Source organism: Hemiscyllium ocellatum, chromosome 37, assembly GCF_020745735.1.
Source record: "Hemiscyllium ocellatum isolate sHemOce1 chromosome 37, sHemOce1.pat.X.cur, whole genome shotgun sequence".
Classification (NCBI taxonomy): Eukaryota; Metazoa; Chordata; class Chondrichthyes; order Orectolobiformes; family Hemiscylliidae; genus Hemiscyllium; species Hemiscyllium ocellatum.
The window spans coordinates 23,838,416-23,982,594 of NC_083437.1; the positions used below are offsets into that span (position 1 = coordinate 23,838,416).

Genomic DNA, 144,179 nt, shown 5'->3' on the forward strand with positions numbered 1-144,179 from the left:
CACTGTGACCTGAATGGAATTCTCATGCCAAGGATGAAGGGGGCCTATTCTGGAAGGCAGCCTATGACTCTGGAACAACAAGGATGGTCTTGTTGAGAGAATGACCAAGCGGTCCTTCTGTCAGTCAGTAAGACCTGAGCCAAGGTCCAGTGTCCCCATGCTGACATTCCTGTGCCTGGAAGTTCCCAGGGTTCCACATGGCTCAAACCTTAGTCTGCCACACCAGTCACTGTTGGCCAGGGCAATAATCAAGATGGAATTTCCACAACACTGCATGGCTGCCACTCTCTGCATGGCATCGTGGAACCAGGGCTGCAGCAATCCACTGCTGCATGGAACACAGGAACCGAGTGCAAAAGTGTCATTTGAAATACTGGAACCAGGGTGACAGTGCTGGAACCCAGGGAAAGAGAACACTGACATGTGGAACCCAGGGGCAGGACCCTACTGCTTTTTACATCAAGTTTATCCAGTGGTTGAAGGTGGATTTTGGGAATTTGGATGTGCAGAATTGGCAGCCTACTCAAAAGAATCATTCAGCACGAGGGTGGGGGTGATTTGGCCCTTTCTTGTCTGTGCAGGCATATATTCTTATGAATGGGACAATTTCCCCATTGGGAGTACGTATCCAATTTACTAAACCTGCTTTCAGCCTTTGTTCATGCAGTTCCTTCCAGCTGGTGACCATTCAGTAAAAGGATCACTCCTCTTCAGTCGAACGGATTTCAACCATCGTGCTCTGACGAAAGGTCACTTGACCCAAACATTAATTCCAAATTCTCTCGACAGATAGTGCCAGACCTGCTGATCTTTTCCAGCAATTGCCGTTTTTATTTCAGTCATCGCCACCACCCCCCCCCCCCCCCCCCCCCACACACACACACACCGTCTTTGGAGCATTTCAAGAGTTGATTAAAATATATCCAGTAGTTTATTAATACTGTTCTCGGTATAATATTAACACATTAAGAGTGTACACGGCACATTCTGTACAGGCGAAAGTGAGTACTGCAGCTACTGGAGATCAGAGTCTAGATTAGTGTGGTGCTGGAAAAGCACAGCAGGTCGGGCAGCATCCCAGGAACAGGAAAATGGACGTTTTGGACAAAAATACTTCATCAGGAAAATTTTCTGGTGAAGGGCTTTTGCCCGAAACGTCGATTTTCCTGTTCCTGGGATGCTGCCTGACCTGCTGTGCTTTTCCAGCACCATACTAATCTAGACTCTGATCTCCAGCATCTGCAGTCCTCACTTTCGTCTGTACAGAAGGTGCCGTGTACACTCTTAATGTGTTAATATTTTAGCCTGTAGATGGCAGTGCTTGCTAAACTTTTTGTCTTCCCACCGCGTGGTTCCACCCATTTGTTTCCGACAGGATGTCTTTTCAACAAATAAGCATCAGTCATCTTCCTTCGCAACGATAAAACTAAGCTTTAAATCGGTAAACAGACCAGACCAACCTTCAATGCGCAAGTATTGAAAGACTCAACATCCGCGTTACGTTTCTAATCTTTTAGCCATTCGTTAGAGAATATCTAAATAAATTGGCGACTGCCAATAAGGTGGCGCCTATAGATAGGGCGGTTGCAATAAATATAGTGTTCGTCGTTACAGAGTGCTTTTTTTTATCACCTGTCTTTATGCCGCAGTGAGCCAGTCCCTGGAGAACTGCCGTCCATACAAAACACACATACACACAATTCACTGCCTGTAAAACGGAGCCCTGGATTCTGATGTGCTTCATAAAATGTCTTGTAAAAATTCTTCGAGGGGTTAGGAGAAATAAATATCCATTCCCAGGTTGTCTCTCTTGGAATGTGGCTGCTGACTTCGAAAGGCACAATGTCTGCTTTTAAATGTTCGGGGGGAATATGCCTCATGTCCCATTCTGCAATTCATAATTTGCATGTTGTTGTCGAGATTTTGTAAAACATGCTTATCGCTAAGATTCTCATTGATTCCGCCAATTTAATATTCCCACTCACCAGAGTCCAATACAGTATTATGTTGGAGGAGGGGGCCGGCGGTGTGTCTACTCCTTTGGAAATTGACAACGTAGCACAGTGCATTTACATAGCGCCTTTTGGTATAGTAAAACCACATAGGCGATAAAATTGGCAGTTGTCTGGTTTTCAGAGGTTGCAGTCAATCTGTCGAACATCCTTAAAGACCAAAGCTACAGAAACATTTTTTTCGTATTTTAATGCATTCCAAGATTGATTGGCCAATGTTAATTCCTGATGAAGGGCTTATATCCGATTCTCCTGCTCCTCGGATGCTGCCTCACTTGCTGTGCTTTTCCAGCGCCACACTCTCGACTCTTATCTCGGGCACCTGCAGTCCTCACTTTCTCCCAATGTCAATACAGAAAGTTTGTTAACACAACAACGTCCTGCAAATGTTAGAAATCTGAATCAAAACTGAAAATACCATAACACTCAGCTGGTCATGCAGCTCCTGAAAGAGAGAGGTACAATTCACAGTTCAACTTATTGATTATTATTGGGGAGGACGCGGGAGGGAGGTGGTGGTGTTGGAATAGAGAATACATCAAATATTTGCAAGAAATGGGGCAAGAGGAGGATTGAAGGTTAGTGGGCAAACACGATTAATTGATCAAAAGGACAGTAATGTGGAGATTGTGGTGTCGTAGCATTGTTGCTGGTCCAGTATTCCATGATCAGGTTGATTTTTTAAAAAATAAATCAATTTAAAAATGCAGCTAAACAGCCGGAAGGAGCAGGTGTGGGTTGTGAATGCTGAGAAAGCTGGCAAGACATGGAAAGGAGACCAACATTTTGTTAATTACCTTATCCAAACACTACTAACATGTATCCTGCACTCAGTTGCTTATTCTGCAGTGAACTAGATGGCTAGAGACTTGGGTTATAAGTATCATAGACAGTGAGCTGTCTATATCCTGCATAATTGGTTTTACACACAGACTGGATTGTAGGGTTACACTTTGTGGTGCATGCACATTGTGCACGTGGTTTCATTTTCACTGCACACTCCACTTTCAACAAAACTCTTGGCTGTGTTCCCCCCAGTCGCTGGACACTGAATCCTGGTGCCTGTAGAATTACCTCGCAAGATGTCATTATGGTAATACAGCCACATTGCGAGTACAGACAGTTCCAGCGCACTCCATGTCTTTGTTAAAATGTAATTGGCACAACAGGCAACAATTAACACTCCTGAATTATGCATTTTTGATTTTGGACGTAATAATGCATTTGAAGAATTGTGTTTAATTGAACTACAAATGTAATTGGCATAATAGCCAGCAAATAACACACATCAGTTCTGCATTTTTGTTTATTAATGCATTTGAAAAAATATTTTAATTAGTTTCGCTGCATGTTTACACACTGCCAACGGAGTCTTGGATTAAACTTGGAATCCGCCTCAACCAATTCATATCTATTAACATAATTAAAAAGTCCATCAGATTTTTAAAATCTATGTTCCACTAGTATTAAGAATTGAAACATTGTCCCATTTTAAAGCATTTTAAACATCTGGATATATTAAAGAGTGCATGTTTGATGCAACCGAATTCTTGCAAATAAATAATGTCACGGGGAATCTCTTATTTGATGTTACAAAAAAAATCGGTGTCATGAAATTGGAAAACTTTGCAAGATGTTCGGAGAGAACACCTCGCCAGCCGCCTTAGTATGCAAATCAAAATGAGGGAAACATCATATTTATCTGGCGCAATACCAGCGTGGGGCGATCATTTGCTAATTCTCTGATATTCAAAAGAGATGGAAAGACCACACGCCATTCCGTACAGCCTCCTTCCACGGAAGGCGGTGGGAGAAGCTGAGAAACCGCTGGGTCCCTGGAGGGAAATGTTCGCCCTCTTTCCCTCCCCAAGAGTGAGCCTGGACAGCTGACAATGGTTTAATGGATGGAACAGGATTGCAGAGACTGGGGGGTGGCGAGAGCGTTCATTTGGCCTCTGCTCTTCCGCTGCCTCCTTAAAGAGAAGGAAAGGCATTTGAGGGAAGAGCCTGTCGGAGGTGTTGACGTCTTGAGAGCGCTGTCATTCCCCAGACGTGACACTCAATGGTCAGCTTTCATTTTTCGCCAGGCGGATTATCATTTTAAACATCAGCCCGTCCTTGCAGCATCACTTTTCCTTTTGGGTGGTGGGTCAGAGTTGGAAGGTGTATAAAGTGAGGAGAAGGAGAGGAGGGGAGAGTTATTGTCGAGTCTCCCAGGCTGTGCTGTGCAGCAGGGAGGGAGAGGCACCAGCGGCTGTGTGAGTGGACGGCAGAGTGCTCCCAATGGGTTAACTGTGTGCCGGGGCAGTCAGCAGAGAGTGAGGACACACTGTGAGCGACAGTGTTTACTGGCGGGAGACTGACTGACCACAGCAGCAGCGGCCGCTCATCATGTGAAAGCAACTGGACACTCAAACACTTGCTGTGATCCAGAGATTTCACCTCCACTCTGAAACTCCCACTCCCCCACCCCCTCATCTTGTTGAGGGGGGGAGGAATTCTTTTCCTTTTGGAACTGGAAAGGATTCATCTGATGTCGCCTCTTCACCCACGTGTCAGGAGGGCTCGCTGCTGAACCGTGTCTCTTTATCCAGCTCCTTGCCCCCCCCCCCCAAAAAAAAACGCTCACTGTGTGTTTGCGAGGCCGATCTGCTTGGACGATGAAAGGCAGCAGACTGGCCATCGTGACTGTCCTCCTGTGGCATCAGCTCGTCCTCTGCAGGCAGGCGGTGGCTAAGAGAGCGCTGAGGATAAACCAACGCACCGAACCCTACAACAGCACCCTGCAGACCAACAGCGACGAGGTGAGTGAGTCAGTCCCAGGCGCCGCTCCCTCCTCCGGCTGCTTGGCACTTCGTTTCCTTTTCCTCTCCCTGTCGTTTCCCCCCGGGTGGGGGGCCCTGGGGGACACTGCTGAGCCCATCAGTGTCCCTGTGCTCAGTGCTGGCTCCCCCCAGCTCTGCATTCCGGCTTCTCGGTCGAGGGCAGGCGTCATTTCCAGCTTCAGAAAAGGAAGAAATAAAGAAAATGTAAATACCAGCGGGTTTAGGTGTCAAGCATAGACAGCCTCCCTCACCCTTCTCTCAGCAAGTGCTCAACTTGGGAGAGAGTGCAATGTGAGTGCCCCAGGGCTGAGAGGGTCAGTGTCATAAGGGACAACTGAGGGCCTGTTTGATTTGATGGAGAAAGGTGAATGCAGATTATTGCTCTCAGACACAGCAAGGAACAGAGGAAAATGCTCGGCCGCACTCATCAGGGAAGTGCTGAAATCTCTCTTTGGGAAAGTCTTATTCATGCACTTAGACAAGCACAGTACAGTTAGCCCAAGTTTTACAAAAGGGAAATCTGGTTTGATAAATACATTCGAGGTTTTTATTTCCCAAGAATGCAACAAGAGAGATAGATAAAGTGGAACTGGCAGGTGTTTTATGCTTACATTTTTAAATAATAAGATGCCTCATAATAGCCAAGACAACCTCCTGAATTTGGGGCTGATGCATTCTTAGGAATAGTGTTTTGGTTAACAGACAGGAAGCAGAGAGGAGAGGTAAGTGAAGCATTTTCAACTATACAGACTTTGACTAATTGGGTGCTGCAAGGATTAGTTTTGAGCTATTTACAATCTACATTAATGAAGAAATAGAGAGTAATATATCCAGGTTTGCTGATGGTATGATGCTAGGTGATGATGCAAGCTGTGATGAGGACTCAGAAAAGCTGCAAAGCGATTTAGATGGGTTGAGTGAGTAGGCTCCAAGGTGGCAGATAGAATATAACACGAAGTGTGCAATGATTCACTTTGGTCATAGTCATAGAGATGTACAGCACAATTGTACTAGCTTCCACCACTTCCTCTGGCAGCTCATTCCATACCTGCAAATAGAAAAGCAGAATTTTATTTTAAAAGACATGAAGATGGTAAATGTTACTGTTTGGAGAGACTTGGGTGTACTCGTACAAGGAATACAGAAAGTTAGAGTGTAAATGAAGCAAGCAGTTAGCAAAATAAGTGACATCTTAGTCTTTATTGCAAAAGGACTGGAGTACGGGAATAAAGGAGCCTTTATATAGGGGTTTAGTGAGACCACTCCTGGAGTATGTATGCAGTTTTGGTCTTCATTTTTAAGGAAAGATATACTTCACTGGAGCAAAGATCACTTAGATTGGTCCATGGGATAAGAGCATTATCCTTTGATGAGAAGCTGAGCAAAATTGAGAAAAAAAGCTGGGTCCATATTCTCTGGAATTTATAAGAATAGGAGGTGTTTTCAGCAAAATCTTCAAAAATATGAACAAACTTGAAAGGTTGGTTTCCAAGACTTTGTTTCTTCTGGCTAGAGAATCTAAAACTCAGGATACAGCCTCATGGTAAGAGGTCGATCATTTCAGGTTGAAATGAGGAGTAAATCCACTAAAAGGGCCATGACTCTGCAGCATTCCCAATCCCAGAGTGTTCTGGATGCTCTATAGTTGAATGTATTTATGGCTGAGATAGACAGATTCTTGCTGTTTCAGAGAATGAGGAGCTAGTGGCAAGATGGAGTTGAAGCTTAAGATCAGCTTTGATTGTACTGAATGGTGTATGTTCTTCCCTAGCTCTTATTTCTTTAATTATTGTAAGAGCTGGAAACGTAAGGGGTAGATATTGACCGCAGCAGATCCAAACAGGCAGGCAGGTGACCCACTGTTGATTGAGTCAAAATCCTTTTTGCAGTGTTCTTGTGCCACTTTCAGGATATGGGTGCTTTGTAGTTTTCCATAGGATATTGGATTGTAACTTTGTTACAGGGTATGGAGAGAAAGCAGGAACATAGGATTCCTTTCTAAAATACAATCTTCAACATCCAGAATTACACATCTTTTAGATATATCAATACAATATAGATTCTTTTAACAAAATAGCATAATTTTGAAGATGTTAAATTGCTTGAGGCATATGAGCTGGATGCACATACATTCTCTTAAGTAATAGACCTTTACATGAGGGAAGGCCATGGCATCTTTATTTGTTGGGAATAAAGGGGTTGAACTCTCCGTATTTCCACTAGTGATGAACTATAACCTCTCTAGTTTAAATTGCCTGGGACCATATCATTTCTGGATTTGAGGTTTTTCTGGATTCTAGAATGATGTTAGAATGTTTGAACTGGAAAACATCATAAATCTAAATATTTATATAAAACATAAATTGGTGACAAAACATTATAAAGAGCCAGTAAAAGCTGTTTTATTTGTTTAGATACAGTTTCTGCTGTACATTTCCATTCCTAACTTGTGCTAACCTGATACAAGTGAGTTGTATGGTTCTGCTCAAAAAGTTTCCAGTCAGCATGTACTTCCGACTAATACATTTCTGCACAGGAGAGGTTACAATATGTCAGCGTAATCCAGGCAGAAGCATCCTTTCTAACACAAAAAAAATCAGAAATTTCAAACCTAAGTTAGTTTTATCCCAAACCACCTACAAATATTTACAGTGGTTAAGAATTCAGTTCTATCTAAAACCAAGCCCCATCCACAAAACTGACTCACTCCTCAGATCATAATTGCAAGATTTCACTGAGTGTATTCGTTGAGGCAGGTATGTTTGAAATAGATTTTTCATCCAGAAATTACTTAATTTACAGAGGAACTGACTAGTTCATACCAGTGAAAGTATTAAATGGTTAATTATAGCTCTTTTTAAGTCACTCTCAGTGATTTAAAGTCAGGTTACTCACAGGTGGGTGGATTGACTTAAAGTGTTAGTCTTGTGTGATAAAACCTTTTTCATGTGGATTAATCAAACATTAACGTGCATTTATATTTAAGGCAGTCAAACTTCCCAAGCCTTTCTACAGGATTGTTATCAAACAAAATTTGACACTTGGTTGCATAAGGAGATAATTTTCAGATGGTCAAAGTGATAATTTTTAAGGAGTGTCTTCACAGAAAAAAAAAGTTTTGGAGAGGTATTGGGAGGAAATTCCAGAGCTAAGGGCCTAAGCAACTGGGAGCTCAGCCATTAAAGAATTTGACAAGAACAAAAGTTCTAAAGTTGAGGCTGTGATTAATAGCAAATGAATATTACTCGTTGGGAATGACAGTGATTGATGAATGGAACTTAGAATCCCTGCAGTGTGGAAGCCCATTGAGTCCACCCTGGCCCTCTGAAAAGCATCCCACACAGACACACCTCCGTATCCTAACCCTGTAACCCCGCATTTCCCGTGGCTAACCCACCTAGACTGCACATTCCTTTATACTATGGGCAATTTAGCATGGCCAGTCCACCTGACCTGAACGTCTTCAGACAGTGGGACGAAACCAGAGCACCCGGAGGAAACCCACGCAGACACGGGGGGAATGTGCAAACTCCACACACATATAGTCATCCAAGGGTGGAATCGAATCTGGGTCCCTGGCACTGTGAGGTAACAGTGCTAACCACAGGACCATCCCATGCTGTCCCCATTTGATGTGGCTTAGGAAGTAGGAAACATCATTTATGGAAAGTGAAAGATGGGAAGCCAGTCAGGAGAGCATTGAGATCATTAAATTCAGAGGGAGCAAAGGCATGGATGAGAGTTCCGTCAGCAGATGAGCTGAGACAGACGTGTGGTTGGGTGATGTTACACAGTTGGGAATGGGCAGTGTCAGTAATGGTGGAGATGTGCAGTCAGAAAAGCATCTCTGAATCAAATGACGGTTGCGAACCATCAGGGAGAGGGCTGGTGTCAGGAACTGTGATGAGAGTTTATGGCAGGTTATCATTCCTAAATGCATCAAGGAATATTTTTAATAGAAAGGGAAAGAAACATGTACAACCACAAGCATCACTGCAATTACACTGACTCAAGGCAGTTGGGAAGCCTGATGGCTCAGTGGTTAATGCTGCCGCCTCAAAGTACCAGGGACCTGGGTTCTATTCCAACCTCAGGCAACGGTCTGTATGGAGTTGCACATTCTCCACGCATCTGCATGGGTTTCCTCCGGGTGCCCTGATTTCCTCCCGCTGTCCAAAGGTGTGCAGGTTAGGCATATTGGCCATGCTAAATTGCCCATTAATGCTAAATTAGTGTGCAGGGATGTGCAGGCCGTGTGGGTTAGCCATGGGAAATGCAGCGTTACAGGGGTAGTGAGGTGATATGCTGTTCAGAGGGTTGGTGTGGACTTGATGGGCTGAATGGCCTGTTTCCACATTGTAGGGATTCGATCTATGAAAACATTTGTAACAATAAAAAACAATAATACCTTGGCATACACCCCAGCCAGCATGTTGTGAAGATACTGTGGGGTGGGGAGTTGAGTTGGTAGCGAGGACTGAGTGTTAGCTCTAAGGAGACTACCCTTCCCAATTCTTGGTTTTTGATCAGACACCGATGGAAATACCCTCTCCAACTCCAGAAGCTCACAAGCAGCCCCCTGTTGGGTTCTCTTTTCAACCTCCCCACATGGTGAGCCCTCTGCCTGCCAATGGGTGAATACCAGTGGTGATGAGATGGTCAGTTGATGATAATGCTGGAAGGTTGACCCCAGGCCTTCCTGTCCTGGACTTAATTTGAACAGAGACGGGAAGGGGTCAGAGTTTACTGTGCCAAACTGACCACAGGAAAGGGCATTGGTTTCATCCACTGAGTGCAATTACCCATTATACACAAAGTAGAAACTTTCTATCCCAAAGCTTGCAAGTGGTAATAATTTTCTAAAGCTTTGGGGGAATACCAAGTAAGGTTTTGCTTCGTGTTGATTGAAGGATGACACTTGAAGAGCCTCAAGATTTGACACCTTTATGACCAACTCAGAGATGACAGTGGGAAGACAAAACTCCAAATCCAGTGAAAAGCACTGTGATCAGTCTATTGAGGAGCAGGGTAAACAGACAGAGCAAACAAATGCATGACTCTCAGAAGAAAATAGCCTTCCAAAGAAAAGAACTCCAGGACAAAGCATTGGTCAGTTACTGGATCAGTCTAATTTCTGGGCCTATTTGTAATTTCACAAAGCAACAGAGATACAGAGCTTGCAATAATCTAATGTAATTTTAGATCGATAGATTTTAGCATCTGCAGTTTACCTTGTATCTATTTTGGAATCGCAGAATTGTTATGGTGAAGAAGTAGGCAGTTCAGTCCACCGTTTCCGGACTGGCTCTCTGAACATTTTGACATCATGCAGGTCACTGTAGTCATTTCCATCTAAATAACCATCCAGTGTCCTTTTAAATATCTCATTGAACCTGCCTTCAACACTCTCAAGGTTGAATATTCCAGACCAAGGTTGAATATTCGCTGTGTGAGGCAAAAAGAATTCCTTTACAAAATCAGATCAAGTTACAGGGCCAATATTTCCAATCGCAACAAGAAACCAAGGCACAGATCAGTTTGTTGCCCTGGAACCTGAGAGGAATTGGGATGTAGAGCATCCTGTAGGAAACAAGGTGAGAAAGGGTTTCCTGTTTGTGCGACAGTGTCATACAACTTGAATGGGAGTTTGTGTTGCCTATTCTCTTCAGATCATATACTCTGATGTGCCTTGGTAGCAAACCACAGAAATATTAATTTAGCCTTTTATAAGAAATGTATAAGTCAGCTCTTGAGCCTAGAAATCTTCTCCATTCTCCAATAGCTACCAGTAGGCATTCAGGCGTCTGGTCAGGCCTAATCTCTGGCTTCATTTCTCGATGCAAGGCTTTTTCTGACATTGAGCTTACATAGAAGATGTTCTGCACCAAACTTTGGTTGGAGTTTTAGAGGTAGAGGGTGATTTGAATGCACTATTTCTGTCAGGACAAAGAATTGCGAAGGAAATCAGAAAATAAAGTGAATTAAGCTAATAGTGGCGCAGACGAAAACTCAGCATTACAACATACAGTTCACTTGACCACTCTCCACCCTTCTCACAGTTCCACTGGTCTCTTGGAATGAAAAGAATTTCTTGGCAGGGGGTAATGGGTTGGAATGACAAAGTACTGTCAAATGGTACTGCAAATGTTAATAGTCCAGTCATCACATGTCCTTCAGCAACAGCATGTTGTTTCAAACCATATCATTAAGTGAGGAGTTTGCACGTAATGTGAGTCACATGTTCACGGAGTTGCTTTGTCTAAATGACCTTGTAAGAGAAGAAGAATCTGGAAATAAATCTTGTTTTTATCTAGTTTTTTGACAAAGCGAAGCTGACATTTACAGCTCTATTGCCAAGCAAAATTAGATAAAGCTTGTAACTTTAGAACCATCCAAAGCAGCATTCATGCACGCTAACCAATCTCAACATGCTGCCACAGCTAAACCATGTGGTTGCAGGATGATAATTCATATAAACAACTGCAGATTATGTATTCACGATAACCACAGCACCTGAACGTTTAAGAACCTGGTGTTTATATCTAGGACTTTAGACTAACTGGTTCCCCAGAAATGAGTACATTATCACTCCATCTCTTTTTTTTTGGTTTCAAGTCTAAGATAACTAACTATTACTCATCACATCTTTCTAGAATCCCCTACAGCCAGTGGACCTCTCCTCCTCTTCTGCTTTGGTGAACAATCCCGTTCTGCTGGCTCAATAACTTGCTCGTGTGGTTCTGTGCCTGGGCTGGTGCCAATCTTTTGGTTGACCATCTTTTGGTTTGGCATGTTAAGACAATTTGTGGCTTGACCTGGGTCACTGATTGGGTGGATGAGGCATTTTGGCAAGCGTGTCTTCCGGGGAGAGACTCTCATGTTTCCAGCTGTTTACAGATGTGCTCAATGAGATTATTTGCCTGGCCTGCTGTTTTTCCATTGTCTGGTTTATTACTTGCGCCCAGATGCTTCCTTCTGCATCCACTCCATGCTTGTGCCACTTTGCAAGGCACATCTGTGAAGCACACTCTGCCGATCTTGGAGACCTTGGTGTGAGAATGTCTTGGAGTATGGTCTCCATTCAAGCAATGGTTTTGCAATGTTGCTTCAATGTGCCAATTATGTATCCAGTGAGTATCCTTCTGGCTATGTGCACCTCCTTGTAGATGCTCATTGCTGTTGTAGGCTGTTCTGCAGAGATGTCATGAGTCAAGACTCAGAAGTGCAACTATTGGTTTTCTCTGTGTTAACCTTCTCCTCTTTTTCTGACTGGAATAATCATGGCACATTGAATTATTTTGTCATAAATATGTACTGTTTGGAAATTGGGAATTCACATGACATTAAATTAGGAAATTTTGTCTGCACCAATTGATGAGTCATTAGCGGATCTTTTAAAGTTTATGTTCATCCCTAAAATGTTGGTAGTTTGTTAATCATTGGATACTTTCTTCCTTAGTAATAGCCTCTAGATTCCCTATGACACAAGATTTTTTTCATGTGACAACAACACTTTAAAGGAGATCAGTTGAGGTGGATCACCTAATTTGTGTTCACAAGGAAGATAGGTTTGAGAACTAGATACAGATTCCTATTTTTGATTACCTATCCACTGAGTACAAATTTGTTTCGAACATTGTTCTGTCTCGGAGGTGTGATGTTGATCCAGAAATTTTTGACACTCGTTATTTTAATTGACGGCCATTCGTCTTGCATGACTGAACATCAAAATGGGATAAAGATTGAATCAAACCTTGAGCAGGGGGATGAAGAATGGAGGGTGCTTTATCTAGATTGCTTCAGTAACTGGTGTCTTTGCCAGGCCATGTTTGAACTGTTACTTGTTTTTTCTGATCGATAGATATTCTAAATTAAGGGTGTCAGAGTTTTGTGATATTTATTGCTTTTAAACTTTTTTGAAGAACTATTGGGAAATCATATTTATTATAATCTGGTGAAATCCCTATTTCTGTTGCTTCAATCATCTTGTTACATGAGTTATGTTATTATATGAGTATGTCAGTGTGAGATAGTTTTGTCAGTGGGGGGAGTGATTGTGTCAATGTGGAGTAATTTTGTCAGTGGGGGGAGTGATTGTGTCAATGTGGAGTAATTTTGTCAGTGGGGGGAGTGATTGTGTCAATGTAGAGTAGTTTTGTCAGTGGGGGGAGTGATTGTGTCAATGTGGAGTAGTTTTGTCAGTGGGGGGAGTAATTGTGTCAGTGTGGAGTAGTTTTGTCAGTGGGGGGGATGATTGTGTCAATGTGGGGTAGCTGTGTCAGCGGGAGTGATTGTGTTAGTGTGAGATCGTTGTGTCAGTGGGGGATAGTTGTGTCAATAGGGGATAATTGTGTCAGTGTGGGGTAGTTGTGTCAGTGTGCAATACTTGTATTAATTGGGGGTGATAATGTCAGCAGGGGTGATTGTGTCAGTGGGGATGATTGTGTCAGTGTGGGATAGTTGTGTTAGTGAGGGTCGATTGTGTTAGTGAGGGGTGATGTGTCAGTATGGGGTAGTTGTGTTAGTGAGGGTCGATTGTGTTAGTGAGGGGTGATTGTGTCAGTATGGGGTAGTTGTGTTAGTGTGGGTCGATTGTGTTAGTGAGGGGTGATTGTGTCAGTGTGGGATTGTGTCAGTGTGGGATTGTTGTGTTGGGGGGGTGATTGTGTCAGTGTGGTGTAGTTGTGTCGGGGGGGTGATTGTGTCAGTGTGGTGTAGTTGTGTTAGTGAGGGTCGATTGTGTTAGTGAGGGGTGATTGTGTCAGTGTGGTGTAGTTATGTCAGTGGGGATGATTGTGTCAGTGTGAGGTATTGTGTCAGTGAGGGGTGATTGTGTCAGTGTGGGATAGTTGTGTCGGGGGGTGATTGTGTCAGTGTGGTGTAGTTATGCCAGTGGGGATGATTGTGTCAGTGTGAGGTATTGTGTCAGTGAGGGATAGTTGTGTCAGGGGGGTGATTGTGTCATTGTGGTGTAGTTGTGTTAGTGAGGGTCGATTGTGTTAGTGAGGGGTGATTGTGTCAGTGTGGTGTAGTTATGTCAGTGGGGATGATTGTGTCAGTGTGAGGTATTGTGTCAGTGAGGGGTGATTGTGTCAGTGTGGTGTAGTTATGTCAGTGGGGATGATTGTGTCAGTGTGAGGTATTGTGTCAGTGAGGGGTGATTGTGTCAGTGTGGTGTAGTTATGTCACTGGGGGGTGATTGTGTCAGTGTGAGGTATTGTGTCAGTGAGGGATGATTGTGTCAGTATGGGATAGTTGTGTCAGAGGGGTGATTGTGTCAGTCTGAGGTAGTTGTTTCAGTGCGGGATGATTGTGTCAGCTTAGGATCATTGTGTCAGTTGGGGGTGATTGTGTCAGTGTGAGGTATTGTATCAATGGGGATGATTGTGTCAGTGTGAGGTAGTTATTTCAGTGGGAGATGATTGTGTCAGTGTGGGATCGTTGTGTCATTTGGGGGTGATTGTGTCAGTGTAAGGTAGTTGTGTCAAGGGGGGGGTGATTGTATCAGGGTTGGGTAGTTGTGTCAGTGTGAGGTAGTTGTGTCAGTGTTGAGTAGTTTTGTTAGTATGGGGTGGTTTGTTAGTGTTGAATAGTTGTGTCAGTATTGGGTAGTTGTATCGGTGTTGGTCAGTTGTGTCAATGTGAGGGAGTTTTGTCAGTCATGGATTTGCATGTTAGTGTAATTGTGTCAAAGGGAAAATAGTGTGTCAGAATAGGAGGAGTGTATCAGTGTGAAATTAGTGTCAGAGTATTGAATGGATGTGTCCAGATGAGATGTGTGTGATAGTGTAAGGTAGTAATGTCAGTATCGGCTTGGTGTGCCAGTGTGAGATAGTTGTGTCTGTATAGGATTGGTGTGCCAGTGTGAAGTAGCTGTGTAATGTAGAGGAGTTGTGCCAGTACAAGATGGTGTGTTCATATAAAGTGAGTTCGTGAGTACAGGAGCAGTGTTTCAGACTGTGTTAATTATGACAGTGTGATTCGTGTGTGCCAGTACAAGGTGTCCCTTAATATTTGTTCTACTTCCCAAAATAGTTCAGAAATTAAAGTAAACATTTTTCTTGGTGCAAAATAAGTAGTTGATTCAGGAGAGAAAAAAAAACTGAGAGTTGCAATAACTCCTAACCTCAACATTTTGCTCAAAGTAAATGTCTTTTGCATTAGCTTTCAGTTTTCTTAATTAAAAAGATGTAGGTTTGTTGTGAGCCCTGATGAGACCGCAAATGTGTGTAGTTTGGCAAGAGACCAGTAACATTTTTGTTTAAAGTTGACGAAGTTTGAGAACTCAGGTACTTACAAAGCGAATAAAGCCATTTACTTCTTCTGTCCTTTTCTATAAATTTCACAGATTTATATAAAGAAAACAAACTTTACGACACAAGAGCATCAAAACCTTCATTTCCCTTTCACACCATACATGATCCTGACTTTAATTCGGGGACAGTGAAAGAGCAGTGATATAATTCTATAAGATTGCTGGAACTACCTCCTAACAGCACTGTGTCAACACAACAAGGACTGCAGCAATTTGAAAAGTTAGCTCACCACCACCTTCTCCAGATTAATTTGGGACGGGCAATAAATGCTGACCTAGCCAATGATGCCCATGACCTGTGAATGTATAATAAGCAATATCGATAAATACAATTTACATACAACTTATATCCTAAAATCCAGACTTAACATGAGGTAAATGCAGGTAACAGAAAACTACGGTGAAACATGCTAGAGAGAACATCAAAGAGCAAATGGTGTCAAGATAGATGATGTGAATTTCACAGCAAAGCCTTCTTCCCAGAATGTAAGTGGCATTGCAAATCACAAAAAGTCATTTAAGAATTGTCTCCCTTCTAAGGGATACCATTCTTCATGTTCAAAGACTCCATTTCAACTCAAAAGCCCTGCATCAATGACTCCTTGTATGCTGGTGAGTTGTATGTTCATATGTATATAATTTCCTCCCATGGAACTCAACCTAACCCGATGATCAAATATTCATTCATCTCATCACAAAAATTGTGTCGATGAGACTAAAGTTCCATGTAACCTCCCATTAATATTTTAGACTCTTCTCATAAAAAAGTTGATAAAACATTCAGAAACATGTATTAATGTAACTCTTCCTTTGTTACGGAATAATAAATCCGATGATCAAATCCATGTTTTTAATTCACTCTGCATCTGGGTGCATTTGGGACTTGGTAGCTGTGGAGAGGAAGTTACCTGGTAAATTAGAATATTCTGGGAACATCATGATACATTCAATCCTGCCTAGGAACAAGGCATGACATTTAGTTTTTAAATGGGTCACTCAAAAAAAGTTCAAAAGTCACTGAACAAACAGTTTTGTCATCTGCTTGTTGGACGCAGTTGACATCGGATGACTACCGTTGCCTGCTGGGGAAGAGGCTCTGAGCAGCAGAGGTGCTGTTGTCGGTGTGATATAAGATGTGTAATGTTCAGTGATATAAATATCTTCAGAGTTTAGATTTCAAAGTTGTGGCTGATATGTATTGCCTACTTGCGTGAAAGTTCTTTTTTTCAAAATTAGGTCTGACAGGCTTTCCAGAATACTGTCTTAATCCACTGTCAGAGAACAAGGATTGTAAATGAAAACTTGTTTATACTGGGTGGTATACAATGGATGGAGCAATCATTGAAAGCCAGTAACTTGTTTTTAGTTCTGAATAATCAAGGATTGACATTAATGGAGGAAAACCAGAGATTGCAAAGTTTTAAGACATATTGGAGAATGTCAAATAGTTTTTGTTTAAATAGTTACGTGATAAATGTTAGTCTTCCCATTAATATATTGCAGCTAATGTTCAAAAATGACTAGGAAACAAATGCTGTAGAAAAGTGACTACAAATGTAGAAGGCATTAGTAATATTTGAGAATATTAATCACTACCATTTCCCAATACTCTTTTTCCTCTTTGGAAAAAGCTGGAAGAAATTTGTTGATATTTTCATCCGTTAATTTTCAAATGGTTAACCGATATAATTTTAATCATTTAAAAGGGTACTTTTTAAAACAATATTTATATCCCTATTTATTAGAAGCTAAGAAAGTCTAAGCTCTGAATTTTATAAGTATTCATGTATGAAGACTCCTTGCTCAAATAACAGAAAATATGGAGTATCAGTTAAGTCAAACTGATATTTGATGTAGAAGGACACTTCCTCTGGATTTGAAACACTGTAAAGTGATGGCGTTGGTAAATAGGTTAACAAATTGTTTTTAATAGGTGTTTTAAAATTTTCCTAACTGTCTGCAATATCAAAGTAACTTTTTTGACTTTTGTATAATAAATTTCTGTTCTGTTGTTAAAGCATCACTATAACTGTGTGTGGCTTTGTTTCAGTGAATGACCACCACATTAACTAAAATGGAAGAAAAATGTAATCTATCAAATCAGGTTCCTGGGATCTTTCTGTCCATTAGTACATTCAGCCGAGGTCATACAAAGGATTTCCATTTATGGGCACAGTTTCACTTCATTCACACACAACTGAGATTACCCCTAGACTTCTCTGAGATACAATAGTTTTCAACTGCACTAAGCCAATACAACAGGTGGGCTCTTCCATCTCCTCACTTAGCTACAAAAATGGCTTCTGGGATTTCAGTAGGACCCCAACACCTCAGAGCCGACTGTAGCACATTAACTAGAGGCATGTTCTTCATCTCCTGTCCAATGCAGTGCCTTCTGCTGCCAATTAGGATCCTCAGGCCTTCACCCCAGACCTGACTGCCTTTGACTACAAACAATGGCACCTCTGACTCTTCCTTAGCTGCCTGAGTACCTGACTGATCAGCAGGCTGCTTCCCTGACTACTTCCCACCAACAGACTAAAATGGACTCTTCAGTGATTCTTCACTGTGTTGAGTGATCTATTGATGATGTCGCAGCAAGGCCCACCCTTGTTCCTAAGCACTGTCAGATATAGCAACCATTGGAACAATATTATCCCTGAATATTGCAACTCTGCAGCTAACCTCCTCTCCACAGCTGCCAATGTCTGAATCCACAAGGATCCGGCGTGCACAGTGTCTGAAATGTTCATCAGTTAACAAGAGGATGCATGAAAATTTACATTAATTGGTACAGGTTTTGATGGTAGGATGAATCAATGCTTGATAATCAGTTTAGATTAAGTGAGTTCCCTGAGGATCATGTGGGCTAGACTGTGTTAGCTTTGTCAACAGCCATTGGTGACCAAGTTGGCTTAGATGCCATCCTGTGTTTGACTTTAGTTAGAGTGTTTTGGGCAACAAATCCTATGGCTCTGTGGCTAAGGTTTTGTTTAGAGGTCATGAGAGTTGTACGTGCCCAGGGAAGAGGGCACAGGCTGCATGGTTTGGCACCAGACATACTAGCTGTCTTGTATTACACATAGGGCACTGACCTGCTGAAGAAGAGCTGGACCAGATCAGGAGAATTACATTTCCTGTTCTGACACTAATCAATTAGGAAGCACAAATGTCAACAGATTAGATTAGATTAGATTCCCTACAGTGTGGAAACAGGCCCTTCAGCCCAACAAGTCCACACTGACCATCCGAAAAGTAACCCACCCAAAATCATTTCCCTACATTTATCCCTGACTAATACACCTAACACTATGGACAATTTAACATGGCCAATTCACCTAACCTGTGCAAATTATTTTCGAACAAAGCTGGCATCTTACCATCTAGCTAAGTGTGTTGAGTGGTAGAAAGTGTCCTTTGGAGCAATTATGGGGTCCTTTCTTCTGGGCTAGAAGACCTGGATTCAAGTCCTGCCTGTTTCCAAGTTGCATCATTACCTGCCTGACCAGGTCAGCTAAAATATCAGCGTGTTGTCCTTTGTTTTTACATGAAAGAATCTTGTGGTTCTGGGCCTCCAGGTTCAAGTCACACCTACTCCAGATGTGTGTCAGAACATCTCTGAGTCAGTTGATTAGAAATGTCTATGGTGAAGCAAACCTTGGATAAAAGTAAGACATATAAGCAATGGAAAGTAATTCAATCAGAAGGGAAATTCTCAAGAGTGATTCTGGTATCCAGTACTCCAAGTGGAGGATGGTCAGATAAGACAGTACAGCTCTGGAAATTCTGGGCCAATAGTTTATAATTCTTTTCATCTCTTGCAGCCAGTGGCTAGATGCAATGAGATCTCGAGCCATGTGGTGCTGGCAGATCTCAAATTAAGGATCAGTGAGCCAGCTATTGACTAAGTGCTCCTTGGTAACAGCCTGGATGACCCTTTTTTTGATTTTCTTGATTGCCTCTATTGTCCTGCCCTGTTGTCCACATTTTCGGTTGGATGCCCATTTTGAGGGTATACTTGGACAACTTGGCTAGACACATGACTAGTTATGGAGCACAACAGTTGGGATGCACAGCCTCTGCAATGCTCCAGTGCACTCGACTTCAGAGGACAGTGGACCAATATTGTTGAGATTTTAAAATAAAGAGAGGCGATCTCATATTAAAATCCTTAAAAGGCTTGAGAGTCTAGAACTAGGGGTCAGCCTCAGAATAAGGGATTGGCAGTTTAGGACATTTCTTCACCCAGAAAGTTATGAATCTTTGGAATACTCTACCCCGGAATACTGCAGGTGCTCAGCCACTGTTTGTATTCAAGACTGAGACCAGGAGGTTCTTTTGGCCGAAGAGAATCGAGAGACATGGGGATAAGGCAGTATCTTACTGAATGGCAGACAGGCTCAAAGGCTATTTGGTGCACTCCTGCTCCTACTGCTTTAGCCTTTGCCTGTTTGATTTTATGGGGTGCAAATTGAATTGGCTGAAGACTGGTGTCTGTATGGTGGAAACCTCAGGAGGAGGAGGCAGAGAGTGCTTTTACAATCATCACAATTTGCTGTGTGTGTGTGTGTGTGTGTGTGTGTGTGTGTGTGTGTGTGTGTGTGTGTGTGTGTGTGTGTGTGTGTGTGTGTGTGTGTGTGTGTTGAATGCAGTGGCCATCAGGAGAGCACAGAAGCCAATCTGGCTAGCTTCCAAAATCAAACTGAGAAAAGTTTGTTAAACTTTATCAGGGGTCTTTTGGGAGAGAGGTCCATTGAATGTGGCAGTATGAATGGGTGCAATAGTGCTGATATTTGCACTTTCTCCAGTGCCTCAATGTGGTTTTTAACAGTGTGGAGACTCAAACTGTGCAGTTTTCTAGGTGTGGCCTACAAGTTTAACATAACTTCACTACACAGTTCGATGCTTCTAAAAATAAATCCAACTTTTTTATTTGTCTTAATAATTGCTTTGCTGACCTTAGATGCTGCTTACAATGATGTGTCACCTAGAATCATTTGCCTTCTGCAATTTTAGGCGTCTAATTATTTGAAGGTGTGGATAATGTTTTACTGTTTCCTACCAAAGTGCACCACATGGTTAGAGTGTTTCCCACTTGACCACTCAGTCTACAAATTTTCTAATGCAGCTTTGGATTGCGTTGCATCTTCCTCAATGTTGGTTATGTCATGTCTCTCCAACTAGGTTTGATATCATCCACAAGGTTTGTCCTTGTGCTCCCTGTCACTAAGCCTAAATTTTGAATAGACAATAGGTGCAGGAGTAGGCCATTCTGCCCTTTCTAGCCTGCACCACCATTCAATGTGATCATGGCTAATCATCCTTAATCAGTATCCTGTTCCTGCCTTATCTCCATAACCCTTGATTCCACTATCCTTGAGAGCTCTATCCAACTCTTTCTTAAATCAATCCAGAGACTGGGCCTTCACTGCCCTCTGGGGAAGTGCATTCCGCACAGCCACCACTCTCTGGGTGAAGAAGTTTCTCCTCATCTCTGTCCTAAATGGTCTACCCCGTATTTTTAAGCTGTGTCCTCTGGTTCGGCACTCACCCATCAATGGAAACATATTTCCTGACGCCAAAGTGTCCAAACCTTTAATAATCTTATATGTCTCAATCAGATCCCCTCTCAATCTTCTGAACTCAAGGGTATACAAGCCCAGTCGCTCCAGTCTTTCAGTGTAAGGTAATCCCGCCATTCCAGGAATTGACCTCGTGAACCTACGCTGCACTCCCTCAATAGCCAGAATGTCTTTCCTCAAATTTGGAGACCAGAACTGCACACAATACTCCAGGTGTGGTCTCACCAGGGCCCTGTACAGCTGCAGAAGACCCTCTTTGCTTCTGTACTCAATCCCTCTTGTTATGAAGGCCAGCATGTTATTAGCCTTCTTCACTACCTGCTGTACCTGCATGCTTACCTTCATTGACTAATGTACAGGAACACCCAGATCTCTCTGTACTGCCCCTTTACCTAAATTGATTCCATTTAGGTAGTAATCTGCCTTCCTGTTCTTGCCACCAAAGTGGATAACCATACACTTATCCACATTTAACTGCATCTGCCACGCATCTGCCCACTCACCTAACTTGTCCAGGTCACCCTAATCTCCTAACACCCTCATCACATTTCACCCTGCCACCCAACTTAGTATCATCAGCAAATTTGCTAATGTTATTGCTAATACCATCTTCTATATCATTAATATATATTTTAAAAAGCTGTGGTCCTAGTACTGATCCCTGTGGTACCCCACTGGTCACTGCCTGCCATTCCGAAATGGAGCCGGTTATCATTACTCTTTGTTTCCTATCAGCCAACCAACTTTCAATCCAAGTTAGTACTTTGCCCCCAAAACCATGCGCCCTAAATTTGCTCACTAACCTCCTATGTGGAACTTTATCAAAAGCTTTCTGAAAGTCCAGGTACACTACATCTACTGGATCTCCCTCGTCCATCTTCAGAGTTACATCCTCAAAATATTCCAGAAGATTAGTCAAGCATGATTTCACCTTCATAAATCCATGCTGACTCTGACCTATCCTGTTACTACTATCCAGATGTGTCGTAATTTCATCCTTTAAAATAGACTCCAGCATCTTTCCCACCACTGAGGTCAGACTAACTGGTCTACAATTTCCTGCTTTCTCTCTCCCATCTTTCTTAAAAAGTGGTATAACATTAGCCATCCTCCAATCCGCAGGAACTGATCCCGAATCTATCTAACTCTGGAAAATAATCACCAATGCATCCACGATTTCTCGAGCCGCCTCCTTCAGTACCCTGGGATGTAGACCATCAGGCCCCGGGGACTTATCAACCTTCAGACCTAACAGTCTCTCCAATACCAATTCCTGGCAAATATAAATTCCCTTAAGTTCAGGTCCTTCAGCCACTGTTACCTCAGGGAGATTGATTGTGTCTTCCCCAGTGAACACAGATCTGAAGTACCAATTCAATTCTTCTGCCATTTCTTTGTTCCCCGTAATATATTCCCCTGTTTCTGTTTTCAAGGGCCTAATTTTAGTCTTCCCCATTTTTTTGCTTTTCACATACCTAAAACAGCTTTCACTATCCTCCTCTATGTTATTGGCCAGTTTACCTTCGTACCTCATTTTTTCTCTGCATATTTCCTTCTTAGTAATACTCTGTTGTTCTTTAAAAGCTTCCCAGTCCTCCGTTTTCCCACTTATCTTTGCTATGTTATACTTTTTCTCTTTTAACTTTATATTTCTTAACTTCCCTCGTCAGCCACAGCCACCCATGCCTCCTCCTAGGATTTTTCTTCCTTTTTGGAATGAACTGATCCTGCATCCTCTGCATTATACACAGAAATATCCACCATTGTTCCTCCACTCTCATCCCTGCTAAGGCATTGCACCATTAAACTGTGGCCAGCTCCACCCTCATAGCTCCATAGTTCCCTTTATTCAACAGAAATATTGTCACTTCCGATTGTACCCTCTCCCTCTCAAATTGCAGATTGAAGCTTATTGTATGATGGTCACTACTTCCCAATGGCTCCTTCACTTCAAGGTCCCTGATCAATTCTGGTTCGTTGCACAATATCAGATCCAGAATTTCCTTCTCTCTGGTCGGCTCCAGCACCAGCTGTTCTAAGAATCCATCTCTGAGGCACTCCACAAAGTCTCTTTCTTGAGGTCCAATACCATCCTGATTCTCCCAGTCTACCTGCATGTTGAAATCCCCCATAACAGCTGTAGTAACATCTTTGCGACAGGCCAATTTCCTCTCCTGATTCAACTTACATCCGACATCCAGACTACTGTTTGGAGGCCTATAGATGATTCCAAAGAAGGTCTTTTTACCCTTAGTATTTCTCAGCTCTATCCACACTGACTCTACATCCCCTGATTCTAGGTCCCCCTGTGCAAGGGACTGAATATCATCCCTTATGAACATGGCCACCCCACCCCCTCTGCCTGTCAGTCTGTCCTTACTATAGCATGTGTAACCTTGAATATTCATTTCCCAGGCCCTTCCACTTGAAGCCACGTCTCAGTTATCCCCACAATATCGTATCTGCCAATTTCCAAAAGAGCCTCAAGCTCATCTATCTTATTTCTAATGCTTCGTGCATTCATATATAGTATTTTTAATTTGTTACTACCCTCACCTTCCCATCAACTCCTATTTCACTCAACCTTACAGCATGATCCCTTTCTGAGTTTTCTGCCTCATTGATACAGTTGTCTTTCTTGACTTCCCTTGTTCTAACTTTCCCTTCAATTTCCTTCTTAAACATCCAGTTTATCCCCTCCCCCTGCTACTTAGTTTAAACGTAGCTGTGTTGCAGTAGCAAACCTGCCTGCCAGAATGCTGGTCCCTAACCTATTAAGGTGCAAACTGTCTCTCTTGTAGAATTTATGCTTACCACAAAACATACCCCAGTGATCCAAGAATTTAAATCCTTGCTTCCTGCACCAGTTCCCCAGCCACACGTTCAAGTCCATTATCTCCCTGTTTCTGGCCTCACCAGCCTAAGGAACTGGAAGCAAACCGGAGATAACCACCTTGGACGTCCTGTTTTTCAGCCTTCTTCCTAGTTCTCCGAAGTCCCGCTGTAGTATGTCCCTCCTCTTCTTCCCGATATCATTTGTGCCGATATGTACCACCACCTCTGGCTCTTTACCCGCAAATGAATCGTTATAAACAGCACTGGTCCTAACATTGTGTTTATGTCATATTTAATGTATGTAGGATGGTACTGATTTAGATAAGTCAAAAAGCTTGATTCAAGTTTTTGATGTAATTACAGAGTCATAGAGATGTACAGCACGGAAACAGACCCTTCGGTCCAACTTGTCCATGCTGACTAGATATCCCAACCCAATCTAGACCCACCTGCCAGCACCTGGCCGATATCCCTCCAAACCCTTCCTAGTCATATACTCATCCAAATGCCTCTTAAATGTTGCAATTGTACCAGCCTCCACCACATCCTCTGGCAGCTCATTCCATACGCGTACCACCCTCTGCGTGAAAAAGTTGCCCCTTAGGTCTCTTTTATATCTTTCCCCTCTCACCCTAAACCTATGCCCTCTAGTTCTGGACTCCCCGATCCCAGGGAAAAGACTTTGTCTATTTATCCTATCCATGCCCCTCATAATTTTGTAAACCTCTAAAAGGTCACCCCTCAGCCTCCGACGCTCCAGGGAAAACAGCCCCAGCCTGTTCAGTCTCTCCCTATAGCTCAAATCCTCCAACCCTGGCAACATCCTTGTAAATTTTTTCTGAACCCTTTCAAGTTTCACAATATCTTTCCAATAGGAAGGAGACCAGAATTGCATGCAATCTTCCAACAGTGGCCTAACCAATGTCCTGTACAGTCGCAACATGACCTCCCAACTCCTGTACTCAATACTCTGACCAATGAAGGAAAGCATACCAAACGCCTTCTTCACTATCCTATCTACCTGTGACTCCACTTTCAAGGAGCTATGAACCTGCACTCCAAGGTCTCTTTGTTCAGCAACACTCCCTAGGACCTTACCATTAAGTGTATAAGCCCTGCTAAGATTTGCTTTCCCAAAATGCAGCACCTCACATTTATCTGAATTAAACTTCATCTTCCACTTCTCAGTCCATTGGCTCATCTGGTCCAGATCCTGTTGTAACCTGAGGTAACCTTCTTCGCTGTCCACTACACCTCCAATTTTGGTGTCATCTGCAAACTTACTAACTGTACCTCTTATGCTCGCATCGAAATCATTTATGTAAATGACAAAAAGTAGAGGACCCAGCACCGATCCTTGTGGCACTCCACTTGTCACAGGCCTCCAGTCTGAAAAACAACCCTGTACCACCACCCTCTGTCTTCTACCTTTGAGCCAGTTCTGTATCCAAATGGTTAGTTCTCCCTTTATTCCATGAGATCTAACCTTGCTAATCAGGCTCCCATGGGGAACCTTGTCGAACGCCTTACTGAAGTCCATATAGGTCACATCTACTGCTCTGTCCTCATCAATCTTCTTTGTTACTTCTTCAAAAAACTCAATCAAGTTTGTGAGACATGATTTCCCATGCACAAAGCCATGTTGACTATCCCTAATCAGTCCTTGCCTTTCCAAATACATGTACATTCTGTCCCTCAGGATTCCCTCCAACAACTTGCCCACCACTGAGGTCAGCTCACTGGTCTATAGTTCCCTGGCTTGTCTTTACCGCCCTTCTTAAACAGTGGCACCATGTTTGCCAACCTCCAGTCTTCCGGCACCTCACCTGTGTCTATCGATGATACAAATATCTCAGCAAGAGGCCCAACAATCACTTCTCTAGCTTCCCTCAGAATTCTTGGGTACTCCTGATCAAACATTTGTCCTAACATTTATCTCTCCACCCCTGAGGTTCCCAGCCTCATTCCTGATGAAGAGCTTTTGCCCAAAATGTTGATTTTCCTGCTGCTCAGATGCTTTCCCAGCACTACTCTAATCTAGACTCTAATCTCCAGCACCTGCAGTACCCACTTCCGCCTACCATTCACCTGTTGTGCATTACCATGGCTGCTAGTTTAGCTCACTTGGCTGGACAGTTGGTAAGACTATGATAACTTGTTACATTATCATGCAAAATCTTTCACCTTGTAAGCTCTCCCTGTTCAAAATATGTTGTGGAGGAACTGGGGTGGACAAAGTCAGAAATCACATGACACTAGGTTACAGTCCAACAGATTTAATTGAAATCACAAGCTTTTGGAATGCTGTCCCTTCGTCAGGTGAAGCCATCTGATAAAAGAGCAGTGCTCCAAAAGCTTGCGATTTCAAACAAACCTGTTGGACTGTAACTTGGTGTCATGTGACTTCTGACTTTGTTCAAAATATGGGTGACATTGGAGATTGGATCAATCCATCAGGAAAGTAAAATCTGGGTGAAGGTCCTTCAATCTCAGTTTAAAGGAAAATAGGGCAATGGAATATTTTATTCCTTTCTGAGAATATGTCTGATGGCATCTAGGTCAAAACATACAGCAAATTAGTGCCTTGTAAAAAGATGGTTGGTGCCGTTTGCTTTGCATGTCCAAACAGGTGACACCAATTTCAATGTCTTCTCCATGATTGAGGGTTGCACAGGGTAGTGCTGTTTGTGTGTGATCTGACAGAACTGTGACAGATCATTGACTTTGGGTAAAGCCATTGTATCAATGTTTTACAAGTTCAAGTAAAATGAGCTAGACTCCCTGTAATTGTCTTCCCTGGATCCCAGCTCTTAACTGCTTACTCAAAGCATTGGAGGCTGAGGGGTGACCTTATAGAGGTTCATAAAATCATGAGGAGCATGGATAGGGGGACTAGCCAAGGCCTTTTCCCCAGAGTAGGGAAATCCAAAACTCTAGGGTATCAGTTTAAGGTGAGTGGGAATAGATTTAAAAGGAACCTAAGGGGCAGCTTTTTCACGCAGAGGGTGGTATGTGTATGAAATGAGCTGCCAGAGGTGGTGGCAGCTGGTACAATGACAGCATTTATGAATCAGAAGGGTTTCGAGGGAAATGGGCCAAATGCTGGCAATGAGGGCTAGATTAATTTAGGATATCTGGTCGGCATGACGGGTTGGACCAAAGGGCTTATATCCATGCTGTACATCTCTATGACTCGAGACATGTGAAAAGGCAATGTAACTTTCCACCCTTTTTATAAGATGAGCACAATCAAATTAGTATTTATTACTTGCAAAAGAAACAGAGTTTAGATCACAGATGTCATATTTTGTCAATTTCTCATATTCTGATGCTAGGTCTTAATTCATTTCCTCTTTGATTGATGCCTCTTTGGCAGATCTTGTGCTGAGTTTGCTGACAGCCTTTTGCAATCTAGCCCTGTGTTAGTGATGTGATTTATGAGCAGCTCATTCTGGCCTCATGAAGTAAAACCGTCAGATGGTTTACACCAAATAATATTGTAGTAAGTCTTTCAGCAGCGTGCAGACTGCCTCAAGCACGACAACCCTGTTTCTGTGGTGACGGAGTCAAAACCACAACGCCAGCACGATTGGAATGTATGTTGTACCTTCTCCATACAGGAGGGAACATGTGCTGTGAGGATCAAGCCACGTTGTTCCCCTGCTCACTATGTGACATGGATTGCTTACATTAAGACACTGTAATCAAGAGGATTATGTACAATTGTTCACATGACATGTGTTTTCCATAGAGCTGGGAGACGAATCATTTGAGAGAGAATGGCCACATAATGTCTGAGCTCACAAATAAGAGTGTTTGTGCTTGTGGAAGTTAATCTTAGCTTGTGGACGATGATCATTTAGTTTCATCCTTAAGAGAGTATCATTGGAGAGGGCCATCATATAGGGAGAATACTGGGGACAAAGAGGCAGCAATGGATTTGGATTTGCCAGAATGCTGTTTTGAAAGGTGATTCAGTGGTTAGCACTGCTGCCTCACAGTGCCAGGAACCCAGGTTCAATTCCACTCTAAGGTGACTGTCTGTGTGGAATTTGTATGTTCTCCCTGTGTCTGTGTGGGTTTGCTCTGGTTTCCTCCCATAGTTCAAAGATGTGCAGATTAGATGGATTGGCCATGCAAAATTACCCATTGTGTCCTGGGATGTGCAGGCTAGGTGGATTAGCCATGGGAAATGCAGGGTGACAGCGTAGGGGTGTAGATCTGGGTGGGGTGCTCAATGGAGGATTGGTAAGAACCAAATGGTTTGTTTCCACATTTTACGTTTCTATGATTCCAGTTTATTTATTGCTATCGTCATGTGTTCAGTTTGTACCAATTCATAAAGGGCACTGATGAAATGTTTAATATTATATAAACTGTAAATTAATGCAAGCTTTTAAAAAAAAATCACATTAGATTAGATTAGTTACAGTGTGGAAACAGGCCCTTTGGCCCAACAAGTCCACACCGACCCTCCAAAGAGCAACCCACCAAGACCCATTCCCCTACATTTACCCCTTCACCTAACACTACGGGCAATTTAGCATGGCCAATTCACCTGACCCGCACATCTTTGGACTGTGGGAGGAAACCGGAGCACCCAGAGGGAACCCACGCAGACACGGGGAGAATGTGCAAGCTCCACACAGACAGTTGCCTGAGGCAGGAATTAAACCCGGGTCTCTGGCGCTGTGAAGCAGCAGTGCTACTCACTGTGCCACAGTGCCACCGACATTTTTAAAAGAGAACAGATACTTCAGCAGATTTTGGCCAGCCTTGAGCTTCCAAGATGTTAAAACTCAGAACGTCAAGAATTAAACTGAGTTACTGTTAAAGTCATATACCAGGCCAGCATCAGATACATCAATGTTAGTCCAAAATAATGCTATTTAGGATTCAACTTTCCAATGAAATCAAGACAGTTTTTTTTCCCCACGATGATATTCAGTTTTAAATGCACATTTCAGAACCTGCAAATGAAGCAGGCAGTGCACGGATAAATATGGCTGACATCCACATCTTGGTGGAGTTGGTGTGAAAGAAAGTGAAGCTACATTTTGCCTAAAATGCATTGTGTTCTTTAAACTTCATGCTGTGATGTGGGTGGCACTGATGAGGCCAGCATTTATTGGCTATTTAAGAATTAACCACAATGGTGTGGATCTGGATTCCACTTGTAGACCGGATTGGTTCAGGGCAGCAGATTTATAAACTACAAATGGTCACCTTCAGCTGAGATATTATTGTTCGAAATGCACAGTTTCTTAACCTGAGAGAAACAAACCTGTAAAGGAGACCCAGACCTAGTGAGAGGACATACTCTCAGCACAGAGTCCCAAATCATCAGAATGGCACTGTACTGCAATGCCAGAGCAAGTGTGGTCTCCTGTCCAGCTCAGCTGAGTTACTTTGGGTGCAGAAGTAGTGTCCTGGCCTTGGGCCCAGAAGGCCTGGATTCACATCCCACCTGCTTCAGAGCAGGTTGAGTTAAAAAACGCTACACGCAAAGCTTTGTACTTCGTGACTATGCATTGCGGTAAATTTTTTTTCCCCATTTTGAGCCACTTTTCACCCACAGCGTTGTGGATATTCTGCAGTTCATCCATAGTTTCCAGAGGGTAGTGGGCCACAATACACTTTCTCCTCAGCACTGTTCCTTCAGTTGTGGATCTGTGTTAAAGGAAAACTTGTATACATGTAACGTCTTGTTCCCTTCACGCCCGTGATCAGCCCTATCCTCACAACTCCCACACAGGATGGAAGACTCTAATACCCATTGGAAATGTCACAAAGGTCGCAAAGGTTTAGCAATGTTACCAGGTCATTATGAGGGGCAACATGCAGTTGTAATGTCTCTAGACTAGTGTTCAGTTTTGGTTTCCTTTTTGAGGAAGAATGTAACGTCTTGTAATGCTGAGGGGTGTGTATAAAGAAGAGTTAGCTGACTGATTCCTGGGATGGCAGGATGACGTGTGAGGAGAGACTAGATCGGTTCAGACCATATTCACTGCACTTTAGAAGAATGAGGGGCAGGATCTCACAGAAACACGTAAAATTCTAACAGGACTACACAAATGTTCCTGATGACCAAAAAGTCCAGAATCAGTGATCACAGTTTAAGAATGTGGAGTTAGCCATTTAGACAGAGATCGGGAGAAATTTCTTCACTCAGAAAGTGGTGAGCCTGTGGAATACTCTGCCACAGAAAGTAGTTGAGGCCAAACATTGATGTAGTTCTTAGGGCTAAAGGGGTCAAAGAGTATGGGGAGAAAGCAGGAACAGGGGACTTAGTTGGATGATCAGCCAGAATCATATTGGAGCAGGCTCGAAGGACTGAATGGCCTACTCCTGCTAGTTTATATGTTTCTATATAACTGAAAAGCAAAGCTGGTTAGACTGTGGAAGTTTGCACTGATATCTCATACTGGTATGAGGGGATTTTAAATTCAGTTGGTTAAACAATCTAGAATAAAATGCAAGTCTCGTTAATAATCTTCATGAAACTACCAGATTGTTGACTTTTTAAAAAATCTGATTCACTAATCACACTCAGGAGGGAACATTACTGTCCTTGTCTAGTCTGACCTCCATGGACAGAGATATTCTTATTGTTCCTCAATTGCAGTTTGACCTTGAGGAGGCGCTGTAACATTCCCTGGGTGATCCTTCCACTGCCCTCCTTTCTACCCCGACCTTCCCACAATTCACCGTGGGGCAGGTCAGGCTGAGGGAAGCCTGCCACCCTTTAATCACTTGAAGCCCTCAAGGGTAATTTCTTGCCAACTCTAAACTTTGAGGTTGATGAAAGTGTTCAGGGTTTGGGGGATTGAGAGCAGGGCCATATTGGCGGCATGTTGTTCAAATGCCACAGTCCTTCCAAATGATATGTCCATCACTGTTCTCCTCACTCGAGAGTCCCTCCCTCCCTGACCTCACTGTCAAACATTTCCCCTTTCCCCCTCCAAGTCATGGACAGGGCCTCACTTCCCCCAGCTCATCATGAGAGTGTCTAACTCAGGCTGGACTCTGGGGATTGGTTGTAATCTCAGCTCTGAGCACTGGCAGTGTTAGGACAACAGAGCGAGTGGAGGCTAAGCTGATTGTCCTTTAGTCCTTCAAGTCAGAACTTCCTCTCAAGGGTGAAGATGGATGAAATCTCATCACCAGCCAAGTAACATTCCTCAAAGGGCAGGAGTGTTCTTGGGTGAGAGGGTTGGGAAATTCTGCCATCTGAAAAATCCTGTCCCACATGTTTCTCGAGTCACAGTTGAGTCCGGAATTGTCTTCTGAAATGGCCTGGTGAGTCACTGAGTCATAACCCTCTGGGTCGACTCCACTGAGCAGATAGGAGCAGTTCAAGGAGGGCAGCTCACCCCACTTTCCCAACTGTCATCACAGAGAGGCAATAAATACTCAAATCCCAGCAATAAAGGAAAACAAGCAGTCCTTAAAACAAATAAATGAGCTGATTTATTTGCCAAAGGGGTGAAAGTTGGCAAAGCAGATATTTCCAAAGAACACAAAACTAATTTTAGGTGAGAAAAGGAAGTCTAGCAGCTTTGTGAGGGATTTCAGGAAGGGGTCTTTACTGTTACAAGCATCCTGTGAGTCTGCAGCTCTGTTTAGGTTTAAGCTGTCTTAATATTACCTTTGTTTTTGTCAAATATTGCAAAATATTTCTGAGTCTGTCACATTCAACGTATCTGCAACTGTCAGCAAGAGGTCACTAGGCCTGCAGCAGTCTGAGGACAGTTAAGGGACAGTTAGCCATTTGAAAGCTGGTAATTCAGGACAGAGCAGTTTTACAGCTGCACAGTGCTCCATTATACATTCAGTCTTTCAGGTCCTGAACCACAAAGCGAAGCAAACTTGAAATGCCATGAAACCTCATGTTCCCTTCCCACCCATGATCAGCCCCATTCCCACAGCTCAGGCACAAGATGGTCGATTTTGTTTTCCCCAGGACATCTGTCCATAGGCAATGGAAAGGGGTGCTCCCTTTGACTGGGAATGTTCTTCTGGCCACCCCTTGGGTCTGAGGAGAGGCAGGGGATTGGGTTCGAGGGGCCCTCCCAGTTTGTAGGCACTAAGGGTTGGTGCAGCAGTTTGAAACAAGAAATGGAGCATGAAGGCATTTACCATTCATACTCTTCAAGTGACTTTGACACTGATGGGAATTTGTGGATAGATGGTGCAATATTTCCAAGTCCCATCCTTGGTTTGTTGTGTGGAGCACTGGCGATGTTACTATATTTGGTATTGAGAGGCATGGCCCATTATAGTGTGGAGATGCACAGGATCCCAGGTTCTTCTGTACATTTTTATTGAACCTTCACACCATTTTAAACAAAGTGCCATTACAGTGACCAGTGAGCAGCCTGTCAGAGCCCTCCCTGTTCTGCCTTAAAACAAGGTATTTTATTGGAATGCAGTTGGGATTCTCTTGAGGGGTTTTAATTGTCTGTGAAATGTTAGTCCTGAAAATAAATCGTCCCTTTACCTTGGCAACTGACTTTTTTTTCTCGTTTTACAACTTTTGTTTTATTTTAAATTTATGTTCCTTTTTATTTTCATTTATTTTCTCCATTTTTCCATCTCAAGGGCTCTTCCCTCCAGATCCCCTCCTCCAGCCGGGAGGGTGGAGAAACAGGACGTGGACTTCTTCATGACGTCCGAAGCCAGTGCCAGTCCATGGTCAGCCAACAGGTGGCACCCTCGTTGCAGGGTGAGACGACCCATGTGAGTTGTTCCTCTTCACCAGGTGCTTGAGGTGCCAACTTCCACCCCCCAGCCCATGGGTGGTCTGGCAACAACATTAGCTGGGGCACTTGAGCTTCACGCTTCTGGAGTGCACAGGCTTGGGTTTTGTCCGTACATTGGAACTGGACTGTCTCTTGCCCTTTCTCCCACCTACACTGCTCTGGCCTTTATCTTTTCCCTAATTGGGTGATGTTCTACGTCGCATCCTGTGCATTTATAAATTCAATTTTCATTCCAATTTTCTTACATTTTTTGCAAAATTAATTATCCCTGCAATTGAAAACAAGATTGTGCATCTCGAGAAGATACTAATTTCCTGACAAGCTTTAGATTTTAGATTTTATTTATTGTGAGGAGTGCCTGAGTACTGGAGTACGGTGACAGGCATACAGGGTCACCACTCTCCAGTACTGTCTTAGAATGCAGTAGTTAGAATTAAGGACAAGAGCAGAAATTAAAGAAACAGAAACAAAAGAAGAAAGGAAATGTCCAGATCACCCTCGCTGCAAGTCTTTGAGCCAGCCTCACCAATGCCACCTGCGATGGACCCACCAATGCCACAACCTGTTTGCCATTGTCTCCCTTAAAACTTTTCAGCTGTTTGACCCTCTATTTAAGAAAATATATCATTTTGTTGGAGGCAGTAGAGACAAGGTTCACTAGGATGATCCCTGGCATGGAGGGAATGTCTTATGAGCAAAGATTAAACAGGTTGAGATTCTGCTCACTGAAGCTTAGAAGAATGAGAGGTGATATCATTGAAACATACACAACTCTTAAGGGTCTTGACAGGGTGAATGCTGAAGGATGTTTCCCCTCATGGGAGAGTTCAGGAGCAGAAAGTGTAGTCTCAGAATAAAGGGGTGCCAAGTTAAGACTGAGATGAGGAGGAATGTCTTAGAGTCATAGAGCTCTACAGCATGGAAACAGACCCTTCGGTTCAACTCATCCATGATATCCCAAGCTAAACTAGTCCCACTTGCCAGCACTTGGCCCATATCCCTCTGTACCCTTCCTATTCTTTTACCCATCCAGATGCTTTTTAAATGCTGTAATTGTACCAGCCTCCACCACTTCCTCTGGCAGTTCATTCTGTACACGCACCAGTCTTCTTTGAGGGCTGAGTCTTTGGAACTCCTTGCCATAGAGAGTTGTGGGGGCAGAGTCCTTGTGTGCATTTAAGGCTACGATAGGTAGATTCTTGGTAAGTCGGGGAATCGAGGGTTGTGGTGAAAGGGCAGGAAAGTGGATGTGAGGAATATCAGATCAGCCATGATCCTATTGAAGGGCGGAGCAGCTCAAGGGGCCTAATGACCTGTTCCTGTGCCGATTCTTGTGACCTTATTTCTTGATGTCACTTTTCTCCCACATAGTTATGTCAGCATTATTTAATCATTAATTCCTGGCTCCGTGTTTATGAGGGTTCACTGCTGTTCAGTTACTCTCAGGTCTGCTGATGTTACACATCATGTTCAACCTTCAGCCAGCATAATCAGATGGAATCTAATCCACAGCCCTGGGTACACAAGATTTGCATAAAATACTAATGTACCGTCAGCTTAAAGAGTCTGACTTGCTGTTCGCTCCTGATGTAGCGGAAATTGTCATTCAAAAACAAGTCTTTGACTTTAAAAAGAGTTTCCACTCTTTGCGATTTGTACAGCAGAATCATTCTAAGGACTGAAGGAACCTGGTTGTTGACAACTTTTGGGCATAGGTGAAGCAGGATGTAGCAAATTGATGTGGACTGGCATGAATGGGTAAAGATTTGCTCTGAGGGGTCAGCTAAGGTTCAGTACATTTAGCTACAGCCCCTGTAAGTGGCTCTCTGATTTTAATTGCCATCTTGAAACCCTCGGTGTGAAATATACCTAAGTCGAGAGTGTGGTGCTGGAAAAGCACAGCAGGTCAGGCAGCATCCAAGGGGCAGGAGAATCGACATTTCAGGCAAAAGCCCTGCATTAAGAATTCCAGCATCTGCAGTCCCCACTTTCTCCTACTGAAATGTACTCGTGTGAACATAATGGTTATGTTATTAGATTAGCAACCCTGATGCCTAGGTTAATCCTTGAGGGTCATGAGTGCAAATCACACCATGGCAGCTTGTGGAACATGATTACAATGAACAAATTGCAAGGATGATTCAGGAGAAGAGTGAAAGTAATAGGGTGATTGTTATGGGGTCTTTAACTTTCCAGATATTGACTGGGAAAGCTATAGCTCGAGTATGTTAGATGGGTCGGTGTTTGTCCAATGTGTGCCAGAGGGTTTCCCGACACAATATGTAGACAGGCCAACAAGAGGTGAGGCCATACTGGATTTGGTTCTGGGTAACGAACCAGGCCAGATGTTAGAATTGGAGGTAGGTGAGCACTTTGGGTACAGTGACCACAATTCAGTGACTTTTACTCTAGTGATGAAGAGGGATAAGTGTGTACTGCAGGGCAAGAGTTACAGCTGGGGGCAGGGAAATTATGATGCAGTGAGGCATGACTTAGGATGCGTGGCTTGGAAAAATAGGCTTCACGGGAAGGGTGCAATCGATATGTGGGGCTTGTTTAAGGAGCAACTGTTGAGTGTCCTTGATAAGTATGTCCCTGTCACGAAGGGAGGAAAGGGTCATGTGAGGGAGCCGTGGTTTAATAAGGAATTGGAATCCCTTGTTAAAGGGAAGAGGGCGGCCTATGTAAAGATGAGGCGTGAAGGTTCAATTGGGACGATTGAGAGTTATAAGGTAGCCAGGAAGGATCTAAAGAGAGAGCTAAGAGCAGCAAGGAGGGGACATGAAAAGTCCTTGGTTGGTAGGATTAGGGAAAACCCAAAGGCTTTCTATAGGTATGTCAGGAATAAAAGAATGACTAGGGTAGGAATAGGTCCCGTCAAGGATAGTAGTGGGAAGTTGTGTGTGGAGGCTGAAGAGATTGGCGAGACACTGAATGAATACTTTTTGTCAGTATTCACTCAGGAACAGGACATTGTTGCTGATGCGAATATTGAGTCACAATTAATTAGAATAGATGGCTTTGAGGTATGTAGGGAGAGGTGTTGGAAATTCTGGAAAGGGTGAAAATAGACAAGTCCACGGGCCTGATGGCATTTATCCTAGGATTCTCTGGGAAGCAAGGGAGGAGATTGCAGAGCCATTGGCCTTGATTTTTATGTCCTCGTCGTCTACAGGAATAGTGCCAGAAGACTGGAGGATAGCAAATGTGGTTCCCTTGTTCAAGAAGGGGAGTAGGGATAACCCTAGTAACTACAGGCCGGTGAGTCTCACTTCTGTTGTGGGCAACGTCTTAGAGAGAATTGTAAGGGATAGGATTTATGAACATCTGAATAGGAATAATGTGATCAAGGATAGCCAGCATGGTTTTGTGAAGGGCAGGTCATGCCTCACAAACCTTATTGAATTCTTTGAGAAGGTGACTAAGGAGGTGGACGAGGGTAAAGCGGTTGATGTGGTGTATATGGATTTTAGTAAGGCGTTTGATAAGGTTCCCCATGGTAGGCTACTGCAAAAAATACGGAGGTATGGCTTTGAGGGTGCGTTGGAGGTTTGGATTAGGAATTGGCTGTCTGGAAGACAGAGGATAGTAGTTGATGGTAAAGGTTCATCTTGGAGTGCAGTTACGAGTGGTGTTCCGCAAGGATCTGTTTTGGGACTATTGCTGTTTGTCATTTTTATAAATGACCTGGAGGAGGAGCTAGAAGGTTGGGTGAGCAAGTTTGCGGATGATACGAAAGTCGGTGGAGTTGTTGACAGTGAGGAAGAATGTGGCAGTTTACAGCAGGATATAGATAAGCTGCAGAGCTGGGCAGAAAGGTGGCAAATGGAGTTCAATGTAGGTAAGTGTGAAGTGATTCACTTTGGTAAGAGTAACAAGAAGATGGGGTACTGGACTAATGGTCGGATACTTGGTAGTGTGGATGAGCAGAGGGATCTTGGTGTCCATGTACACAGATCTCTGAAAGTTGCCACCCAGGTAAATAGTGCTGTGAAGAAGGCATATGGCGTACTGGCTTTTATTGGTAGAGGAATTGAGTTCCGGAGTCCTGAGGTCATGTTGCAGTTGTATAAGAGTCTGGTACGGCCGCATCTGGAGTATTGTGTGCAATTTTGGTCGCCATACTATAGAAAGGATGTGGAGTCACTGGAACGGATGCAGAGGAGGTTTACCAGGATGTTGCCTGGTATGGTAGGAAGATCGTATGATGAAAGGCTGAGGCACTTGGGGCTGTTTTCATTGGAGAAAAGAAGGTTTAGGGGTGACTTGATAGAGGTGTACAAGATGATTAGGCGTTTAGGTAGTGTTGACCATGAGAACCTTTTTCCACGTATGGAGTCAGCAATTACGAGGGGGCATAGCTTTTAATTAAGGGGTGGTAGGTATAGGACAGATGTTAGGGGTAGATTCTTTGGTCAGCAAGTCGTGAGTTCATGGAATGCCCTGCCAGTAACAGTGGTGGACTCTCCCTCTTTATGGGCATTTAAACTGGCATTGGATAGGCATATGGAGGATATGGGCTAGTGTAGGTTAGGTGGGCTTGGATCGGTGCAACATCGAGGGCCAAAGGGCCTGTACTGCGCTGTATTTTTCTATGTTCTATGTTCTAAATCTGGAATTTAGAAAGCCCGATGATCATGAAGGTACTGAATTCTCTTAAAGTCCATCCGGTTCACTAATGGTACTTGAAGGAAGGAAATCTGCCCTCTTTCCCAGGTTGTTTGGTTATTAACTGCCCTTTGCAAAAGCCCAATATAGACCCCCAGTAATCAAATCCAGCTCCAGTGTTCCAAGTAATTTCTGCAGCTGCTGGGTGGACCTCTGAGCTCTGTGTGTGACAGCAGCTGGAGACACTGGAAGTGAACATATGGACTTGGCAATAGGTACAGGTGGATCCTTAGAGAGGCTGTGCAATTTTTTTGGAAACATTGTAAGCCAATGCAGAGCAAGGTACTGTGCCTAACAGCACACATATACCACGCAGCGACTGGAGTGGTTCAAGAAGGTAGCTCATCACCACCTACTCGACCATAATCAGCAATGGGCAATAAATTCTGGTGACACTAGTGATGAATAAAGAAGGCTTGTTGCCTCTTGCTGTTCTGGTTCATTTATTACAAATAACCAGTTGGTAAAGGAAGCAAACATCTGTGAGACATTCCCTCGGGAGTAACTGTGATCTGCATTGCGAGAAGAAGGGGAAATAATATATGACATGACCACGTAAGCAAAAAAAAGTAACAAACTGTATAGATGCGCAGCATTTATGAACCGTATCTTTTCAGCTGAAGTGATATTGTTAATACCTATGAAGCAATGGGCCCCAGTTTTTTGTTTTGATTACTTGACACTATTTTTAGCAAACAGCAGTACAACACCAGCTGAGAAAATGGCTAACAGGCTTCTGTCATACCCAGGCTACCCTACTGCCTGGAGAGATAATTTGTTTGTTTATTTCTAGCTCCCAGAAAATCGAGAACATCGTCCAGTGGACCCACACTCATCCTGGATCAAATTTGTGCAACGAGATGGAGTCAGGAAAAACAAGAAGTGCAAAGCTAACCGGAAGAAAGTATTGGTATTTTTCATGATTTGTTTTTGTCTTTACATCTGCTTTTTTGCATTCTTCCCTCCTCCCAAAGCTATAACTCTACTGGATTATGGTTCTGTGAACATCAGGTACCTCGCCTAATGTGTTTGGGCTGTAACAGTGAGTGTGGCATGATGTCACGGCTTAAGCCAATCCTCATATCTACGTGCCCCAACATTTAGCAGGCGTAGTTTGACGGCACTTGTGTATGGGAACCCTGGCCGAGTTAATTTTTTTCTTCCACATGCAGTGGATGTCGTCCACTTAAACATTAGCTAGGCTTTTGACTTGAGCAAGGCCTCAACTGGCAGCTTAGTCAAACATTGCGATCCAAGGGGTTCAGTAAATTGGATTGGGCTCAATATTTGCCCCCTTGCTTTTTCCAGTTTATTATTGTGATTTAGACACACATAGGATGCATGGTAAAGAACAAATGAACAAGAACCAAGAGTAGGCCACTTGACCTTTTGAGCCTACTCTACCATCCAATAAAATCATGGCTGATCAGATTTTAACCTCGACTATATATTCCTGCATATCCCCAATAGTCTTTCATCACCTCAGTAATCAAGCTTCCATCTACCTCTGCCTTAAAAATATTTAAAGATCTTGCATCCACTGCCTTTCCAAAGTCTCACAAACCTCAAGGAAAAATCAAAAGTTTGCAGATGATGCAGAAATTGGCCATTTGAAGTGAGAAGGAACTTACAAATGGTCGGGTAAGTTGGACAGAAAAGCGGGAAATGGAATTCAGTCCAGAGAAGTCTGAGGTAATGCAGTTTGGGATCCAGCAAGACATTGGAATATCTACAATGTTTGAGCATATTGAGTAGTGCAGAGGCACAGAGAGACCTTGGAGTGTACGTCCAAAGATCCTAAAAGGTATCAGAATATGTTGAAAAGGTTGGTTCAGAAGACATATGGCATGATTTCCTTAATTAATCAAAGCATAGAAAAGCAAAAGTAGCAAGGTTCTATTGGAAACAAACTGAAACTCAGCAGATCTGGTCACAACTATGGAGAGAGAAACAGGGTTAATGCTACAAGTCTGTTATGACTGTTCTGCACAGTACTTTGCTTCTAATTGAGGTTCTGCTCGACTGTGCCCAGCAATAGTTAGACCACAGCTTGAGTACTGCTTGGGCTCTGGTCACCACATGTCCGGGAACGGTGCACTGGAGACTGTGCAAAGGAGAGCTGTAAGAATGTAACCAGGAGGGTTGCCTGAGAGGAACATGGAGGCAGAGACTGTAGCCACATTTAAAATGGTTGTCTATTTGCTGAGCTGTGACCTAAAAGCCAGAGGTGGGATGAGACTGGGTATCACTTCTTAATCAGCACAGGCACAATTTGCTGAATGGCCTCCTGCGCCATAGATATTCTCTGATTCAATTGTTAGACCTGTAGCTTTGAGTGAAATGAGATAATTCAATTCATAATAAATGTGCGATTTTTTTAAAGCCCTTACATGTAGCAAACCACCTTTGACATTTCCTTCCAAACCCTGTGAGCTCCACCATTAAAAAAGGACAAGAGCAGATATCTGGGAATAAGACCACCTGAAAGCTCTCCTCCAAGCCTCACACCATCCTGACTTGGAAATATGTCACAGTTCCTTTTCTGTCATTGGGCCATCTGCTGGAACCTCTTTCCTAACAGTACTGGTGGTGTCCCTACATCCCCAGGACTGCACCAGCTAACCCCATTCTCCAGATCAGTTCTCACGGGTAATAAATGCTGGTCCTGCCACATTTCATGAAAGATTACATTTTGTAAAATGTTCCTTGTGTAAAATGAGCAAATAAGAGAGCTCATACTTACATTGTTAAGATCATAGAAGGTACAGCACAGAAGGTGGCCATTTGACCCATCATGTCCATACTAACTGTCCCCAGCTAGTCCCACTCCTCTTCCATTGCTGTGTAGGCCCTGCAGCTTTTTCCTCTTCACATAATGATCTCATTGCCTTTTGAAAGCAATGATTGACTCTGCTAAGCCAAACTCCATTGCAAATTCTAATTATTGACTGCACAAAGAAAAACGCTTTGTTCTCACTGTTGTTGCCTTTGCCAGTCATCTTAAACCAATGTCCTCTGGTATTTGTCACTTGCATTAAGGCTGCTCATGATTCGAACACATCTATTAAAGTCCTTCTTCTCTGAGCAGAAACAACCAGTCTGTTCTTTAGAGATGCCATACACTTTACTAATATTGTTAAGATGTCAAAAATAAACTGTGTTGTTGAAGATGAATTAAAGTGATTTTCATTGTAAATTGGTTCAGGAAATTTTTAACCTAGTTTGTCCAATGGGAGACTGATGAGATTGGTTGTAATACTGAATTTTACACCCTGTTGGATTTAAGTTTCCATTCACCTTGTTGGAGTGCAATATTATAACATCAGTGTCCTGCCTGATCCTGTAGCTTTCCTATCCAAAACGATTTGGATTAAACTCACCCCAAAACTTGCTTACCTCGGTTTGCTAAGGACTGGATGAAGAAGGTGTTTGCACACACACACTGAACCAGGATTACTGTCCAATGACGATTCTCTATATCTTGTTCCAAAGCCGAGCCTCTTTGGACCACCAGGACCCCCAGGACCGCCAGGACCCCCTGGACCGGCTGGAGCTGAGGTCACGCAGGAGTTCCTGCTGCGCGAGTTTAAAGATATGATAAGAGGTAAGCTATGGATGTATCCATTCCACGCACTTGGAACAGGGATTGCCAACAGAAGAACACTAATAAAACTGCAGAGATGGAAATCCATTCTGTAACCTCCTTAGCCTAAGCCCATTCCTGTGAAGCCAGCGAAACTGACGATTGGATATATGACCAAAAGTCTATGTCTTCCTCCCCAGCCATTAAAACGGCACATAAAGATGTAAATTTGCAACATGGGATGGAGTATAGGAATCTGCATTCATTAGTGATCATTCAGTGACAGTTGCAATACTGTATGGGAACAGAGGGCTGAGAACTCCTCGTTTGTTAAAGTCATAGCAATTCAACAATTTCTGTGCCCCCATTGCAAAAAAATGGGACTTAGGTCTCATCTGAGTTGATCACCGTCATTGTTGATGGTGGGCCGGACACTGGGACTGGCAGCTTCTCCTAAACCTTACCCCAACTCTACTTTTAACCTCAGGGCCACGTGTCGCTACAACTTCACTGGCTGAGAAGGTAGTGTAGGGTAGCTGCCAACAAATGACTCTGTGCCCCTCGACTGCCTGCCAGTTTCCTTGGTACCTGGTGAGGAGGGAATTTTAATGTTAAGGGTTCAGCTGGATGAAAAATGCCAGAAACTAGAGTGAGTGAGTGCCAAGACTGCCATTCTGGTCCCACAGGGGAAAGTTTCATCTTCACTGACTGGTCTCTTCATCCTTCCACCAGCTGCCAACTTGCTGCAGCCAATCAGAAATCATGGTGGGTTTCCCTGCCCAGCTCCCTATTCACATGCCATGGAGGTCTCTCTCGCTCTCTCTCTTCCCCGCTCCCCCCCCCCCCCCCAGTCCATATAGTTCAGGTGGTTGCTTCACCAGCTTGTCAAACTCAGCAGAAACTTAAGGTGACAGGAAAAGAATTGAGGTCAGAACAGACAACTAACGCTGTGTTTAACGACCACCTTCCTGACATGTCTCAGGTTTTAAATGGTTACTCTTGATGTGGCATCAATGACAGCATTGGATCCAGCTTTAGTGATGGGCATGTAAATAATTGCCCAATATCTGCTGCATGATGTATGATAACAATATTTGAGACAGTCCATGATATGCTATACTGGTAAAAGCTCTTGTATGACTAGAAAGCTTTTGAAGATGTCCCCCCCCCACCTGAAACGGACAATAATCCAGATTGCGACCTCCAGCTCGTTTCTCTTCCTCTCCAGTCCAGTGGCACATGAAGTGGCTGCATTACAGAGGAGGACATTCAGCCTTCCATGTCTGTGCCAGCCCTCTGCAGGAGCAACATAGCCAGTGTGAATCCCCACTGTTTTCCCATTGCCCTGCAAATTTTTCTGTTTGCAATAATGGCATAATTCTCTTTGAAGACCACGATTGATTCTGCCTTCACTACACACTCAGGCAGTGCATTCCATTCTCAAAGTGCATGCTGCAAACAAAAGTTTTTTTTTACTAGATTTCTATTTCTTTTGCCAATTATCTTAAATCCTTGACCCTTCTAACAGTGGAAATAGTTTCTCCCAATCCATTCTGTTTGAATATTGAATATCTCCATCGAATCTGACTTTGAACCTATGTATCAAATTTATCAGTTCAATTGTAATGATCACCCCTCCAGTCTCACAGCAACTGACCAACTGTCAAACAACATGGGTCAGGAATCAGTCCTGGTCACCTTTGACCTCTGTTGTCCAATGGCATGTAGAACTGAAAACCCTGCTCCATTAACCTGTCAGGGAAACTCCTGCCTTAATAAGTACATTGTTCCCTTAACCCACATGTGACAACCTGGAATAACAAGAGAGAGAGCTGCAAGTACTCAGCAAGAGCTGGCAGCATCTGTGGAGGGCGAAAGAAAGTTGCTGATTCAAATATGACACTTCAGAAAATGAGCTGGTCTCTTGTGATAGTTGTGGTATTATCAGTAGATTAGGTGAATGGTCTTTATTGTGGTTTCTATTCAGATTAAGAAGGAATTCTATGCATAATAACAAGTTACAGCATATTGCCTTGTTTTCTGCTGTGTGCACAATGTTCTCCCAGCTGCTGTGACTCACTTTTCCCATCTGAAAGGAAACCACAAGTTTCATACTTGGCACCTCCACAACTAGAAACAAAACCTGGCCACAAAGAATTATAGGTTTGCGCCCATGTCCCGCTGCTCTGTGGCAAGGTTTTTAAAGTGTCTGGGTGGAACTAATAGTCAAGGATGGCATTCAAATTCAAGTTGTCACCATAACCAGTGTTTAGACACTTGGCTGTTCAGGCCAAAGCACTTGATGCTGAAGAAGGGAAGGAGGTGATAAACTGAAATAGCTCTCAGACAAGTCACAAAGTCATACTGAGCGATGGCTGCTCAGAACGTCTTAAGTCCCTGCCCTTCTGAGCAGGAAAGAAGCTTTGGAGAGGGGTGCCTGGGGTTTTCTTTTACCCCTTGTGTTGGGTGTGAGCCTCGTCGGCAAAGTCAGCAATTGTTGCCTGTCCTTAGTTGCCCTCCTACTGATTGGCTTTCGAGGTCAGTTCAGTGGTCAGTTAAAAGGCAACCATAGGCCCGGAGTCGCATGTAGGCCAGACAGGTAATGATGGCAGATTTCCTTCCCTAAAGGACAGCAGTGAACTCAGTGGGTTGTTAAAATTGACAGTGGTTGCCACTAGATCAGCTTTTGTCTTAATTCCAGAAGCTGTTCTTTTCAGAATAGTTTAAACCTTAGCTGTCAGCTACAGTTCCCCCTGAATATTAGCCTCTGGTTCTGGATTTACTGGCCCAGTGGCATCACCATTACAGTATGACCTCCCTGTAGGTAGAAGTCACTGGACTGGAATGGTGTGCATTCCAAGATTTGGAGTATTTTTGGAAGAAGAGACCTGAGGCTCTGAATGTTTTCATAAAACGTTGGAAGCAGGAATTGTGCCAGTGCTCAGAGGGGTGCAATTTATTGGAAATAAAATTAAACTGACTTCAACAAAGGGGGAGGACAGAAGCCAGGCACTTTTAAGGGAATCTTGTCTCAAGTTGAGCTAAACATAAATACAAGATGAGGAGTGTGAAAGCTTTAACAATGTGGACTGATTGGGGTGAGTCAGGATGGATTTGTAAATTGTGAATGGAAGCTGATGGTAATGCAGTGGATATTTGTGTTTTGGTGCATTTGCCTTGTATATATAAAACGATAATTTAGCCCCAAAATGTGGTTGCGGCCTTAGAGTATCTGGGTGGGTAAATCTCAATGGAATTTCAGAAGATGAGGGCAACCAGTTGCACCTCATTGAACCGTGCATTTGTGATCCAGTCATTTCCTGATGGGGAATCCATCAACAGGCCAGTGTGTTTAATGCAGAATAAAATCCATAAACTCCATGTTGAGATTTTTAAAATTGTTTTCTATAGATAGTTGTTATTCTATATTTTCATAAGTCATGCAAATACCTAGGTTGTGCATTTTTGAAATAAATTTCTAAACATTGGTGCTCAGAGGGACTGAAGTATACTCGCACAAGGAGTATAGAATGTTAACAAGCAGATAATAGGAAGGCAAGTGGTATAGCTGCTTTTATTGCAGGGGGAGGTGAAGACAGGAATAAGGGAGCCTTCTGAGAAGAGTTTTATTTTGATTCAATGATGGTATTTCTCTAGGACATGTGAGATAAAGGAGCTTTTACCATGAACCGAGTGTTTGAAGTGTTTACTGAGCTTGATGTGACTAGTGGTAATGTAACCCTAAAGCAAAATGCCAACCAGCACAAGTCCAGAGATGAGTAAAGAACAAGATCTAATCCTGCCATTTTATAATTGGCCCCCATTTGGGTTATCTGTGCTTTGCTAAATTCCACTTCTGTTCTTTTGTGGCATCAAAATAATAATAAACAGCTTTACAATCCATGGACATTGACCTGGTAAATACCATACTTTTTCTGGTTCAGGCAGGGGATCAAGCAGATCATGCAGTGCTTTAGTCACAACTCCCTCCTGGTCTTTTCAGGTAATTTTGTCTGACATTCATAGTTCAGTATTTTTGCTTACTTACTCAGAAGCAGCAGAGAGACGGGCAGCCATTCTGACAGAGGTCCATCCCAGTTTGAGTCCACCACCTTCTCTCCCATTTGAAGACATCCGTCCATACAAAAGAGTAGAGGAAGCTTTTCACTGCAAACTGAAGGGAATAGTTATTGTGGACAAGAGGACCCTCTTAGAGCTTCAGAACTTCCAGGCGGTAAGAAAGCTTTAAGCCACTTATTTGAATATCTCTTAGAAACATAGAAACCTGGAGCAAGTGCAGGCCATTCAACCCTTTAAGCCTGCTCTACCATTCAGTATAATACTTTATCTCAATGCCATATTCCCAATTCCCCCCATACCCCTTGATACCTTTATAATCTAAAAAAATATCTATTTCTTTATTAAATTTATTCTGTGACTAGGTCTCCTTGGCTTTCTGTGGTAGAGAATTTCACAGGTCCAGTTTCCTTTGAGTGAAGAATTGTTTCCTCATCTCAGTCTTAAATGGCCAATCCTGAATCCTGAGACCGTGTCCTTTGGTCCTAGACTTTCCAACCAAGTAATAGATCCGATCTGTATCTAGTCTGACCCGCTTTTCTGGAAATTTATGTTTCTATGCATTTATCTATTGGAATCAGAAAGCTAAATATTCTTGTGGCAGGAAAGTACAAGTAAAACCCATGGACCAAGGAAATGTGAAGATATATATAAACAATTGGGTAAAGAAAAATCACAATCTTGCCCATAAATAAAACAGCAATGTATGGCATTGGTGAGGTGACAGAAGGATAATGGTGTCATGGAGCAGTCACCAAACTAGTAATCCAATGCTGTGAGGGAGAGGTTTTACATCTCACAATTGCAGATGATGGGACTTGAATTCAGTTTCACAATATGGAATAGCTATTCACAGTGAATAGCTATTGTTGATTGCTCTAAAAGCCCATTTGCTTAACACATATCCTTCAGGGAAGGCAGTCTACCAGTCTGGGACATGTGTGGCTCCAGACCTGTAGCAGATTGGTTAAAATGCAAGTTGGTCATATCAAGAGCAATAAGAATTGGGGTGGCAAGATCAAGATTTTTTCAAGGGATCGAAGGAAATGAACTTGACCAATTACTAAATTTGGTTTATTGAACTTGATTAGTTTCAGATGTAAGACTCTTGATATCGTTACCCAATTTATTCAAGATCTATCCCAATGAACTTTTAAAAACCTGTTAATAGGGACCCTCTTGTAGCACAATAGTAATGCCCATACCCCAGGCCTGGGTTCAAGTACCACCTGCTCCAGAGATGTGTGATAACATCTCTGAACAGGATGATTAGGAAAATAGGTTAAATTAAAAATCTCTTCATGGGTTACAATGAATGTAAAACAAACAACATGAATTTTGTCCTGTTGAATTTTCCAATCATGTTACCATCATGCATTTTGGGAAAAAGTTGAAACAGAATTTGATCTACAGAAATTTACTGCATAGGGAACTGAGAACGTCTTTGCTGGATAGATATGTGTGTTTGTGAAATTAAGGGATTAAAGCAATAGTCTGAGCTATTCCCATGGCAATGAATGAAGTTAATGTCATGACATTCATATTGTTACATGGAAAAGGATTTCGCTGCGTTGGTGTAATCAGGTTTGTTGCTTGGCTAACTTGTTATCACTTAGAGAAGTCTTCACATTAAAGAGGAACTTTTGTAATTAAATCAAAGCACATTCTGAGAATGCAGTGGAGATTAAATGGTTTCACGTTTTGAAGTTGTTAATGAGCAGATTATGAAATAAAATGGTATGATAATAACTGGGTTTCACTTGATCATATTGCACTTCATTGTGAAAGGCAACACAATTACACTCTGTTGGTCAAGGTAATGGGATCTGCTGGAGGTCTGGTATGAACCTGTCTTCTCTTGTCCCCAGGAATTGACATGCTGATCTCCAGCCGTTAGTAAATAGTACAGAAATGTGTCAAAGCAATTGCGATGCCGAGAAAATTATACGAATCTGATGCCAGGCACATGTAATGTAATATGATTTTTGTAAAGGAATGTATAATTTTCTACCCACTCTCCAATTGGATGCTTAGAAAGATACTGCAAGCTTGACCAAACAAGAATAAACACATTTATAAGCAGTGGGCTTTCAGTACCAGGAGAGATTTTGATAAGTAAAAACCAAAAGAACTGCGGATGCTGTAAATCAGAAATGAAAACAGAAATTGTTGGAAAAGCTCAGCAGGTCTGGCATCACTGACCCAAAACATTAACTCTGATTTCCCTCCACAGATGCTGCCAGACCTGCTGAGCTTTTCCAACAATTTCTGTTTTCATTTCTGATTTACAGCATCCGCAGTTCTTTCGGTTTTTGTTATGGGACAATAAGGCAGATTTTGCTTCTTTTACATGTAATTATTCCACTAAGACCATTACCAGTGCAGTCTGGCACACTTGGTTTGATGGCACCAGGGCAGGTGTGGTTGAGGGGTCAAATCTGTTGTCCTGAGCCAGGGCAGCATCTGGCAGTCCCATTGTGTGATACCCACCACCATGGGGTTGCTACTGAGCACTTTCACTCATCTGCAAGACAGCAGACTCCAGAAGATCTCCAATGTACTCAGGTCTCTAGTTAATAATGTTCACGCATCATATCCAAAACAAAGGGGATTATGGAGCCCAGAATGGTGCCATTTCGAGTATCCATTTGAGATACCACAACTGGTTCAGGAGACCACTGCAAGAGAAGCCTAAATGCAGATTTCCACTGAGGGAGACTCCACTTGGGGATGACTTCAAGGCGATATCATGTGTAGAACTGAATGCAAGCTGTTAGTGGACCCCTGCAACAAATTGCGGAAGCTCCCTGGTTGGACATCTTGGCATTTACCAATGGCTAGGCCACAGCAGGACTGCACATGCCAAATGTGCATTTGTGAAAATCTTCAGTAGAAATAGAGTGAGATTGGCATCTAGCGAACATGTCCTGGCCTACCCTCTTGTATAACTGCACCCTGTTCACTTATGGTGAATACATCACCCATTAATGATAGCACGTGGGCTGAGGTATATGTTCTGGAAGTGCCAGAATGGCTGTTTATCCTTTTCTGGGAGATTTGTTTCTCTCACCATTTAGCCCGTGTGTGTTTTGGTCCTGAATGTCTAAAGGGCCTTGACAAAAGGCAGATGTGCAGTTATTTTCACATAATGCTAAAGGGAAGCACTAGCAGGTGAGTAGCAGTTCAGTGTAGCAGCAGGTTGTCACATGGTCTGTTTGGTGGCTTGACAAGGGAGAAACGATAAGAGAAGTAACACCGTCCTACTCATAGCCTGACTGCCAGCACCTCTCTGAGTCTTCCCTGTGCATTTTTTGGCTGAGGCAGTTTGTCCAGTGATGGCAGGATTTGGATCTTACCTCCATTTCTGCAGGAAAAGTTGAACACAATAATGGAAAGAATGAGAGTGAGTTAGTGTGTAGCTCTCTAACAGATAGTGCAGAACTGCAAGGCAGCTTTTCACGATTGCCCACTGGGAGGGGGTTCACAATAAGCTGTGCAAAAGTAAAAACCTTCAGTGTGAAAGCAGTTGGCAAAGCTGTACACTCCAGTCATAACCAAGTCACAGCAGAGTATAGTTTGTGCACAGAAGGGACTGATGAATGTGTGCTTGTGGGCAGAGCGAAGTGATTATATTATGACATTGTGATTGGAAGAGATGCTTGTGGAGGAGCAGAAGAATTGGGAGAGCTTGGGGTTAAATCATGGTGTTTCAGTCAAGAAATAGTCTAGTAAAATAGAAACTAATTTTGAACATTTGTCTGAGTACTGTCAATGGTTTGTTACATGCAACATTTATAGATTACACCCAATGTTTACACCTAGCATTTATAGAGGGCAGCACAGTGGCTCAGTGGTAAGCACTGCTCCTCATGGCACCAGGGACCTGGGATTGATTCCACCTGCAGGTGGCTGTCTGTGTGGAGTTTGTACATTCTCCCTGTGTGTTTTCCTTGGTTTCCTCTCTCAGTTTACAGATGTACAGGTGCTAAATTGTCCATAAAATGCAGGTTGGATGGATCATCCATGGGATAGGGTGGGATGCTTTTTGGAAGGTCAATATGGACTCAATGGGCTGAATGGCCTGCTTCTACACTGTAGGGAATTCTGTGGAGCAGACTTTTCCCTAGATACAGGAGCTTTCTTTGCTTTTATTGGATTAGGTTGATTCCCTACAGTATGGAAACAGGCCCTTCGGCCCAACAAGTCCACACCAACTCTCTGAAGAGTAACCCACCCAGACCTATTCCTTTACCCTGTATTTACCCCTGACTAATGCACCTAACACTATGGGCAATTTAGCATGGCCAATTCTCCTGAGCTGCACATCTTTGGACTGTGGGAGGAAACCGGAGCACCTGGAGGAAACCCACGCAGACATGGGGAGAATGTGTCAACTCCAGACAGTTGGCCAGGCTGTGAGGCAGCAGTGCTAACCACTGAGCGACCGTGCCACACAGGAAGGAAATGTCTTTTATTAATCTGCCACAAGCCCAAGATGGGAAATACACAATTTTATTTCAGAGTGCATCTGCACAACCCTTTCATTCTTCAGCATACAACCGTTAGCACTTTATGAAGCAAGGTGCGATAAGACACGTTGATGTTTTGACTATGCTTAGCAGTGTGGTGGAGTGACACCTCTCTGGGATTGAGTGGCAGAGACTAGGCTCAATCAGAATTTTCAAACTTTGTGAGTTATTACAGAGCAGATACGCTGCCTTTGTTTCGGAACAGCCCCCTGTGTCGTCTCGCTGTGGAGTCTCGGTCATGAGGAAAATGCACAACCAGAAACTTGAGAGAGATGCCAACCAATGAAGAACTGATTTCAACAAGTTTTATTCAGGGCCAACATCTGAAATTTCTAGCTTTATTTCTCAGAAGGAGAAGCAATAAAAATGAACTATTAACACTTGGAATGTAACAAAAACAGAAATTACTGGAAAAGCTCAGCAGGTCTGCCAGCATCTGTGCAGAGAAATCAGAATTAACATGTTGGGTCCAGTGATCCTTCGACCTGAAACGTTAACTCTGATGTCTCTCCACAGATGCTGCCAGACCTGCTGAGTTTTTCCAGTGATGTCTGTGTCTGTCTTACAGCATCTGCAGTTCTTCAAGTTTTTGTTTAATACTTGGAATATTTTGGTCATATTGGACCTCCATCTTGATGTATACATCATGAGTCATTTCAGTTTGTCTCATTCTTGAGAAGGAACCCGTGCGTGGCCAATACGTAGCTGGTCTAAATAAGGATTAGCAACTTGCGTAATCAGGGGATCTGAAGTGCCTATTCCTGTACAGTATTTTATTGTATTCACCAGTTTTACTTTTTTTTAACCTACCTTTGGGGTGGGGTTGATATTGAGCTGTTGGCCAGAGCTGTGAACCTCTCCCTGAAAGAGTAATGATGAAAAATTGAGTCCAACAGATAATACCACAGACACAAACTGTTACCAACAACTTCCCATTTTGCTGGTAACAGAATTTTAAAGGGACGCATTTCAACCTCTAACTCTTATGCCTCGATCCTTGCTTCCTCGTGCTCCTAAACTAAAAGTAAAAGCCTGCACTTAACAAAGGATCTTACACAGCCATTGAAATGCTAGACCAATGAAGTACTCTTGAAGTGGTGTAATGGTGGAACTGCAGCAGCTAGTTTCTGCATAACAAGATCCAATACACGCCATCGTGATGTTGATCATCCATTTTCTGTGATGGAGAGATAAATATCAGACAGGCCACCAGGGAGAATTCCCATATGCTTCCTGTATGTATGCATTTAAGGTGAGAGGGGGAAATTTCAAGGGAGATGTAGGGGGCAAATCTTTTACACAGAGAGTCTGGAAAATGCTGCCAGAGATGGTGGTGGAGGCAGATACAATAAGGGCTTTTAAGGGACTTTTAGATAAGCCCATAAATATCCAAGGAGTGAAAGGATACAGACCAAGGACAGGCAGAAGGAATTAGTTTAAGTTGGTGTCATGGGCCGAAGGGCGTGTTCCTGTGTTGTACGGTTCTATGTTCTATGCAATGCCATGAGAGCTTTTACAACTACTAGACATGGGCCTGAGGTTCAACATCTCATTGAACAGCCCTCCCTCAGTACTGCACTGGGGTAACAGCCTTGATCTTTGTGCTCAAGCCGTGGAACGGGACTTGAATCCAGGACTTTGTGCCTGAGAGGCAAGAGCACTACCAGCTGAGCCGTAGCTGGCACACTGCTGATTGACCTCTTGAAGTTTCCTAGCCTGCCATAATGTTGAGCAGTGAGCAGCTGGAGCTTTACGACAGTGAGATGTCTGCCCAGTCAGTGAATATACTGTCCTTGTTTGGCCTGTTCTCAACCTCTCTCCTGGTGCATTATTTCACTCAGTAAAAATCTTTGAAAATTACAGTGTGCTTGCTGTTTGAACCAGCAGTTTCAGAAGTTGGAAAATATGCAGCATTTGTGCTGTCAGGTGTTGAGGTCCTCTGCTAGGAAATGACCCTTTATGTTTTCTGGGTTAAGGTAGAGTTAATCCTAACATGGCTGCGTTAGCTGCAGATCATCTGGCTGTCAGATGTTTGTGAAACTGGTTCAATTGTTAATTGAAAAAGGAAGACCACAGTTTGGAGTTATAAACAACAGTTCATCTGTGAATCATTCACTTTGGAACCAAGGCTGACAGAGAAAATTAAACTATCCTGTGGAGGGGCTCTAAGATGGCGGCGATCTGAGAAGATGACACGGCAGAGCTTCGCATCGCAGCAGGAGCAGGACATCCTTTAACCCACCCAGGTCATCAGGATTTCTTGGGGTGTTGGAAAGATTGTGGAGCCCCAAGAAACATCGAAAAATTGACTTACCTGTATTTTCAGCTGTCCAGAAATGCCTAAAAATGGAGGAGGAGCATCTGAGGCCGGGCCTGCAGCTCAGCCTGCAGCAGCCTCAGAGCAGATTACTCTCCAGGACCTGGTGAACCAGCTCTCGAAATCTCGCAAAATGTTGGGGAAACAGATTGAAGAGAAGCTGGCTCCAGTCTCTCTCATGCTCCAGAAGCATGAGCAGCAGCTGGGAGACCTGGAGAAGAGCACGGATGAGGTGGAGCACAGGGTCACAGCGGTGGAAGCTGATGCCAGTTCATTCAAGAAAAGATCCAAGCCCTGAAGACGCAGGTTCATAATTTGCGTGACCAAGTGGATGATCTTGAAAACAGGGGCAGGAGAAAAAATATTCGGATCATTGGTCTGCCTGAAGGTAAGGAAGGTGAGTGGCCTGTGGAATTTGTTGAAGATTGGCTTCCGAAATTCCTTGGCTTGGAGACTGGCATGAGAGGATTGAAGATAGAGAGGGCTCACTGGATCGCAGCACGGAGGTCAGGCCTGGGTCAACGCCCTCATCCTTTCCTGGTGCGGTTCCATCATTACCGGGATAAGGAGAGAGTCATGGAGGCTTCCAGACTCTAGGGGAAGGATCCAAAGGCCCTAATTTACGAGGGGTCTAAGATCATGTTTTTTCAGGACTTTTCAGTGGCGATGATCCAGAAACAAAAATCGTATGATGGTGTCAAGAGAAGATTGAAGGAGCTTGGGATTCAGTACTCCCGGAGATATCCAGCAGCGCTTTGGATCACCTTAGATGGATCCATGCATCTCTTTGACACATCGGAGAAGGCAAGAGACTTTGTGGACAAACTAACCTAAGTTAAGCAATTGTAGTATGTATAAATATCGTTGCTTGGGTATGCATTTATCATTCTGTAAAAGAAATGGAGGAAATCCGGTTGGAGCTTTGTTTTTCCCCTTTTTGTTACCTCTATTGATAATAATTTGGTTCAAACTATGTCTGGCGGTGGTTAAGATGTACATTTTAAATTTCTAAGTTAGGACATCCCAAAGGATGGGTGGGGTATTTATTCCCACAGTTTTTTTTATAAAAGAATTTTTTTTTTACTTCATATTGATATTCTATGGGGTGTTTATTCTTTTTAGCTTGTGCTTGCGATGCGGCTCTAGCCGGGAGAAGTGAAGGTGGTTGAGATGGTTAGATGCCTATTTATGGGCAGTTCAGGACGGGTAGTTTTCCCCTCCGGGCAGGGGGTGAGTTCCCTTACTCAGCGCTATTGGCGGTTGATATGTTGGTTTGTTTTCTGGTTTTTTGTTTTTTATTTTTAATAATTTTGTATTTTTGTTAAATGTAGTGGTTTTAGTTTATGTAGTTTTTATATTTGGTGGATCATGTGACACTAAGGCTCAGCAATTTGTGGTTCGGGTTCCTCCTCTCTGGAATTTAAAGATAATTGCAGAAGATTATGGCTAATGATTTGATTAAATGGTGTACCTGGAATATCAAGGGAAGTCACTCACCAATTAAGAGGAAGAAGGTACTCTTGAGTCTTAGAAAGGAGAAGGTGGATATTGCTTTGTTACAGGAGACACATTTGGGTGACAAGGAGCATCTGAAATTACAGCAGAATGGCTTTGACCGAGTTTATTTTTCATCATTTAATACCAGAAGTAGGGGAGTGGCTATATTGTTTAGGAAAAATCTCTCATTTAAATTGTTGGAATGTGTTAAAGACATATATGGGAGGTTTGTAATTCTTAAAGCCTTGATAAATGGGGAAGAATATGGCTTTTTAAATGTTTATTGTCCCCCAGCTCATCCTCTTAAATTCTTGGTAGATGCTTTTTCTAAACTGATAAGTCTCAAGTCTCAGCACATCATTATAGGGGGAGATTTTAACTGCCTCATGGACCCCACAGTAGACAGGTTGCCTAAAGGTCCCTCGATACCCTCAGCACAAACTAAACAGTTATTGGGTTTGTGTGGGGAATTAGGATTGGTGGACGTCTGGAGGTGTCTCCACCCTACAGGTAGGGATTTCACGTTTTTCTCCAATCCGCACAAATGTCACATGAGGATTGATGTGGTAACCCTGGATCTGGTGGCATCCTGTACGATTGGTAATATTGCCATGTCTGATCATGCTCCAGTGTACCTCATAGTTAAAATTAAGGATGTTGCAGTGGATTCAAGGTACTGGCGAATGGACCCCTTTATTCTCATGGACAGCAAGTTTGTGGAGTATTTGTCTAGGGAATTTCGGGCATTCCTAGACATCAACATAGGCTCGGTTGATAACTCATCTCTTCTCTGGGAAGCTGCCAAAGCTTATGCCAGAGGGTTAGTTATTTCATATTCCACCAGTAGGAAGCGGCAGACAGGTGAGCAGCAACGTCTCCTTGAAGCACGGTTGAAGGTAGCCGAGAAGGCCTATTTTGACAGACCCTCATTGGTCAAACTACAGAGGATTACAGCACTGCGGTCGGCACTAAATTCCGTGCTCATGCAGATGGCAAAGAAGGAGCTGGCTTTTGCAAAGCAAAGGTTATACGAGCATGGTGACAAGCCAGGCAAATACTTAGCATACCTTGCCAGAAAGAGAACTGCCCCACAAACCATTACAGCGATTAGGGAAGGGTCTGAGAACCTAACATGTGAATCTAAAAAGATTAATGTGGCATTCCAGAGATTCTACTCGAAGTTATATCAGTCTGAGAATTGTGAGGAGGGGCAGGCCGAAATAGGATCCTTTTTTAGAGATCTGAAGCTCCCGGGTGTGCCTCCCGAACAACAGTCCTTTCTCAATGCCCCATTATCAGAGCAAGAAGTGCAGGAAGCTGTGAGGCAGCTTCAGAGTGGAAAGGTGCCTGGTCCTGACGGACTTCCCAGTGAATTCTATAAGGAATTTATAAGTATACTATCAGACCCGATGCTGAATATGTTTAATGATTCATACAGTCATGTTTGTCTCCCACCATCTCTGAGAGAGGCCAATATTTCACTTATCCTTAAAAAAGGGAAGGATCCGGAAGACTGTGCTTCATACAGGCCCATCTCACTCTTAAATGTGGACTTTAAGATCCTCTCTAAGGCTCTTGCGTTAAGGCTGGAGACTGTGTTACCGTCTATTATTAAAGAGGATCAGATGGGCTTCATAAAGGGTCGCAGATCCTCCAATAACATTAGGAGACTGCTTAACATAATTCAAGCATGCTAACAGCAGTCAATACAGGGATTGGTGATTTCTTTAGATGCAGAGAAGGCATTTGACTGAGTTGAGTGGCCGTACCTTAGCTATGCTCTAGACCAGTTTGGTCTGGGCGAAGTTTTCATAAGATGGGTAAAGGTTCTCTACAGTGTACCTCTCACTGCGGTTATTACCAACGGGGTACGATCAAGTAATTCTAATATTTCTAGGGGCAGCCGGCAGGACTGTCCCTTTTCACCATTACTTTTTACCTTGATGATTGAACCGTTGGCGGAGGCCATTCGTGGGGATCTCAATATATCAGCTCCAGAAGTGGGGTCAAAATTACGTAAGGTCTCGCTGTATGCAGATGATGTTCTAATTTTCTTGACAAATCCAGCAGTTTCAATGCCTTGCCTGATACAATGCAATCACGCGTTTGGCGCTTTTTCAGGGTATAAGATTAATTTTGCTAAATCAGAGGCTATGCCTATGGGTGGTCTTACAAAAGAGTTGGCTCTTGAGAGTGACCATAGATTCCCATTTAGGTGGTCACAGGAGGGTTTTGTGTATTTGGGCATATTCTAGATTGGCTGTTCAAAGCCAATTTTACTCAATTATTTGAAAAAATTAAACAAGATCTCCAAAGATGGGAAGGACTTCCAGTCTCATGGTTGGGTCGGTTAGCGCTTATTAAGATGAATATTCTCCCTCGTTTGTTATACCCTATACGGATGCTCCCCCTGATTTTCAATAAACAAACACTCAGGAGACTAAACAGTTGGTTCAGCTCCTTTATCTGGCACCGTAAACGGTCCCTCATTAAATTAGCCAAACTGCAGTTGCCTCACAGATTGGGGGGAGTAGACCTTCCGGACATTAAAAATTACCAATTAAGCTCGCTTTTGACCTACGTAAGTGATTGGGTTTGTGGGGACCCTCTTTCAATATGGCTAGATATCGAAGTCTCCCAGGCAAGGTGCCCCCTTACCAGTTTGCTGTTTTTGGACAAGGTGAGGACAGTTAGGGAATATTGCCATAACCCAATAGTCATCAATACTGTTAAAGCATGGAGGGCAATTTGGCAGAGGGAAGGTAATATTGGCAAAACATCTTTGTTTACACCTTTAGTGGGTATGCCGGGTTTTCAACCAGCTATGATAGATTCAGGATTTAAACGTTGGGCAGCTAGGGGTATATCTTGCATGGGTGATTTATTTGAGGGAGATGTAATGATGTCCTTCGATCAGTTAGGACGGAAGTACGAGTTACCTAGTAGAGACCTCTTTCGTTTTTTTCAAGTTAGGGATTTTATTCAAAAAGGACCACACTTTTGACTGATCCCTACAAATCTGACATAGAAAGAGGGGTACTAAGGGCTAAGAGTCCACCCTCTATCAGTACTCTATATCTCCAATTGGGGGGGTACCATCTCAGATGAGTCTGATCGACTCTGCAAGATGTGGGAAAGAGAGCTGGGTGTTGAAGTTTCTTCAGAGGAATGAGAGGATATTTGGGAAAATGCAAGGAAGATATCAATTTGCAATAGGACCCATGCTTTACAGTTGAAGATTCTCCACAGGGTCCACTTAGCCCCAGACCGTTTGTCAAAATTTAAACCAGGGGTATCTTCAGCATGTCCCAAGTGCCAGGTCTGTATGGGTACTCTTACCCATTATCTTTGGTCTTGTGACAGGCTTCAAATGTATTGGAGCGCTGTGATGGGTGCAATGGAGAGGGTTTTAGGTGTAGGGGTGGAGAAGGACCCTATTTCGTTCCTTTTGGGCCAACCCATTGTATTTCCTGCAGACTCGCATAAGGCAAAACTTTTCAATATTCTTACATTCTGTGCGGTTGGATATCCGAAAATCCCCAGGTCTGTCGGGTTGGCGGAAGATTGTTATGGAGCATATTCCCATGGATTTTCTCACAAATATGGTACACCACAAAACTGAGAATTTTTACAAGACATGGCAACCCTTTTTGAAATACCTGGACACAGATTTATCTGCCACACCAACAAGGGCTTTTATATAGCCGTAACGATTGTGTTTCATGAGTCCAATATCCAGGGAGGAGAAACTGTGAATGTATGAGTGTTTTGTTTGGCTGGGCTGAGTTATTGCTATTTATTTATTTGTTGTTAGGTATTTATTTAGTTAGTTAAATAGCTAGTTTAGTTTTTAAAAAAATTTTATACTTCTCTGTATATGTTTATACATTCGTATAGGAGGGTGGGTTGGGGAATTTGTTTTTATTATTTCAGTTTAGTTTTGTACTATTTTTGTACTGTTTTGAATTGCATTGTTTTGTATTTGTTGTAGTATTTAAAAATCTATTTTTGCTTAATAAAAATATATTATAAAAAAAATTATCCTGTGAGCTTCCGGGAAAAGCAGCATCAAATTGAATGGTGAACCATAAGCAAATCCAAGACATTAAAGCACTTTGCAAAGGGACTGCAAGAGAGAAGAGGATGATTACACAAAATTGAGGTTTGACTGCAGTCTGCCTCGAATGGGAGTGTGAGCCAACGGTAACTTGAGAATGTGATTGTGGTGCAGGGTGACTTCCTACATTCACAGCTCAATGAGTGGCTTGAAAAGGCCTGTGTTATAGTACCAGCAGATGGTACTACTGGGCAGTGATTGCCACGGCTGCCTCACAGTGCCAGAGACCCAAGTTCAACTCTATCTGTGGGCGACTGTCTGTGTGGACTTTGCACATTCTCCTCATATCTGTGTGGGTTTCCTCTGAGTGCTTCAGTTTCCTCCCGTAGTCCAAAGATGTGTAGCTTAGATGGATTAGCTGTGGGAAATTTCCCCACAATATCTAGGGATGTCAAGGCTGACTGTGTTAACTATGGTAAATGTGAGGTTAGAGGGTTAGGGTAGGAAGAGGGTTGGTGCAAACTCGGTGGGCTGATTGGCCTCTCTCTGCACTGTAGGAATTCTATGAAGTCAGATCCCAGAATGAAAACTGTTAAGTCCCATACTTTTAATTACTTACCATTCACTAAAACATAGTCACTCAAGACTGCAGATTTCCTTTAACAATAAAACAAAACTTAATCACTTAAAAGAAAAAAAAATGCTTTCCAAACATAGAACAAAATTTGAACAATCTTATAACACAGCAAAATAAAGCCTCATCCATTCACTATCGATGTATAGTGATCCAATTCCAGAGACATTATTGTTCTATACCGCATCTTTCAGATTGACATCACTGTTTCTTCCCAATTCTGCCTTGTGAGCTGTAAAGTTATTTTATATGAATGCTGAAGAAACTCAAAGATTACACTTGCTCGGTCTTTTAATGATTGGCCAATTTGTAACCAAACACTTCTGGTCTGGAAGTTTCACAGGCTAAACTTTTGCACTGAAGTGATTGAGCTTTCCGTGAACTGTGCTATTCTCGTTTCTAGAAGAGAAAATTATTTGCTTTTGACCTACCTAAATAACCTCCAAAGCTGTCCTAAAAGCTTTCATTTCTGTGTTTTCTAAACTAAGATCAATCCTTGATTATTCTAAACCAAAAGCAAACTTATGTTTTCTCCCTGTCATAAACACCATAGCATTAGCAAAGCATCTTCCATTAACACTCCAGGAGCCTTGTGGTCACCTGCTCTTTAGCGTGTCACAGTTCCAGAAAGACTATCTGACCATGTTATTTTTATAACCTCCACACAAAAGTAACCAGCACCATACGCCATTAGTTTGACATCCAGATGCTGAAATATGATATGATATATAATTCGTACATTTTTCATCATACCTGATAATGTAGTATAGTGAGTCTGTTAATTATGTTTTCTGCATGCAGTTTACTTGTTAAGAACAATGTAAGAAAAAGTTCAAGTTTATATTAGAGTTTAAAATGACCTGCTGAGAGATGTATTGAGAACACCAATGGTTATCATAAAAATCCAGACTGGTTGCCGTCAGCCTTGCTTTTCATTTCAGATTTATTACTTGAACTCATATTTTGTCATCTGTCACTATGGAATTATCAACCCATGTTCCTGGAGTATTAGTCTATCTCTCTGGATTACTAATCCAGTCACTATACCACTCTATCACTGTCTTCCTACAGTTCAGATTCAACCCCTGACGCTGTGTGTGTATGTGTGTGTGTGTATGTGTGTGTGTGTATGTGTTGTGTGTGTGTCTGCGTGTGTTTATGTGTCTGTGTCTGTGAACGTGTGTGAGAGAAAATCGATATATGCATTCCAGATGTCCGGACCATTGGAAACATCAAGGTAGTGGATTTCCTGCCCTTTAATTTAGAAAAAAAAGTACTTGCTAATTTACACCATTTGTTGGTATTGTTATGAAGTTGTAGGTGTGTACTGTACCTTTAAGAGAAAGTGAAAGCTGGCAAACACCTAGCAGGAACAGAGAGGGCTGGAAAATTTTAAAATGTAACGTTTGGCTGTGAAACAAGTAGCTGAGCTGTGTTACTATGTTCCCTCAACAATTTGAATTCAGCCAATCAGTTTAAATTATGCCCCAAGATACTAAAACCCATTTGAATTTGAATTTTACTGTTTTGACAACATCAAGCCAATGAGACAATCCAAAGTTTTGGGGTATAAAAATCAGGCATTTTGAGCAGTTAGCCAGAAAGACTGAGAACACTTATTGCCATACAAACTGTCTGCAGACCCGCTCTCAAAATGGTACCTTTTCATAAAAAAGATCTGTGCATCAGAAGACCAAAGAAAAGATCCAGGAAGGGACAGAAGAGGATCAACAGCTGGCTGGTTTTGAAACTTGATTTATTGTAAATTTAATCGGGGTTTTATCAGATCAGTATATTTTTGTAGACTGAGAGGTAGATAAATCGTTAAGACAAACAAGGCTTACAGTGTAGATAGTTATTGTTTAATGTTCTCTTTTGAAGTTAGAGAATAAATTGATACATTTTTTATTTAAATAGTGAAATTTGAGTAGATCTCCGTCACTCATACTTTACCAGATTACGAGGCGTGGTAGGCTCTTCTGTGTGTTTGGTTGAAATTAGCAGAAGGGTTTACCTCATGTCATGACAGTATAAACGTGAAGGTATTCATGATCATTTCTGTTGTATGACTGATTTCACAAGCTACCATTATCACAGAGTGGTCTCTGTCACTTCACCATTTGATTCATGGCTCCAAATCATTCTGATATATTTAAAGTAGGACTATGAATTCAAATGTTTTTTTTGAAAAAAATAATAGTTTTAAGTACTTCATTGAAGTATTGGCTTTTATATAAAGTTATGTAGTTGAAGGACATTAATGTTTTTTGTATTAGTGAATGTTTTTTGTATTAAAATAATGAGTACTGTAGTAGACACTTAAGCTTTATTTATTTTGTCTTTTGTGGTCCCTGAGATCTGCCCATGGGGTTTCTACGGACGTTGTAAGGACAAAAGGTGATAGTTGCAGGGATTAGGTTGGCATGAATTAGAACTAAGTTTGCATATCGGCTATCAAGAGCCAATGGGGTCGCTAGAGTGGAATAAGTTGGCATGGAAGCCAGAGAGGCCGTGGAAGATAAATAGAGGGCCATAGATTGGCATGAAGGTATAAGGGACCATGTTGAGTAGATAGAAGCATAAGTCAGGATCATGCCTAATGCTGTGGCATTTTCTGAGAAATTGTTAACGGACCCTTTGAGTTGGAGTCTGTTAATCTTGGAGTTAATGATTACCTCGAGCTGCTCCTAAAGATATTTAAAGTTCTTTTCCGGATCTTTCTGAACATCCACAGAAAGACCAGATATGTTGATTAAGTGAAGACCCTCCATGCTAATGACAAGCAAGAACTTCAGAGCTCTTTTCTTGACCAGCCATTGATGATCTGTAAATTAGAGCTGCATACATTGTTTGAAAAAATTGTAATTCAGTCAAAGTATTGCTGGATACTGTCTAATTTATTTTGAAGTTTGTGTTATCCATGATTTTGCCTTATAATCATTGTGCTGCACTCCTCGAGCTATATGTCACTGACTTTATTATCAGAGTCGAGAGTGTGGTGCTGGAAATGCACAGCAAATCAGGCAGCATCCAAGGAGCAGGAGAATCAACATTTCAGGCAAAAGTGTAAATAAAAAGTTCTACTGGACTTGGTCCCTTTATAGGTTGTGCTTTAGGAAGTACAGGCTTATTGTTGGAGATTGAAATGCTGGTAGTACAGGCTTCTACCTGTAGGTGGCAGTTGCACTAAATAAGGAGTAATGACACATGGGCTTTTACTACTTTTGTGCTAAATTGGAAAGAGAAAATGGCAGAATTGATCAAGGTCTGGACAGAAATAAAAGTTATAGAAAACCACATTTTTAATGTTTTAAAGCCTTATTTTCTTTTCATGGAGCTTTGGAACTGTGCTGCAGGGCCATCTAACTGCTGTTTTTTGTTAAATTAAATCAGCAGTCCCTTGTCTTTTTGTCTGTCATAAAGAGAGAGAGCTCGAGCATCAATATACGCTGTAGTCTTGTAACGTTAGTCTTATTTTCACGTAGCATTCTTAGATATTTATAGTTTCTTGAAAGAACCTATAATCAAAAAATAAATTAGCTCTGTCCTCTAGGTCAGTGGCCTATCTACAGATAGATGCAGCTATCTGTACTCACAGGAACTAATGCTGTTGATTATTTAAGTTATCTGATTTCAGTTGTCCAGTTGGTCTTCAATTAGTTTTCTCAATATCTACCTCAAAGATATTAAAGTCGATTTTATAAATGGCCACTCTTACTGACCATGATGTGATTTTGCCTCCATATGATATTTTACCTGATGTGGTGATACTTGTGTTATCTCCTGTTACACAAGAAACTTAGTGTGCATATTGTGGTATTGAGGAATCAAACAGACATTTATTGGAGCTAATAAACATTACATTCACAGGCACATAAGTATCTGGGCTAGCTATAAATTATGAGATTACAATGGAACATTATTTTTCCAGTAGCATGTTCAAGTCATCCCAGGTGGAATATGAGAGTCATAGAAATGTATAGCATGGAAATAGACCCTTCAGTCCAACTTATCCATGCCAACCAGATATCCTAACCTAATCTTAGTCCCATTTGTCAGCACTTGGCCCATATTCCTCTAAACCCTTCCTAGTCATATACCCATCCAGATGCTTTTTAAATGCTGTAATTGTACCCGCCTCCACCACTTCCTGTAGCAGTTCATCCCATACATGCACAACTCTCTGTGTGAAAAAAGTTGCCCTTTAGGTCCCTTTTAAATTTTTCTCCACTCAATTAAGCCTATGCCCTCTAGTTCCCCCCAGGGAAAAGGCATTATCTATTTACCTTATCCATGCCCCTCATGATTTTATAAACCTCTATAAGGTCACCTCTCAGCCTCAGATGCTCCAGGGAAAACAACACCAGCTTATTCAAATCCTCCAACCCTGGCAACATCCTTGTAAATCTTTTCTGATCCCTTTTCTGTTTCACAACATAGGAGGAACACCGGAATTACACACAATATTCCAAAAGTGGCCCAACCAATGTCCTGTATAGCTGCATCATGACCTCCCAACTTCTATACTCAATGTTCTGACCAATACTGTAACGGAAAGCATACCAAATGCCTTCTTCACTATCCTATCTACCTACAATTCTACTTTCAAGGAATTATGAACCTGGAATCCAAGGTCTCTTTGTTCAGCAACGCTCCCCAGGACTTTACCATTAAGTGTATAAGAGAGCTTTATAATCCTTAGATCACTTGCCATGATACATTGATAATATCATGAGGATGTCTCTTAAAGGTATACTGACAATGAGAGAAAAACAGCAGTGGGTTTGGAAGGCACTGTCACAGGAGCCTTGGTGAGTGTTGTGATGTATATCATAAATGGTCCACACTGCTGCCTGAATGGGATGCCAGACAAGCAGACTGCTTTGTCCTTGATTTTGAGCTTTTTGAGAATGTTGTTGAAGCTGCACTCATTCAGGGAAGTAGAGAGTTTTCTCTCGCACTCCTGACTTGCCCCTTGTAAATAGTGGGGGTCAGGAGGTGAGTTACTCATGACACAATTCCCAGCCTGTGATTTGTCTTGTAGCATTAATATGGGTGGTCTAGTGCTCATGTAAAGCAAGAAAATATTAAATATAAAATATTGTTATATTTTGATGTGGTTACAGATGGATGAAAAATGTGTTTGTGCTTAACTGCAAGTATCAAACAAAGTAGAGCAAAGCTTAGAAATTACTGTTGGCAAAATTAGAAGCTACTTAATAATTTCTTATAACATTCTTTTGCCAGCCGCAATAGAGCCACGAACCTATTTTCAAATAAATCTCATTAAAATACCAGACATCAGAAGGTGCCAAACATTTGCTGCTATTTCAGAGTACACACAGTGATTTAGGGCCAATGATTTTTTGCATTGGTTTCATTTAACATCCTTACAAAAACATGTTTGTTTTACTATAGCCACTTGCAAAAGGTGCATTCCTGAGAGGATCTGGAATGAATGTGTCGACTGGGAGATTTACAGCCCCAATAACTGGCATCTACCAGTTTTCTGCCAATGTACACATCGGTAAGTGGCCACTCAGAGCTCAATATTCACACATTGGATGCGTATTTGATAGGAAACCAGAAATATAGGTGCCTTAAATTGTGACTGCATGTGACTCTGCTTCAAGAATAATCCATTTGATTGTGACATGATACAGGAAATTCTAAAGATGCCACATATTAATGTACTCTGTTCGTTGTTGATTGTATCTGAGTCATTGTCAAGTGGAACTTTTAAAAAGTTTGATTCAACAAATTGGACCAGAGTAAAACCAGATATTATTGCGAACTGATAAAATCATGCCAATTTACTATATAGAATACAGGCCAAAGCACCATTCAATTTAACCCTGATAAAGAGATAAGCAGTTTGCCCGGAAATGTATGATACAGTCAGAATTTTCAGGGCTGTTGATGCTGTCAAAGAGGAGGCCATGTGTTGGAGTCGGTAATGTCCCTGCCTCTGAGCCAGAAGCTTTGGCTCCTAATTTCATTCCAGGACTTGATGGCCAAGGAATGTGAGTTCATAATCACAGCCAGTGTGTATCAATCTGTCAATCCTTGGAACACCCTCCACAGGAAGGTGGGAAGAGCAGGAACAATTCCAGGTCAGTCATGTGATAGAATGAATGCTGTACTGAACAGCAAGCTTGAAAAAATCTACATTGCCACAACACTGCATATCCTTGAGTTGGCACAGGTAGTTGGTGTATATCAAATTGGTGATTACAGCAGAGAGTGTGATCCCTGCTCTGGGCAGGATGAGTTTGGGACCAGTCTCCTTGACCTGCCCATGGTAGAGATCTGCTTTTGGGCAAGAAAATAACAAAGACAAAGAAGAATGCCCTTCCTGGTCACCAGAGCTTCATGTAGAAGCTAAATTACATAGGGCGCTCTCTATTGATCATAGCAAGGCAGTTAAGAGGAAGATTAATGTTTGTCTGAACCTTGGGTACAGCAGTAATATTAAAGAGGGCTGTTAAATCAAAACCCAGGAAAGAAAATAGAGGTTTTTGAGCCAAAAAAGAAGTAGACCCCCTACAGTGTGGAAGCAGGCCATTCGGCCCATGAAGTCATGCCAGGCCTACAAAGAGCAACCCGTCCAGACCCACCCTATCCCTGTATTTCCCATGGCCAATCCACTTAACCTGCACATTTTTAGACTGTGGGAGGAAACCAGAGCACCCGGAGGAAATCTACACAGAGAATGTGCAAACTTCACACAGACAGCTGCCCAAGCTGTGATCAAACTCAGGTCCCTGGTTCTGTGAGGCAGCGGTGCTAATAATTTTGTCACCATTCCACCCAAATAGGAAGATAGTTTTCCTTTAGACCACTTCCGCAGACTCATTTGCCATCCCTGAAATCTGACGATGCATGCTGGAGGTTGATGATTGACTCTCATTGACATCGGCTTAGTCAAAGGTGTCACTCCCTGAGAAAGAGTGGACTCCTACTGCACTGGGGCAGGAGCCTTTCGAGCATCTCTGGAGGAATTTGGTTAAAGGTCAACACTATGGTACTGAGTAGAGTTGGAGGGAGAGCAAGTGTTAATGTGAAGGTAGGTGCTTGTTCACCAATGGGACTTCTCAACTGGGGTAGATCAGATTCAGGGAGGGGTCTTGCATTGCAGTCGAGAAGCAGTACCGAATGATTCATGAACAAACTGGGTGACTATCCTCAACAAGCTGCCGTTGGGGGTGGGTGGGCGTGGTTTGTTCTTGTTTCCCCTCACCTGCCTCTCAGCAAGCCACAATGGAAAGTGCCTGAGTGTGGTATGACATTAAAGAATGCTAACCAACAAAACAATATAACATGACGTGATATGTTTGAATTCTCTGAGTGGGTCCTTAAAGAAGAGGCTACCAAATATTGAACATGTTGTATTTCCCAGATTTGCTGATGACTAGTATTCTTCAGTCAGTATCATTGTCACATCCTCTTCATAGGCCTTAAACCCTGTACAAAGAGAGCCTTTACCTGTCCTGTCAAAGATGCCTCCACACTTACACCTAACATATGCTTAATCATTGAACACTGTTGTTCATTTCCTATGTGGCAAAAGACTCCAACTAACTTCTTACAAATCCCTGAATCTTTTCTGACTGCCAACTGTCAGAGAAAATCAGCAAGTTATCTCATTCAAAATCCTTTGGGCTGTATCTCCCATAACATTGTTAAGCAGTCGGCTCAGTAGCAGTTTGAATAGTTTGAAATTCCCGAAATCATTTAGTTTTTTTTAATCCACTGATGTTCCTCACTTCCACTTGCAAGACCAGATGGAGGATAACATAGTTCATTCCCAGAAAATCATTACCAAACATTACTTCCTGTTAAATTATCTGGCCATGTTATCAAACACTCAGGTAGATCATGATACAACAATAGTTGTAATCTCTGAAAAGATTAGAGTACAATCAATCTGTCAAAGAGATTTATGATATGAGGAGTTGAAGTAATTGGCCAGGAAACATCAAAACAAAATCAGATGTTGTCTGACAATTTACTGGAATTCTCTGAGGACGATGGTCCTTGCTGTTAACTTGTTCTGTGTTTCAAACATTTCACTTTGTTACAATGATACGAGAGGGGCAGCTCCATGTCTAGCACTGCTGCCTCACTGCACCAGAGACCTGTGTTCAATTCCAGCCTCGAGTAACTGTGGAGTATGCATGTTCTCCCTCTGACTGCATGGGTTTTTGCCAAGAGCTCTGGTTTCCTCACACAGTCCAGAGCTATGCAGGCGAGGTGGATTGGCCATGTTAAATTACCTGTACTGTCCAGGGATGTGTAGGTTAGGTGTGTTAGCCATGGGAAAATGCAGAGTTACAAGGTAAGGAGATGGGTCTGGTTGGGTTGCTGTTTGAAGGGTAGGTGTGGATTAGTTCGGCCGAATGGCCTGTTTCCCCTCTTCTGGGATTCTAATTGTTAAAAAATTGGTGTAAGAGGATAAATGTGTGTTAAGTCTAAAGTGGATTGAGAAGTGGCTACAGGACACAAGTCTCACTGTAGAGCTGTTGTGGCACAGTGTTAGGGTCCCTACCTTTCGGCAAGTAAAGCTTCAGGTTCAAATCTTGAACATGCAGGAAATGTGTCACAACATGTCTGAACATATCAATTTCAAAATATTTTGAGGGGAGGCAGTGATGCCAATGATGCAGAGCCCCTAACCAATGTTCTGGGGCATTTGTTCGAAGCCCACCACGGCAGATGATGGAACTCATTTAAGGGGCACCTCATGGTGCTGTGGTAGTGTACCCACCTCCGAACCAGGAGATCCATGTTCACGTCCCAGCTGCTCTCGATGCAATATAATCAGTGTGTCTGATCAGATTGGTTAAGATAACCAGAAGGATGGTTGTGGGACAAACTGCAATTATGACCGTAGTCACGAGGACGGTTGTCTGAGAATGTGTCCCTACTTGACTGGGGACTACTTGGAGACAAAAATCCATATCTTTTTAACAAGTTTGTAATTGACCTGAAATTGGTATTGGGTAGATTCAATCAATTGGGAATAAGCAAACCAATCTGGGGCCCTTAAACTAATGAATGGTAAGACGTTGAGATCTACAAGAGAGTAAGAATAAAGAGGAACAATTGAACCTCTCCACTTTGACAGCTCTCCAGGGATTAGGAGATATTTCTTTGGCTTCACGTGAGGCAGCAGTGAGGAAAACTAACCATACCTTGAGACTTATAGTCACCAGGTTGCAATACATAACCTAAATGGTCAGAGTGTAATAGGATCACATTTCGAGTTTTGTGAAAGATTCTACTCTGTATTCACTACAACAAAGAAATTCAGGATCTGCTGCAGAGCACAACAAGGCAACAAACTTGAACCTTCATGTCACATGTCTGAATGATGTAAAGAGATTTCAGAACTCAGAAAGAAAAAAACCCATTGGGGTTATCCTTTCCTTGTAGCTTTGAGAATAACGGGATGTTTTTCATTGTTCTCATGTCTGATTGTTCAACTGGGAATGACAGACAAATGTTAAGAGTTATAATGTATGTAGGGAGATAAACATGGTGGGCATTGATTCATAAGCATGGGTTACCCAGAGAGGCAGCACTACTGAATGTGCTTTAGAACCTTGACTCTCAAACTGCATAATGCTTTATCACTGAGGGGTCAGTGTTCATAGTGCAAAGCATTGCCTGTGTATTGATTCATGAATTCTATTAGAACTTGTGCCATTGTCAATAAGGCTGTGTTGCACATTTCTGAGGTGACTGTCCCAGTTACATGCTTAAAGCACCCACTCAAAATCTGAACCCTGGATAGAGAGTGAAAGTAATTCAGTCCCTTTTGTTTAAGCATTCCAGGTTCTTAAGAGAACAAAGAACTTAAAGCTTCTGCTTCATGATCTAGAACAAGGGAACACTGACTGAAGAGGAAAGCTGCAAATTCCAGTGAAGATTTGACTAACTTATACAGTAATGAACATCCAGAATGGACAGCCAGGGAGGCAGACAGTATGGGAAAGTATAAAGGGGTGAATTAAATCCACTTTTTAGAGCGTGAGTGGTTAAATGAAATTTTGTTTCTGTGAATGAGAGCAAGTGCTTGAGTTAAAATGATGCGTGAGTCAGTTCCTCAGAGCTGTTTGGCTTTCAAGAGCAGGTATCAGGCAAAGACGAGGCAAATTCCTTCAAGGAAAGAGAAAATCAGAGGGTGAGTCCCTCCTCTACATTGCTTTCATTATCCCCTACCATTGAAGAACATTGATAGAGTGCTGGAGCAGACTGCCAGTCTACAGGATAGAGACAGTGCCTTATGGAATCTGGTAGACAATGCTAATGAAAGATAATTGCAGTAGACTCATAGTCTCCCGCCACAAGTTTAGATCAAGCAAGGGATGTTGTTTACATTGTGATTTCTTCCTTTGCAAATGGAAAAAGAACAAGGAACATGTTCTTCAAGCTGAGCTACTGAGCGGTTCCATTTTCATCAAAAGAAACAAAATTCAAAGTATTTTCTTATTTATATTGTAGCTAATTTGAAGTGATCTTTATCACTCATGGATTTTTCATTCTCACCAACCTAGATCACAGTGAAATGAAGAGCAAAGGACCACTTCGTCCAAGGGATAATGTGCGAGTTCTCATTTGCATCGAGTCCCTCTGCCAACGGAATACGTAAGCGTTTAAACTCATTTGAATGCACTCTGCCAGCTATTAGCTTCTGTACTGTTTTAATTCCTGGCAAGACGTCTTTTGCAAGGTGTAGAGATTGACTAACGGAATGAAGCTCATTCTCCTGAAGGTATTTAATGTCGCAGGGAAGTTAGGAGACAGGCTTCGAAGGCAGTCTATTCCAGAAAGTCAGCTGGGGCCTGTGATGGGAGGCTGAGCAAATTGGCTCTGTATTGCATGGAGTTTAAATGGATGAGAGGTGACCTCATTGAAAATTCTGAAGGGGCTTAGCAGGGCAGTCACTGGGAGGTTGTTGCCACGGCTGGAACATCTGAAACCTAGGGACACAGTCTCAGGAGAAGAGGTTGCTCATTTTTTAGAAATCCTACAGTGTGGAAAGAGGCCGTTCAGCCCATCAACCCTGTACTGACCCTCCAAAGAGCATCCCATTCATAACTCCATTTGGGGTTTTCACCACGGCTAATCCACCTAACTACATGTCCCTGGACACAATGGGTAATTTAGCATGGACAATCCACCTAACCTGCACATCCTTGGACAATGGGAGGAAACTGGTGTACTTGGAAGAAACCCACACAAACAAAGGGAGAATGTGCAAACTCCACACAGCCAGTTGGCCAAGGCTGGAATTAATCCAGCTCCCTCTGCTGTGAGGCAGCAGTGATAACCACTGAGCCACCATACTGCCCCCCCCCCCCCCCACAAAAAGTATTCCATCACATTCTTGACCTGTGCCTTATTGATGGTGGACAGACTTTGGGAATCTGGATGTGAGTGTATTAGTCACTCAGAGTGCTGTGATCTTTGAAAATCTGTACTCCAGGATGTGGATGTTTGTGGATGCTCCATTGTTGAATACATTGAAGCTGAGATGGATTTTTGATCTTTCAGGGGAAGCCAGGGACACAGGGAGTGGGTGAAAGGTGGAGTTAAGACAGTGTTGATATTGTGTGGCAGAGCAGATTTGAGGTGCCAGATAATCTACTCCTGCTCCTATTTCTTTTGGCATTGAATCATTACAAATGGTTATATTCATTTCTAGAGTTATGGATTATAAGCCTAAACCCTGAACTCAACATACACAGTTTCAGTCTATGTATTTTTAGGGACTCAAGGCTCAGTTCTTTCCCAGAATTCCCTACAATTAAACACAATTAATACACAATCACAGAAGGGATATAAAACCTGAAATAGGAAAGTTCCCTTTATCCCAGCAGGGTTTACAATATCCATAAACAAAAACAAACGAAAAAACTGCGGATGCTGGAAATCAGAAACAAAAACAGAAATTGCTGGAGAAACTCAGCAGGTCTGGCAACATCTGTGGAGACAAAGCAGAGTTAACATTTCAGGTTTAGCGACTCTTCTTCAGGATTGATTGTAGCTAGGAAAAGGTTGGTAAAATATGCTGAAGATGAGTAAGGGTGGGGAGAGTAAACAATGGGTGAAAATAGAGCCCAGAGAGAGAGTAAGCACAGTTGAACAGACCAAAAGAACAGTAAAGGTCAGCCTGCGAGAATCAATAGCTGCTCATGGGGACCATGAGTAGCTGGCAGTGAGATGGTTGTGGTAGTAGCCCATGTGATGACAAGGCCTGGTGTGTGGAGGTTGGGGTAAGAACATGGGAGAAAGTGCTCAGACCCTAAAATTATTAAATTCAATATCGAGTCCCAGAGACTGCAGCGTCCCCAAGCAGTAAATGAGGCGCTGTTCTTCCAAACTCTACTGAGCTTTGCTGGAGCAAACCTGAGACAGAGATGTTGGCCAGAGGACACGGTGGGCTGTTGAAGTAAGTGAAGTGCACACAATGTATAGTCTGTTGTATTTGCTGCTCACAACGTGGTCTGCTGTACATCGGGGAGACAGAGCGCAGACTGGGCGGCGGCTTTGCAGAACACCTACTTTCAGTCTGCAAAAAAAACTCCCTGAGCGTCCAGTTGCCTACCATTTCAGCACACACCACCTCCAAAGATGCTGCCAGACCTGCAGCATTTTCTGTTTTTATTTCAGATTTCCAGCAGTCACAGTATTTTGCTTTTGGTTAGATTTCCTTCCTTCGTAACAACTCCAGATTTTGGTACTTTGTACTCTCATTATTCCAGGTTTATTAGCCTTTACATGTTAGATCACAGACTCCCAAAAGCGTCTTTGTAGTTTGATATCTGGAAGTTTACTGATGATAAACGTGCCCAAGTATCCACTCTATCAATTCCTAAACCCCTCCCACTTTCACTCAATGCCATAACTTCAGGTCTTGTTTTAAGTTTACATTTTTAAGCAAATATATAAGACAAACAAGGGCATAAATAAGTTGTGCAGTGGAATCCTGTCATCTGGCTTTTTCACATTCACCAGCTTCAGCTTTTCAAATATTTCCCAGAGCAGATGATGGGAATTCCTAGACTTGAATAACTGACACATTCCAAAGTAACTGGCCATTGTAGACCTTATTCAACAAATAATGCAGTTTGTTTTTGTTCTAACACTATCACTGGAACAGGCCTTCCACCCACTCTGTTTGTGATGACCATGATGCTATTCTAAACTAATCCCATCTACCTGCTCATGGTCCCTGCCTGTTCATGCATGTGTCTAAACATTGCTATCATATCTGCTTCAATCCACCTCCCCTTGCAGCACATTCCAAGCACCTACAATCCTCTGTGTAAAGAAACTTGACTCACACATCTCATTTAAACTTTTCACTTCTCAAGCTAAATCTTTGCCCCCTGGTATTTGACATTTCCACCCTGGGATAGAGACCCCGACTATCCACTCCCCTCTTAATATTATATACTTCTACCAGGTCGCCCCTCAGCCTCTGAGGCTCTAGTCAAAACAATCCAAATTTGTCCAGCTTCTCCTTACATAGAGTACACTCCAATCCAGTCAAAAACCTCTTCTGCACCATCTCCAAAGCCTCCACATCCTAGAGTGTGGCCACCAGCACTGCACAAAATTCTTCCAAATATGTCCCAAACTGAAGTCTTTATATAGCTGCGATGTGACTTGTCAGCTTTTATACTCAGTGCCCTGATTGATGAACGCAAGTATTTTATATACCTTTTTTACTGCCTTATCCACTTGTGTTGCAACCTTCAGGGAGTAATGGACTTACACCCTAATGATCCCTCTATATATATCAATGCTCATAAAGGTCCTGTCATTTACTGTATACTTTTGGCTTATGTTTGACCTCCCAAAATGCATCACCTCACACTTGTCCAGATTAAATTTCATCACAATGTCCATCTTACAGAGGAGGCAGTGCTGGACAGTTTAAAACGAATAAAGGTCAATTCACCTCTGGGACCTCATCAGGTGTACCCTAGAACTCAATGGGATGCTAGGGAAGTAATTGCTGGGCCCCTTGTTGAGATATTTGTATGATTGATAGCCACAGGTGAGGTGCCAGAAGATTGGAGGTTGGCTAACATGGTGCCACTATTTAAGAAAGGAAAATCCAGGGAGCTATAGCCCGGTGAGCCTGACATAGGTGGTGGGCAAGTTGTTAGACAGAATCCTGAAGGACAGGACGTACATGTATTTGGAAAGGCAAGGACTGATTAAGGATAGTCAACATGGCTTTGTGTGTGGGGAATTGTGTCTCACTAACTTGATTGAGTTTTTTGAAGAAGTAACAAAGAGGATTGATATGGGTAGTGTGGTGGATGTGATCTATGTGGACTTCAGTAATCTGTTCAACAAGATTCCTCGTGGTGGACTGATTAGCAAGGTTAGATCTCATGGAATACAGGGAGAACTAGCCATTTGATACAGAACTGGCTCAAAGGGAGCAGACAGAAGGTGGTGGTGGAGGGTTCTTTTCAGACTGGAGACCTGTGACCAGTGGTGTGCCACAAGGATCGGTGCTGGGTCCACTGCTTTTCGTCATTTACATAAATGATTTGAATGTGAACATAGGAGGCATAGTTAGTAAGTTTGCAGATGAAACTAAAATTGGAGATGTAGCAGACTGCAAAGCAGGTTATGTCAGAGTACAATGGGATCTTGATCAGATGGCCAATGGGCTGAGAAGTGGCAGAGGGAGTTTAATTTAGATAAATGTGAGATGCTACATTTTGGAAAAGCAAATCAGGCAAGCCTTATACATTTAATGGTAAGGTCCTGGGGAGTGTTGCTGAACAAAGTGACCTTGGAATGCATAGCTTGTGGAACGTGGAGTCCCAGATAGACACGATAATGAAGGAGGCATTTGGTATCTTTGCCTTTATTGGTCAGAGCATTTAGTATAGGAGTTGGAAGGTCATGCTGTACAGGACATTGGTTAGGCTACTTTTGGAATGCTGTGTGTAATTCTGGTCTCCCTGCTATAGGAAGGATGTTGTGAAACTTGAAAGGATTCAGAAAAGATTTACAAGGATGTTGCCAGGGTTGGAGGGTTTGAGCCTTAGGGAGAGGCTGAACAGGCTGAGGTTGTTTTCCCTGGATTGTCGGGGGCTGAGGGGGTGACCTTATATGGGTCTATAAAATCATGAGAGGCAGGGAAATGATAAATAGACAAGATCTTTTCCCCAGGGTGGGGGAGTCCAAAACTAGAGGGCGTAAGTTCAAGGTGAGAGGGGAAAGATTTAAAAGGGACCTGAGGGTGGTGTATGTATGGAATGAGCTGCCAGAGGAAGTGGTGGAGGCTGGTACAATTGCAGCATTTAAAAGGCATCTGGATGGGTATATGAATAGGAAGGGTTTAGAGGTATACGGGCCAAATGCTGGCAAATGGGGCTAGATTTATTTAGGAATCTGGTCGGCATGGATAAGCTGGACCAAAGGGTCTGTTTCTGTGCTGTACATCTCTATGACTCAATGATTATGTGGCATTTCTCTGTCCAACTTCCCAATTGCTCTTTATCCTGCTGCAAACTTTGACAACCTTCCTCACTATCCACAACTCCACCAATTTTCATCTTTCTGCAAACTTACTAATTAGACCACCTAAATCTTCATCCAAATTGTTTGTGTGTGTGTGTGTATATATATATATATATATAATATATATATTGCAAACAACAGAGGTTCCCAACATTCATCCTTGTGGATAAACACTGGTTGCAGTCAGAAAAACACCCCTCCACAACTACCTTCTGTCTTCTATGACCGAGCCAATTTTGTATTCAACTTACCAATTCATCATGGATCCCATGCAGCTTAGGCTATCATAAGGGACCTTGTCAAATGAACAAAGAATGAAGAAAATTTACAGCCAGGAACAGGCCCTTTGGTCCTCCAAGCCTGAGCCGATACAGATCCACTGAAAGAACCTGTCACCCAATACCTAAGCATCTGTATCCCTCTGCTCCCCACCTACTCATACATCTGTCCAAACGCATCTTAAATGAATCTACCATGCCTACCTCTACTACATCTGCTTGCAATGTGTTCCAGGCACCTACCACCTTCTGTGTGAAGTACAAGCCCCGTGTTTCCACCTTAAACTTTTCACCTCTCACCTTGAAAGCGTGACCTCTCCTTATTGAATCCTTCATCCTGGAAAAAAGCTTATATCTATCTACCCTGTCTATACCCATCATGATTTTGTTGACCTTAATCAGGTCCCCCCTCAATCTCCTTTTTTCTAATGAAAACAATCCTAACATACTCAACCTCTTTCATAGCTAGCACCTTCACCAGGCAACCCTCTCCTAAGCATCCACATCCTTTTAATAATGTGGCGACCAGAACTGTACACAGTATTCTAAATGCAGCCAAACCAATGCCCTGTACAATTTTAACAAGATCTGCCAGCTGTTATACTTAGTACCCTGTCCAGTGAAGGCAAGTATACAAAATGCTTTAGTAAAGCCCAATATCCACTGTCCTACCCTCATCAATCATCTTCGTCACTTGCTCAAAAAAGGTCAATTAAATTTGTGAGACAAGACCTCCCCCACACAAAGCTATGTTGACTGTCCCGAATAAGTCCAGTCTTTTCCAAATGCAAGTAAACCCTGTCGTTAAGAATCTTCTCCAATATTTTCCCTGCCACTGACTCACTGGCCTATAATTTCCTGGATTGCCCCAGTTGCCCTTCTTGAAGGAAGGAACAATATTGGCTATTCTCTCCTCTTCTGGGACCTTGCCTGTGGTTAACGAGAATACAAAGATCTCTGTCATGGCCTCAACAATCTCCTCCCTTGACTCCCTTAGGATATCAGTATCCTTTCCCTAGCTACCTTCTTGCTCCTATTATACAAATAAAATGCCTTGGGATTCTCCTTAATCCTGATTGCCAAGGACATTTCATAGCCTCTTTTAGCCCTTATAATTCCTTGTTTAAGTAAATGGGGAGACTAACTTCCCTGTTGTTAAAAAGTTGAAACCTTTGTATTGTGTTCAGCCTGGAGTAACTATCTGACTATTGCTAGCTCTTCAACATCCCTCCGCATTAAAAATACAGTTAAACATACAGCCACCATGTCAAGCTGAGAGCTAAAAATCCTGCCATTTTGTTGTTGGAGCAACAAACCTACTGTGATTTCCCATCAACTCACTCAAGCCTCAGCATCACTGATCAAAGGGGATAATTGCTGCTTGTGGCTTCTCATCATTGTAAAATGGCTGCTTAATTCACCTTCATCACAAATGCTCCAAAGTGATTAATACATAGGACTTTTCAAATTATATTGTAAATGTAATGAGAAGTCATATGTCTTTCTGTTCAATCCTCATCCTTTTCTGAAGAGTCTTGGGAAACCAAACTCAATACCATACACATGCTGTTATATTTCAACGTTTAAAAGAAGCTAATCATTTATCTGAACTATCTTAACTCATCACTCACATTCTGCCAGCTTTGCCTCATGCTTTAAGTGAATGAAAAAGAGGAGTTGTGTTTATACAACATCCTTTCATCATCTTCGGACATCCCAAAGGACTGTGCTGTCCATGAGGTAGTCTTGAAGTATAATCACTGTTGTTATATGAGGAAACACAACAGCCAATTCTCTCCCAAGTTCCCAAAACAACAATGAGTTAATTACTCTTGCTTACCACATGTTTTACTTTTTAAGCTTAACACTGCACTCCTGCTGTCTGGAATATATCGTGTGCTGTTGAGTAATCCCCTCATCCTCTGCGATTGGCTGAAGATTACACATTGTGTTAGTAGGGTGATCGCGTTATGGATAGGTCCATTGAAGAACTAACAGGAAATGAAGAGTGCAAGATATATGTGATATATAGAACATAGAACATTACAGTGCAGTACAGGCCCTTCGGCCCTTGATGTTGCGCCAACTTGTGAAACCAATTAAAGCCCATCTAATCTAGACTATTCCATTATCATCCATATGTTTATCCAGCAACCATTTAACTGCCCTTAATGTTGGCGAGTCCACGTCTGTTGCAGGCAGGGTGTTGCAGGTCCTTAGTACTCTCAGAGTAAAGAACCTAACTCTGACATCTGTCCTATATCTCTTACCCCTCAATTTAAAGCTATGTCCCCTTGTGCTACCCATCACCATCCAAGGAAAAAGGCTCTCACTGTCCACCCTATCTAATCTCTGATCATCTTGTATGCCTCTATTAAGTCATCTTTTAACCTTCTCTCTAATGAAAACAGCTTGAAGCCCCTCAGCCTTTCCTCATAAGACCTTCCCTCCATACCTGGCAGCACCCTAGTAAATCTCCTCTGCACCCTTTCCAATGCTTCCACATCCTTCCTATAATGCAGCGACCAGAACCATACAAAGTGTTGCTGCACCAGAGATTTGCACTGCTGCAACATGACCTCATGGCTCCGAAACTCAATCCCTCTACCAGTAAAAGTTAACACACCTAATGCTTACTTAACAACCTTATTAACCTGGGTGGCAACTTTCAGAAAACTCCCAACAGGGTGACCTCTCCTGCTTCTAACCTCAGCTCATATTACCTCAGTAGACGAGTCCTCAAACATCCTCTCTACCACCATAATACTGTCCTTGACTAGCAATGCCACACCTTCCCTTCTTTTACCACCTTTTCTGATCTTACTGAAACATCTAAACCATGGAAGATGCAACAACCATTCCTGTCCCTGCTCTATCCATGTCTCTGAAATGGCCACAACATCAAAGTCCCATGCTGCAAGTTCACCCACCTTATTCTGGATGCTCCTGACGTTGAAGTAGACACACTTCAAACTGCCTTCCTGCCTGCCGCTACATTCCTGTGACCCTGAAACCTTATTCATATATTTATAACAGTTCCCAAATTCACTGCTCTCAAAATGTCAAAACGCAAGGCTATTTCTCTGAAATGAACCCTCGAATACTCGACATGTGGGCGTCCACCACAGAGTTTTCTGAATTGTTGATGTCCCCTTGATGACTCTTGCTGTTTAGCTGCAGTACAGTCTATAGTTCTCAGTTTCTTTGAAGATGTCCCAGGACAAAGGAATTTTTAAAAAAACTCTTTCTCTGAATTATGTTTGCTGACCAACCATTCATAGGATTCAAAATGACATTTGCCCTGAAAATATATCTGTTAAACAGAGAGAAACTGTGGGCAGCCTCACAAGATGCTTTTATTCAAATTGAATAGTTTCAATTCATGACTCTGTACCAAACACGACGCATGGGTCTCTATCCAAATGCTACAATAGCAGCAGTCAACCTACGCATGTTAGCCAGTATGAGATGCCTATTTTATTCTGTCTTCATAAATAGCTAACAGTAAAACTTTAGCCTGATGGTTGTTTTGACCCACAAGGAAAAATCTAAAAATCCTTCAAAAATGCCGCAGTTACCTATCGGATAATCAGGTTACAAAAATAAAGACTGTCTTTAGTTTTTTGCATTTTGTAGGGAACAATGCTGAAGCAAGTCACTTAAAATGTGAATTATCTTTTTTTTTGAATATCAAATGTTTAACATATAACTAGACAGAAATCGGACCTTTATAGTGTCTGTTGACGCTGACATTTCTTTTAAGATTAGATTATATTCCCTACAGTATGGAAACAGACCCTTTGGCCCAACAAGTCCACACTGACCCTCTGAACAGTAACCCACCCAGACCCATTCCCCTACATTTACTCCTGACTAATGCACCTAACACTGTGGGTAATTTAGCACGGCCAGTTCACCTGACCTGCAGATCTTTTGGAACGTGGGAGGAAACTAGAGGAAACCCACGCAGACACGGGGAGAATTTACAAACTCCACACAGACGTCGTCCAAGGCTGGAATCAGACCCAGATCCCTGGTGCTGTGAGGCAGCAGTGCTAACCACTGAGCCACTGTGTCGCCCATTTGTATTCCAGGTTGTAGGTGTTGCTGGCTAAGGCAGCATTTGTTGCCCATCCCTCATTGCTGTAGTGAAGGTGGCTCTGAGCTACACCCACAGTACTATTAGGAAGTGTGTTCCAGGATTGTGACAGTGCAGGACTGGCCATATAGTTCCATGGATGTAAGTTTGCTTGCTGAGCTGGAAGGTTTGTTTTCAGATGTTTCGTCGCCATACTAGGTAACATCAGTGTGCTTCTGGTGAAACAATAATGGTATGGCCAGCTTTTTATAATGTGTTTAGGTTTCCTTGGGTTGGTGCTGTCAGTTTCCTGTGGTGATGTCATTTCCTGTGGTGATACCATTTCCTGTTCTTTACCTCAGGGGATGGTAAATGGGATCCAAGTCAATGTGTTTTTTGATAGAGTTCCGGTTGGAATGCCATGCTTCTGGGAATTCTCGTCCATGGCTTGTCCTAGGATGGATGTGTTGTCTCAGTCAAAGTGGTGTCCTTCCTCATCTGTATGCAAAGATACTTGTGAGAGTGGGTCATGTCTTTTTGTGGCTAGTTGATGTAAACTATTCTTCTAACTCAGCTAGCAAACTTACATCCAGAACCTTAACCTGAGCTACAAATCTTCTTAAACTCACTAATATAGGTCTATGTCAGGGTGCGGTGTGATTTGAACAGGAACCTGCAGGGGGTGGTATGACCTTGTATCTGTTGCCCATGTCCTTCTGGGTGGTAGAGATTGCAGGTTGGGTAAGTATTGTTGAAGGTGTTTTGGTGCTTTGCTGCATTGTATCATGCCTCTGGTACACACAATGTGTCAGTAGTGGAGATACTGAATATTTATGTTGGATGTGGTGCCAATCAAGCAGGCTGTGTTGTCCTTAACAGTGTCAAGCTTCTTGAGTGCCATTGCAGTCATGCTGTCAAATGGAGTGTGACCTATCACACCTGTGCCTTGTGCAAGGACAGAGTAGGGATGTGGATCTGGGTGGGATGTTCTTCAGAGGATCTGGGTGGACTAGATGGGCCAAATGGCCTGCTTCCAGACTGTAGACATTCTATGATTCTTCTATGAGATGGTGGACAGGCACTGGGGAGTCAGGAGGTGTGTTATTTGCCTCAAAATTTGTAGTTTCTAACCTACTTTTGTGGCCACAGCATCAATATGGTTGGTACAGTTCAGTTTCTGCTCAGTGGTTGATATTGATGTTGGGGGGATTCAGTGATGGTGATGCCGCTGAGATATCAAGAGGAACAGGTTAAATTCTCTTCAAATAAAATGAAGAACTGGAGGTGTGAAACCAAAGCAGAAATTGCTGAAGAAACTCAGCAGTTCTGGCAGCATCTATGGGGAGAAAGCAGAGTTAATATTTCAAAACCAGTGACTCTGAGTTCTGAGGAAGGGTTCTCGGACTCAAGATGTTGAATCTACTTTCTCCCCAAAGATGCTGCCAGATCTGCTGAGTTTCTCTAGCAATTTCTGTTCTGGTTTCAGGTTAAATTCTCTTTGGGATATTGCCTGATACTTGCGTGGCATGAAACTTATTTGCTAGCCCAAACCTGAATGTTGCCCATATCCCAGTGCCCATGGGCATAGACCTTTTGAGTATGCAATGGAGATAATATTGTACACAGATACTTTTCTTTTTTCTCTTAAAGACGCTCTACTTTGTTACTTCTTTGCCATGTTTCTCTCCAGTCTTTAGCTCTCCCCGCATTTATGAAACTTTGAGTAACAGTGTATCTATTTCTTAAGGTCAATGGAAGTTATAATTATGTGTCTAATGATCTACTCAATTCTGTTTTTGTCTACCTTTAATTGTGTATTGAACTGTTTCCCTTCAGTTCCCTCGAAGTTATAGTTGGGCTGGAAAGCAACAGCAAAATATTCACAGTCAATGTGCACGGGCTACTTCAGTTACAGGTTAGTAGACATCAGTAACACCCGGGCTTCACAGAAGTGATTATACACGTGACAGTTTAGTGGTTCCATTCCCGCAAGCCTGGTACAAATTCACAGCAAATGGACAAAATATTCTTGATTGTTTCGTGGTGGAAGAAATTGGCTTCTTGGCTATTACGACGTAATGGGCAAGCGACTTGAGTTGTGACTCACTGGACAGTAATGCTGGTTTGATGTGAAAAGTTAAACACTGTATGCCATGAGATGTTTAAACCATGTTGTACTTTATTGTGGGGTATCATTGTGGAAACCAATGTGAACTTCTTTGCTGGATTCATTAGATCTGTGTGACTATCAATTCCAGAATCTAGGAAAGAAAGGCAAGAGATTTTACAAACCGGTACAAAGTAAGGTTTTTGAAATTGTTGCAAAACAGCACATTTCAATTGATCATAGTAGAACAATGTACTAGGGAAGCTGAACGATTTGTGGAATAAATAAGCAGAAAGAAAGATCAGAAATATTTTATTGTGTGTATATTTTTAAATTAATAAACAAGAGAGCAGTCAGCTCCTTGAACTTGAATCACAGGTCAACTAAGTCATGGCTGATTTGTACTTCAATTTGATTTGCCTGCCCATTCCTGTGATAATTTTACCTAGTCAAAATTTGGTATCTCGTTCTTGAAATTTTAAATAGCTCTATTTCTGAGGGGAGAGAATTCCAGATTTCCACTAACCTTGTCATTCCTAATTTCAATCCTTAATGTCCTAGCTCCAGTGTTAAGATTGTGCTTTCCTGTTATGCCATTAGAGGACATAGATTCTCCTTCTATGCCCTCACTACATTCTTCCGTCATGTTAGACCTATCAATTGGAGCATCCCCTCAGTCTTTTTAAAGTCTGGGGAGTAGGAGCCAGGTTTATGGAATCCAACCTCTTTATTGAACCCTCTAAGTCCTGCTGTAACTCTATTCTGCACTGCACCCCATGAAAGGCCAGTATAACTCTTTCCTGAGGTGTGGAGAAAGTGAGACCTGCACATGCCGGAGATCAGAGTCGAAAAGTGTGGCGCTGGAAAAACGCAAACTGTCATCTGAGGACCAGGAGAATCAACATTTCAGGCATAAGCCTGATGAAGAGCTTTTGCCTGAAATGTTGATTTTCCTGCTTCTCGGATGCTGCCTGACTTGCTGTGCTTTTCCAGTGCCACACTTTTCGACTCTTCCAGGGGTGTGACGGCCAAAACTGAACACTGTTTCTGATCGGTGTCTGACCAAGAAACTTCAAAAACTGATGTATAAATTTCTCCCCTTTGCATTTCAGCTCTTTTGACATAAACATAGGAAACAGGGTTAGGCCCTCATGCCTGATCCCCTTTCAGTAAGATGAGCTGTCTCATCAACATTTCTTTTGTGCCAGCTACTTATATCCTTCAACTCTCTGATATTTCAAAACCTTATGTCAAGTGATCTAGCCTCCATGACTCTCTGGGGGGAAGAGCTATAGACATTTACTGCAGTCTCAGAGATGAAATTCCTTCAATCCCTTATTTGCTAACCTATCCTCTAGTTCAAGATTCCCCATTATGGAAACATCATTTCAATATCTATTTTCTTAAGCCTTCTCAGGATTTTGTATGTTTCACTAGGATCACCCCTCTTTCTTCCAAACTCCAGTGAATAAAGGCTGAACCTATTTAGCTGTTTTCGATAAAGCAAACCCTTCATTCCAGCAACCAGCCAATATTCGATTAGATTTTGATTACTTTGTGTACCTCTGCATTAATTTTCTAATGATTTAAGGATGTGTACATCCCTTGCTTCTCCAGTTTCTAATTTCTCATCATTTTTTGAATTCAAAATGACTATTTTAACTGCACTGATTCAAAATTAAGCCCTTAAAGAATTTTCAGAAATTGGACTTTTGCTTAGCTCCACTGTGTGAATTTATTTCAGTGATGTAAGAAATTTTCTATTTAAGTTGCTGACCTAGAGAAACAGCAGTCTCACAAGATTCAAGCTGGGAAATACAAATGCATCAAATGATAAGGTAGAAGAAAGTTTGCAACAATTATGATTCTTACATTTGGAAACTGCGAAGGCAGCCAACAGAGACTGGAAAATGAGATAATTGCTCCAGATAATTGTGGCTACATTCGTGTGCCTGAATTTTCAAAGTTGTTTGAAAGGCTTTGAAGCGCTGGAAACAGTTTATGACTGCAATGGAAACTTTACCCTTCAAACACTTTGCCATGGATCCTTTAACTTCTTTTTATTCATTCATGGTGTCTCTGGCTAGGCACCATTCATTGTCCATCCCTAATTGTCCAGAGGGCAGGTAAAGGTCAGTCACATTGTGAATCTGGAGTCACATGTAGGTCCGATTAGGTAGGGATGACAGTTTCCTTCCCTAAAGGATGCTGGGGAACCAGATGGGCTTTTCCCTAACAATGAACATGGTTATCATTAGACTCTTAATTCCAAAATTTTTATTGAATTCAAATTCCATCATCTGCTGTGGTGGGATTCAAAACCCAGAACTTTCCCTGGGTCTCTAGATTAACAGTCCAGCAATAATACCACTAGGCCATCGCCGCCTCCTAAGCAGATGCTCGGCTTTGGATCTGTTATGCCTGAGGAATTTGCCAATCAAGTACCAACAAATCAAACAATGACACAATACTATTTTGAAACATGATGGTTTTAACTGAGGGCCCCTAAAATGCTGTTGGGAAAGTGCATACACGTTGTCTAGATCAGATTTCCAGATCTTGTAGCCTGTATGGTGATCGCAGTAGAATCGTAATCATCGTTGTAATTTCAACATTGACAAGTGACTTCTGTCAACCAGCTCATGTTTAGCTGGAAGCCGTTAGCTGCTGTGAAATGACTGCACCTTTTACCCTGATGGGTTTGTCCTGAAACATTGCTAATCTTGAATGCATGCAAATGAACTTTAGCACTGAATGGAATTTAACAATTATCCTCAGCAAGGTGAAGAGTGCTTAGTATTCTTCATTACTTTCTAAAGATTGCTTTCACACAATGTACTGAACAAGCATCAGTCTGCACTCAGTTTAGGGAATCCATAAAGAGTTGTGATTTTCCAGTCAGCCAGTATTGCTTTACATCACCTGTAATAGGTCCACCGAGTATTCTGAGGGGATAATGTTGCAGTCACATCAGGCTTTCTGGCAACTTTACATAATCACAAGCATTTGCTAACTTGGTTAAGGTATCCTTTGACTTTAACATACATTCTAATTACATTTTTTACCTCTAAGACTTGAAGTATTTTTTATGTGGGGATAAAAGTGCTCGGAGAGACTACAAAGGCTGCTATGATTTTCAATGTACATTTTGACCTTTGCAAAAGCGTTATGGAGGCAGCACAGATGTCAGACAAAAGCAGACTACAATAGCCACTAACAGTCTGGCGTCACGATGGATGTTTGTTTGCACATTGTAGCAGACACCAGTCTCTGTAACTTTCTATCTGGTGACTCAGTGCTCACCCAGTTCCATGCCAGTCAATAGTAGACTGATCGGCTTCTACATGCCATTGTGAATGTCAGCTAATGGGTGAAACCTAATCTACTTGATCTCTTATTCCTCCCCGATCCCAAATAAAAAGGCTTGCATGTAAGCTTATGGTAAGAACGTCGTCATGCCAGTATTCTGCCCTCTCTTGGGGCTTCTTGGACCTTTTACGAACATTTTTTAAAACACGTCAGGCAGAATCTGCCTCTTGCTTTGCAGGGTCCTGAGGGCAGAAACAGAAATGGCATCATAGATGATACACCTTGCCATGCCAGTTAGCTATTCACAGCCAAGGAGCCCCCAACAATCCTGCACCAGGGATAGACAGGAAGTGGACAGCCCCAGGGTCAAAGGTTAGGGCATGAAAAGGAGCACCCAGACAGGCATCCACTTCCATTCAACAACATTCGACATTTAAAGAGCTTTTGTACGTCAAACTATTGGTACTTCCTGCTCCAATAACTGTTCAGTCTGTCCAACCTTTTCTTTTCCTTTTTATTTTCTTTGAAGTCTGGGCCTCTTCTACTTAATGCTTCGGTAGTTGTTTGACCTCCTCTCTGTACTGCTTTAGTATAATTGCTGGCCTTTACTTCTGAAAGAATGTTCTCATTAATGATTTGTAGTTTTTTTTGCATGTGCTGTGCATCTCCACCTGTATTTGCACAAGTGCTATTTTCTCCAGCATTGCTTCAAGCTCAAAGTAATGTTTCCATAGCTGCTCCTGCTGAGCATGATTGACTTCATACACAAGTTCATCCATCTCCACTTGTAAACAGGCAATTGTTTCATATGATCAGATAAATGAAGCTTATAATTTCCCACTTTTCTTTCTTTTCCTTGTGAGCTGAGCAGTGGTATCACCTAAAGACTTCGCCTCATTTCACTACTCTCAGGATTGGATACGATTTCATTTTTAGCCTCTTCCTCTTGAACTTACTTTTTCTCTCTACAGCAGAGAGCTGAGATTCTGGCACCACTGAATCAGAAGGAAGTGAAGTGAATCATAGAATCCCTACAGTATGAAAGCCGGCCATTTGCCCCACCAAGTCCACACCAACCCTCTGAAGAGCATTCCATCCAGGCCAACCCTATCATTGTAACCCTGCATTACCCATGGCTAATCCACCTAGCCTACACACCCCTGGACACTATAGGCAATTTAGCATGACCAATCCACCTGAACATGTACATCTTTGGACTGTGGAAGGAAACCGGAGCACCTGGAGGAAACCCATGCAGATGCAGGGGAAAATGTGCAAACGCCATACTAAGGGTGGAATTAAATCCAGGTTCCTGGCGCCGTGACACCCACACTGTTCGCAATCGTGACACCCACATTATTTTACAAATATTTTTGAATAGTTTCATGTTGGGCATCTCTACTTGTCTGATTGATTCCATGGATCATGATAAGTGTTAGAATGGTAGATTCACAACTGACACTTGAGCAGTATCTGCAGTGTAGAACATCTGTGACATCAAGGCAGATTAACTGTATTTGCACTGCAGAAGTATCAATCCTGCATGGGGAATTGGGGAACTGTTCTATGCTGAAAGTTTTACTTTTTGAGTTTCATCCTGACTTCCCATGTCAGAATTCACAGGGGAAGTACATTGGTAATTCAATCTTAGACAACTGTGAAGGTGTCACCAATTTTCTGAGGACGGATAATTTGAGTTTTTGCAAACACTTTGGGAAGTGTGATAACATGAATGTTTTTCATGAGATTGAAAGTGTGAGACGTGTTCATCAGCCTTTGGCGTATCATGTAAATCATCAAATCCCAGTTTCTCGATCCCTGCATAGACACATGGGATAACAACTGGTCTTTATCGTAGCTTGAAGACATTCTGTTTGGACACATACATGGTTCTTTGTTGCTCCTGGAGCTTTTGCTGCAGTGTACTGCTTCAGCCAATGGGCTTTTCTGCCATATGCCTTGCAAATTTATTGAAGGCAAATCATTTCCTTATTGTGTGTGGACGGACATCCTGTCCTCGGGCCTTTATATCTTTGGGTATGCTATTGATTGTGCCAACCCTCAGGTTGGTATATAGGATCTGTAAGTTTTATTGACCTATGAGGATTATCTATCCCTCCGGTATCTCTGGTTGGTTTCTCTCGCAGACGTTCCTGAAAAGCTTCCACTAGGAGAAAGTGAGGACTGCAGATGCTGGAGACCAGAGTAGAAAAATGTGGTGCTGGAAAAACACAGCAGGCCAGGCAGCATCCGAGAGCAGGAGAATTGACGTTTCAGGAATCCTGAAGAAGGGCTTATGCCCGAAACATTGATTCCTCTGCTCCTCAGATGCTGCCTGGCCTGCTGTGTTTTTCCAGCACCACATTTTTCAACTCTGAAAAGCTTCCACACCAATGGAAGCTGTCACCAACTCAACAAGTGTTTGCTACCCTTATCTGAAAAATCACATAATGAGACCTTTTCTCAATTATGCACACAGTATAACATCTCAGATTCACATGTACAGTCTAGTATGCTTAATAGGACGACTACGATGTTATATGCAATATTAAGTGGCTGCCTTAATGAACAGAAACTAAGATGAAGATCTCTTACACTGGACCATCACATGTTGTGGTGTTTTGTAGCTGTCTTAAAACTTTAGTGCCTTCCTGAGATCTGTGCTTGCAGCACAGTATACACTATTACTGCTTATCTCCTGCACCAGTGTGTTTCAGTGTGCAACTTGAGGCACATGGAATCCCTACAGTGTGGAAGCAGGCCATTCAGCCCATCAAGTCCATACCAACCTTCTGAAGAGTGTCCCACCCAGACTCACCCATACCCCCTCCCCAATCCATGTAACCCTGCATTTACCATAAGTAATCCACCCAATCTACATATCCCTGGGCATCATGAGCAATTTAACATGGCCAATCCACCTAACCTGCACACCGTTAGACCTTGACTATGACATATGCACTAAGATTTCTTGTTTACCCAAGCAATCTTGCTGAGTAAAGCTTTCACTGCAAAAATATGTCAATTGCTAACAATTTTGTTAAGAGGATAGAACTTAGAGAGTGTGGGGGTAGGGGGCGGGAGAGCAAAGGAAGCATTGAGGTATTGCAGAAAGTACAGCCCAGAAAGCATCCATCCCATTGATACTATGTCTTCAACTCAAGCTGTCCATTTTGAAACTGGTTTCTGGCTTATTGCAACTTTATTATGTGCAATTTAAATATGTACCCAATTGTATAGTGGATTGTGTCTCGATTAGTTGCGGCAAAATGCACTCTTATTCTCACTTCTCTGAAAGTGGTGGAGGTGATTTTGAATAAAAACTCAATTCTGAAAATGCTGGAAATCTTAAATAAAAGTAGGAACTGCTGGAGAAACTCAATCAGAATCAAGTCAAGTCTGATACGATTCTCCTTTAGAATTGGTTTCTCTGCCCAGAGGAAGTTGAGTGAGAGCATGCTGTAAATCATGGGAAAGAACTAGCACCTCAATCCTTCTATCTCACCATCAATGCGGGCCAACCAATGTTCTCAGAATAGGTATCTGAAACTGTGACCCAGCTAATTTAGATGTCAAATTGGGCTCCTATCAGTTTAGCTTTCAGTTGGTAGAAAGCTAAAGAGAGGCCCAGGAGGGTGGCACAGTGGTTAGCACTGCTGTCTCACAGTGCCTGAGACCCGGGTTCGATTCCCGACTCAGGCGACTGACTGTGTGGAGTTTGCACATTCTCCTCGTGCCTGCGTGGGTTTCCTCTGGGTGCTCCGGTTTCCTCCCACAGTCCAAAGATGTGCGGGTCAGGTGAATTGGCCATGCTAAATTGCCCGTAGTGTTGGGTAAGGGGTAAATGTAGGGGTATGGGTGGGTTGCGCTTCGGCGGGTCGGTGTGGACTTGTTGGGCCGAAGGGCCTGTTTCCACGCTGTAAGTAATCTAATCTAATCTAAAAGGTACTTTCAGTGGCCCCATGGAATAGGATTGTTTCTTTCCTCTGAACAAAATAACCTGGGTCATTTCTGATCTGGAAACACCTGCTCCCCACAACCCCCCTTTCACCCATCCCAACATTACCAACCTGTTTCTTCACATTCTCCCTTTTACCTGGGCCTGGGCTTTGTTTGGACTGCTTGATATTGCAGTGGTTTGGTGATGGTGGGTTGTCCTGGCACACTGGCTTCTGCTCCTGGCCCTCCCCACCCTGAGGTAATGAGGTCTACCATTCCAAATGGGACTGGCCTCCCATTGACACCATTGGGCATTCTTCCAGTTGCTCACCTGAAGATTACATTGAGAGGCAAATCTTGTTCATCATCATTTTTGTTTATCTTCCCTCTGGGTGCTCCCTTCTTAGAAGTCCATTAACAATCTTTTATCATCCAAATTTGCCCGCTGTAGAGTTGGCTGCTGTACATATTGTCCAATTTGAGGTTCCAGGAGTTTACCTCAGTAATTGGAAATAGAGAGAAAAAAAACTAAACTGAGGAACTCTTGTGGTGAGTGGGTTCTGTTCTTGCATTCAGGTTCATGTTCCACTCCAAGACATGATGATTGTGGAAACCATGTTCCCACCGTGGCCAAGCAGATTGAGTGTCAGCTTATAAATTCTTTCAACTGACATCAGAGATAGTTGGTCAGGATGGGGGAGTAACTGGTCAACTGTGATGGACAAAATTGGAGCCTCTATTACCACAGTCCTTAGTTGCGAACTACAATATGTCTGGAAAAGCATACGTTGCTCAGCAACCCGGATTTGTTTGGGCTCCCGATTGGCTGGACATCTGGTATGGATCAGATCGGTACAAACAGTGTGGGTTTTGATCCCTGCTCCGACTGGGATGGATTTGGGACTAGCCTCCTTGCCCTATACTGAAGACGATAATGGTATTGTGGATCGGACATACCTCTGGGCAGAGAACTCAAGAAAACGTGACTTTAAACCTGGAAGTAAGTGGTTCTGCTGTTAGAACCACTTTGTCATGCTGTGCCCATTTGGGGGAAGATGGTCAGTTATTTAACATTTTTACATGGAATATTTCACCCGACCACAAAATCTGAAACAAGAGGCTGGTCAGTGTTAAAGAGTTGAATTCATCAGGAGCTTGTGAGGGTGACTCCATGGAGCACTGCTTAAAACCCTGAGGTTAAGCTGGAAGGCCGTGCCAGTGATATGCCATGTGGGAGATAAAGGACTCCAGAGTGAATTTACTATTGAATTGCCAGTGGCAGTGCAAGTCACCATGACCCTGTATTTTCTATGCCTTCAAGTTGTTTCTGGCAGGGACTGGAGATGTTTGCAATGTGAGCCAATTTTCCACACAGGCTGGTGACTGATGCCTTATTCTGTAAAGTTATTTATTTTTCAGTGCACCAACTCCCACTAGGAGAAGTCTCCCGGTTTTATAAGAACTCGGGAATCCAATGACTACAGCTAAGCTCCCATGTCCGATGTGAAACATGGAGGGCTTGTCATACGTTGTTGCAGAGTCGCTCTGAGAATATTGATGCAGTAATAGAAGATGAATGTCCACTTTCGGGGAATTTGTATTACAGTTTCAGGACAATTTTGGGCGTCCTTGTTATCTTAAAGAAGAAGGAAATCAGTTCCCGTGAGCCCGGGGGCAAAATTAGCACCTTTTAGAATGATCTATGAAGCAAGCTGTCTGACAGCAAGTGTGGGATTAGGATCTCAAATGTTCCTGAACCTCAATCATATCATAAAGCGAAGAATCTGTGCTAAGTTCAAACATGGCTCATTGTCCCTTCGTGTCACTTACCCAGCAAATGTTCAGTGCAAGTTATGCAACTTCCAAGGTCAGTAATGAATATATAGTTGAGGTACTAATGCAATTACTCAAGGCCTACTTGCCCCTGAGGCTGGCATAACACTGTAATGTGCTCTAACGGTACTTCTGCCCAAGTTTTCAATACCACTCGCTTTCAGTTACCTTCATTTTAATTAGAAATGTGCCTTCACTGAAGCTTGCATAGTTAACCTGTGGTTCAAATATTAATGGTTAAAGAAAACAGGCAAATTTGTTTTAGTCAGAAAAAAGGCTGCTTCCACTTGCAGATGATAGAAGCTGACCCTTACATTAGATTTATATATTTTTTTCTTCTTCTGTGTTTTCCAGGCTGGCCAATATACCTCCATATTTGTGGACAACAGTGCAGGAGCACCCATTTCTATCCAGAGTGGATCAGATTTTATGGGAATACTTGTTGGTGTATAGCAAGTCATGTCCTCTTTTGAAGAAATTAACTTTGATGCCAACTTTAACATTAGAATTCTGCTCTTTTTTAAACAATGTCAGTGATGGAATAATTCAAGTAACTATTGACATGAAGAAAGACTGGTGGGATTTTACCTTCAACAATTGCTACCTTTTGTTCCCTGCCTCATTGTTCTTTCATCAGTCTTTAAGAAATCCATATTGGTTAGAACTTCAAAAAAAATACGCAGTGCCACACTCAGTGGCAGGTTGTCATCTGCAACACTGGACTGCAAAATGCTAAAGTGATTGTACGTAACTTTCCTTCAGGCACAGCAGTAGAAAGGCTAAACAAGACATGCACATTGAAGCTGTTATTGCCTTGCTAATGGTAAAGCTCCTCACAACAACAAAAAAATTAATTTTATTGATTAAATATCATTGTAATATTGGAATGTTGATTCTACATTATTGTATGCTCAGTGATATATTATCTTGCAGCTTTATTAATGGCTCATTGCTGCCCAGCAATTTTGAGTTGTTTCAGTGGACACTGGGTTACTGCTATGACTTTTGGATTCACTAGCACGCCTACTAATTGTGCAGGAACTCTAAGCTGCACATGGGAAAGGAAGGAAGAAACCCTACATTACACACTGCAACTTGAATGCAAATGTTGTGGTTTACAATGCGAATGTCCAGATTAAAGAGGACTTGATTAATGACAAACATTGGTATTTGAAATGAGCTATGAGATGTGTAACCGTGTACAGAATTGAGAGAATGTAAGGGGTAAATTCCTCGATTTGGAAGTGGAGTTGCAAGCAAGTTTTATTCCTAGCATTTAGACTTGTGACACTCTGGTGTAATTTCAAGCATTTTTGGAGCCAGATTTTGATATAGTACATGTACTTATATAAGGTTGTGTGTTATATGTGTACCTGCTGAAACTTTGCTATGTAAATAATTGCAATGGAACACTGAGTATCCCAGAGCTGTTACCTGTGATGCTACTAGATGACACAGTACTCAAATGGAAATTTCAGTGTTAAAATACACCACTCTTGAGTGGAAGCACAATTAACAGACATAGTATTGTGGCCCCACAAATTACTTCTACTGAAAAATTTTTGTCGAAAGCAAAGTCCACATTTTTTCTTCATAATTGAAGTTACTAATATCCATACTAAAGGTTGCAATCAAATTTTACAAAACATTAAAAATGGCATAACAATTCCCCACTGAATTGTCTTTATAAAACCTTCATTAACTTCTTTGTAAACTTTGAAACCTCAAGAGCTGGGTCACTTTACCAGCCGGCTGTTTAAGCTGTTATTAGGCTTATGTTGCACATTAACACTGGTATAGACCAGGTAAATCAAATTACCTTTTCTATGCTGCAAATTCAATACACTTCTGAACATGTATAACTTGCAGTTTCATAGCATGTAATCTTGTATGTAAGCAGGGGTTGAAAGAAAAGGTACAGTCCTCTGACAATTGGAATATTTGAGAGTGTGCTTGATTTAAAAAACTTGGAAAGCTCCAACTGAATTCTGAAAGGTTTTATTGCAGACAAATGTTTTTTTAATGTAAATTAGTGATTGATATTAAGTAGCATCCTTTCAGAAATAGCTGCCATTACTTACAGTGAAATTTCATTGTCACTTGCTTCTCTGCAACTTTTATTTTATGGGATTACTCCATTGATCCATCTTTTGTACACGAGTCTACTAACTATAAAGCCGTATGACCTCTGACTCAGTGTGAGAAATCCCACAGGACATTACCAAATAATGTGTGTCAAGTGCAAAATCTCCTATTGTCACACTTACTAAGCCCGAGTCTTGCTGTTCTTCTGCTTTCAAACAGAGTTCAGTATGGATGCCAGGTTGAGTATAAAATTGGGCAAGTGTAACAGGTGGAGTGCCACAGGCATCAGTGCTGGGGCCACAATTTGTTGAGGAAAGTAAATGTTCTTTAGCCAAGTCTACGTCTGATGTACGAAGGCATGTGCTGAGGATGTCACAAAGAGTCTGCAGAGATATATAGACAGATTAAGTGTGTAGCCACAAGCTTGGCAGATGGGAAAAAAAGTGGGAAAATATGGGGTTATGCACTTTGGAAGGAAGAATATGTATGCTGGATATTTCCTAAACGGAGAAAGCTGCAGCACAGAGAGATTTGGGAATCCTCGTGCAAAAATCTCAAAAAGCGAACATGCAAGTTCAGCTGGTAATAGGGAAGGCAAATGATATGTTGACCTTTTTCTCAAAAGGAATGGAGTGTAAAAATAGGGAAGCCTTGCTAAAATAATCCAAGGCACAAATCAGGCCACAGCTCGAATACTATAAACAGTTAGGGGCTCCTTATCTAAGGAAAGATACCCTGGCATTAGAAGCAGTCCAGAGCATGTTCAGTAAACTGATCCAGGGACTGGAGGGGCTGTCTTATGTAGAGAGCTTAAGTAGGTTGGGATCTACACTCATTGGACTTTAGAAGAAAGAGAGGCAGCCTTTTTGAGATATATATAGGTTCTGGAGAGGCTAGATACATAAAGGTTGTTTCCCCTTGAAGGAGAGGCAAAGACTAGAGGGCGTCATCTCACAGTAAAGGGTTGCTCTTACAAAACAGACAGGAGGAGGCATTTCTTTTCTCAGAGGGCAGTGAATTTGTGAAATGCTTTATCACAGCGAGCTGTTGAGGCTGGCTCATTGAGTATATTCAAGGTCGTGATAGATTTTTAATCAGTAAGAGAATCAAGGTTTCTGAGGAAAAGCAGGAAAGTGGTGTTAAGGATTATCAGATCAACCATGATCTAATTGAATGGGAGAGCAAACTGGATGGCTTGAATGGCCTGCTTCTGTACTTTCGTCTTATGGCCTTTTAGGATGTAGAGCAGGTGTATGATCCAGAACTGTTCTGTTCCTGGTTTATTTAAAATCAGGACTTTATTTTCGAATGGCTGCTTCTTGTAGCTCCATTCTGTCACCCAACTCTTGACCGTGATGTAAAGTTCTGTTTTCAATGTGTTAATCCTTCCCTGACCCATGCTAAAGCCTGTTTGTGGGTTATGTATTTGAAACATCTCTCTTTGGTTGAGCCAATGAGGATTCCCAGCGATCTGCTGGGAGGAAAATGGTTCATTTATTTCCCGTAGCCAAGCTGGTGTGGCCCTTTAATGTTGGCTGGAAACAAACATGAAATGGTTTTACCACGAGGTTATATGCGATGAGCTTGGTTGTCAATTAACAAGAACAGGTTTAATTTTGGCCCTGCAATGGGAGCTGCAGTGTCAGCTCAGTGTTAAACTCTAATGCCAGTTTCATGCTGTATTTAGATGCTAGCTCCAATATCAATGTGAAAGGAGAAAGCTTTGTCAGTAGAACAGCCTTGAGCTCTCACCGCAGTTATAAATGCACCTCAAATTTCATTGTCAGCGTTGCACTGGCCATATCCCTAAGCACAGTGGCTTCAGTCTTCAGTCGTCAGATAGTCTGCCTGCAAATTCCCAGTTAGAAACACAGGTTCCATTTTGTTTTTTCCCCCGCTGGACATGAGCTGGCCTCATGCCCAGGGTCCCAGCTCTGAATGAGCCAGACTTGGAACAGCATTTAACATTTGTTCTTCAACTATGATCCAACCTTGCCCCAAGTCTCCATCTGTACAGAATATGAAGGTCGGTGAACAATTTTTCTTTTTGCTTTTCTGGACTGGTAACCGGGAATTACAAGTATTCATTATCTGATGTGTTTTTGAGACAAGGATTGGAAAGAGAAATCTTGCTGTCCGGTCTGTGTTTTCCTCAGTCTAGCAGCCTTGTCTGTGATTTGCATTAATAGGTCTAGTTCTGAGGGGGTTTTTTTTCTGTTTGTTCCCAAAGTCTCTATGTGCTTCTAAGTTCCCTTCGCTGTTTGTTCCTAAGTCTCTCTGCTGCTTTGTGTACAAGTCGACTGTGTTGTTTATATTCTGTTCTGGTGTTTGGTAAAGCATCTTCTCAATTTTCAACTTCCACCTCTGACTGCTATTATCACATAAAACCCATTTCAAGGTCTTCTTGCCCCATCTCCCAAAATGCAACTCATTCTAAAACAGCATTCATTGCTCGAAGATTTCATAACCATGCCCCACATCTTCCAAATCCAGCATTAGTCTCCCTACACACTACTCCCACATCCTGTTTCTTTCAAAGTGTTTTTGGAAAAAAAGGCACACTGAAGATTCTTACCGGATGAGGCCACAGTGTCTGTTGATCCACTAATTACACACTGTGAAATTCTGCAACCAACCCAGAAAGCTCTTACATTTTGGGAGATAAAAATAGATCGCTGTAACCCAATCTTTTGAACCAGTCTGAGACCTCAGAGCCCAAACCCTTCATTGAAGACTTCATGGGCACAGAATGCAATGTCGGAGCTAATGTTAATCAGAAACCCAAGCTTTTAAAACTCATTTTAAATCTTTTAATTTGGACAATGTAGATCTCAGCTACTGTTTAACAGTGAAAAAGCCTTTGGGTGATTCAATTATGTCACTGCGAGAGCCACAGAAAGCTGTTTGCACACTCAAATTCAATTATCCATGTTTACATATTGAATAGAAAATGAGGCTGTGGATAGCTTGCCTATATACCAAGGTTGGAATACAGGATGGGCAAATGTAATTCAGGCCCTTTTCTAAAGTTAGGCATCCCATCCTTTTAATATTTAGATATTATTTAAATGATTAGCCTGATCAGTTTGTGTTCCCAGCGGATGGGAGATATCTACCATTGGCCATATTGGATTTGGGTGGCAGCAGTGGGGCATTTTGTTTTGCATGAGGCTAGCCGTCTTGAGTTTTGTTAAAGATGTGCCTGTGGCCACTGTTTACTACTGCTGGAATTACCAACCCCTATCTGCTGAGGTACAAAGGCCATGCTGATGTCCTCCCCACCACCTGTCCCATTAGCCCATGCCATTCCTTTCTCCCTCTGTGGTAGGGACCTAAAAAAGTACCTGTCTCTGAGAATTCAGAACACTTTCAAATCCAAATCCCCAGGCGGTAAAGGATCCCGTTACGTCTTCTGGCCTGAACAATATTTATTCTTCAATCAGCATAATTCAAATAGATTATCTTGTTCTTATCAAGTTGTTGTTAGTGGGAGCTTGCTGTACAAACTGGGTGCTGGTTTCCTACATTAGAACTGTGATTCCATTTTAAAAGTACTTAATTAGCCGTAAAGTCCTTTGGAACATTCTGAGGTTGTGGAAGTTTCTACAAATGCACCTTTTAATGTAAAAGCAAGTTCTTGATTTTTATTCATCTAGATCCCAGAGCTAGTCAGTTTTATCCAGGCTACTCTGATGGCCAATATAGCTCACTTCTTTGAGGTTTCCAATATTAAGTCAGATTTAATCCGAGTCACTGAATTAGGAACACCTAGTGACAAAAGACCCCGATATCCAATTCTGCAACACTGAGGAAGCCTGACTTGCTTGGGAATCCCTGCCCGATTTACAGTGGGAGTCTGACCCACCCTAATAGGGGGAGATTTAAAGTAATTGTGTGTAGTTATTTTACAAACCTATGACAATTTAGGATGGGGAGGAGTCAAACTGGTTTGAGAGCAGGGAGCAAAGATTTCTCTGTGACACAGGCTAATAATTGAAACCCACCACAGTAAGCATGTATAATACCTGCATGATAATTTACGTGAGCATTTTCCATTATAATTGTTGACATGGAAGTTTATAATGGATGTGCACGCAGGCATATGATTATTAATGTATTATAAATAGATATATTTATTCAGCATACAAACATAAGCACTATACAAACATACATAAAGTTGTTTAAATATGCTGTTATATATTTTAAAGTTGATTTATTCCTGAACTTCTTTAATTGTACAAAATATTTTAATAATGCAGTTTTTCCTATTTTTCATTCCACACACTTCTGATTCTATATAACCTCCCATTATCATTTTTAATCATCATTTCAATTATCCCCAACAACCTAAATATGCCACCATAATAAAGTATTCACCATTATAACATTAAAATTGTCATGTGTTGTAATGAAAAATCCAATGTAAACATTCCCACACAAACGTCACGATAAAAGACCTGGTACTTCATACCTTTTGGTTCACTATAGCTAGAATTCCAATGATTACCTGTGGGTGTGGGAAGGGGGTGAGATTTGCCTCTTTACACAAAACAGGCTCGACTCCAGTAGAATAGAAAATTAAAGATCTTGTAAAATGGGGGTTGATTCACATTGAACCCATTTAGCGTCACTGGTACATATTCATTGCAACACTTTTGCCCCATTCTAATCATTCAAGCTTTTTAAACACATCATTGCAAGTTCAAAACAAAAGGTGACAGCTTCTTAAATTCCTTTTCTTGCAACAAATCAATCAAACTTATTCTGAAAATATTGCCAACTGCAAAATCCCTTTCTGTAAATGAAATTTCCAATGTCCAAAATAAGGCTATAAATAATAAAAGAGTTTGAATTGTTTGTGTTGGTCTATGTTTCTTTAAAGTGGAGCCCTTAAAGTGGAGTCTAAAACCCGGCTCAGAGTTTTGATATTTTTAGCTGATTTTAAATGAAGTCATTTGAAGGTATGAATTTTCCATCATTACCATTTAGTAGTGAATTGGCGAGATACTTTTCCTTGGCTTCTCGCAGTTGTTACTTGGGAAGCTTCCAAATTGAAGGAACGGTATAGTTTATGTTGAAAGGGAGCAGAATGCTAAGTTAAATTGAAAGAAGAAAATTCTGAAGGAATTGAAGGGGCAAAGAGTTTCTGATAACTGGGTCTGGGATGAGGGGGACCACTCTTTCCATCTGTAATCTTGCAAGACCACTAGGATTCTGTAGACAAGCTCCTGTTGGTGTGCAGAGCACTCCTAGGACCCCAGCCTAAGCCAAGGATATGTTGGAGAGTTATATTTCAGCCATAATGGCAGAATGGGCTCCATCAAAACACCACTGCTGAGAGGGTCATCTCAACCTCTCAGTGTTTTGGGGAGGCTACAGTAAAGTTCAAATGACTATAAACCAGTGAAGTGGGTGATTGAAGGAGTTGGATGGAGAGATTATGTGATTTTCAAGTGCAGTTTTAGTTTTTGTTTTTACTACGTTACCTTGAGTCGGGCTTCTTGAATTTGGCAGTCAGCTCGATGTCCAGTAGCTGGGAGCCTGACCCGGTGCGCAGACCGAACGCAAGGCCGAGGGCCAGTACAGACGACATTTGGATTGGGGCTTTAGCAGCCAGAGAGAACAGGAGCAAGCCCAACACAGCGATGGAGGTTCCCCCAACATTTGCAGCGACGATGAGAGCAGGGCAGATTGAGCCAGCACGGGAAAAACGTGCCAAAGCTGAGGTGAGTAGATTCCCTACAGCGTGGAAACATGCCTTTCAGCCCAACAGGTCCACACTGACCCTCAGAAGAGTAAACCACCCAGAAAAACTTCCCTATGTTTACCCTTGCCTAATGCACCAGCACTATGGGCAATTTAGCATGGCCAATACACCTAACGGGCACATATTTTGGAACATGAGAGGAAATCGGAGCATCCAGAGGAAACCCACGCAGACACAGGGAGAATGTGCAAACTCCACACAGACCGTCACCTGAGGAAGAAATTGAACCCAGGTCCCTGGCACTGAGACAGCAGTGCTAACTACTGAGCCACCATGCAGCCCCAGCTACTGTGCTGCCTGTGATTGAGCCCTTGTCGAAAATGCAGTCCTAGCATGGCAAAGCACTTAAGAAAGACTGCAATGTTTGAACTTTTAGCTTTATTTATTTATTTTTCAACGTAATACTAAGGATTGTAATAGTCATAGAGTCATAGTGATGTACGGCATGGAAACAGACCCTTCGATCCAACTTGTCCATGCCGACCAGCTATCCCAACCTAACGTAGTCCCACCTGTCAGCCCGGCCCATATCCCTCCAAACCCTTCCTATTTACATACCCATCCAGATGCCTTTTAAATGTTGCAATTGTACCAGCCTCCACCACTTCCTCTGGCAGCTCATTCCATACACGTACCACCCTTTGCATGAAAAGGTTGCCCCTTAGGTCTCTTTTATATCTTTCCCCTCTCACCCTAAACTTATGCCCCCTAGTTCTGGACTCCCCCACCCCAGGGTAATGTTCAACTTTGTTCCTTATTTCTTTCTACCTTACCCTTAAGTTGTTGTACGGAGGTTCTTGTAGCTGAGATGGCACCATGTGTGGTGACATTGAAAGCTTTTCATTGTAATCCTGTACTTTTCTACTTGAGGAAACATGGCAATAAAGTCTAAATCTAAAACTGAGGATGATCTGGTTTGGCTATTGAAAAATCAGATGTCAGTGATTTTGCCTGTCATTTTAACTAAATAAAAAGACAACAGCAAAGCATAAAGTGCTTTAGATTGAACAGATTGGATTATTTTGAATGTCACAATGCTTAGGGAGCTTGTTTGCAGCATTGTAACATTTGTCATAACATTCAAAGCTATGGCCCTAGTGCAGAAATTGGGACCAGTATACATAGTAGTATGTTTTTGATAGTGCAGACTAGATGGACTGAAGGGCCTCTTCTGCACTGTATGATTCAATGATCCATCACATCTGCCACCACATGAGGAAGGATGGAAGATGATAAAATTTGTATAGAATGTGGGCAATTCAAAAGTGGCTGCCCAAATCCTGACTGGAATGGTCTCGGAGATTATAATTACATCCTTGATTCGTTATTCAGCAATGTTAAACCTCATCTTTCTCCTGAAACTCCAGCAGTAATTAACTGATTATCTGCTGTAACTGAGATGAAGCATACTTAAAATATGAAGAAAATTACGAATTTATTAGTAAATTAAAATTAGCAACTGAATATGTCTTCCAATTTAATTGAAAACAATGAAATATCTCCACAAATTGTAAGCTTCAAAATCCCAAAAATATGTACCAATGATCAAAAAGATATTTACTGAGGAACCAAATCATGTCTTGTGATGGAAATGATTGTATTTCCAGCAGCTTTTCACCTACTTATGAAGGCAATTTTTAAAAAACAAATTATGCTTACCTGGAAATATTTTGGATCAGCAAATGTTTGCCATGGAGTTGGGAGCAGAGGTCAGGACATTTCCTCAGCACTGTGTCTGTATGGTTTGGAGTTGCCTGCTTCTCTCACTGTGGTGGCACTGTGGCTCAGTGGTTAGCACTGCTGCCTCACAACACCAGGGACCCGGGTTCGATTCCAGCCTTGGCAACTGTCTGTGTGGACTTTGCACATTCTCCCTGTGTCTGCATGGGTTTCCTTCCCATGGTCCAAAGATGTCCATAGTGATAGGTGCATTAGTCAGGGAAAAAATACAGGGGAATGGGTCTGAGTGCGTTACTCGTTGGAGGGCCAGTGTGGACTTGTTGGGCCGAAGGGCCTGTTCCATACTGTAGGAAATCTAAACGATGTCCACTTTGAAAACAAAACCTCCAAGAACAAGAGAAGCTGGAATTGGAAGGTGAATTATGTTGCATCATAATGTTCTAACTTCCATCATGAGCTGAGCCCATGCTTTGATGGACCATCCCACTTGTCCTTACCCTATCTGGCTCAAGTCCCATATGAGAATAGTTGACCCTTAGTTGCCTTCTGAAGAGGCCAAGTAAGCCACTTAGACCACAGAGATTCGGAATGTTAGCTAACCATATCAGTGATAATCCTTTCACTAATGCTCAGATTGAGTTCTGACAGGTCCATACAGATGCTGAGCTCATTACAGCCTCGGATTAAAAATGGACAAACGATCTAGATTGAAGATGAGGGCACTTGACATCAAGGGCAGCATTTGACTGATTAAGCCTTCAAGGAATCTTTGCAAACTTGGAGTTAATGAGAACCAATGCTGCAGTAGTTCAAGAAGGCAGCTCATCCCCACTTTCTCCGGGCAATCAGGACTGGGCAATAAATGCTGCCTCAGCCAGCAACACCGCACAGCCCAGATGGCCTCCTTCTTCAAGGACCGCAGATTCCCCCCAGACGTGATCGACGATGCCCTCCACCGCATCTCCTCCACTTCCCGCTCCTCCGCCCTTGAGCCCCGCTCCTCCAACCGCCACCAAGACAGAACCCCACTGGTTCTCACCTACCACCCCACCAACCTCCGCATACAACGTATCATCCGCCGTTATTTCCGCCACCTCCAAATGGACCCCACCACCAAGGATATATTTCCCTCCCCTCCCCTATCAGCGTTCCGCAAGGACCACTCCCTTCGTGACTCCCTCGTCAGATCCACACCCCCCACCAACCCAACCTCCACCCCCGGCACCTTCCCCTGCAACCGCAGGAAATGTAAAACTTGCGCCCACACCTCCACACTCACTTCCCTCCAAGGCCCCAAGAGATCCTTCCATATCCGCCACAAGTTCACCTGTGCCTCCACACACATCATCTATTGCATCCGCTGCATCCGATGTGGCCTCCTCTATATTGGGGAGACAGGCAGCTTACTTGCGGAACGCTTCAGAGAACACCTCTGGGCCGCCCGGACCAACCAACCCAACCACCCCGTGGCTCAACACTTTAACTCTCCCTCCCACTCCACCGAGGACATGCAGGTCCTTGGACTCCTCCACCGGCAGAACATAACAACACGACGGCTGGAGGAGGAGCGCCTCATCTTCCGCCTGGGAACCCTCCAACCACAAGGTATGAATTCAGATTTCTCCAGTTTCCTCATTTCCCCTCCCCCCACCTTGTCTCAGTCAGTTCCCTCAACTCAGCACCGCACTCCTAACCTGCAATCTCCTTACTGACCTCTCCGCCCCCACCCCACTCTGGCCTATCACCCTCACCTTGACCTCCTTCCACCTATCCCACCTCCATCGCCCCTCCCCCAAGTCCCTCCTCCCTACCTTTTATCTTAGCCTGCTTGGCTACTCTCTCTCATTCCTGATGAAGGGCTTATGCTCGAAACGTCGAATTCCCTATTCCTGAGATGCTGCCTAACCTGCTGTGCTTTAACCAGCAACACATTTTCAGCTGACACCTCCATCCCAGGAAAGAATAAATAGAAAGAAAAATCATTTCTCAGAGAAACCAGCAAGGTTGGGATTTATTCAGTTTTTAGCATTTAAAATTGAATCCCAAAGACTAAAATTTTTGTCAGGAAATGATCACATTTGTAAATAGGACAAATAACAAATTAACAAATTTTATTAAGCAATAAAAAGGATAGTTAACATTCAAACAATCGAGCTATTCATTACAGAAGGTCAAATCATCTTGTTCTGTGAGCATCCTTTCATATATGTTATCTAACTTATAAACACTTAGAAGTTAAGTACAAACCTTAACTTTTAGACAGACATAAATTGTATAAACTTCTCTATTGCTTTAATATTTCATCTTTAACCTTGTAGAATATCTTAATGGCTAGAACTGCCAACTTCAGCACCAGATTCTCAAGGATAGGTAATACCCGTTGGCCTGGTACCAGCCAAAGAATGGCAAGGTTCTTCGGCTGGAATTTGGTTGCAGTGAAGACATGGTTTATGAATCAATCTTATTAGTGACATATTTGGTAAATTAGATTAGATTAGATTACTTACAGTGTGGAAACAGGCATTTTGGTCCAACAAGTCCACACCAACCCTCCGAAGAGCAACCCACTAGACCCACTCCCCTACATTTACCCCCTCACCTAACACTACGGGCAATTTCAGACCATAAGACCATAAGACCTAGGAGTGGAAGTAAGGCCATTTGGCCCATCGAGTCCACTCCGCCATTCAATCATGGCTGATGGGCATTTCAACTTCACTTACCAGAGTTCTCCCCGTAGCCCTTAATTCCTCGAGACAACAAGAATCTATCAATCTCGGCCTTGAAGACATTTAGCGTCCCGGCCTCCACTGCACTCCGTGGCAATGAATTCCACAGGCCCACCACCCTCTGGCTGAAGAAATGTCTCCACATTTCTGTTCTAAATTGACCCCCTCTAATTCTAAGGCTGTGTCCATGGATCCTAGTCCCCTCGCCTAATGGAAACAATTTCCTAGCGTCCACCCTTTCCAAGCCATGTATTATCTTGTACGTCTCTATTAAGTCTCCCCTTAATCTTCTAAACTCCAATGAATACAATCCCAGGATCCTCAGCCGTTCCTCATATGTTAGACCTGCCATTCCAGGGATCATCCATGCGAATCTCCGCTGGACACTTTCCAGTGCCAGTATGTCCTTCCTGAGGTGTGGGGACCAAAACTGGACACAGTACTCCAAATGGGGCCTAACCAGAGCTTTATAAAGTCTCAGTAGCACATCTCTGCTTTTATATTCCAACCCTCTTGAGATAAGTGACAACATTGCATTTGCTTTCTTAATCACGGACTCAACCTGCATGTTTACCTTTAGAGAATTTAGCATGACCAATTCACCTAACCTGCACATTTTTGGACTGTAGGAGGAAACCGGAGCATCCGGAGGAAACCCACGCAGACACGGGAGAATGTGCAAACTTCCACACAGACAGTTGCCGGAGGCGGGGAATGTCTTTCAGAAGCTCCTTCATGTTTAAATGCCTTGTTGCCTCCTCCCTCCCTATGTTCCATCTTGCAGCCCTGCAACCTCTTCTTTTAACTCTATTTGCATATCTATGTCTTGTCCCAACATTTGCAGCCACGCCTCCAAATAACTATTCCCTCCCCGCACCTTCCCACCTCTCCGTTGTCAGTTTTTGTGACCCTCTTTCAATGCCCACACATTGGGCTTCCCCTTCCCCTTCTTTGACTTGCCGCCTCTATTTTTATACTTCTGTTAAGTACAGTTGAAACATTTTTATCTTTGTTTACAGGTTTCCAGATAAATGCACATTGGTTTTTTGTCGTAGTGGTTCAGAGTGAGGTCCCCTCACTATCACTGAATCATGAGGGATGCCTGTTCTAACCCAGTGAGTTAAAAGACCCCGTTAAGACACGAGAGAGCGACCTTGTTGTTTTAATTCAGATGCAATAAGAAGCGGACTACGTGCAAATGGATCTTTTAGGAGAAATAAGATTTGGAATCTCTATTTTCTCACTTGGCTCAGCTCCCATGGCTTTGAATACTTTAGCTTTAACATTGTCAGCTTCGGCCTTGAGGGGTAGGTGGATTCTAATATCTGAGATTTGATCAGAAAGCATCAGATGGCACTTATTTTCATCTGACCTGAGCACTTAGACCAGCCACTCATTACAGTGACACCAAAACGACTCACTACACCTAGTAATCCTGGAGATGGAAAGTAGCTTTTCCATAGTTTAGTACGGTTTTCAACATGGTGGAAGGATTTTATGTGTTTCACTGGAAACCTTGTGTCAGTCAGTTAACCTGACCTGGGATCTCACCCATCAATTCCCAAATCCTATTGGTGTTTATTTTGACCTGTTCTTCAGAGGAGGTGAGATGAGAAGCCAATGGGATTCCATTAAGTATGGGCATCAGGCTTCCATGGCACAGTCGCCATTTAAACCCAGAGTCTGAGCAGGGAAGGACAATTGGAGCCCAGCCAGGTGAGCGTTTTCATATTCTGTATTTTTACATCATCAGGGCCTTCATTCACCATCATTACAGCCCAGTCCTGCCTCCTCCAAGAGGCAACAGATCTACACGGATCCAGGGATAGACTAATATGGCAGTTTTAGCAAAGACAATCCACAGAACAAGAGTCTGTTGTGAGAAATTTCCTGTGGGGCGGGGCTGGAGATTTCTGATGTTTTTTAGATTAAATTCCCTACAGTGTGTAAACATACCTTTGGCCCAACAAGTCCACACCAACCCTCTGAAGAATAACCCACCCAGACCCATTTCCCTCCTACTAAAGCACCTAACACTACTGGCAATTTAGCATGGCCAATTCACCTAAACCTGCACATCTTTGGACTGTGAGAGGAAACCGGAGCACCCAGAGGAAACCCACGCAGACACAGGGAGAATGTTCAAACTCCACACAGACAATCGCCTGAGGCTGGAATCAAACCTGGGACTTTGGCGCTGTGAGGCAGCAGTGCTAACCACTGAGCCACTGTGCCGCCAACACTCCAGCAGACCATTAATGGAACCCCTTACAGAACTGGATGAATTAGCTAAAACCCACCATTTACGTCATAGAAGAAGGCCATTCAGTCCAAGATGCTTATATTGATTTCCAGGAGGTTTTCCAGAAGCCAGTTTGTGGTTGCAATTATAGTGGGTGAGTGGAAGAATCCACTGTGGAAATTCTTCTCCACTGGCACTCAATAGCTTGTAATCCGAGGGCTCAGAGAGCTTTGCATCTCCAGTGCTGCTGAAATTGCATCTCTGACTCCATTCCACAGCTTATATCAAATTTAGGATTTCATTGTCATTGCCTGGCCCACTTTGTTGGGGAATACTGCAGCAGTTTACCTGCAGAATTAAAACAGCAATATATTAGCAGAACCAGGAGGAATAAATAAAGATTAAACATAAATAAATAATCATCTATAAACACGGGTGAAGTACCAAAGGACTGGAGAGTGGCTAATGTTGTGCCATTATTTAGGAAAAGCTGGAAGGAGAACTATAGATCTGTGAGTCTGACATCAATAATGGGTATGTTGTTGGAGGTGAATCTAAAAGATAGGATTTACATACACTTGGAGGGGCAAGGATTGATTAAGGATAGTCAGCATGGTTTTTTGCGAGGAAAAGTGTATCTCACAGACTTGATAGAATTTTTTAATGGTGTAACCAAAAACATTGATGAGGGCAGAGCAGTAGACATTGTTTACTTGGACTTGAGTAAAGCCTTTGACAAAGTTCTGCATGGTAGGCTAACTGGTAATAATAAGGCCTCGGGTAGTGTTGTAAAACAGAGAGACCTAGGGGATCAAGTCCATAATTCACTGAAATGTGCGACAGAGGTAGACAGGCTGGTTAAAAAAGCATTTAGCATACCTGCCTTCATTGCTCAGACCTTTGAGTATAGGAGTTGGGGTGTCATGTTGAGGTTGTACAGGACGTAGGTGAGGCCTCTTCTGGAATACTGTGAGTGATTCAGGCCGCCCTGTTATAGGAAGGATATTATTAAATGGGAGAGGGTTCAGAAAAGATTTACCAGGACGTTGCCAGGAAAGGAGGGTTTGAGATATAAAAATAGTGTGGAAAGGCTGGAACTTGTTCACTGGAGTATAGGAGGTTGAGGAGTGACTTTATTGAGGTTTATAAAATCATGAAGAGCAAGGATAAGGTGAATGGCAAGGGTCTTTTTCCTAGGGTTGGAGAGTTCAAAACTAGGGGGCATATGTTTAAGGTGAGAGGAGCAAGATTTAAAAAGAGCATGAGGAGCATCATTTTTACACAGAGGGTGGTTCATGTGTGGAATGAACTTCCAGAGAAAGTGGTGGGTGCAGGTACAGTGACAACACTTAAAGGTTCATGAATAGGAAAGGTTTGGCCAACCACTGCAGGTGGGACGAGTTTAATTTGGGAACATGGTTGGCATGGACTAGCCGGACCGAAGGGTCTGTTTCCATGCTGTATGATCTATGAATAACTGTCCTCAGAAACCTTTGAGTAACCCATTGTGAACCCATAGACACCAATTTCCAGACTCTAAATAATATTTTTATAATAAGCAGATATGAAACAGAATGGAACTCACACTGTCACATAAAAACATTTAGTAATGTGATACATTCGAGGCTTTCTACACTCAGTTGATACTAGACAGGACTAAGCCTGTTTTAGGAGGTGTAAAGCTATGCAAAGACATCAATCTTTTATTGCTGGCTGAATATTAATGGAGCGTAAGAGGCTCAATTCCCCAGAATCAAGTTAAAACATGAAATTAAATCCAAATGTTGGATTTGTCATGGCATTGTTACTTAATTTGAAGCATTGCATTATGTATTAAACTGAGGCAAGGAATTTTTTTTATTCTAATGGGCTAAACAGTACCATGGCTGAGTAGGTCATGCCCAACCTCACTGGATGGTTAAATAACAATGAAATGTGTTGTTAGCTAATTTGTGATCAGGTTGGAAATATCAGAGCTCTGTAGGCAGGACTGGAGCTTGTTGAGTAGCACCAGATCTGGTTAGATGGGACCAGAACATAATATCAGCATAGTATCTGGGGAGGTTATACCATGCCAAACAGGTCATTGATATGTCGAATATGAATGGCTGGAGCATTTAATTGTATTTGCCCTTTTTTGGAAGGTTTTTGTGATTATCACAGTATTAACCTTCCAGTTGCTCGGAGAAAACAAATTGACACTAACTTTCTTGATCATATTGACCTGGTCACATTTGGCAGTGTTTTCATTTGGGAACTAATGAATTTGACCATTCACCAGTTTTACTCACTTCCGCTTCTGACTGGCGAGAGGTTTGGTGTTGCCAAGTCTCGCCATGTTTCAGCACTCGTGGGCCTTCTTTTGAAGGTGGATAGTTTTGAGAATGGACTGTGGTTAAAAAAAGTGCTAAAATCAATATTTAATCTGTCATAACTGCATTACTCTAGGCTACCTAGGCTTATGGTTGGCTACATTCATTAATGCTCATTTCAAACATTGGCATATATCTGATCACATCACGTAAAGCTGGAGGTAGTGTCCCTACCTCTGGGCAGAAGCTCTGAGTTGAAACCCCACCTCTGGCCTTTAAGCTCATAATGTGGCCAAGCAATTGGCACTCAATCTGAACCTCCTTCAGATTCACCAATGGTAGGCAGTAAGGACAGGGCAGCCAGATTCTTGTGGTTGGTACAAACCAACAGCTTTGAAGGGGGCCCAGAGAAGGACACAAGAATGATCCTGCGAATGAAGGACTTGTCATATGGGGAGGGGTTGGGGACCTTAGGTCTGAACCTCGATGGAGTTTAGAAGGATGAGGGTAGTAGATCTGATTGAAGTTTACAGAATATTGAGAGGCCTGGATACAGTGGATCTGGAAAGAGACTAGGTCTGGAGGGCACCCAGCCTCAGAGCGAAGAGGTGACCCTTTAGAATGGAGTTGAGGGATTTCTTCAGCCAGAGGGTGGGTTCATGTGTGGAACTCATTGCCACAGAAGACTGTGGAGGCCAAGTCATTGAGTGTATTTAAGACAGAGATAGATATGTTTCTTGATTGGTAAAGTGATCCAAGGTTACATGGCGAAGGAAAGAGAATGAGGTTGTGAAACATATCAGCCATAATTGAGTGTCAGTGCAGACCCAATGGGCCAAATAGTCTAATTTTGCTCCTATATCCTTGGTTTTATGGCTTTCTGAGAGAAGACTCCACTCACTGGCTCTTGCCATGAGCGAGTGTCCCCTTCATTCTGAAGAATTACTATCTATACAAAACACACACTCTACTCGCTTTCTGAGCTTCATCAATCACATGACATTAGCAGTTATTCATTAGTCAATGATATGGGGTAGCTCAGTGGCATTGCTGCCTCACAGCACCAGGGTCCCAGGTTTGGTTCCAGCCTTGGTGTGGACTTGTTGGGCCGAAGGGCCTGTTTCCACACTCTAGGGAATCAAATCAAATCTATTCTAATCTAATGTAGTTATAGATGGTTTGGTGTGTTTGTAGCTATTTAATTGCATTTCACGACATGGTCAGTTACTTTTGTCACTAAGTGTTCCCTCCCAAGGAGAAACTAAAGAAAACTTTATATTTGCAGATTGGTAAGTAACTGGACATGGGAAAAAGAGGCTCACAGCTCAATCTTGCCGAGATTTCTGTTTATAACTGTTACCAGCTTGATATTTGCCCCATAGTTTCAGAGTATTAGGTTGATTAATGTAGCATGGCCCTTGAGTAGATAAGGTTAATAACATAAGGCCAACCCAGCACATGCATTGAACTTAGAGATCTGTCTTTCTTATTATAATTTAGACATTAACAAAGTGAATGAAGGGGCATGGAATGGATTTAGAGATCTGTATTTTGTCAAATTGATTGCAATCTGGCAAATCCAATTGCTGACCTCTGGAAGTTCAGTTGAATGACACCTTGGAAAAGGGAGCGGGTGATTAAAAAAATCTCATTGTGCTTTGCAAGTAATGGTCGTGTCCCGTTCAGTGAGATTTGCTGAATAAAACGGAAGGTATTTAAGGACCTGTCTCACCCATCTGAAAAGATCATGGATGGGTCAGGTTAAAAAAAGTTATAAACAGCCTTTGACTTATAATAACAAAGAAAACAAAGAAACAAAGAAAATGTTGAGTGAAAGATGGAAAGTTAAAAAAAAAGTTGAATGGAACTACAAATTGTATTGTAATTGTTTGTTCATAGCTTAAGTCTTGACCTCTAGAAAGAAATGGCTGTGTCTGATTAAGGAAGAGTTTAAAGGAAATAATTAAAGAAAGACGTCTGTAATTTATGTCAGAGCTGATGCACCTGGATCTTTCCATTGGGTTTTTCCAACTGGCCTCTCAGGGAGGCAAGTCTCTCAGGGAGATTGAGTGAAGGTCAGCTAATTTTAGGAGCTTTTTATTAATCTCCCACTCCCAGCCAGGTTTCACTGCAATGTTATGTCCCTGGTCCTCAGGAGGGTTTCCAAAGGGTTCAGTGGGAGTATATGCTGCCCAAACCTTGATGTGGCGGGAGGGGTATAAGATCCACTATAATCTCGACAGCTAGTCCCCCAGGAGCTGCCTCAACACCTTTCAGCAAGTAAAGCAGACATTCTCCAAGTAGTGATTGTGGTGTCTGGTTAGATGGCAAGGAAGTCCTCAAGGGAGTCTGGAGGACTGACAGCAACGGAGCCAATCTGCATGCTCCTGGCTGTTCGTAAGTGACTGTATAAGTGAGGCTACTTTTAAAATGCAATACGACACTGGAAGATGTGAGAGTGTAAGATGTGAATCTTATTCCCCAGTCCTCCTTGCTTGGTGTGCCACCCTGTACTACGGATCATGCTGAATTGCAGAGTGGGCTGTTAAGGTCATTTGAGGGTTGAGTGGGGATGAGAGTGAAAAAGGAGAACATGAATACAAGCAACTTGTGGGCCATTTATGAGACAAATTATACAGTTAGAGACAGTTTCCTCTTTATATTATTTTACTTGCTGCTTTGTCTCCCCTGGTAGTCATGATTTGGAGATGCCAATGTTGGACTGGGGTGTACAAAGTTAAAAATCACACAACACCAGGTTATAGTTCAACAGGTTTAATTGGAAGCACTAGCTTTCGGAGCGACGCTCCTTCATCAGATGGCTGTCACCTGATGTCAAGTGTCACAACCACCTGATGAAGGAGCAGCGCTCCGAAAGCTAGTGCTTCCAATTAAACCTGTTGGACAATAACCTGATGTTGTGTGATTTTTAACTTTGTCTCCCCTAGTCTCATGCGCCACAGGTAGTCCTCACAGCCATTGAACTTGTTCATTTGTGACAGACGCAAGCATTGTCCTTTGGGTTTGGTGCTAAATTGGACAGCCTCATATGGAGAAAAATCATTCTCTCTTGCAGAGGCCAGATAACCGTAAAATTAAACCCAGACCTTTTATGGGTGATAGCAAGATTCAGTTCTTCGCAGAAAAGATCGTGGAATTCTGAAACTGTCTTCCAACAATAAGGGCTGCTGGGAGTCAATTGAAAATGTTAAAACTGTGAATGATGAATTTTTGTTTGAATCATAGAATCTCTATAGTGTGGAAGCAGGCCAATCAACCCATCGAGTCCACACCAACCTTCTGAAGAGCATTCCATCCAGACACAATCCCACCCAGACACAACCCCACCCTATCCCTGTAATCCTGCATTTTCCATGGGTAATCCTTTTAGCCTGCGCATCCCTGGACACTGTGGGCAATTTAACACAGTCAATCCACCTAACCTGCACATCTATGGATTGTGGGAAGAAACTGGATCATCTGTAGGAAATCCACGCACTCACAGGGAGAATGTGCAAACTTCACACAGACATTCATCCAAGGGTGGAATCAAAATGGGCCGCTGGCGCTATGGGGCAGCAGTGCTAACCATTGAGCCAATGTGCCGTCCTGAAGAGGTAGATAAGTATTACAGGTCATTCTGTTCTAAAATGTGTTTCATTAACGCGAATTTGCTACAACGCTATCAATGGATTGGGGACACTGTTTCTAAAGCGTGTGTTGGCTGTAACATGATTATATCGCCATTGATTCTCAAGTGCGATTTTTCCATAACATCGGGTTGCACAAGAATGCAACCATCGCATTATAAAAGAACTATTTGTACAGAATCACTGCGGTTTGTGGAGGTCACTGATTGACTAGAACAGGCTTGTGTTCTTATGTTCCCCCTTCGAACCCACCACATACAGCACCAAATCCAATTAGCACCCGCCAAAGGGGAGGTCCAATGCTGTATTTGGCCAATCGTTTACACACAGAATGATTCCGCATTCAGAGCTGGAGTTACTCTACATTGTTGGCTATTTCAAAGGTTGCACTTGTGATAAAATCAGCAGCCAACAGTAACAAAATAAATTGCTAAAGAATAGAGGAAGCCACATCTCAGAGGTTGGATGTTATTTCACGTGGATTGGGCAGTGTTCTCACCTGACATCAATTGATGATCTTTGGAAAACAAGCAGGCCCAATTGTTCAAAATAACCCCTCCCACAACAGCAACAGAATCAATTCATAAAGCACAATGCCTTTACAAAGACTTGCACTTCCAGCCACTACTGAAATTAGGCATCCGTTCCCAGTTTAAAATAAAACACAATTTATGGTTTGATCAGGACAAAATCACCAGTTTTGATAAGTTAGTGATTGATCTGCCTCTTCCAGCTAATCCCATTCCCCAGAGATTGTCAGAAGAAGTGTTTTTCAGACTGGAGGTCTGTGACCAGCAGAGTACCACAAGGTTCGGTGCTGAATCCACTGTTCTTTGTCATTTATATAATGATTTGGATGTGAACACAGGAGGTATGGTTAGTAAGTTTGCAGATGATACCAAGTAGATGGTGCAGTGGACAATAAAGAAAGTTGTCTCAGAGTACAACAGGACATTAATCACATGGACCAATAAGCCAAGTCATGGCAGATGGAGTTTAATTTAGATAAATGTGAGATGTTATATTTAGTAAGTCTAACCAGGACATGGCTTATACAGTTAATGGTAGGGCCCTGGGGAGTGTTACTGGACAAAGAGACCTAGGGGTGCAGGTGCATAGTTCCTTGAAAGTGGAGTCACAGGTAGACAGGTTGGTGAAGGCAGTGTTTGGTACACTTGCCTTCATTGTTCAGTACATTGAGTATAGGATTTGGGAGGTCATGTTATGGCTATACAGGACATCGGTGAGGCCACTTTTGGAATACTGCATGCAATTGGAATGTATAGGAAGGATGCTGTGAAACTTGAAAGGATTCAGAAATGATTTGAAAGGGTTGTTGCCAAGGTTAGAGGGTTTGAGTTATAGGGAGAGGTTGGGGCTGTTTTCCCTGGAGCACTGGAAACTGAGGGGTGACCTTTAGAGGTTTATAAAATCATGTAGGACAGGAATAGGGTGAATAGCCAAGATCTTTTTCCTGGGATGGGGGAGTCCAAAACTAGAGGTCATGGATTTAAGGTGAGAGGGGAAAGATTTAAAAAGGTTCTGAGGGGCAACATTTTCATGCAGAGAGTGATGTGTGGATGGAATGAGTTGCCAGAGGAAATGGTGGAGGACAGTAGAATTACAACATTTAAAAGGCATTTAGAATAGGAAGGGTTTAGAGGGATATGTGTCAAATGCTGACAAATCGGTCTAGGTCGGATTGGGATGTCTGGTTGGCTTGGATGAGGTGGACTGAAGGGACTGCTTTCGTGCTGTCTTACTCTTTGATGATTTAACAGGCAGCAGCAATATGGCAAAACAGGGTGTTCACCACAACTGAACCCAGAACCCCCCTGGGAGTGACACTGTTTTAGCTCCTTCCATTTGACAAACACTCTGAGATTAGAAACTGGCCATCTCCCCCATCCCTATCATCAAGGTCAACACACTGAAACAATGTTACAAGGACACAGTGCAATTCAAAAAAATACTTTGCAACATCTTTGGGACATTTGCTGATAATTTGTTTCCCAAATAGACTTGGGGACAGAAGTCATGGGAATGGGATCATGCATTCAGAATGATCAGACATCAGCTGGTATCGGATATTTATCTTCCTCTCCATGTGGAGCCATTGCTCCTCTTTGGAATCTGTCGGCTGCATAACTACCTCTACTTTGATGTTAGTGATCTAAAGGTAAACTAAAGGTCAGCTTTTCCCGATTGGACCAAGGGGTTGCTGTCACATCACAGGGAGACAACTACTGCTGGTTTAACCTGAGGGTCATCATGCCTCAGGTGAGGAGAGAAGTTGAGAAGGAGAGTCTTTCATGGTAACCTTAGCCAATGCAGGAAATGAACCCATACTGTTGGCATCACAGCATCAGTAAACCAACTGAGCAAGCTGAACGTCAAATGCTGTGCAGGATGCCATAAAAGCAAAGGATTCTTTCAGGGCTGGAGGGTAAGATCTACTTGATCTGTTCAGACAGCCCAGTTTTATGTTCACTGAGGATCTGAGTGGAGACACAACCTAATTCATTCAGCCTGTTAGGGATTGTTCAGGTTAGTACCAGTCAGTAAGAAAGCCAAGCAATATCCATGTCTAGAATTATAAGATCAAAGGTTCATGGGCTAATTTGCAGTCACTTGCATTACTCAGCTGGAGGGGGTGTGTGATAATCTGCAAATTGATCAAATTAAATCCTTTTGAAAATGCATATCTGCATCTGGGTTATTGGTTATGATCTTGATATCAAAATCACACGTTACTTACGATGCTCACTCTATATGATTGTTTCTACATATCCACTTGAAGTACAATCATAGAGTCTTAGAGTCATACAGAACAGAAACAGACCCTTCAGTCCAAACAGTCCATGCTGACCATAATCCCAAACTAAACTAGTTCCACCTGCCTGCTCCTGGCCCATATTCCTCCAAACCATCCATATTCACGTACTTATCTAAGTATATTTTAAATGTTGTAACTGTGCCTGCATTGACCACTTCCTCTGGAAGTTCATTCCACACATGAACCAACCTCCGTGTAAAAAAATTCCCTCATGTCTTTTTAAAATCTTTCTCCTCTTCCTTAAGAAGTTCTCAAAGTAACTACACATTGGTATCACGTATAATCTTACCACCAAGTTACTAAAAAGAAAGCTTTGCAAATATTTACACCACCAACATTTGAATCATTCTCTGACCTGCTCTGCTGCATCTAAGTTCTTAGTTTCAACATCATAATTCCAAATTCAATGGAGTTTTCTTTTAAGCCCCTCTGTCCCTGACATCCACCACTCAACAGGCAGTTGCATAGAGTTAAAATTGCAAAAAATAACTGATTGATTCAAAAGGCAATATTTTAGCACAGACACACAAGACCAACTCATTTGCAGAGTGTTAGGATCAAAAATTCTTGCTGCAAGTACTCTGAGTGGAATCTTAACTCCCTCACTGACTGAGATCAGGAAAATATATCCATCAATCCAGGCGCTTAATGAGTATATTCAAACCACAGTGTTCTTGAGGCCATGATGTTAACTAAACAAAAGGCAAATTTCCCAGGAATGGTTTTATTGACATGAATGGAAGAATTCTTTAAAGATTCACTCACCAGTGGAGACTTGGTTCATTAAGGTCTCTGTACATTTGTGATTAGTGGTTTTGCCGAGGCATTTCTGAGCCTCAAGATTGTGCTTTGAAGTGTTTGCCTTATTCATCCTGACTCGGCATTCTCAACTCATTTTGGGTGTTGTGTTTGCTTCTTTATTCTGGGTGGATGATAACGTACAGGCAGCAAGGAAAAGACATTGGGAATAAAAGTGAGAACTGGTCCCGTGGATCTTTCCAGCAGATGGTGTAGTAAATGAGGAAGGAGAGGGAATTGTTCAGCACGTTGAACCGGGATGGTGTGGTAGAGAAATCAACTGATAAGTAATGGGCAGTGCTTACCCTTACCACTCTAGTCAAGTCACTTTCTGCACTGTAGCTGGGTCATAAACTGTACCCGACAAAGGACTGGTTTCCTATTGGTAACCAATGTCTCGGAAAGCCCACCAGCCCTGGAGTTTAAATACTTTGGAAATGTTTGGCTGCAAAGAGTGAACTTTAAACTATAACCAAATCTCACCATGACCTGATCCAGAGTTAAAATCAGGGCTGGTTTTGTAAAAGCAGAGACTCTTACTAAACAAAATCAGTCAACATGGGACCAGCTTAGAGTAACATAGAGCCAAATGTCCTCCCTGGGCATCCCCCTAATTAATTGTCAAATATTTACCCACTTTCTTTTGGTGCCTGGCCTGAATAACTTTGGCACCTTTTGACTTAAGAGAAGCTTAGATTCAACAAGCGAGTGAGGAAACCAAGCGACGGAAAGTGAAAAATTGTGCAGAAGGCTAATCCCAGTAAATGTTTGTGAGTTTAATGGATTTGCCTCCTAATCCTCTTGTTGATAGACAAGCTGGTGCCTCTTGAGAAAGTCACAGGATTTGTTTTTCAGTTCTTGCAGAAGCTGTTAAAAAAAACAGCAATTGTACCCTTTTAACAAAACACATCTGTCTTCCACTTTCTGTCGTGATTACAGTTAATCTCTCTCCATCTAACCGAACAAACTGATGCCAGCATTCATTACATTCTTAAACATTAGCACAGAAAGATGGACGTTTCTGTCTGGTCAAAACATATGAATATGAGATGCCTGGCTACAAAAACGCATTAACAGAAACTACAGGCTAAACTGGAACAAAAAAATCGTTAATGAATACAATATTTCATATAAGGAAGATTTCATTATTGATTCTCTTCACACTTCTCTGGTTATTTGCGATTTGACTGACGTGTGTTAGCCCTGGAAGGAATCATTGTGTTGAAACTTACTGGCCACTGTATAACATAGAGGCACAGTCATAGCGTCATTGAGTCACACAGCATGGAAACAGACCCTTCGGTCCAACTAGTCCATGCTGACCATAATCTCAAACTAAGCAAGCCCTATCTGCCTACACTTGGCCCCTACCCCTCCAAACATTTCTTATTCATGTTCTTGTCTAAATGTCTTTTAGACATTGTAACTATAGCGGCATCTACCACTTCCTCTGGATCTTCATTCCACATACAAACTACTCTCTGTATAAAGAAATTGTCCCTCATGTCTTATTTAAAATCTTTCTCCTCCCGCCTTAAACATATGCTCCTCTAGTCTTGAAATCCTTTTTAGGAAGGATATTATTAAGCTGGAAAGAGTTCAGAAGGGATTTACTAAGATGTTGCTGGGAATGGAGGGTTTGAGTTATATGGGGAGGCTGAATAGGCTAGGATTTCTTTATGTGGAGTGTAGGAGGTTGAGGTGTGACCCTTTGGAGATTTATAAAATCATGAGGGGTATAAATAGGTCATGGTTAGGGTTAAATGGCAGGTGAATAGTAGATACCTTTTCCCTAGCGTGGGAGATTTCAAGACTGGGGGTATTTGGTTTGGCAAGGTCTTGTGCCTGGGAATTAAGCAGGAAACCAGCTTGCTATGGCTCACCCTCTGACATTGGCACTGCTGTTGAAGATGTCCTTTGAATCCATTGAATCCTTCTACAACACTCACTTACCTACCCCCAGCCTTGACTGCGTCCACTCCCCTCCCCCAGAGAAGGTTCATTGAAGGAAAATCTAGAGCCAGATTTGTCAAGGTTCCCTCATCTGAAGAGTCCCCTGGTCAATGGACTTGAAGTTCTGCTCCTACAATTTTGATAAGTACCTTCGGGAACACATGTAGTCTGCCCCTCAGCAGGACTATTGTATGGCCCAGGGCAATGTAAAGGAGGATAGACTTCCTTAGGGGGCAAGGGTCAGGAAAATTGGCCCCACACTTTGCTATTAATTTGGAAATTGTGAACAGACAAAAGCATCGACAGCTCACTAAGAGTACTACCATGATGATAATGTTCCTCAATATTTGGCTGTCTTGAAATGATAACACTCAATGCAAAGCCACAGCACAATCCTCAGTGAAGACCATTTGTCCCCATCGAAATGCAGCCGTCTGGAGAACTTGCACTTTTCCCACTCCACCACCCAATTATTCTGGAAGCATTCTGGTGCTTTGGCTCCAGCACATCTCCCAGTCACTATCCCAAAACGGAGGAACACCCAAAAGTCAAAAAGGATGAGTAACAAAGATGGCCTTTTGTCTGAACATAACATGAGTGACCACAAGGCATTGAGTGGGGGGAGCAGGAGAGGGGGTGAGAGTCCGTCACTGCCTTGGACACAAAGGAATGGTCCCCAGCATCAGCCCAGTGCTTTCTCAAGAGAATACTCAAATGCATGGCGGTGTGGGCAGGGACAGAGGTTTAAAAAAATGTGGTACTGCCAATGATGTCATTGGATCATTATAGTGTCCACCTATTCGGGGAGAGGGGGGGACATTGATGGTAATTTAAAAGTGATCCTCAATGAATCTACAAATAAATCTCATATTAGGCTAAAACCTCTTTGGTTCTGCCGTTGAGCTACTGTAGGTCTTCGTAACAACATGGTTGAATGTGCATTTCCATTTTGTCCTCTCCTTACATTAATCTGATAACAAGTTGTTGCAGCAATGTTTCAAGCTACAGGTGACCATCACTGCCCTGGCCTACTCTATATGGTAACCATAAGTACTATTGAGCAAGGTGGCATGACATAGCCCTACATACTCAGTGAAAGCAGTTCCCTGCAGTCATTGCCAGGAATGGGACAGAGTTTGCAGAAATGGCTTGTGGCAGTTTAACACATACAGCCAGGTAGGCCACACTGCTCATTGATCACATGGAATTACACAGCACAACTTCAAACATGGCAGACTATAACCAGGATTCATCCGAGAGAATACGGTACAGGTAGTCAGGCACTCACAGTGTTTCATCAACAGAGCTGGTGTTGTTTTTGTCGAGCAGATTATTTCATAGCTGGCTGCAAACATGGGCATCCAGGTACCAAGTTGGGGAGTATCTCCCACCTAGCCTGCCCTCTGCAGTAATGCCGAACTAGAGGATGAAAGCAAGAAGCAAGGTAGTAAACTTGAATAAGACACTTATTAGATCTCAGCTGGATGGCTGTACACATCTGAGTGCTACCTTACAGGAAGAATGTGAGTGCATTGGAGAGATTGCAGAAGCAATTTCTGTGAATGGTTCCAGAGATGAGGAACTTCAGTGGTGAGGGCAGATTGAGGTTGGTACTCCATGACTTGGAGGTGCCAGTGTCGGACTGGGGTGAACAAAGTTAAAAACCACACAACACCAGGTTATAGTCCAACAGGTTTATTTGGAAGGACTAGCTTTCAGAGTGCTGCTCCTTCATCAGGTGGTTGTGGAGGTTAAGATCATGCTCACAGAATTTATAGCCAAAGGAGTCCAGTGTCACGGAGATATGATACAGGAAACAATCTTAAATTAAAACTTTCATCTTTTATAATAGGATATGCTGGTTTCTGTTCTTTGATATGTAAGTCCCAGAAATTCTATGAAATTACATTCTCAGGATAGCTCAGGTTTTTAAACAATAGGTATAAAGTCTGTCTGTGTCCCAATGCTATGTCAGACTGACAAACCCTCTGTATAGTTTTACAGAATTTTACATGGATTCATGCAGTTTTTGAGTAAAATAAAACGTAATTCTGCAAAAACAAACTCACCCCATAAGCTTATATGTATGTGCATGTAGGAGTGACAGATTGAGTGTGCACGTGAGTGTGTGAGAGTACACGTGATAGTTTGGTTAAGTGTGTGAGAGGGTGGGGGTGTATGTGTGTGCATATAAGAAAGAGCTTGTGTATCAGGGAAGGTCTGTGTGGGTGTGTGTGTGTGTGTGTGAGAGAGAGAGACAAAGAGAGTGTATTGTGCAATGGGGCCACCTGTTGTGTGACATGAACCCAAGGTCCTGGTTGAGGGACTGTTCTCCTTGGAGAGTAGATCTAATAGAGGTTTCCAAAATCAGGAGCAGGCCAGATAGAGTAGGTGGGGAGAAATGAGAACAAGAGGGCATAGATTTAAACTGAGCTGCAAAAGAAGCAAGGGTGACATGAGGAAAAACATTTTCACACAGCGAGGAGTCAGGCTATGGAATACGCTGCCTGGAAAAGCAGGTTCAATTGAGGCATTTAAAAGGGAATTGGAAGAAATAGTTATGGGAGGAATATGGGAGATTGGCTAATGATGCTCGTTTGAAGTCTGGTGGAGGAGTAATGGGCAGAATGGCTTGCCTCTGTGCTGTACCACTTCTGTATCAGCCGAGTTCCCATGACGACCTTCAATGTGACCAGTGGTAATGCATCCTGTGGTTGATATTAATGGCAGAGATTGACCCATGTCAGCCATTGATATGAGCAAAACTGCCTCACATCCTTCCTAGCACCTGCCCTTCACCTTAGGAGAGCTCAACCCTAAACAAACATGCAAGGAAAGTTCACAATCTGAACATAGAAGGTGGGAATGAGAGCCACAGCTTTGAGAGTCAGTCTCCGGGAAGACTGGCAGAATATTGGCCTTTAGTGGTCACTGTTCAGGGAAGACCAGAATGCATTACACTTTCCAGCATGCAAAGCCGGAAATCCCAGAAGAAATAAATCGCATCACATTAATGGTAAAGTCGCCGTTTAAATTGAGCTTCATCAAGTGAGGCAAATCTATAAGGCTGTGTCTGGAAACATCCTGAGCAATGAGACTTGAATGGCGATCTGGTGAAATAGATCCTAGCCTGAGTTTCTGGATCCCAGATTGTCAGCTTGGCAGGCTGCCTATACTCTTGTTTGTTAAAAGTTAAACTTTGAAAGGATTTTATTTCACACAGTTTGCAATTCTATTGTGTCAGATTCCTCCTCCTGGTGAACTCACAGCCAGTGTAAAATGCCAGATGAATTAAATATCAGCTGCTTTTCTATTGCTGTCACCTTGCTTTTCCGAGCTGCACTTTGATGTGAAGCGAACTATGATTTGGAACTGGAGCAGCAGGTATGGATGGCACTACTTGTCTCTGACTACAATTTATCAAGTTCCACTCACAGTCTCTCCTGACTTTGCACTTGATGCTCTGCTCCCAGACTAGCAACCAGACAGAGTGGGGCTCCGAAGAATCTTAGAGCTGTTACCGAGGCGCCAACACTGACAATCCTGCGAAGACGAAGGAGAAGGATGACAGAGGATCCGTCTGATACTGACTGACAGTTCTGGCCTCCTGCCAGAGCAATCAGCCCTCCATAGAATCGGATTTTTCCATACACAAGTGAGGAATTCAATACAGAGAGGAAAACCAAAACACAACCCCCATGCCCACGCACCCACCCTCCCTCAGGTTTAAATAATGGGAAGAGGAAAACTGAGGAAAATCCCATTCCATGGATAATCTGCTGTTCCATGTAATGGGTAAAACTGTCAACTTCTAACTTGTAAATCAGGCCTACACTTCAGTTCGGATGTGCCCCAGCACTGTGTTCTGAATGGCTGTATAGATGGTTGCTACGGCAGTGGGAAACACGAAGAGGTCATGGAAAGGTCACAGCAAATAAAGGTAGATGTATTTTAGCTGTTCCATTTCAGCAGTTGTCTCTTTATTCCCCCTTTATTGAGCCTTTGTGCCAATTGCTAACAACTCTCTTTGCCACCTGGCACAATAGATGGCAGCAATAAGCTTCACCAATGAGCCAGCCAGGTGTGGAAAAAGAAGATATCCCAAGGCGGTGTGATTTCTGACAGGTCAGGCTACTTGAAAAATGCCCTGTACCCAGACACTTGCATTTATAGACATAGTTCTCAGGCACAGACAGCTGGTACAGATGGAGGATTGCCTTCCTAAAGAAGGCTGGAAAGCAGGACAGTTGACATCACCCAGAAATGTAAATGGGTGACTGACAACAATTCAGTTACCTCCAACTTGATCATGGTTGTTGCATTATGGGCATGGTACCAAACAGGCCACTTAGCTTTCAGTGTTGGATGACAGCATGATATGTGATGTTCCAGCATAAATGCATCAGCCTCACCTTCAGTCATTCTCTCTGTGCCATGGAATTAGTGTAGTGTGTTCAGCCATCAATTATGTGTGTTTACAGTGACATTAGTAAACTCAGAAAGTAGGCTATGCGTATCAGTATGTGACATCAGAGCCTTGCAAATAGTTAGTCGTGTATCTAAACTTCAAGATACCTGACTCCACAATATCCAGATTTTATGGTATATGTTACATGGGCTAACGTATAGAAAATCATAAACTGCATGAACAATATTTCTGTTACATGGTGATGCAGAATGAAAAATGTCAGTGTTTCATTTCCCATTGATTGCACTGAATTGTTTTACAATCACTTTATACTCCCTCATTGACAAGTATATCATTGCTTCTGTAAGAATTCCAAAAATGCACAGAAAACCCCTGGCTCAGGTCTCACTAAGGCTCTATACAATTGCGGCAAGACTCCTTCACTTCTTAACTCAAATCCTCCTGTGATAAAGACCAAAATACCATTTGCTTTTCAAATTCTTGCTGCATCTTGCTTCATGTCAGCTTTCAGTGACTGAAGAACCAAGGACACCTAGGTCCCTTTGGACTTCAACATTTCCCGTCTCTCACCATTTAAGCAAACCTTGACATTTCTGTTTCTTTGTTTTCGGAACAACATGGATAGCTTCACATCTTTCAACAGTAGATTCCAATTGCCATGTTCTTTCCTGCCCACTCACTCAGCCAGTCTAAATCTCCTTGAATGTCGTTTGCACCCTCCTCACAATCCACCTTTCCAGCTGGTTTAGTGTCATCAGTAAACTTGAAAATATTACATTTAGTCCCCACATCCAAATCATTGATACAAATTATTGGGCCCAAGCACTGATTCTTGTGGTACCTCACCAGTTGCAAACTGCTGACCTGAGAATGACCCATTCATTCTTACTCCCTGTTTTCCACCCAATAGCCAATTCTTAATCTATGCCAGCAGATTACCATCAGTCCAGTGAGCTTGAATTTTGTCCACTAAGCTTATCGAAAGTCTTCTGAAAATCTAAGTAAACCCCAGCCACTGGCTGTTACTTATCTATTCTGCTAGTAGCATCCTCAAAAAGCTCCCACCATGCTTTTCAAGCACAAATTCTGTTTTGTAAATCCATGTTAGCTCTGCCCAATTCTACCATTATTGTCGAAGTACTGAGTTATCACATCCTTTCAAACTGATGCTAGCGTTTTCCCTATCCCTGATATCAATACGACTCTCAGTTAGGCTAAACGTACGGCCTCAATAAGACTTCACTCTATTAACATCGTCCTCAGTTGGCTCAACTTAGACACATGGGGCCTTGGTCCTGTGTTCCACTTGACATGGAGTTACACAGCACAGAAGGGGATCATTTGACCCATTGTACACTGTGTTTTTGCAAGAGCTGCCTATTAGTCCCACTCCCCTGCTCTTTCTCCATAGCCCTGCAAATTTTTTTTGGTGCGTGTCTGTAACAAGCTGCCACAGGAAGTTGTGGAGCTGGGTACAATTATACCATTTAAAAGGATATCTGGGTGGGTACATGAATAGAAAGGGTTTGGAGAGATATGGGCCAAATGCTGGTAAATGGGACTAGGTCAGACTGGGATGTCTGGTTGGCCCAAAAGAATTGGATCAAAGGGTCCATTTCTGTGCTGTTTGACTTTATAATCTATGACTTAACACATCCTCTCTAGTCATTCTTACAAACTACCTGTCCATCCTGCAATTCTCCTCAATTGCTGTTTGTACTGGCTGCTTCATTGTCTTGCAAAACAATCTGATTCAAAGAAGTCAGCCAATTCCTTTTTGAAAGTTGCTATTGAATCTGCTGTCACTACTGTTTCAGATTGAGGCAGTTACCTCGACACTGATGACAGTTATACCATAAACACGTAGCTATTTTCAATCAGCTCCAGGTGTTTTTTCACTATTTTGACTGGAGGCTTCAGTGCTATCCTCAGGTATAGTTTGTCAGATTGGCAGTGGATGTTTTTGGTGATGTTCATTATAAATTGTATGGGGAACAATTGACAAAGTTCCACAGAAACTATCATACATGGGTCTGTAATAACAAACTGGTATATAATCATTACTAAACTGATCACAGAAATGGGAAAACTAATTATAAAGTTGCCAAAAAACATCAACGCTTAGATGAAAAACAAGTATTGTACAGATATTGAACATTGATAAGTAAATCACAGGAATGGATTGGTGATGACAGGGTAGTGAAGAAGATGTTTGGCACAATTGCCTTTATTGGTCAGGGGTTGGGATATCATGTTGCATTGGTGAGGCCACTTTTAGAATACTGTTTACAGTTCTGGTCACCCTTCTTTCAGAAGCATGTTATTAAACTTAAGAGGTTGCAGAAAAGATTTACAAAGATGTTACCAGGATTGGAGGGATTGAACTACCGGGAGAAGCTGAATAGGCTGCATTTTCTTTTTCTCTGGAGCATCGGAGGCTGAGGGGTGACATTATTCAAGTTTATAAAATCATGAGGGGCATGGACAGGGTGAAAAGCTAAGAACTTTTTCCCAGGATAAGGGAGTCCAAAAGGTTTAAGGTTTCAGGTGAGAGGGGAAAGATTTAAAAAGGACCTGAGGGGCAACCTTTTCACACCGAGGGTGGTGCGTGTCTGTAACAAGCTGCCACAGGAAGTTGTGGAGCTGGGTACAATTATACCATTTAAAAGGATATCTGGGTGGGTACATGAGTAGAAAGGGTTTGGAGAGATATGGGCCAAATGCTGGTAAATGGGACTAGGTCAGACTGGGATGTCTGGTTGGCCCAGAAGAATTGGATCAAAGGGTCCATTTCTGTGCTGTTTGACTTTATAATCTATGACTTAACACATCCTCTCTAGTCATTCTTACAAACTACCTGTCCATCCTGCAATTCTCCTCAATTGCTGTTTGTACTGGCTGCTTCATTGTCTTGCAAAACAATCTGATTCAAAGCTATACCCAGCTTGTATGGAATACAACTGACCTGAAACTGTCTATAAAAGATCATTCTTTTGAGCTTCATCTTATGCACCATCTTCATTCTAGTCAATCTCAAAATGGTTTAAGGGTTCAATTCAGCGAGATCATCAAGAATGGTGAATTTTGTCACTTATACCCCAGAACAATTCCTTTTTCAGTTTGTCAATTTGCCTCCACCTCAGATGTTTTAGAGAAATTGCTGGAGAAATTCAGCAGACTCACTGTATGCAGAGAGAGAAACAGAGTTAACATTTCAATTACAATCTGGCTTTCCTTTGGAACTAAGGGGGACACTGCCTGAGATATCAATTTGGATGGTTGTCGCTTTGTTGCAATTTTACAACCAGAACTGTACTCTATAGCATTATTTGAAAAAAAAAGTGTGAGGATCTATTGGGGTCTCATCCAACATTTCCCCTTAATCATTACCATAGGGTAGATGAGGTTTTCATTTCTCTCATTTGAGGTTTGAGTAACTGGTTTTCATTAGAACAGCTGAGGAAAGCAGTTTATCGGTCATGAAATGGTTTCAGATATCCTGAGAATGTGAATAAGATGCTGCATCAAAGTAAGTTGTTACTTCTTATCATTATTGTCTTTGTGCTAAAAGCAAATTGCTCGTATCATTTTAAGATTTTGTTTTCCTCCTCATTTGCTCAGAAAAAGAATTTCCCCGAACTGATCTAGATTGTCACAGAATAATGCATAGTCATTAATGCTGTTAAAAAAAAGGTCACAAAGTTATTATGACACAGAAGGAGGCCATTTGGCCCACGAAGTCTGTGCTGCCTCTCAGTTCGATTAGTTCCATTGCCCTGCTGTAACCCTATGGTCCTGCCTTATCTAAACCTGCCATAACCTTATCAGTTTTATCACTTTTCCTCTCGATTATTGTATTTGACTTGGTTTTCACGAGAAAGTTCACCTGATATCAATATTTTCTTAGTGAGGTTTGAGAAGATTTGTAGCTCAGGTTGAGGTTCTGGATGTAGGTTTGCTCGCTGAGCTGGAAGGTTCATTTCCAAACGTTTCGTCACCCTACTAGGTAACATCTTTAGTGGGCTTCTGGGTGAAGCACTGCTGATGATTTCTGCTTTCTATTTATATGTTTGGGTCTCTTAGGGTTGGTGATAGCATTTTCTGTGGTGATGTCATTTCCTATGGTGATGTCGTTTCCTGTTCTTTTTCTCAGGGGGTTGTAGATGGGGTCTAACTGGATGTGTTTGTTGGTAGAGTTCCAGATGGAATGCCATGCTTCTGGGAATTCTCATGCGTGTCTCTGTTTGGCTTGTCCTAGGATGGATATGTTGTCCCAGTCGAAGTGATGTCCTTCCTTATGAACATCAGCTAGCCACAAAATGTACATGACCCTCTCACACTAGTATCCTTACATACAGATAAGGAAGGACACCGACTGGGACAACACATCCATCCTAGGACAAGCCAAACAGAGACACGCATGAGAATTCCTAGAAGCATGGCATTCCAACTGGAATTCTTTCAACAAACACATTGAGTTAGACCCCATCTACCACCCTCTGAGAAAAAGAACAGGAATTGACATCACCACAGGAAATGACACCACAAACCGAAAGAAACCCAAACATTTAATAGAAAGCAGAAATCATCAGTAGTGCTTTGACCGGAGGCCGACTGAAGAGGTTAGTTAGTAGGGTGACGAAATGTCTGGAAATTAACCTTCCAGCTCAGCGAGCAAACTTACATCCATTAATATTTTCTATTTCATCACGCTCAATCTTCCACATTGTCCACGAGCCCTGGTTTTGGGTTCTCTGCCTTTTACCTTTGTCTGAACATATCCAGCTTGTACATTAAATATCTCTTTAGGGATCACTCATTGTTTGTTTTAGTTTTCCCTGTATTATTATATTTACTGATATCATTATAGTTCCTGTGTTATTCCTTTGATTCTTAGATTCCCTCTCAATGTGTTGAAGTTAGCTCTCCTCTAATTAAAGAGTTATACTTTAGATTGTTTCTTACTGTTCTCCATTACCACATTACTGTCTAGTCCCAATAACCTTCAATTCCCAAGTCTAACAAGAATCTACCTACCTTTGCCTTAAATATATTCAATGACCCCCATTTCCACTGCCTCCTGAGGCAGAATTCTAATGTCATAAGAGTCTCTTAAGTTGATTCCAAATGTGTTACAGTCAGTTAGATTCTTTCAGTGTGAAGTCCCAGAGATAATGTTTGAAGTCTAGTATTTTGTTTCAGATTTCCAGCATCTGCAGTATTTGCTTTTATATAAACATTAATAAAACTGATCTATGACTTTTACTGCGAAACATCTTCACAATTCTGTTGTTATGAGGCAGATTAAAGTTGCTGAGAACAAGCTGTGATAACCACCTATTGCATTATAGGAGCAAATTTTACTTTCTCATTGCATTCCATGTCCTTGCCTCATGCATAGCCTCAATTGTGAAGTATCCCTATCCACATTTCCAGAAGTCTCCACTTTATTCTCAAGACATTAACTCCATGGTGGTCTCACTGTTGGAACTGTGAGGTGGATGGACCAGGAGCATTTCAAGAATTTGATAAAGTTGATTAAATTAAAATATTCGAACAGAAATGCACACCAACTTTGTTCAGAGGGGGAAATAAAACTTCAATTTGGATTCAAATCAAGTTTACACCGCCCCCATTCTCAACAGGAACTTTGACAGGAATTTCAATATTCCTACTGTGCAGGTTGGAACTTTTCTGTACAGTAAAATCAGGATGACTCACCCACTATTAATACAACAATCTGCCAGAACACCCAGGAAACATAACAGATCTGGGCTCAGGACCTGGCAGAAATGATCGCACATACCGGATGACTAATGTTTTATACATTTATTGTCATGATGCCAACTGACTGAATGAAATTCATTTCTTTTTTAAAACAAATGCTTTTTCAATATTACTTCATCAAATAAGCTTAATACCTCTGAATGCCTTCTTGCTTCTGTTGCATAACCATGGAAATTTGCTAAACTGCTCACGAGAATAGACAAGAATAGTTAGACTGTGCCCAAAGAAGTATTTTTGCTCGAGGGAAGTTTATATTTTCAAGTTGTCAAGCATAAAAGCCCCTGTATTCTGTTAGAGGATGCTGGTCTCCACTTTTTGCATAACTGTAGAAATATCTTTCTTATGAGGAAGCCAACTTGTAAAAAAAAAATCTATTCCTGGATGATTGAGCCATTAATTGTCACATCTCATTCACAATCTGTTTGCTGCATTTTTGTTCCCCTGCAGCCTATGTTGCTGACTCGTGTCAGTGGTGGCTTGACTAGTAGCACACTCACCTTTGGACTAAAGTGGGTTCAAATCTAACTCCAGTAAAATGATGGACACTGGTGGACATTGCTGGTGATGTACAGTTGGTTTCCATCATTCAGGTGGGATACTGTACAGAGTCCTTGTTTGTCCATAAAACATCTTGCGGTACTGTTTTGAGGATGAGCAAGGGTAAGATCTCTGGTATCAAAGACAATATATGCCTCAAACAACATCCAAAATGCAGGTTATCTTGTCACAATTCCATTTCCTTTGCCCCACTTTTGGTGGCCATGCATTCAAAATATTGGCCCGAACCTCTGGGTCCCTTCCCTATAATCCTCTGTTTCTCCACATTTATTTGCAGGAGCTTTTCAAGTGTAAAATTGGCTGCTGTGTTTCCACCTTTATAACTGAGACTGTTTTTCGAAAGTGTTTCATTGACTGTGAAGTGCTTTGAGATATCCAGTGGTAGTGAGAGGTGCTATATAAATGCAAATTTCTTTGACCAAGTTACATGAAAGATCTCTAAGCAAACCTTTATCCTTGGCTCTGCTTCATTACAGCTTGCGGATGGGAAGGGCACAGCTCATTACCTGTGTGATATCTGTTGCAGCTTGAAATTGGCACCACATCGGGCTGCTGTTCAGCTGATTAGGAAATGATGGTGATGCAATTATTTCCAGCATTTTTGTCTGCTTTTGCAGGTGTCTGCAAGGCTAAGCCTAGAAGAAGTCAAAATCTTAACGGTTGATTATCTTTACTGCTCTTGCCAAGTAACAGTGCTCTCCTTATGAGTCTGTCTCCAGCTCTTTCTGAAGAAGACCACATGGTTCTGTACTTTTTGGCTGTTTTGCATCTACAATAGTAATGTGTATTTATTTGTCCCCTTAAATCCAAGAAAGTTCAGAGTCAATTTACAAATACAAAAGCTGACACTGAGCTAATGAAGGAAACAAATGGGGCCAAAAGCTTGTTTAAGGAGCTGAGTTTTAAGGGAGCACCTTGCTGAGATCTGAAGAGATAGAAAGGTTTAGGGTGGGAGCACAGATATTAGGGCCAATAGTTTGAATGCATGGCCACCAAAAGAAATGGGATTAAGAGGACAATGTTATAGGAATGGAGATACTACACAGGGCTGTAGAAATTGAAACGGTTACAGAGAGAGGCACCTGGTGAACTTTAAACAGAAGGTGAGATTTCTAAACATTGAAGCACTGGGGAACCAGTGCAGGTCGCTGAGTACAAGCCAATGATTCAATTGCTAATCACAATCCATGTGGATTGTAAGAATGAATTATTATTGTAAAACAGGAAGCCAGTAATTTGGTGCACTCTCTTCGTAATAAGTAACTGAACCTGCAGCAACCAATCCACAAACATTTCACAACGGTTGGAAATTGGTTTGGGAACTTGTGAAAGATCGGTACTGGCTCTCATTTGCTATCTTCACAATTAAAGAAACTGAAAAGAACCTTTTGACTAGAGTCCTACATGGGGCTATGGGCCTGGAAACCTTACTGATTTGGACCATCCTCATGTTAGATTTGAAATGTGGAGCTGTGGAAAGTTCGAGAGGTTTACGCATTTTCAAGAGGTTGGGTTGAGGGAAATGAGGAGAGGTCCTGTTAATTAGGAGAGGGAGCTGGATGACAATGCACCTTTCAGAGAAAACGGGACAGTTCACAAAAGGCCAGCAAGGTTGTTGAGCTTTATGTATTCCCACAAGGAGAAGAACACTACAATAGTCTCATGGGTCAGTCAGTTACTATTCGAATAGTGCAAGAGGAGATTCCAAAGGTGCACTTTCAATGTGCAGCCACTTCCAATCAGTTACATCAACAGATAGAGAGAGGGTCCTGGGAAATTTCCTGGCGCACAGTATATTAGGAACTCAAGATGAATCAACCCTCAAGTTTAGCAAGCTAGTTTCCTGAAGAAGTGATTGGAGCAATACAGAGAAATCTCGATTACCCGAATGAGATGGGCGGGCACTATTTCATTCGGACAATTGATTATTCGGTTAATTGATTCAATGCCTCTCCTCTGGGACCTGGAGTTTTCTGAAGTTTCCTTTTTCCTCGCTCTGCCTGCCTAGCTCCCTCTCTGTGTCTCAGGGTTTGTTTCTGAGCAGACACACACTTTTGTGTAAGGGACCTGCAGCATTGCTGAAGCCTCCCACCACCCCACATCAGTTCAATGGGATTGACACAGAGAGCATTTGCTAATTCTGCTCTTTGTTCAGGAGACTAAGCAGCAGGGAACCACATATGAGCGCCACCAACCCCCCCCAACCCGCTTCCACACCCCTGTTTGCCATGCACTTCCAGCCCCTGGACACCAACAGTAAGAATGCTGCTGCCTTTGGAGGGTAAGTTTCCAAATAACACGTGCAAACACACACACACACATCCACACACACATACACAGACACACACACACACATACACAGACACACACACACATACACAGACACGCACACACATATACACAGACACACACACACACACACATGCACAGACACACACATACACAGACACACATACATACACAGACATACACACACACGCATAGACACACACACATACACAGACACACACACATACACAGACACACGCACACATGCATACACACACATACACAGACACACACACATACACAGACACACACACACATACACAGACACACACACACATATGTACACAGACACAGGCAAACACACACATACACAGACACACACACACATAGACACACACACATTGACACATACATACAGACACACACACATACACACATACATACACATACATACACAGACACACACATACACATACACAGACACACACACATAGACACACACACATACACACATACACAAACACACACACAGACACACACACACATTGACACATACATACACACGCACATACACACATACACAGACACACACATTGACATATATACCTACACAGACACACACACATACACACACACATACACCACGCACGCATACACACACAAATACACACACATACACAGACATACACACACATATATACACATACACACACACACACACACACACACACACACGCGCACACATTTTTACTGCAACTTTTTGACAAGTTCCATCTTTGCCCTGTACCGGACAATGTTGGAGAGGCTATCTGGGGAAGGGGGGTACAGGGTACATACCTGTACAGAACCCCAGGGAAAGTGTGGGGAGACAGTGAGGGCAGAGATGATGCCTGGAACTCCATCGATGTGCAGGACTGTTCTCGGTAGCACAGCAGTAGGCCGAGTTCATATTTAATCATTGTAAACAAAACACGCGATCAGTGTTGGAGACACCTCTTTGATGTAATATTTCTATTGGGACCTTGAGACCTCCTTTGGATAATCTGAAAATCGGATTATTGATATTCGGATAATCGAGGTTCCTCTGTAGATCATTTACACGTTTTGTAATTTTTAAAATTCATTTGTGGGATGAGAGTGGCGCTAGTTATTACCCATCTCTAATTGCCCCGAGGTCAGTTAGAGTCAACCACATTGCTATGAGTCTGGAGTCACATGTATGCCACACCAGGTAAGGATGGCAGTTCCTTCCCTAAAGGATCTTAGTGGTCATCTTATTGGATTTGGTACAAGCTTATAAAGTGCCACATGACAGCCCTCACCTCAACAGTGACATTGTGGTTTCAGTGAAGGGGACTGTCCTGAGGTCTTACATATTTAAGGTGTGATGCCTCTGAGCGGTGACGTTTCTGAAAGATACAATCGTACAGATGAGCTAAATACAAGGCTTTTAATTATACAGATTTACTCCTAAGTAATGTGCTAAGAGAATATGTAACCCTGCAGAGTTGACTGCATGATGTCACAAAATGCCAAACTGGCTTAATGATAAGAAAAGAGATTATTCCTACCGGTACGTGATTAAAAAGATTGGAGCCAACTTCCAGAATGCAGACTGAGCGATGCATCAGACAGTACTTAATAGTGTTTTCACTGGGATTTGCTCTCATTTCTTTAAGCTTGGCAAAGAATTCATAAGTATCAGTCTTCCAAGCAAATTGTACATAAATAGAGTCAAAGAGGTGGGGGAAAAATGGGAAAAATTAGCTGGGAAGGGAGGAGAAAGGATATTGAGAGGAAGGAGGAAATTAGGGGAGGAAGGAATTGAACCTGATTTTACCAATTGGTTAATGGATGTCACACAGAGGAAACTCTAAGTTCAAAGCACTATAATTAGTTATAATTCTGACTGTGCCTACTCCTCCATTCTGTTAAGGCAAAAATTCACATTCTGCTCCCGGGTGAGTCAGCACAGAATATGGCGGCAAAGAGAAGCTTTCTACTTGACGTGGAAAAGTGCAGCACAATTGACTCTTGATAAATGAGGTTCTGGTTTCGCCAAGAATGTTATGCTTGATAGGGATCATGCCATTTTAAGGTAAAATTAGCCAATTATGGAATATTTGTGCTGTGGCCCATTGAATCTTTCATCCAGCAATTAAACATTAAAAACAAAAAGACCCTCTGTAAAAATGAATGTTTTGTATAAATGATGCTGTCTTGAGTTGTGACTACAATGGACTAGCTCCAATCAGCAATACAATGAAATACTGGCAGCACAAGTGACTGGAATAAAAATGTGTTGTTCTCAGAATCAAAACTGGGACAGAGAAGAGAGAGATACTTTGAGCTGTAAGGGGTATAAAACTGGATCAGTGGCTTGTCAATTTGGAATGGATGATATAAAATCACAATCTGAGGGAGGTTATCTCCTTATAATCCTTTCTGTCATATGTGGGGAGAAAGTTATTCACTTGCCAAGAATGCTGCAGGACGAAGGAACTGGGAGTCACAGTGTCATCTCTTGACCTCCTCAGGCTGCAAGGGGATTATCCGAGGTTCCCCTGGATAGGTAAACCTAGATAGGGATCAAGGAAAGACAGCAGGAGAATGAAATTGAGAAACAAATCAGCCATCATCGAATAGTAGCGCAGACCTCATGGCCTGAATGGGCTAATTCTTATACCTTATGGTCCAAATCTCACCCAATTTGTAATGTTGATAACCAGGTGAGGACAGCCTGGGTGATGAAGCAGGAAATATACTTTGCTCCACTGCAAAGATAAATATGTTTATCTTCTGGCCCTGAAACCCAGGATGCCACAGGGGTTAAATTGACAATGGACGTGGGAATTGTGCTACGTGACGCTGCCATCCCCACCCACTGTGTTGAAGGCAGCTCATTAAATCAGTGCTGTCTGCTGCCCTTTGTGTTTTGCAGCCAGCACTGTCTGTGATGTTTATTGGCTGCACCCAGGATGGCGAGTGGCCAGAGCCACTCAGAGGCAGAATGAGGTCACAGGCCCTTCAGGCGAGAAGCTGAGGAGCAGGATTTCGAAGGAGACCATGAGAAGGAGGGAGTGGAAGAGGGGGTTGTTTTAAAGCAAGTGGATGAAGATTGAGTGGAAAGGAAGCGACAATGTCAACAATCTCTTGCTCCCTTCTCTCATGATCAAATAATTTATAAACAATACCATCAACTTGAACCACGACTTCCCATTGATCAACAGTCTCACAATCTCCACCATTTAATGATCACTTTTCTCCTGTCTTATTAGTTCTTCTAAGTTGTACTGTCCCTGAACCTTCCATTACATGGGGACAGAAGCACTGTGGTAATGTTCTTGCCAATTAATTCCAGAGGCCTGGTCTTATGAGTTCAAATCCCACCGCCGCATTTAGATTCAAATAAAAAATCTAGAATAAAATGCTAATCTCTATAATAGTGACCATGGATTCTCATGAAAAACCAATTCTGTTCATAAATGTACTGCAGGGGAGGAAAATCTGCCCTCCTCACCTGATGTGGCCTACATATGACTTCAAACCCATAGCAATTTGATCGACTCTAACTGTCCTATGAAAGGCATATCAGGCTGTCACATAGAAACAAGCCACTCAAGATGTAGTTACACCAGAAAGACTATAGTAGTTCAAATAGCAACTCACCAGCACCTACATAAGAAACAGGAGCAGGAGTAGGCCATCTAGCCTATTGCGCCTGCCCCTCCATCCAATAACATGGCTGATCTTTTTGTGGACTCAGTTCCACTTACCCACACTCTCACCATAACCCTTAATTCCTTTACTGTTCAAAAATCTACCTTTGCCTTAAAATCATTCAACAAGGTAGCCTCAACTGCTTCACTGGGCAGACAATTCCACAAATTTGCAAACCTTTGGGTGAAGAAGTTCCTCCTCAAGTCAGTTCCATATCTGCTCCCCTTTATTTTGAGGCTATGACCCCTAGTTCCAGTTTCAGCCACCAGTGGAAACAACCTCCTTACTTCCATTCTATCTATTTTACATGTTTATATAATTTTACCCAGGTAGAAAGAGTTACACACACATGGAAGATAATACCAAGCTTCTGCAAGTTATTGCCGAGCTGGAGTCCTTAATTACTTTGAACATGACTGCGTGGCAATGGAGAATGTAGAGGAGGCACAGAATTGATCAGAATCCAGACAGCGTAATGTTAAAGAGCTGAATGGCAGCAGTGATCAGCTGATGGAGCTTTGAGCCCTCAACAGTGTTGAAAGAAAGGGCAAGGGCAATGAAGAAAGACCAAAGATCTTAATTTTACATGTTTATATAAGATCATGCCCCCCCCATTCTTCTATAGTGTTCTATAGTCCCAGTTTATTCAATCTCTCCTCGTAAGCCAACCCTCTCAACTCCACAATGAACCTAGTGACTCTCCTCTGCACCCCCTTCAGTGCCAGTACATCCTTTCTCAAGTAAGGAGACCAAGTCTGCACACAGTACTCCAGGTGTGGCCTCACTGGCTTCCTATAGAGCTGCAGTATAACCTCCCTGTTTTTAAAGTTTAGATCAGAGTGGTGCTACAAAAGCACAGCAGGTCAGACAGCATCCGAGGAGCAGGAAAATCGACGTTTCGGGCAAAAGCCCTTCATCAGGAATCTTGTTCCTCAGATGCTGCCTGATCTGCTGTGCTTTTCCAGCACCACTCTGATCTAAACTCTGGTTTCCAGCATCTGCAGTCCTCACTTCTGTCTCCCTGTTTTTAATCTCTAGCTATGAAGGACAAGGTTCCATTTGCCTTCTTAATTACCAGCTGCACCTGCAAACCAACTTCTCAATGCCAATAAATGCTGGCCTCTCCATTGATGTTCATATCTTAGGGATAGATCAAACAAAACACCCTCCCCATTCCGATATGCAGCAATGGCTTCTGATGATGAGTGAATTGTCACTCGAACCACAGTACTTCCTCATTCTGGGTTGCACCAGAATTCAAGCACAGGCATATCTTCCATTTTGTTTTATCTTCCTCTCAGTTTGGCAAGGGGGAAGCTCAGTCACCAGAGAGACCTAGAAGCTGATCTGACATTAGTCTGCCTGCTCCGTCATTTCAGATTACATAGTTGTGAGATTTTAGCACTGTCCCTGCTGCAACGGTGGCTGACAGCTGCCTGCATTGTTCTGTTCTGGTGGTTTGAGATCACCTGGAAAGTGATGCAATGTGATTAATAATTCTGGAATGCCAAGAGGTTGTTGGTCAAAACAACAATGATTGCCACCATTGTAGTTTTAAGGACCCAGTAAAGGTTATAAATGCTGCCCCTTTTTCTCTAATTTCCACTCCTTTCCACAGGAGTAGTAATGTTAGTCCAGCAAGCATCATGGCCTGGCCCTAGCAATTCCAGTGTCCGCTTGCCATAATATCCCATTTTAAGATTGATTTCTATGACCTTATTTTCAAAACCTGATCTCTTCATTTTCATCTACTGCCATACTATAACTAATCAATGACTAGGGAAATGTGCCTTGATTTTTGGTCTTTCTTCATTGCCCTTGCCCTTTCTTTCAACACTGTTGAGGGCTCAAAGCTCCATCAGCTGATCACTGCTGCCATTCAGCTCTTTAACATTACGCTGTCTGGATTCTGATCAATTCTGTGCCTCCTCTACTTTCTCCATTGCCACGCAGTCATGTTCAAAGTAATTAGGGACTGCAGCTCGGCAATAACTTGCAGAAGCTTGGTATTATCTTCCATGTGTGTGTAACTCTTTCTACCTGGGTTAATCCAATATTGGTGCCTATGGTGTATGGTGTATGGACTGGTGCTAAAAGGGTTTCCTATAAAGCTTTTGGCCTCCAATATCTTCATGCTCCACAAAGTTAAAAATCACACAACACCAGGTTATAGTCCAACAGGTTTATTTGAAATCACAGGCTTTCAGAGCGCTGTTCCTTCATCAGGTAAAGTCAATAGACAATAGACAATTGGCCATTCTGCCTTTCGAGCCTGCACCACCATTCAATATGATCATGGCTGATCATCCTTAATCAGTATCCTGTTCCTGCCTTATCTCCATAACCCTTGATTCCACTATCCTTGAGAGCTCTATCCAACTCTTTCTTAAATGAATGCAGAGACTGGGCCTCCACTGCCCTCTGGGGCAGAGCATTCTACACAGCCACCACTCTCTGGGTGAAAAGGTTTCTCCTTTTGGTCTTTCTGTCCTAAATGGTCTACCCCGTATTTTTAAGCTGTGTCCTCCGGTTCAGCACTCACCCATCAGCGGAAACATGTTTCCTGCCTCCAGAGTGTCCAATCCTTTAATAATCTTGTATGTCTCAATCAGATCCCCTCTCAGTCTTCTAAACCCAAGGGTATACAAGCCCAGTCGCTCCAGTCTTTCAGCATAAGGTAGTCCTGCCATTCCAGGAATTGAGCTCGTGGACCTACGCTGTACTCCCTTAATAGCCAGAATAGTCACTCCACTTGACAAAGGAGCAGCGCTCTGGAAACTCTGAAATTTTGAATAAACCTGTTGGACTATAACCTGATATCATGCAACATCTGACTTTGTCTACCTCAGTTCAACACCAGCACCCTCACGTCCTGCTCCAAGACATTTTTCCCCTGACAAAGATGCTATTTTTCCTAAATTGATTCTGACCATGTTTCATTGAGCCTCTGAATAGAGCAGCTGAGAGAGTAGGTATTGAAAAGCCAGAAGCAGCATTTGCTCGATCCAACTGACCAAGCTTAGAGCTCAGAAAAAAACCCCAGCAGCAGGTTTTATCTTGGTAAAGTTAGCTGTTGGTGAATGGCTGGTCTTAACACATGCAAATAAGTGTTGGGGTGCATTTTTCTGCAATGCAAAGAAAGCGTAGCAGAACAGGAGCAGTCATTGAGGCAGTAGATGTCAGAACAGCTCTGGCAAGGGAATTTCAAGGCCAGATCAGCAAAACTGAAGAATTGTAATCCCTTGTGAAGTTTAATGAGATCTGATGACCTGCCATGTCATTAACGTCTGGGAGTTGCTGAGAAACCTGTTGGATCTATCTTGATTGCATTTGTTACTTAGTGTGTGAGCTGTGAGGTGTTTGATCACAGCATATTACCCATGTGCTTACCACATGCTCATTCTGGGTATTAGAAATCTATTATACATGTATTGTTGATTGTCTTACTGTTCTAACTTGTATATTGTAAAGTATTGTTGTTTGTTAAGAACTGTGGCTTCATTCTCTTTGTCAGTCCCCTAGATCTCAATTTGGTCTGCTTTAAAAGCAATAGTGTTGGTCCCTAACCAGATATACCATAATTTGGGGGTCTTACCCAGGATCATAACAATAAAGGGGCAGTTTGTTCTGGACTCATACAGACCAACTTTACGTTGCAGATTTATGGATTGAAATTAAATTCCAAAACTGTCTTAGTAGGATCATGAACACATCGCCATAGGATATGGATTATTAGTTCAGTAACATTACTCCTTAAAATCGATCACTTCAATCAAGTTTTTGGTAATCCATCTTAATACTCTTCATGTGACCTAGGGGTAAGCTTTGTTTGATAATGTCCCTTTTGGACGACTTGGGACATCTTCTCACTGAAGACACTATGTAAGCGCAAATTGGTTGTATTTTGTGGATCTGTGGTAGTGTCTGTATCTCTGGGCCAGAAGGTCTGGGTTCAAGTCCCACTAGCCCTTGTGTCGTTGGGGAGGTTTTAAATAGATTTGGCAGGGGGTTAGGACCCCGAGCAGATGTAAAGTCCCAAGCAAGGCCCCATCAGATGTAGAAGGAATGGTAGGACAGTCCAGTCAGTGGCAAAGACATGGGCAGGAAAAAGCACTTGGACATCTACCAAGTTAAATTATATCTATTTTAATACAAGGGGCCTGATTGGCAAAGCAGATGAAATTAGAGCATTGATCAGCAAATGGGAATGTGATATTGTTGCAATCACTGAGACATGGTTGAAGGTAGGACAGGATTTCAGCTCATCGTTCAGGATCGATGTGGGAAATGTAAGAGACGTGAGGCATTGTATAATGGATAAAGGAGACTGTCACTGCAGTAATGGGTAGAGCTGACAAATAAAATCATAGAAATAAAGTTACCTTGCTGGGATTATATTACAGGCCTCCCGACAGTCAGAGGGAGATAGAGAAGTAGGTATGTAGGCAAATCACAGGTATGTGTGAGAGAAAAGGCCTATAGTTCGAGGAGATTTCAACTTCCCTAACATGAACTGGGATCGCCTTAGTGTGAAAGGGTCAGGTGGAATGGTATTTTTAAAATATATCCAAGAGAGATTTTTGTGCCAGTACATGGATCTATCTGTTGTTATCACTTTTGATCCAGAGATTCCCCATTCTCCTCAACTCCAAGTAGATAAATAATTTTATAATACAGATAAGCAGATTCCCTCACCTCTACAGAGGCTTGAAAAGAATGAGGTACTTTTCCTCATTGTAATTTCAAGTCTGAATAAGTACAGTGTGCAGGCAAGGTCCTTGGGAGGATTAGGATCAGGTCCAGAGATAGACATCACGAAGATTATGGGTAGGATCCTTCTGTTTCCACACTGAATCGGAAAGTGGGACAGACTGGAGGAGGTGAACCTCTGGCCTGTAAAAGCCTCACTGGACTTCTGGCTATCAAAGAGAGTTGATTGGCTGCTGCTGGACTTGCAATCAGCACTTGGACCTGGAGTGAGGAAGTCCAGACTTTCAAACAGAGAAATTGTAGTGAGTGTAATGGACCTGTTCGGGCTGTTAATCTGGTCCAATCAGGCAGCCCTGGCTGGTACTAAAAGGTGAATGTCAGGGATATTAGGTTGCTGAATGCCTTACTCAGTGAGAGGCAATGCTATTGTCAAAGGCTATGCTGTGGTACATAGAAGGTGACTAGCAATGGGATGCCAGCCCCTGAAGAGTTATTTCAGTGGCGACGAGAGTAAAACATGATCCTGAAGTATCGTCAGCCTGCTCAATTTTTCAATGGATGATGAAGAACATTTTGCAAGGTCTACCTCAGGTCACCATTTACCTAGATGACATTGTGATAACAGGGAAAACTAATAACGAGCACTTAGAGAAGTTGGATGTAAGCCGAAGGCATTTTTCCAAGCAGGCATATGCCTAAGAAGGAAACAACATGTGTACTAGGCCACCAAGTGACCTACTTTGACAAAACTGGATTACACCCACTGGAAGATAAAGCGAGGGTGATCAAAGGCGTCCCAACTCCCACATCTGTCCAGGAGCTTAGGTCGTTTCTTGGAATGGTAAATTATTACGGTAAGTTTATACAGAACCTATCCTCCATCCCTTGGAAATGGCCTCATAGCCAGGCCCTATCTTTTAATGAAGTAAAGAAACAACTATCATTCTCTAACATGTTGGCACACTTTGATCCCAAGAAAGACCTGGTATTGACATGTGATGCCTCCCTGTACAACATTAGGAAAATATTAGTTCATTGGTGGCCCGAAGGACAGGAACATCCAATAGCGTATGCGTTAGGACTTTGGCTAATGCAGAGCACAAGATTCTCCAGGTGGAAAAAGATTGGCAGCCATTTTTGAAGTCAGAATGTTCCACCAATACCTTTATAGGCTAAAATGTGTGATAATTACAAACCACACACCCTTACTTCGTCTGCTTGAAGAGGTTAAGGCATTACTACCCTTCGCTTCAGGCCACATTCAGTGGTGGGTTTAATACTAATTAGAACTTGTCTAGGAGGCTGAGTAGTGAATTCAGGTGCATTGAGAAGTCTCCCATTAGCAGATACACCACCAGTGGTGTCCTCAATTGAAGATGTTACATTTTCTGGACAAGCTCTCAGTCACAGCTGACAATATCAGACTTTGGACAAAGATAGATCCAGTCCTTTCCAAACTGAAACAATTGGTGGTGACAGAAAAAAACTAAAGGGCCTTCGCAGCTAGATTTAAATCATTTTTGGACCAGGAGAGACCAGATCATGTTAGAGGACGGCATATTGTTGTGGCGTGCACAAGAGTGATTGTACTGAGCAAAGGTTACCGTCAAGAACTGACTAAACTCCACCAGTGTCATCCAGGTGTCTCCAAAATGAAGATGCTGGTGAGATGTTCTGTCTGGTGGCCAGGCCTGGGTACAGACATAGCCACACTGGTGGGGCATTGCCAAAGCATCAACCAGAACAAAACATGCCACCAGCGCCTCCCCAGAATGGCTGGATAAACCTTGGACTCAGTTGCACATTGACCGCGAGTCTTTCATGGCTTCAATGTTTTTAGTCATGGTAGACGCCCACTCAAAGTGGTTGGATGTGATTACAGTTCATTCATCAAACATAGGGATGATGGCAGAAAAAGTGTGCACATCTCTTGAGACCCATGGATACTCGGAGGTGTTGGTCACATATAACAGGCCATCGATAACCAGCAGGGACTGAGAATGGGATTTAACATAAAAGGACAGCTCCATACAAACATCATCCATTGGCAGAAAGGCCAATCCAAACTTTGAAGGCTGGGTGAAGAAACAGCCTACAGCATCACTAGATACCAAGCTGTTACGGTTCCTACACAACCCACCTCACATGCAACTACAGACCTGGGCTGGGGAGGGTGAAATGCCATCAGGAATGCCTGTGCCAGACTCAAGACTCTGCCAAGCAAGAGAGACAGATTGATACAGGCGACAAAGTCTGATGCAAGAATCATGGAAATGGCCCCATATTGGTAAGAGCCATGATCAATGCGAAATCAGGACCAACAACGCATTAGGTTTGGGTCGGTGCAATGGTCCTGAGAAAGCACGTCTTCCATATAAAAGCTGCAAATCTGCAAAATGGTGCAGGGGAAAATGTACCTTGTCCCTTGGAGACTTCAGAATTATCTCAGGGCCACATTGATTCACCATATCCATCAAACATTGTCGGGCTTTCTGAATCAGACAGGGACATGACAGACGTAGCCACCTCGACGATTCTGCCTGCAGAAGAAGGAAGTTAAAGTCTACCGATGCATTCCAGGCAGATGAGGTAATCTCCCATTCATTGTACATCCATGTTGGACTCTGAATTGGAATAGCCTGACCCGGAGATTAAACACCTGAGGAGGCGCTCAAAGAAATCACACCACCCTGTGTATTGGACTCAGAGAGAGGGATATAGTGATTGTAATGAGGTCAGCCAGATGCACCTCAGAAAACATGAGTTCCCTGACTGGGGCTATTAATCTGGCTCAGTTGGGGAGCCCTGGCTGACATAAAATGATGAATGTCAGGTATATTAAACCCCTGAATGCCTGGCTCATTGCGAGGCAGCGCTATTGTCAGAGACTGCGCAGTTGTAAATAAAAGATGATTGGTGATGCGATGTCAGCCTCTGAGGAGTTGTTTCAGTATCACTCACAGAAAAGAAATGCATTGATCGAGGGATATCCCGGGGGTTAGGGTCATCAACAGATTGGGGATGGGAGAGGAGGTAGCACACAATGGCCACCACCCTTACCCTATGTCAATCTGTGGATTGTGCTGAAGGTAGTACAGATTGAGGGACCCTCAAACCTCACAGCAGAGGGTCTGCCCACAGTAGTTGACCAGAGTTGAGAGTGTGTTGCTGGAAAAGCACACCTGGTCAGGTAGCATCCAAGGAGCAGAAGAATCGATGTTTCAGGCCGGAGCTATTCATCAGGATGAAGGGCTCCGGCCCGAAATGTCGATTTTCCTGTTCCTCCGATGCTGTCCCACCTGCTGTGCTTTTCCAGCAACACACTCTCAATTCTGATCTCCAACATCTGCATACCTACTGTCTCCAGAGTGGTTGATCAGTTGAGTAGGCCATTTCCATTCCCTTCAAGAAGGACCTTAAGTCAACAGCAACCCCAAATGAAAACGAGCCTTTACAATTACATTCATTGACCAATAAAAAGCTTCAACTGGGGCCAGGGCAGGAAGATCAAGCCTGGCTTGCCTCATCCCAAATTAATCAGGGAAGAGGCATGGAAATGGTAAGGTACAGGGCAGTAGGCATCTCAGCCATTCACGCTGCCTTCCTCCACATCACGCAAGCGGCTGACACTGCAACATTGTACTGAGAGATTTGAATTTGCAGTATTCTTACTCAGCGAGGCGTCAAGTTCTCAGTCAATGGGTATTGTGTTCTCAGACAGTGGATATAATACGCTCAGTGGATGCAGTATTCTCAGACAGTGGGTGTAATATTCTCAATAGGTGTTGTATTCTCAGATTGTGGGTGTGGTATTCTCAGACTGTGGGTGTGGTATTCTCAGACAGTGGGTGTTGTATTCTCAGTCAGTGAGTGTTGTATTCTCAGTCAGAGGAAGTGGTGTTCTCAGACAGTGGGTGTTGTATTCTCAGTGAGTGTTGTATTCTCAGTCATTGGGTGGGGTATTCTCAGTCAGAGGATGTGGTATTCTCAGTCAGTGGGTGTGGTATTGTCAGACAGTGGGTGTTGTATTCTCAGTGGGTGTGGTATTCTCAGACTGTGGGTATTGTATTCTCAGTCAGTAGGTGTTGTATTCTCAGTGGGTGTGGTATTCTCAGACTGTGAATGTGGTATTCCCAGACGTGGGTGTTGTATTCTCACTGGGTGCTGTAATCTCAGTCAGTGGGTGTTGTATTCTCAGTGGGTGTTGTATTCTCAGACAGTGGGTGTGGTATTTTCAGTCAGTGGGTGTAGTATTCTCAGATTGTGGGTGTTGGATTCTCAATCAGTGGGTGTTGTATTCTCAGTGGGTATAGGGTATTTTTGTGGCTGTCCTGAATTTTCCACCAGCACCAGAGAAGAAAAGCATTTTTGAGCAACTGAGACAGTCTTTTAATCTAGAGGTACTTGAACGAGGCATTATGGGAGAATTCACCCTCAGGGATTGGTCCATTGTAACAGTGCTGGGATCTAGAATTACTTGAAATTCTCCAGAGTCTTATTACCCTTGAGAGAGGTTGTTGGGATTAGGATCATGAGCAGGACACTAGGATCTAGAATAGAGTCATAGAAATGCACTGCATGGAAACATATCCTTCGGTCCAACCCGTCCATGCCGACCAGATATCCCAACTCAATCTAGTCCCACCTGCCAGCACCCGGCCCATATCCCTCCAAACCCTTCTTATTCATATACCCATCCAAATGTCTCTTAAATGTTGCGATTGTATCAGCCTCCACCACATCCTCTGGCAGCTCATTCCATACACATGCCACCCTCTGCGTGAAAAAGTTGCCCCTTAGGTCTCTTTTATATCTTTCCCCTCTCACCCTAAACCTATGCCCTCTACTTCTGGACTCCCCGACCCCAGGGAAAAGACTTTGTCTATTTATCCTATCCATGCCCCTCATAATTTTGTAAACCTCTATAAGGTCACCCCTCAGCCTCCAACGCTCCAGGGAAAACTGCCCCAATCTGTTCAACCTCTCCCAGTAGCTCAGATCCTCCAACCCTGGCAACATCCTTGTAAGTCTTTTCTGAACCCTTTCAAGTTTCACAACATCTTTCTGATAGGAAGGAGACCAGAATTTGCATGCAATATTCCAACAGTAGCCTAACCAATGTCCTGTACAGCTGCAACATGACCTCCCAACTCCTGTAATCAATACTCTGATCAATAAAGGAAAGCATACCAAACACCTTCTTCACTATCCTAACTACCGCGATTCCATTTCCAAGGAGCTATGAACCTGCACTCCAAGGTTTCTTTGTTCAGCAACACTCCCTAGGACCTTACCATTAAGTGTATAAGTCCTGCTAAGATTTGCTTTCCCAAAATGCAGCACCTCACATTTATCTGAATTAAACTCCATCTGCCACTTCTCAGCCCATTGGCCCATCTGGTCCAGATCCTGTTGTATTCTGAGGTAAACCTCTTTACTGGTCCACCACACCTCCAATTTTGGTGTCATTTGCAAACTTACTAACTGTACCTCTTATGCTCGCATCCAAATCATTAATGTAAATAATCATCTTGGAGTAGTGGTATTCCAGAGGTCTGGCTATAATTGGGATGCTGAAGTATGGCAATGTTGGCATGTCGAAGTTTGCCACCCTTGTGGGTGAGGGTCAGGTTAGAAGATTGTGATCCATACTGCTGCTGGCTCTCTCAATATTCTCAACCTCAAAATCCTCATCAGCCATTTGTCCCCAAGGTATCTTCAGCCATTTTTCCTCCCCCCTGGCCCTCTGCCATTGCTTTGTGGCTCCTTTGTATCTTTTTAATTCTGCGCTGAAGCATTTTATCTTCAATCTACAGTTTTTTAAAACGAACGGCTATGAAATTATGGCTCAACAAGGTGTGATTTCCTGACAGCTGTGCCCAGTATGTGGAGTGGCAGACTGTTTGTTGCACCATTAAAGGAATCTGCCAACATATTCCACCCCCAATAACTATACATCTCCATAAATACGCACAAATTACCTCATGAAACATGAGAAATTTGATCACTTATGCAGCTTCCAAGTTGTTATTCATAAAAAGAAAATCCTTGTGCCTCATAAGTCACTACATTATGATTTTGCCACTTCCTTTACTTCCAAAGTTTTTGAGCTTAAAGCTATTCAGAGAGAAAAAGCACTTGTTTGATTTTGGAGATGATTTGATGGCTCCTGAAAATTATATATCTTACATACAACAGTGAAATGTAATACTTTGGAACCATTCACCCTCTGTCATTATATTCTGGCAATTTTTAATGTGAAATCTCCTACTAGTCTGCTGTCCAAGTGATAATAGATAGAAGGCTGGTTGGCATTCGGGAGACTGCAGTCTCCAATATCTGAGGTACCCGTTGAAAAGCTAAATACTAATCCCAGACTCTCCAAGGCACCAGTCATGCAGGTACAGACAAATTACAGATAGATGCTTCCAGCAAAATAGTTGCAATTCATTATAAAGTCCCACTGGCAGCCAGCATGCCTGGGATTATAGAGATGAGTCCCTGTCTGCTCTATCTCCCACACAAATATTTTGGCTGCTGCCACTCATGCTATCAATAGCTGTGTCACTGAGGAATACAATGTCCTTCTTGATAAATGCAAATTGTAAAAGCTGAGAGCAAAATGATACAGTGCAATTCGGATAATGTTTATTTACTGAATTTTAATCTTCTTTTGTGTTGATATCATTATTTGTGCTTAAGAGGAGTCCATGTAAAGCGTAAACACTCATTAATTTGAAAGAAAGGGATTTAAGAGTGCAGAAGACTGCAGGGAATATATGGGAAAAATTTCCTTTGGTGCGACAAAGTCGAAGATTTGCCCCACTGAAAACAGGGTGTGGTTATGGACGAGTAACTCAGAGGGTTAGAGTTCATAACTCTACTGCAAGGAATTGCATTTAATACATCTGGAGATTTGTGAGCCAGCATTTGGAAAATGGCCACAAAAACCACCGAATTGCTGCAACAGATATAACTGATTCAACATTATCCTTCCAGGATATGTCTCATATTCATGTTTACTTAGCTCCATACTAAATAAAGTCATAGAGTCAAAAAGCTGTACAGCACGGAAACAGACCCTTTGGTCCAACTTGTCCATGCTAACCAGATATCCTAAATTAATCTAGTCCCAATTGCCAGCATTTGGCCCATATCCCTGTAACCCCTCCCTATTCATATAACCATCGAGATGCCTATTCGATGTTGTAATTGTACCTGCCTCCACCACTTCCTCTGGCAGCTCATTCCATACATGCACCACCCTCTGCGTGAAAAAGTTGCCCCTTAGGTCCGTTTTAAATCTTTACCCTCTCCCCATAAAAGTATGCCCTCTAGTTTTGGACTCCCTTACCCTATCCATGCTCCTTATGATTTTATAAACTTCCATAACGTCACCCCTCAGCCTCCAAGCTCCAGGAAAATAGGAGGAGAAAGTGAGGTCTGCAGATGCTGGAGATCAGAGCTGAAAATGTGTTGCTGGAAAAGCACAGCAGGTCAGGCAGCATCCAAGGAACAGGAAATTCGACGTTTCGGGCATAAGCCCTGCATCAGGATTCCTGATGAAGGGCTTATGCCCGAAACGTCGAATTTCCTGTTCCTTGGATGCTACCTGACCTGCTGCGCTTTTCCAGCAACACATTTTCAGCTCCAGGGAAAATAGCCCAAGTCTATTCAGCTGGCCAGCGGAAGTGGTGGATGTGGGTACAGTTACAATGTTTAAAAGATGTTTAGATAAGTACACGAATATGAAATATTTGGAGGAATATGGGACAAGCAGAGGCGGGTGGGACTAGGTTAGTTTGGGAAGATGGTTGGTATGGACTGGTTGGACCGAAGAGTCTGTTTTGGTGCTGAATG

The 144,179-nt window shown here is 42.6% G+C and overlaps 1 protein-coding gene across 3 annotated transcripts; it reads left to right on the forward strand.

Annotated features, from left to right (window-relative positions):
• The first annotated feature begins 3,804 nt into the window (after positions 1-3,804).
• c1qtnf12 (C1q and TNF related 12) lies at positions 3,805-95,737 on the forward strand. Of its 3 annotated transcripts, none has more exons than XM_060852123.1 (9): positions 3,805-4,816; positions 32,171-32,308; positions 37,793-37,909; positions 40,492-40,603; positions 44,635-44,816; positions 63,112-63,220; positions 68,253-68,343; positions 79,444-79,522; positions 89,150-95,737. In XM_060852123.1, the coding sequence occupies exons 1-9, from the start codon at positions 4,673-4,675 to the stop codon at positions 89,246-89,248; spliced, it is 1,071 nt and encodes a 356-aa protein (XP_060708106.1). In that variant the 5' UTR covers positions 3,805-4,672; the 3' UTR covers positions 89,249-95,737. The 3 variants fall into 3 exon arrangements, with proteins under 3 accessions (XP_060708106.1, XP_060708107.1, XP_060708108.1); XM_060852124.1 differs by having other exon boundaries at positions 37,793-37,903; XM_060852125.1 differs by lacking the exon at positions 32,171-32,308.
• Positions 95,738-144,179: the final 48,442 nt, after the last annotated feature.

Bases quoted from the DNA above. Each gene is read 5' to 3' on its own strand.
- c1qtnf12 (XM_060852123.1), top strand. From the start codon at position 4,673: ATGAAAGGCAGCAGACTGGCCATCGTGACTGTCCTCCTGTGGCATCAG. The intron at 4,817-32,170 runs GTGAGTGAGTCA...TTCCATCTCAAG, and splicing joins TGCAGACCAACAGCGACGAG to GGCTCTTCCCTCCAGATCCC. The intron at 68,344-79,443 runs GTAAGCGTTTAA...GTTTCCCTTCAG, and splicing joins TCCCTCTGCCAACGGAATAC to TTCCCTCGAAGTTATAGTTG.